A 127,321-nucleotide genomic window follows, 5' to 3' on the forward strand; every position below is an offset into this window, starting at 1 on the left:
CCACCATTCCTCTCTACCACCAGTGGGAGCCCCCTTTCGTCAACTGCTACATCCTCTTTCCTTCCAATTTTCTAAATTTTTCTTTACCAATAGTGTTACGGTGCCACCATGGTTTTGCCCCTGGACCTGCCTTCTCCATGACCTGTGGCAGTGTCCCAAGGATAGTACCCCCTCCTACAGTTTATTGTCGGGCATTTGGTTCTCTATGCACACAAATGGAGGATGCCACATTTATTTACACCAATGGCTCTAAGACCACGTTTGGTGTTGGGAGTCCCTATATTGTTGGCGACACCCCTATTAGATTTCAGCTTCCTGGCCAGTGTTTGGTTTTTACCATGGAGTTTTATGCTGTTCTCCAGGCTGACCAATACATCCGTCACTATAAGCAGATACAGTATATTACATGCTAGGATTCACTCAGCTCTCTTCTCAACCTCCAAGCTCTTTATTCCCCCCACCCTCTGGTCCACCGAATTCAGGACTGCCTCTACATGCTCCACTTGGGGGTATCTCTGTGGCATTCCTCTAGATCCCAGGGCATATTGGTATCTGCAGAAACAAGGCCGCTGATATAGCGGCAAAGGCTACAGCCTCTCTTTCTTGGCCCACTGTTCACGTGGTTCCCTTTGCCAATCTACAGAGCAATTTATGTCGTCTTGTTGCTCTTTTATGGCACACACGTGGTCTGCACTTCCTGAGAATAAATTACGGGATGTAAAAGTGATGATCCTCCCCCACTTTGTCCCCACTGCTCTCAACCATGGATGGAGAGACACCTTTTACTTCAATGCCCCTATTTTAATCCGCTACGCGCCCATTTACAGCTGTCGCCTGATATATCTTCCCTTTTATAAGATGACATGTGCTCCGTCAATCGTGTCCTTGAGTTTAGGGACCGATGACCAAGTAGTTATAAGATGACATGTGCTCCGTCAATCGTGTCCTTGAGTTTAGGGACCGATGACCAAGTAGTTTGGTCCCTTTCGCCCTCTTTTAAACCAACCAGCCAACCTTGAGTTTATCAGTGTCACTAACAAGGGAACCTCCCCATCACACACCCCTCAGATTTAGTTATATGTTGGCACAGTGGATAGGCCTTGAAAAACTGAACCCAGATCAATCGAGAAAACAGGAAGAAGTTGTGTGAAACTATGAAAAAATAAGCAAAATATACAAACTGAGTAGTGCATGTGCAAGATAGGCAACATCAAGGAGAGTGTGAGCTCAGCAGCGCCGTGGTCCCGTGGTTAGCGTGAGCAGCTGTGGAACGAGCGGTACTTGGTTCAAGTCTTCCCTCGAGTGAAAAGTTTAATTTTTTATTTTCAGTTTATGTGACAAACTCTTATGTTTTCATCACTTTTTTGGGAGTATTTACGACATCCTCAAGAAAACCTAAATCGGGCAAGGTAGAAGAATCTTTTTACCCATTCGCCAAGTGTGCAAGTTAGGTGGATCGACAACATATTCTTGTCATGTGACGCACATGCCGTCACCAGTGTCGTATAGAATATATCAGACGTGTTTTCCTGTGGAGGAATAGGTTGACCTATGACCTTGCGATCAAATGTTTTCGGTTACCATTGGAGAGGCACGTCCTTTCGTCTACTAATCGCACGGTTTTGCGGTGCAGTCACAAAACACAAACACTAAACGTATTACAGTGAACAGAGACGTCAATGAACGAACGGACAGATCATAACTTTGCTAAAATAAAGAAAGTAAACTTTTCACTCGAGGGAAGACTTGAACCAAGGATCTCCCGTACCGCAGCTGCTCACGCTAATCACGGCACCACGGTGCTCCTGACCGCACACTGTCCTTGATGTTGCCTACCTTGCGCATGGACTACTCAGTTTGTATATTTTGCTTATTTTTTTCATAGTTCCACACAACTTCTTCCTGTTTTCTCGATTGATCTGTGTTCAGTTTTTCAAGGCCTATCCACTGTGCCAACTTATAACTAAATCTGAGGGGGATGCGATGGGGAGGTTCCCTTGTAAGATGACATCAGTCATTTGAATCTCTTTTTCGGGAAAACAAGCCCTCTTCAATAGCAGTTTTCTCGAATTTCCTTTCGTTTTTAGTTTCCCTCCTTCGAGAGTCTCACTCCCATTGCTGCTTGTTTAAAGTTCAGTTTTTTACCCTTCACTAAGCCACAGAATGGTCACTTATGCCCATAGCAGTTTTGCGCCCTAAAACAATAATATATAAAAAAAAAAAAAATGCAATGCACTAGCTTTGAGTTCATGTGATATTGTGTCCTGGTTCTGATAGTGTGGTACACCCAGTCAGTGTGGCAATATGATATGATGTGAAGATAACACATCATGCGAAACTTGACCATTACTACCACAAAATTTGAAGTAATGTATAAAAAGAAAAAGAAAAAAATGTCTGAAAACAAGAGACTCATTTATCCTGCAAAAGGAGAGAAAGGTGGGGGTTGAGATAATGAGACTAATTAGAAGCTAATTGTAAAGGGTGGACAGGACAAGTAGAAAACAGTTTAATTTCCCTCGTGTCCATGCTGCTGCTCACTCATTGTCATTCTAGCTTTCCCATTCAGTGCAAGTTTGAATAAAGATTTTTGCTCGTCTGAATTAAAATTCACAATATCAAGCAATTGCAAAACAATGTAGTACTGACAAAGCTGACACTACCTGCCTATCCTAAGGAAAGTGCTTCAAAAAACTGTTTCACTCATATTAGAAAACATTCTTTTAAACTTCGTCCAGGCACGCCATTTTTTATAACACGAGTGGACACATGGCGTATTTTACATACACATATAGAGTAGCTTTCTTTGTTACCAAGGTAAACATAAATGAGCAAAATCACAGTTTAATATTAGTTTAATTAAACAATGATAAAATAAACTTACATTATACAAGCTAAAAAATTGTATAATTAAACAATAATAAAATAAACTTCCATTATATCACTCTGTTGCCATGTGTAAGTATTACCGCACAGTAAGGACTCACTTGAAGCGTTACACAGCATCAGACCCAGCTAACCGCTTGTTTAATTGATAATTATCTCGTAAACAACTGCCTCATTGTGGGTTTGTGTCACTAGCTCGGAATCTGGGTAATTTTCTTGCACTGATCCTGAATTTTTTCTCACCTACCTCATTGTGCATTATATATTACTGCTGCTCACTTGGACATATGACAGCAAACTCAGCACTTTTCTACCTGAAGAAATGGGTACAGGCCCGCAATTGTAAAACAACAATGGGACGGTACAAGACAATGTTGTTTGTGGATGATGCCTTTTATACATGCTCAGGAGCCTCTTGAGAGTTAAAAGAAAAAGTAATACGTAGAATACAAATGGTTTTATGAGTAGCTACTCAACTTGATCTGTCGTACATAATCTGATACAATAATAATTAAATCGGATACAAAAAAAGAGTGGCTTGCTGTTCCTGGATCTGTCAAGTGCACTCGGCACAGTTTGTCGTGAAATGCTTCTTTTAAAATTGGGAGTTTGGAGTACCAGAAGAATCTAAAACATATGTTTTGATCATAGCTACAAGACGTCTATCAGATTACACAAACCAACTAATGGTAGTGAGAAGTTCAGTTCTAGTTCAGCTTTTGTAATGTTTGGTGTATATCAGCAATCAGTTCTGATGCCTTCATTCTTCACATTACACGGGTTATTTCAGGAGGAATTGTAAATATTTTAGGAGGCAGTAGTATAGACTAATTCAAACAAACATTACATATAACATGAGTCAATCCAAATTAAGTGGTCCAATAAAAATTAAGTTGGTTGCTTGACCATTTTTAAATATTTTAATTTTTTTATATGTGATTACCCTATAGTTGAGAAGTTCAAAACAGTTTTTTAAAAAAATTTACCTTTCACCTTTACTGAATGGTGGCCATTTTCATTTGTAAGCGCGTTCAACGTTTCAGTTTAGAGACGTTAGCAAAAATATGAATGTGTCTGTACTGGGTTAAGTTACAATAATGCAATTGACATGATTGTTTTTAGAAAAGTGTCCTCTACAACATTGTCTATTACACAAAATACCCTAAATTCAAAAATAACCATCAAAATGACCCCCAATGTTTGGTATCCAATTTTTCAGAAATCCACTTTTTAGGCCCAAAAATAACAAACAAGGGGTGATTTATGAGATTCTATTTTTTTTCCTATAGTTAAATATCATACACTACTAGCCTCATATAGAGTAAGAGCACTTACAAATGTTTCCTTTATTTTTTATGAATTTTTGAACTTTGAAAATTTTCATTTTTTGTAAAGTTTGGGGTTAGTTATCTCAGGTGAGACTGAATATGAAAATATGATTTTTGCACAGTTTGTGCACCTGTATGATAGCAACGTACTATAAAAATTTCACCATTGATATCTGACTTTGAACAAAGATATGAATTTTTTTTAAAAATGAGGAGATAATTCACATTACTCTACAACTGATCTTATGGCTGTTGCCTACTCATGTATGATATCGGTGGGATACAATCAATTATTATTGAAGTAAGGTACTGAATTATATACAAAAAGTGGAAACATCACTGAAATTAACATTTATATTATTTTGACATACTTAAAATAAATATTTCCAACTAACATCCTTAGAGATGCGACTCTTCCTAAACCTGGTGGTGAATGTTAAGAACACTTATTTCTTCAGACAGCTTCTGTGATACAGAATAAGACCTTCCAATTGCTGTGGTAAGTTCAAGCACTGAAAGTTTCCTTAAAAAATTTTTCATTGGTATCCAAACTTTGTCACTAGTAGATTTCTTGAATGATGTTCTTGGGCCAGCAGGGTGGTAAAAATGCACAAAAACATCATTGTTTTCCAAACTTATTATTTCAATCACTGCAAGCCACCACTGTCCATCATACACACATGCCACTATGCCATTCAATGTTAAAGACAGAGATGTAATTTTACTGACACAATGATCCTCATAAATTTCGGTTTCTGATGAACATAGCATCGAACTAATTTTTCTGCAGTGCCAAGGAATATGTGGAAATGCCTTGTTCCTTTTTTTTGCAGTTTTCAAATCCTGTTTGAAATGTTGTTTTCGTATGCAGAACCACTTCTTCGTTCTTGATCAGAAAATAGGTGATGCCTTTTAATATTATCCTTGCAAAAGATATACATGTCCTGTACTGTGAGAATTTGGTCTGCGATTGGTCTTTGTAGGCTGGCTTTGCTTACTTCACGTTTTGTTGTACCTCCTACTCCATCGCATGCATTTTTACCATGGCAACATGCAAAAAAGTGCCATTCATCCTCCAACCCAAAGTCTACTTTGTGGTTAACAGATCTGAAAATTTCTTTTTGTTCTTATACTAACTGCCACTTCCATCTGAAAAGTACATCAGTTTCTCAACTTTGGGAACATTTTCTTTTATGTAATTTATTACATACTTTTGAAACACATGTACAGCCAAGCTGTTGTGCTCCAAGTAGTCGCCTAGAATGCAAATTTTAGAACTGCAAACTTTATCTTTCTCATTTTTAAAGTAGAGAATAAATGGATGCATTGTTGCCTGGTCATTGACCCAGTGGTACCCTTGTATTGCATCCTGAATCACAAATGTAAAATGTTCTGCAAAATCAGCTAGCACTATGCATTCATTTTCATGAAGTTGTACTTTTTTGTCCTTCAAAAACTTACTTTGGATTTTAGAAACACAATGGTGACTTTTGAGTTTTTGTTAGTTATCAATTAAAGATTCCAAGTACTCTTCTGAAATTTAACCACCGTCATCATTTCTGCCCCGTCAGTTGTGACCCACTGTTTGAAGGTAATACTGTGTGGCATTTCGTCGTCATATTCATGAAACAATTCAGTAACAGTTTCCTTGCCAGGGTCAGGAATTTTCACCTGCCTTGAGATGACTAGGTGTTGTTGTGTCATCTTTATCATTATTCATCCCCATTACGGCCGGAGGAAGGCAATGGCAAACCACCTCCACTAGGACCTTGCCTAGTACGGCGGTGCGGCTCTCCCGCATCGTTCCCCAATGCTCTGTCAATGAGTATGGGACTTCATCATCATTACCAGGGCATTTATTACACAAACCTATCATGCAGTCATAACTGTTAGTGTCACAGACCATTAAATCTAGTAACTCTTTGTAGTTACGATCACTGAGTTTTGCACCCGCAATCATCAGTTTGACATTTTGATGATATAAACAAACACATGCAGTGTGTGTCCCTGAGGATCCAGCCAAAATACACCACTTAGGGTGGTTGTCACAAAATTTTGACCTTCCAATTTTGCATTAAGGATGAGAATTTTTGAAAGCTGCATAAAGTTCATTTAAATTTGACAGCGCTAGTCGTTTCTGCTTTCTTACTTTAAATCCATTTGTAACAACTCTCTTGCTATCTTTGCAACCTGGGCACATTCTACTGTTTTCATATCTTCAAAAAACTGCTGGATCTTTTTAATTGATTCTTCACTTATACCTACTTCTTTCTTCTTTCCTAAAATTGGAAGAATGCCTTGCTCTTTCACTAATTTTTGGGTTAGTTTAACCAAACAATGAGAAATGTTGAACCCATGAACTATTTTTTCTCTTCACCATGAGTCAGTGAGCCAACTTAAAATTTTAACTTTTTCCTCGTTAGATGTCACTGAACATTTAATTTTTAATTTCTCTGTTAAGCTCAACTATTCGGTGTCAGATGATGCTGGTGGTAGGCTTTCTTCTTCTTTAGAAATAATGTTGTTATATGTATTATTAAAGCATGATTCCAAGTCTCTTCTAATTTTGTCTGAAATTTGTTGTACCTTATTTTCAATAGCTGCTTTTCTTTTTCTGCCACTTAATTTTACTATTTTCGAAGCAGGAGAATGTCTATCTTAGAACAAGCAAAATCCGATATGCTAACAGCTTCCTCATTAGGAATATAAATTTTATTGACGAGGCAACATTATTCTGGTTCTGGATTCACAACAAATATTTCTGAGTAACAATAGGCTTTTTTTGAACTTTAAGTGGATCACAGCACTTTCTTCCAAAAATGTGGTTGTACTTCAGAATACATTTCTTCTCATGTTACTCACACACTGATGTCACAGAACTTACTCGAAATTTAAACAAAGTTTGTCAAACTTCATCAAAGCCATTGACATTTTTCAAGTTTTTTGAAACTGAATTGTAAACTGTTCTGTGACACACTTCACTTGCTATCTGTCCATGTTATTGCATTCCAGTTAATCTCTCAAACTTAATTACAAATTACACACAGAACAAAGCACATAACACATTCTACACTCTCGATGAAGTATGTACATCCACTCTAACAGAGGCGTCAGAACAGACTGACTGCAACAATGCCACATCCAGCAATAATCTACTTCTACAATGCCACACCCAGCAATAATGTACTTCTTTATTGACAATACACCTAAATGTAAATGGGCATTTTTATTACCATGGAACAAAAGTGAAAGCTCCTATTGTTTAATATTGCATTATTAAAAATAAATAAACTAAATGAATATTGGATGATAGTGTTAACTAAATATATGTCATAATTAAATTTTATTACAATTAAACAATAAACCATTTAAATAGCCAACAGCTGTAAGATCAGTTTTAGAGTAATATGAATTATTTCCTCATTTTCAAAAATTCATATCTGTTCACAGATGTCAATGTTGAAATTTTTACAGTATGTTGCTATCCTATAGGTGTACAAACTGTGCAAAAATCATATTTTTATATTCAGTCCCACCTGTGATAACTAACCCCAAACTTTACAAAAAATGAAGATTTTCAATCCTTCATTTGAACATGCAAATGAACAAAGTTTGGATGAAGAAAAAGACATTGTTCAGTTAGTTGAAAATATACCTTCAACAAGCACACCCAGAAGTTACACATGTATCTGTGTTTCACATATAACAATATGGCTGTGGAAGCTCTCTTCTTATCATCTACAATATATTCAACATCTTCATCAAGGAAATGAAGGTAGCCAATTGGAATTTTATCATTGGCTAGTAGCTGAGTAATCCCATGAATACTGTTTACTGATTAACCATTTCACTCGTGATGGTATCAGTGACACTAATTATCCACATCAGTGGTCCAACGAAAACTCACATGTCTTTGTACACATGTAATTCCAAGAATACTTTTCTGTAAATGTGTGTTGTTGTGTTATAGAAAATTAGTTGACCGTGTGTGTTGTGTTGCTGCATCATCTCCCAAGGCTTCGTTATCTAGACATTATTGGATGAAGTTCCTTTGGCTACAAGGATGGGTATATTCTTCCAGAATGATGGGGCTCATGGAAATTTAGTTGTCAGGTGTCTCACCTTAAGCTATTATTTCCTGGAAGATGGAGCAGCAGAAATGGTCACATTTCTTGACCACCACGGTCCTCTGCCCCTACAACTTTTAATTTTTGCCCCTGAAGATGGTTAAAAGGTGAAGTCTACAATGAAAAATTAAACACAAGAGACAAGTTGATTATTCAAATCATGAATAGTGCTGCACTCATAAAAGAATGCCAAGGTGATCTCTGAAGAGCTATGCATAGTGTTGTAAAGAGAATTCAAAAGTGCGCTGAAGTTGGATGTATGATTTATGAAAATTAACTTTGAAATTAATCATTTGCGTTTGGTTCACACCTTTGGTGTGTATTTGTCTGGATTATAGTCTAACAGCTGTAATTTTGGAACAAATAAAAGTTGGACATATGTTACATGAAATGTATTCAAATTAGTATATTCCATCATCTCTTAAAAATATTTACTGTTCCTGCTGAAATACTGTGTACATCATTGGTAGCCACCAAGTTTCCCATGGGAGGCTGCAAATTTATGGAACTTACTCAAAGACTGCCACATTACTTAGAGAGTAATAGTTTAATAAAGTAATTTTGGGAAGAGAAGAGGAAGAAAGGAAAGAAGTGAAAATTGTGTCATCATGTGATTTTCGAGTTCAAACACTGTCCATAAGGGCAACAATGAAATGAATGAATGAATGAATGAATATTTTTGTTTCACTAATAAAGATACATTTTTTTTATTATTTTGAAATAATCGTCATTGGACAATAGCTAATTACATAAAAAGAAATAAGTTACTTTTATGAGTGCTCAATTTAGCTGTTAGATGTTTGAAATGTAGTGATAACTGGATGCACAGTTTTGGGTATTCAGATTTAATGAACTTGAGGGCCGAGTACAGTATCCACACACAAAGTGATCCCAAAAGTCAGAATATGTTGCATCAGCATTTAGAAGCCCACACAAGTCATTGTTAGCTGTTGCAGATAGTGCGTCTTTGTTAGCAATGCTGACAATCCTCTTGATAGGCAATGAATTTTCCCCTAAAACATCATCCAGGGCTTTAATGTCATAGTGTATAGTAGTCAATGTTACCAGGTCTAAGAGCTCTTCCACCACCTCCGAGTCATATGGCAAGTTGTGGTTGCCAGGTCCAAGACCAGACTCATCACTGAACACTCACATTTTTGTGGTGCAGATTACTTACAATATTGATATTTGAGGAGAAATACACAGGCTATAGGAATTTTCCGTATTTGCATCCCATTTAGAGAGACTTTGCTCATTAGTTGGAGTAAACTGCAAAAATGTATTGCCATCTACTTTGGGCACATAACAAAGAATGTTCCTCACACTAATGTGAAGATTGTCACATCATACTTTGAGTGATTTGACAAGGCCAGGCTGCAACGTCCAGTTGAACATGGAAATCCAGAGCTTCAGGAATAACTCAACAGATTGGGGCATTTTCTCAGAAGTGTGACTGATTCATCACCCTCATACAGTCACACCACACACATGTGGTCTACATCACTGTGTTTGTGTTAAATGGTTACTTGCATGAATAATATCCAAAAGCATTAAGTGTGACGAGAACAGTCTGTCAAATCTCTGAGTTTTCCTATATTTTAACGGGGCCTTTTTAGAGTAATTGTTTTCAGATGATAGAGTTGCTGAATAACAAACACAGTTCAGTGGAGAACTGAATACCACCACAGACAGCACAAAAGGGAACAACCATAGTACAACTTGACCTTAACATCAGAACATAAAATGACTGCTAAACAAAAAAGATGAGCTTCTTGTATGACTACAGGAAACTGAGCAAATTCATACAAATTACCTTCTCATTAATACAGGAATAACGTAAGGAAAGGGCAAGTCACTATATGCACAAAAAGTGGAATAGTGCCAGACCATTGACATACATGAACACAGCTCCTTGAGCTCTGTACTTTAGTAAAAGCCTTGGATAAAAACAAGATAGCAGTTGTGACAGTATACAGCCTCCCAAACAGGAAATGTTTTAAACTACATTAAGAAATTAGAAGTTACTAACAAGGATTATAAGAAATAATTGTGAAGTCATATAAGTGGAAATTTTGATATTACTTTCATCTTGGACAGTGCTGATTCAGGGGCACTTGAGGCTTAGCTCCCAGCTTTGTTTTACCCCCCCTTAGTAACATTCTGAACAATGAAAAGCCGGCCGCGGTGGTCTCGCGGTTCTAGGCGCGCAGTCCGGAACCACGCGACTGCTACGGTCGCAGGTTCGAATCCTGCCTCGGGCATGGATGTGTGTGATGTCCTTAGGTTGGTTAGGTTTAAGTAGTTCTAAGTTCTAGGGGACTGGTGACCACAGCTGTTAAGTCCCATAGTGCTCAGAGCCAACAATGAAAAACGAATGTAACACAACAATGACTCATGAATTATTTCTAAAACCAACTGTGTTTTAGGAACCAGATGTGAGCCCAAAATAATAAATGGTTTATCTGATCATGATGTTCAAGTAGCAACAATAGAGCATCCTTGTGAATTTAGTTAAGAGAAATTTGTTAACATCGAGTATAGATTTAAGTGTCAGGAAGTCGTTTCTGAAAGTATTTGTATGGAGTGTAGCCATGTATGGAAGTGAAACATGGACGATAACCAGTTTGGACAAGAAGAGAATAGAAGCTTTTGAAATGTGGTGCTACAGAAGAATGCTGAAGATAAGGTGGGTAGATCACGTAACTAATGAGGAGGTATTGAATAGGATTGGGGAGAAGAGAAGTTTGTGGCAAAACTTGACTAGAAGAAGGGATTGGTTGGTAGGACATGTTTTGAGGCATCAAGGGATCACAAATTTAGCATTGGAGGGCAGCGTGGAGGGTAAAAATCGTAGAGGGAGACCAAGAGATCAATACACTAAGCAGATTCAGAAGGATGTAGGTTGCAGTAGGTACTGGGAGATGAAGAAGCTTGCACAGGATAGAGTAGCATGGAGAGCTGCATCAAACCAGTCTCAGGACTGATGACCACACAACACAACAACAAGAAAACAAAAGCAAAATTTAACAGAATCATAAATGCTCGCCAAACTACGCTATTCAGAAAGCATTTACTGGACAAAAAATGTGAAGAAGTTTACTGAGGACACACAGTAGATGAAAAATATCTCTCCTAAAAATATTTTTACATAATTATGGATTGTGTTCTCCTTTACAACAGGACAAAGACAATCACAAAGGAAGCCAGAGAAAACTGTGGCTGACACTATTAACGGTAGTCGCTAGTTTTGTTTACGTTTTTTTAGGTGTAAATTTTGCGAGTGTAGATTTTCGTTTTTGACTAGAGTTATCACTTCAAAGGCAAATTAATTTGTGTCGGTCATACGGAGTTTATGTAGTTAAAACTTTCAGAAGTAAGTTTAAAAGTTTGTTTACATTAGTGTTTATTTACGGATTAGTAGGCTACAGGTTACGAAACTACTGTGGTCTTGTGCCAACTTATTCTCTGCTTTTGTGTTAAGTTTGTCTATCAAACCATGTGTGACTAATGTGGTGGTTGCCACAGAAATTTGAAAGAGGGGGGTGTTCTGTGTAGATTGTAAGTTATGGTTTCATTGGGGTGAATGAAGCAGCGTGGAAACGAGGGTAGAAAATGAGGCTCTTCCATGGCAGTGTAGGTCCTGTAGAAAGGACAGGAAAATCGCTGAACAGGAGGCAAAAATTTGTGCTCTTACGGCTGAATTAGAAAACGTGAACTTGGAATTATGTAGGTTAAGGGAGAAAAAAGAGACTGGGAACTGGGAAAAGGTAGCAAGCAAAGGCTGAAAAAGGAAAACACTTGAAAAAACTCCAGAAATTAAATTAGTAAATTAGTTTGGCTTGCTATCTGAAGTGGAGGAAGGGCCTCATCCAGATGTAGTTGAAAGTAGGTTGAAGTAGAACATTAGCTTAAAGAAAAAAGACAGGTCGGGATCAAACCAGAATAGGAAAAGAAGAATTCTGCTTATAGGCAGCAGTCATGGGAGGGATGTGGGCAAGCAGCTTCAGGAGAAATTAGGTTCAGGGCACCAGGTCACAAGTTTTGTGAAACCAAGTGCTAGCCTTAGCCAGGTGACAGAAAACTTGGGTCAGCTATGCAGGGACTTTGAGAAGGAAGATCAGGTAATTATAGTTGTGGGAGCAGGAAACAGCCTGGCTATGAATCCAAGATACAGTATTAGGAGTGACCTGTATAAAATAGGAGCAGAAACTGAGCACACAAATGTGGGGTTTGTGGAGGTCTTTCAGCGCCATGATCAGCCCTGGGTAAACACTGCTGTAAGGTATGTTAACACTGAGCTGAACAGGATGCTCCAGACACCGGCAAAATCTCAGATAAGTGTTGTTCCAGTAAATGCTGTTGGTAGGCGGGGATACACTACGCATGGCCTGCACCTGAATGGGATGGGGAAAAATAAGTTAGTTTCTCTATTAGCAGAAACTGTAAGGGGGTCCACAGTCACACAAGGGATGATCCCTGTGGTTAATGGGTCCAGACAGACAGGTTTTTTAGGTTAAAGCCAAAGTCCAGACAGATGACAATCAAGATAAATAGAATAAAAGAAATTTCACGTACAGTAAATAGGGATAAAGCTAAGGGCAGTATCAACTTACTTCACCAAATATCCGGGGAATAAAAAATAAAGGAGATGAGCTATTAGTGTGTTTAGATGATCTCAAAAATAAGAATGAAATTGATATACTCTGTCTGTCTGAACACTATGTAACTGCGGGCATGGATAGTGTCAGTATAAGCGGGTATAATTTAGCATCTTACACTTGTAGATCTAGGATGGATAAAGGAGGAGTTGCCATTTTCATAAAACAAGGGTATAAATGCAAAACTGTAGAAGTAAGCAAATTTTGTGTCATCAGCACTTTGAGGTTTGTGCATGTGAACTTCAGCTAGATAATGTAGTATTAATATTAGCAATAGTGTACAGGTCCCCATTAGGAGACTGGGAGCTGTTCAAAAAAAAGTTTGACTCCTTATTATACTGTCTGTCAGACAAAAAGAAGTAGTTATTAATCTGTCATGATTTTAATGTAGACTTTCTAAGTAATTCTCATAGGAAAAGTGAACTAGAAGTGTTATTAACAACATATAACTTAGAATCAGTGATCAATTTCCCTACACGTATAGCTCAAGACAGTAGCATGCTAATAGAGAGGGGTTGGGTTGTTTGGGGAAGACCAGACAGTGAGATCATCAGTCTCATCGGATTAGGGAAGGACGGGGAAGGAAGTCAGCCGTGCCCTTTCAAAGGAACCATCCCAGCATTTGGCTGGAGCGATTTAGGGAAATCACGGAAAACCTAAATCAGGATGGCCGGACGCGGGATTGAACTGTCGTCCTCCTGAATGCGAGTCCAGTGTGCTAGCCACTGCGCCACCTCGCTAGGTAGCAAGCTAATAGGTAATGTATTTGTACAGAAAGAGGATTTAAAACAAACACATGCTTTCCCTGTGGTAAATGGATTGTCAGACCATGATGCACAACTGATTAGCTTACAAAACCTTAGAGGGTGTACAGTTGGGAAATCATTACGTAAAAGCATGAGGTTGCTCAACCCAGTATCTATAGAGCACTTCAGAGAAAGCTTAAGAAATGTTAATTGGGGAGATGTATATAATGAGCCAAATGCTAATGATAAATGCAACATATTTCTTGATAAATTTATATCCCTTTTTGAACATTGTTTCCCAAAGAAAATTACTAAATGTAACACCACACACTTTTCAAAGAAACCTTGGATTACTACAGGTATTAAAGTGTCTTCAGAAAGAAAAAGAAAACTGTATGAGACAGCAAGAACTAGTAAAGATCCAGAAGAAGTTTTACGCTGTAAAAATGATTGCAGCATACTGAGAAAAGTTGTAAGGAAATCAAGAAATATGTATGCTAGAGAAGAAATTAACAACTCCAGCAATAAAATCAAATCAATATGGAATGTTGTTAGAAGGGAGAAGGGAAAAGTAACCACTGGGGTAGGTAGTATTACTATTAAAGAGAACAAGACCATTCTAACCAACAGTACACAAGTAGCTAATGTATTCAACAACCATTTCTTAAGTGTAGGAGAAAAAATTGGTGAGAACAATTCAAAAGAAAAAGCCAGGCAGTACATGGAAGAGTGTTTTGAAAAAAAAATAGTCAGCTTAAGTTTCACCTAACAACCTCTTGTGAAATAAGTATAATTATTAAATCATTGAAAAATAAATGTTCTGTTGGAGTAGATGACATCTCTAATAAGATGTTAAAATAATGTGGAGCAATTACAGCTGATGTTCTGAGTCACATATGTAATGCATCACTAACTCAAGGTATTTCCCCAGGCAGGTTAAAATATGCCATTGTCAGGCCTCTCTACAAAAAGGGGGACACCACAGATGTCAATAATTATCAGCCAGTATCCTTGCTTACAGCATTTTCAAAAATCTTCAAGAAAGTAATGTACTCGAGAGGTTAACCGTCTCAACAGTAATGGGATACTTAGTAAATCACAGTTCAGATTTCAAAAATGCTGTTCCACTGAGACAGCAATATACAATTTCACTGCCCACATAATAGAGTCTTTAAATAGTAAAATGTCATGAGTGGTTTAAGTCATACCTACCGAACAGGAAGCAAAAAGTTTCCTGGTATGGGTCAAATGATTTAAATAAGTTTCACCAACTGCGACATGGTCACATATACAAACAGCAATCTGATACTGTCAAATGTTTTTTATTCCAGTCTTTGATCACAAACCAATTCTTTAGACAATGACCGGTTTCAGTCTGTAATGACCATCCTCAGATCTACACCTAGTGAGCAGTGTGTCTTTCAACATAATATAGCAATATGTATCACAATATACTATCATACAACCAGGGAAATGTACAGATAAAATATAGTAAAACGTGCCTTTTTTACACCATGTCCTAAAGTGACAAGGCCATAATGGCATCATCAAAACCTATAAATATAATCAGCACAGCATTGTCACATAGATCTAAAATAATGTGTAGAATAGGCCACATTGTCCACACAGTCATTTTTGCAACTGGCTACTGAAGTACAGTAGCTAACAGAAATCTGTTTGCCTACATCCTCCCTAGATGTCGCTACTGTGGTCTTAGATGTAGTCATCATTTACGCAAAAAACATAATCTGATAAAAACACATTAGGTAAAATACATGTAGCAGACTTTTAAAATTGATAACTATCATAGAAACCAATTGTGATACATTAAAGGATGAATACAGTTACCCATATAGAATTATTAAAAGACAATATATGAACAGAATAGGGCCGATCCTTTTTATGGTGAATTTATGGTCAACAATTAATATACATAATACATTGCCTGTAGCAACCTATAAATTGCCTATGAAAGATAAAATTTCTATATGACAGTCGGAAAAAGACAGATCAATGATCGGCGCCCTCTGTTGGGTCAGCCGCCAGGATGTTATGTAAGCGCGCACCGATCTTAAGAACTTGACCATTAGAGGGCTTTACATACAACGTGATACGTCTCCCACAGAAAATGTTTAAACAACATAATAACAGTCAATAAATAAAATTATATAGTCTGGCTATACATTCCATGAATAGGTAGGACATAATCAGTTACAGGATTGGAACGACTGATGCATGGAAGTAAGGCAAATGCCTATTGTTCTTGACATAAATCATCAAGTAAGGCTAGGTATAAATATGCGAGGCATTATTTGGTTATGGTAGCAAGTTATCAAACAAAGCAAAGTAGGTGTTTGGCACAAAATCACTTTGTCCATTGAGTACCCTAGTGGGCTCATGCTTTTTTGCTTTGTAAATCTCCAGCTCCTCCAACAAGTTGAGAGTGCGACCCCCCTCTGCCCTGTGTAGAACACGCATACAACTCTCAATATTGCTAACAGTGTGGCCGGTTTCTGCCAAATGCATTCCCAATGCAGTTTTGTTATGTCCCTGCAAATGCTCCCTGAATCTAATTTTAAAAGAATGGCCAGTTTGACCGATGTAAAATTTGTCACAACTACTACAAACGATCTTGTAAACCTCAGAACCATCAAATTTATCAGAATTTTTACTCAAACTATGTTTTACACGGAGTTTCAGAGTGTTGTTAACTTGAAAACCACATCTGACCTTAGATGTATTCAAACACTTTTCTATTTGTTGGGCCATTTTTCCATAAAATTTCACTGGAATAGTTTTCAGGTTTTTCTTAATCTTTCTTTTTTTTGTTTTTTTATCTTATTGTGTGGGCGCATAACATCTCTAGCTGAGAAACCATTGGCTACTGCAATTTGCCTTAATAAACTAAGTTCTTGGCATATGTCATTGTCAGCCAATGGTAATCTACAAAGTCAGTAGATCATAGAGGTGAAAAAGGCCCTTTTATAACGTGGCGGACGGCATGAACTGGCTCCGATAATAGTATCTGTACATGTCGTCTTTCTGAAAATCAAAAATTTATGTCTGTTATCAACCTTCTTAATGGTAAGGCCTAAATAGTTAATGGAGCCCGCTTCTTCAATTTCTGTAGTAAACGCTATTCTTTGGTGCATGGTGCCTATGGCTTGAGCAAATGCGGTAACGTCATTCTCATCCCCCTCTAACAGTAACAAGATGTCATCGACATACCATTTATAATATATAGTCTTGTCTTTCAGTCTTGGAAACTTAGCAATGAACTTACATTCTATGTTGTTCATGAAAATGTCTGCTAATGTACCAGTCAAACTGTTACCCAACCCAAGACCATCTTTTTGTTGATATATTTTGCCATTGAAAGTAAAATGGTTACAAGTTAACACAAATTCTAAAAGTTCTATTAATTCTACTTATTCTGTAACTGATTATGTCCTACCTATTCATGAAATGTATAGCCAGACTATATAATTTTATTTATTAACTGTTAATATGTTGTTTAAACGTTTTCTATGGGAGACCTATCACATTGTATGTAAAGCCCTCTAGTGGTTAAGTTCTTAAGATCGGTGCACGCCTACATAACATCCTGGCAGCCGACCCAACAGAGGGTGCTGATCATTGATCTGCCTTTTTTCAGCTGTCATGTAGACATTTTATCTTTCATAGGCAATTTATAGGTTGCTACAGGCAATGTATTACATACATTAATTGTTGACTGTAAATTCACCATAAAAAGGATCAGTGCTATATTGTTTATATATTTCCTTTTAATAATGGAACCGTGGCCCATTGGACCTTGCCGTTGGTGGGGAGGCTTGCGTGCCTCAACGATACAGATAGCCGTACCGTAGGTGCAATCACAACGGAGGGGTATCTGTTGAGAGACCAGACAAACATGTGGTTCCTGAACAGAGCCAGCAGCCTTTTCAGTAGTTGCAGGGGCAACAGTCTGGATGATTGACTGATCTGGCCTTGTAACACTAACCAAAACGGCCTTGCTGTTCTGGCAGTGTGAACGGCTGAAAGCAAGAGGAAACTACAGTCGTAATTTTTCCCGAGGGCATGCAGCTTTACTGTATTATTAAATGATGATAATGTCCTCTTGGGTAAAATATTCTGGAGGTAAAATAGTCCCCCATCCGGGTCTCCGGACAGGGACTACTCAAGAGGACGTCATTATCAGGAGAAAGAAAACTGGCGTTCTACAGATCGGAGCGTGGAGTGTCAGATCCCTTAATCGGGCAGGTAGGTTAGAAAATGTAAAAAGTGAAATGGATAGGTTAAAGTTAGATTCAGTGGGAATTAGTGAAGTTCGGTGGCAGGAGGAACAAGACTTTTGGTCACGTGAATACAGGGTTATAAATACAAAATCAAATAGGGGTAATGCAGAAGTATGTTTAATAATGAATAAAAAATAGGATTGTGGGTAAGCTACTACAAACAGCACAGTGAACGCATTATTGTGGCCAAGATAGACACGAAGCCCACACCTACTACAGTAGTACAAGTTTATATGCCAACTAGCTCTGCAGATGACGAAGAAATTGATGAAATGAATGATGAGATAAAAGAAATTATTCAGGTAGTGAAGGGAGAGAAGGAAACATAATAGGTGAATATGGATTGGGGCTAAGAAATGAAAGAGGAAGCCGCCTGGTAGAATTTTGCACAGAGCATAACTTAATCATAGCTAACACTTGGTTCAAGAATCATGAAAGAAGGTTGTATATATGGAAGAACCCTGGGGATACTAGAAGGTTTCAGATAGATTATATAATCGTAGGACAGAGATTTAGGAACCAGATTTTAAATTGTAAGACATTTCCAGGGGCATATGTGGACTTTGACCACAATCTATTGGTTATGTGAGCTGTAGATTAAAACTAAAGAAACTAAAAAAGGGTGGGAATTTAAGGAGATGGGACCTGGATAAACTGAAAGAACCAGTGGTTGTACAGAGTTTCAGGGAGAGCATAAGGGAACAATTGACAGGAATGGGGGAAAGAAATACAATAGAAGAAGAATGGGTAGCTTTGAGGGATGAAATAGTGAAGGCAGCAGAGGATCAAGTAATAAAAATATGAGGGCTAGTAGAAATCCTTGGGTAACAGAAGAGATAATGAATTAAATTGATGAAAGGAGAAAATACAAAAATGCAATAAATGAAGCAGGCAAAAAGGAATACAAACGTCTCAAAAATGAGATCAACAGGAAGTGCAAAATGGCTAAGCAGGGATGGCTAGAGGACAAATGTAAGGATGTAGAGGGTTATCTCACTAGGGGTAAGATAGATACTGCCTACAGGAGAATTAAAGAGACCTTTGCAGAAAAGAGAACCACTTGTATGAATATCAAGAGCTTAAATGGAAACCCAGTTCTAAGCAAAGAAGGGAAAGCAGAAAGGTGGAAGGAGTATATAGAGGGTCTATACAAGGGCAATGTACTTGAGGACAATATTATGGAAATGGAAGAGGATGTAGATGAAGATGAAATGGGAGATATGATACTGCATGAAGAGTTTGACAGAGCACTGAAAGACCTACGTCGAAACAAGGCCCCGGGAGTAGACAACATTCCATTAGAACTACTGACAGCCTTGGGAGAGCCAGTCCTGACAAAACTCTACCATCTGGTGAGCAAGATGTATGAGACAGGCGAAATTCCCACAGACTTTAAGAAGAATATAATAATTCCAATACCAAAGAACACAGGTGTCGACAGATGTGAAAATTACCGAACTTTCAGTTTAATAAGTTACAGCTGCAAAATACTAACGCAAATTCTTTACTGACGAATGGAAAAACTTGTAGAAGCTGACCTCAGGGAAGACCATTTTGGATTCCGTAGAAATGTTGGAACACGTGACGCAATACTGACCTTACGACTTATCTTAGAAGAAAGATCAAGGAAAGGCAAACGTACGTTTCTAGAACTTGTAGACTTAGAGAAAGCTTTTGACAATGTTGACTGGTATACTCTCTTTCAAATTCTGAAGGTCGCAGGGGTAAAATACAGGGAGCGAAAGACTATTTACAACTTGTACAGAAACCAGATGGCAGTTATAGGAGTTGAGTCGAGGAAGCAGTAATTGGGAAGGGAGTGAGACAGGGTTGTAGCCTCTCCCCGATGCTATTCAATCTGTATATTGAGCAAGCAGTAAAGGAAACAAAAGAAGAGTTCAGAGTAGGTATTAAAATCCATGGAGAAGAAATAAAAACTTTGAGGTTCGCCGATGACATTGTAATTCTGTCAGAGACAGCAAAGGACTTGGAAGAGCAGTCGAACGGAATGGACAGTGTCTTGAAAGGAGGGTATAAGATGAACATCAACAGAAGCGAAACAAGGATAATGGAATGTAGTCGAATTAAGTCGGGTGATGCTGAGGGAATTAGATTAGGAAATGATACACTTAAAGTAGCAAATGAGTTTTGCTATTTGGGGAGCAAAATAACTGATGATGGTCAAAGTAGAGAGGATATAAAATGTAGACTGGCAATGGCAACGAAAGCGTTTCTGAAGAAGAAAACTTTGTTAACATTGAGTATAGATTTAAATTTCAGGAAGTCGTTTCTGAAAGTATTTGTATGGAGTGTAGCCATGTATGGAAGTGAAACATGGACAATAACCAGTTTGGACAAGAAGAGAATAGAAGCTTTCAAAATGTGGTGCTACAGAAGAATGCTGAAGATTAGATGGGTAGATCACATAACTAATGAGGAGGTATTGAATAGAATTGGGGAGAAGAGGAGTTTTTGGCACAACTTGATAAGAAGAAGGGACCGGTTGGTAGGACATGTTCTGAGGCATCAAGGGATCACAAATTTAGTAGTGGAGGGTAAAAATCATAGAGGGAGACCAAGAGATGAATACACTAAGCAGATTCAGAAGGATGTAGGCTGCAGTAGAGATGAAGCAGCTTGCACAGGATAGAGTAGCATGGAGAGCTGCATCAAACCAGTCTCAGGACTGTATTCGTCCTTTAATGTATCACAATTGGTTTCTATGATAGTTATCAATTTTAAAAGTCTGCTACATGTATTTTACCTAATGTGTTTTTATCAGACTATGTTTTTTGTGTAAATGACGACATCTAAGCCCACAGTAGCGACATCTAGGGAGGATGTAGGCAAACAGATTTCTAGTAGCTACTGTGCTTTAGTAACCAGTTGCAATAATGACTGTGTGGGCAATGTGGCCTATTCTACACCTTATTTTAGATCTATTTGATGGTGCTGTGCTGATTATATTTATATGTTTTGACGATGCCATCATGGCCTTATCACTTTAGGACATAGTGTAAAAAAGGTACGTTTTACTGTATTTTATCCGTACATTTCCCTGATTGTATGATAGTATATTGTGATACATATTGCTGTATTATGTTGAAAGACACACTGCTCACTAGGTGTATATATGTGTATCCTGTAGATCTGAGGATGGTCATTACAGACTGAAACCGGCCATCATCTAAAGGATTGATTTTGTGATCAAAGACTGGAATAAAAAACATTTAAATAAGTTTGCCATTTCATCTAACTGGGGTGAAATTACATTAGGTGTTCCACAGGGTTCAATCATGGGTCCCCTTTTGTTCTGGATATATGCGAACAACCTCGCTTCCTATCTGAAACAGGAAGTTGAACTGACACTGTTTGCTGATGATACAAGCATCATTATTAATCAAGTAAAAGAAACTCCAATTGAAATGATACAAATAAGGTCTTTGGAAAAGTCATTAATTTGTTTTCTGCAAATGAGCTTGCTCTGAACTTTGAGAAAACACAGTCCATCCGGTTTTGTGCTGCAAAAAGTACAGTTCCTTCAATAAATATAACACATCAATAGTAGACAGGGTAGGGCATACAAAGTTTTTGGGTGTACATATAGATGAGAATCTTAATTGGAAAATTCCTATTTTGGATCTTCTAAAGCGACTAGGTTCAGCAACTTTCGCAATCAGAATAATTGCCAATTCTGAGGATATAAATATTTTGGGGTAACTCTACATTTAGACAAAAAGTATTCACTGCTCAAAAGAAAGTGGTTAGAATAATATGTGGGGTTCATAGTTGCACATCTTGTAGGCATCTTTTTTAAAAGATTGGGAATTCTTACACAGCCTCACAGTACATTTACTCACTAATGAAATTTGTTCTCAAAAGCATGGACCACTTGAAAAACAACAGTATATAATACCAGAAAAAAGAAAAACTTACACTATCCATTACTCAACCTATCTTTGGCACAGAAAGGGGTAAAATATGCTGCTACAAAAAATTTTGACAAATTACCAGATGAAATAAAATGTCTGACACACAGCAGTAATAGCTTCAAAAATAAATCGAAATCATACCACCTTGACAATTCCTTCTATACCACAAATGAATTCTTGAATAGGAATAAATAAACTGTGAATATAGTATATGCATTTTGTGCAATTTAAGGGAATGGGGTAAATAATAGAAATATTTATCTTTAACTCTGTATTGTTATAAATCTTGTTTCATATGTGCATTTCTTGTGCACTTCACACGTTCCACATCATAACAGGTACTGTACCGTGCGATTGATTAATGGAACACGCAACCAACTAACTAACATGTGTTAGACAGTTCTGAACAAATGAAAATGACTTTACCAGAAGTACGAATCAGTGGGCACACACTGAATGACACATCATATGTGAAGTTCTTGGCATCCAGGTGGGTAGTAAACTGAAGTGGGACGAGCACATGGACATGTTTACCAAAGAGCTTAGTTCTGTATGGGCAATGCAGCTAAGGTCCACAAACTATTTTTCAGCAGAAGTGTGCAGTAAGAATATTGTTTACAGCAAATAACCAAACATATTGTAGAAACTTCTTCATGGCCATAGGTATTTTTACACTTAGGTGTCAATACATTTATTTACTAATGGTATTTGTGGTTAGTAGCAACAGCAGTAGTAGCACTCCAACCAGCCACTATACCACAGGTTCCTGAAGACCAAGATGAAGCAAAGAAGGTGGCATATCTGCCCTATGCTGGCTCTATTTCTGCCAGAATCAGTAGGATCCTCCGTAAACACAATATCAAGTGTGTTTTCTGTCCATCCAACAAGATCGGGGGACTGCTGGGGAGTGTCAAAGACGACCTGGGGTTACGAAAACCAGGGATTTACAATATACCTTGTCAATGTGGCATGTCCTACATTGGCCAGACGACAAGAACTGTGGAGATCAGGTGCAAAGAACATCAGAGGCACACTAGATTAAGACAGGCGACTAAGTCAGCCATTGCTGAACACTATCTAGAACTAGATCATGCCATGAAGTAAGGGGATACCAAGATTCTAGCACAAACACCCAGATTTTGGGACAGTGTTATAAGAGAATCAATAGAAATTAAAATGGCTGACGATCTTATGAACCGTGACACAGGGTACCAGCTAAGCAGAGCCTGGGATCCGGCTCTGGAATTGTTAAAGGAGCAACGGGGCCAGCTGCAACACTACACAAACAGAAGAACCAGAGACATGGAGATGGAAAACGAGCCTCTGACGGACTGCCAGGTGCACCAGACCGAAGATGGAACACCCAGACTGGTGGGTGCGGACCGCAGAGGGAACATCCAGAGCCGCAGCGGACGAAAAACGGAGAGGCAACGCTCCAACAGTTCGTGGTGAGCGGGCGCGGACCGCAGGGGGAACGCTTGGTACCCCAGACCGTAGATGAAACGCCCAGGAGCGGGTTTGGTGGGCGCGGACCGCAGAGGGAACACCTAGAACCGCAGCGGACGGAAAACGGAGCAGCAACGCTCCAGCAGGTCGCAGGGAATGGGCGCGGACCACAGAGGAAGCACCTGCAGCCGTTGGTGGAGGGGGAAGGCCATAGGCATAAATACTGGACCAGGTCCACTCGAGGAGCAGTCTCAGGTCGCACCGAAATATCGTGCAAGTACGACGCTGATATCCGGCAGAACACCCGACAACCCAAGATGTCATTAGATCGCCGGGAAAGCCTGAAGAGTTACAATTAGTCAGTGGCTGAAATATTTTACAATTGCGTATTTACTCTAAGAGTTTCTGAATAAAGTTCAATATTTCCTGCTCTTGCCTTCAAAATTAAGTATTTTATGTTCCCCCATGCTCCTTTTTGTCTACTCTAGAGATATTCCTTGAGTTTACTTTGTCCCAACATTATATTACCCCTTTTTCATGAAGAAATGACAGAGGGTCAAACTATTCCCAAGTGCGAGAAACATTGGCCCACTTTTTAGTGATGAAACATCAACGGATGTAATGTATTTAGTTTAATATCTGTTTTAAATAATAGCACAAGTCTTTGGCAACACCTAAAAGATGTATTTAAAATTTTCTCTCTGCCACTATCCTTTGTTTTCTTGCCACATATAAAAAGACAGGCAAAATTGGATCAAAGTAGCACCAGTTTACAGCTGGCGAAGTGGGCAAGTCATCTAACACTGCCCGTGCCCAGATGATGTGCTAATGGACCTCCACTTAGACGCACTTGGCATTGTAGGACCCAACTGACTCAAGGGTTGGAGTCCTGCAACACCTATCTGCTTGCCACTTTTAAAAAGCACTAGCATGCAATCCACTCTCCATAACACAGGTAAACAAAGGAAAAATACCTGCTGTCACTGAGGAAATGTTTTTATAGATGGGCCAATCAGAACACATTTATCTTTTGACAGGAAACTGTTATGGTAAAACTTTGATAATTGGGACTGAGTAGAGCTTGAATTTCAGGAAGAAATTGCATGAAGAGTGAAAATTTTATTTAGAGTCCTTCAATTTGAAAATAGACTCAGAGCTTGATGTTCACAATATTATTACAGTAAACAAAATTATTTTAGCAGTTGACATATTATTTACAAAGTACATTCATGAAGTACCTCACTGATACTGAGATAAAATTAATTACAATGGAAACATCAGGTGCAGATAATACTTACTGCACCAATTTTAGCTGCCCGTAGTGGTAATTATACATGTTGGTGAGCCTTACAGACAGTGATGTAATAATCAACAGGACGGGAAACACAGACGTAATATCATTATTTTAATATTAATATTATTGTATGATTGTTACCTGTATGAGAACCAGATAACACTTTGTTCCAACGTTTGGGGACAGAGTTACCCTGTCATTATTCAAGAATACACCTGATTTTGAAGCCGTTATGTATACATTCGGAGGTCGGTTCACTTTTTTTGCACAAGGGTCCAAATGCACCACTTGGTTCATGGAAGACAATGAGTAGCAGAGAAAGAAGTGTACCTCCAAAGAAATAATTGGCTGAATTGCAAGGGAATGTGATATTCCAGGCAATGGAAAATCCAGTATGGAATAATGACAGTATTATGGAAAGGATAGTTGCTACTCACCTTGTAAGGGAGCTGCTGAGTCACAGACAGACAAAACAAATAGACTGTCGAAGAAGTAAGCTTTTGGCCAGAACAGCTTTCATTGGCATTAGACAATACATCAACACACACACACACACACACACACACACACACACACACACAGAGAGAGAGAGAGAGAGAGAGAGAGAGAGAGAGAAACTAATCTCAGACAGTGATTGCACCCTGACAGTCATGTCTCGTTCCCCCATGCTACACAGTGTGCAGTCTCTTTGAATGTCATAATTAAATCCAGATCTTGTGTTGTCATCTTTCATTGTTTGTTTGAAAGTTTCTGTCACATATGTAAAGAGCACACATGCTCATGAAGTTTGGATGTCTACGGAACCAGATACTAATATTGGTGCCTTGTCTTATATGTGGACAAGTGGGGCTTGGTGTCATTCTTGCAACAAGCCTACAGATGAAGTCATCAGAACATAAAAACTGGTTGCCTAATAAAACAATATCAAAATAACTGCTGTTTGTACAGTATTATTAAGTTTCATTGACTAGCCACTGTCCCATGCTCCTGAGCCCAAGATGGAGTTACCTTTACTAAATCCAAACTGGTCAGTATTTAGAACTTCAGCTGCTGAATAATTAGGGATGATGGTGTCTGTGAATTCAGAACCAAAAACAATTGCAGAATTCTCTATTTCTTCTTGCTCTTTAGCACATTTGTGTGTTACAAACTGTGTAATGTAACTTTCTGACACACAATTTTGTGAACTGTCATGAAACTCCACAGCCAGGTAGATCCAGCTTTGAAATCCATCACTTGAAGTGCTCTAGCTTTTGTGCATGCCCACTGTCTTATAACAACATTATGCACAGCCATGGAATTTGTCCTTGCCTCTTGAAAAGTAGACGAAACATACTCCGATAGGACCTGTAGTTTCTCACATTTTGTTTCTTATTGTTCATAATATCTCTGGTAACAAGATAGATAGTGCCTGCCCTTGGCACTATTGAAGAGGTGCACAATTGCTATCAGTGACCATCCATTATTTTTTGCTTCAGTTACCTTCTTGACATAATCACAAGTAGTGTGTAGTCATTAGCTATGGCACCAGTAAAAGGCTCATAAATTGGTTCAACATCAGTAATGTCCTCAGAAAGCGCTTACTCCTACATACAAAGCATTAGTTTGATGCCCATATGAAACTTTATGACTATACCTTGTTAGAGTTTGTTTCAGAAATAATGTTCTCATAGAAACTCAAACATTTACTGCAAACGCAGACGTATTACAGAAACTATTGTGCAATCGTTACTTCAATCATATTTTATTTTTAGGAAAGAATAATTAAAAGTTCCTGTTATTATTATAAACTTGATCCAGTGACACATTTTCCTGATTTACTATACTTTTATTTTTTCTTCTATCACTTTGACAGCTCTACTGTCAGTGGATAACTTTTCACCATAGACTTCAAGCTGGTGCACCCCCATATCCTCTCTTCCACCTATCCATACATCCAGAACCAGCAGAAAAACTCTCTCCTCTTGAATCAACAAACCACTCATTGGAGTTCTTTTAGCTCACTTTTGAGTAAATGACAAATCAAGGGCTTCACTAAGCTTTTCATAATCTAATGTTTTCATGGTTTTACAGCCCATGACACTTGTCTTTTTTTTTAAAAAAACAAAAAATAATAATAATAATAAAAAAAAAAGACAAAGAGGTTTTGGTTGAATACCACTACTCTAGTTCGATTCTGTTTCATTGCCAGTACCTTATGTTTCTTCAGCTATGCCTAACTCTGCCACTATGTTTTTTAGTCTCCCCACTGTCTAATCTTTTCACTGCTAAGGTACTGCTTTTGTCTCCAAAGAAACAAAATTTCCTCTTCTGTTTTGAAGAGTCATCGCTCTCATTGGTAAAAAATGACAGGAACAATAATAAATACATAACACGACCTGACTAATCTCTAACACCGCACTGAGTCTGAGCAGGGAGTGGCTGACTGGCTGCAGGTGAAGTACTAGCGGCTAAAGTGGCACAACTGTAAACAATGTACGCCCGCACGTCTCGGCTGCAAATCACATCTACACACTGCATATTTCTGAGTTCATCATTATATTCTTCTGAGTTTTTTTAATGTAGTAATCATGTCATCCCCCTTAGATTAAACAAAGGATCAGATTCCAGGGCCCAGATTATTGAGATTTTACTGTACTTTGAAGCACATTGGCTTTCTAGAACAACACAAGGAGCTAAGCACCTTTCCAATTACAACCATGTCTGGCACCAAAGCAGAGATAGTCGCATCAAGGCCCTGCCATGTGGGCCTTACACATTATTTCATGGCGTGTAAAATTTCACCAAATGATAGAGCACTTTAGAACAGAACATTATTTATCACAGCCCAGCACCTATCAGTGACTTAAGTACTACCATCAGGAAGATGCAGACATGAAGTGCTAGCACATCAGTAACTTACGTAAGGTGTGAAGCAAGTTGCAAAGCTGCATTGCCATCTGTAACACCAACAGATGGTGCTACAGCTGCTGCTGGCACCAACATTGAAGCCATTTAGTGACACACTTGTCAGAGGAAAGATGTTTGTGACGGAGTGGTTGATAAGTGGTGAGTGCCCCACTGTTGGGAGTTGTTTTAAATTTTAGGTGCTTATACCAGAGCTAACAATCCAGTACTGTACAGAAGTGGGTAACAGTCAGATGACTCTACCTGCTGAAGTGGAGACAGGAGTTCCATGGAGTGGGTGGTACAGAAGAAAGAGCTCCATGAAATCTAATAATGTGAAATGTGAAAGATAATAAATGTATTGCAATTGTTACTTATCAATTTGAACGTCAGATCTATTATGTATGTGGTACAAAGAGCAGTATAAGATTTGGTAACTGTCGTCGTCTATCGTCTACTGAGTTGTGAGTTTGAAGATAATATAAGAAAGGTGAACTGAATCTCACTTCCTATTTATGCGGTGGAGAGAATGAGAAGTTAATTTTCAGCAGCTTTATCTGCAGCCTGTAAGGAGGTGAAGTCTGACCCAAGTTGGAGGAAGGTGGCACATGGATTCAGAGCACAGGCTAGCTGGACCCTGATTAATAATACTTAATGGCGACCAAAAATTCGGTAACATTCATTGTACAGGGTGTCCATAAATTTATTGCACAAGAACTAAACATTGTACAGATGTCATAAATATTGCATTTTGCAGAGAAACTCTTAAATTTTTTTTAAATTATTTACAAACATTCGATATGCAAACCATGAGTGACCCGGCAGACATCAATACGGTAATCGAATTCTTGCCATACTTGCCCCAGCATGGCATCGTTGACTGTGGCAGTAGCTTCCCGTAGTCTCTCCTGGAGCTCTGCTACATCTCGTGGTAGATGTGGTACATACACCAGATCTTTAATGTGTCCCCACAGAAAAGAGTCACACGGAGTGAGATCTGGTGATCAGGAAGGCCATTTTATGAAACAGCTGTCCTCTTCTGAAACATGGCTGATCCATCAATGCAGCAGCTCCGTGTTCAGGTACCCACAAATTTCACTATGAAAATGGAGTGGAGCCCCATCCTGCTGAAAGATGAATGAGGAGTCTGATTGCATTTGAGGCATCAGCCATTGTTGCAACATGAACAGCTATAGCACACTTGTTTTTGTCGAATTTCAACACACAGAAAGCTCGCTTCACACCTGAACTTGCCACATTTGCGACTAGCGCTGACTATTGGCAAATTACCAAACCACGCTGTGGCGGTATACATGAAAAAAAAAAAACTTTCTGGGTTTCTCTTCAAAAGGACATATGTATGATATCTGTACAAATTTTGGTTCTTGTGCAATAAATAATTGAAATTGTTCCTGGACTTTATGTACACCCTGTATATAAAAGGAGTGTTCAAGTGGCAACTCATTTAGATGCAGCCCAAGCCAACCTGAAGCACTTCACTTGGCAATCTTAGCAGCTAAAAGATACATAAAGTGTAACAAAAATGCCAAATCTTAACAAAATTTTGTAACCAGTGCCACTGAGAAAACACATTGCCAAGGGCAATGGAGAAACAAAAAAAAAAAAAAAAGGCCTACAGTACAGTCATCAAACTGAATCAGAAACAAATATTAAAATTGAGTGCAAAAGGAAGACCAAGTCTTTTGGAGAGAAACAAACCAGTACTCACCAAACAGTACACATTCTACAAGCAGTCATCCGCAGATTGCAGCGCACATGCAGTTATTGGCACATTGCAGCCTACGCAGTTTGCAAGCAGAATGCAGTCATCCGCAGATTGCAGACCACACATAGCACGTCAGCAGCAGGCAGCCATGAACAACTAGTAGTTGACGTAAAGCCCATCAGCAGAATGCAGTATAAAGTTAACGGTGTGCTTGTGACCAATTTAAAAAGTTGTATGTGTTGTGAGTAATACAATAAGGCAAGAGTAGAATACAATTAATTTTAAAATTAAAAACAGCAATATCAAAGTCCTTGTCATCCTGCCTGGTAAGTCTCCCCTGACCCAGGATTCTGGGTGACTTTTCTGAACTGTACTCCTTTCTCTAAACCTTTTCCTTCACCCCTCTACCTTCCCTTTCAACTCTTCAGAAGGAAGAACCACTAGCTCCGAAAGCTTGCAAAAGTTAAACCTTTTTTGGTGTTTGTTCCCCTGCCGCTGCTTGATGAGTAAGATTTTTTATCCATCCTTTTACATTGTATTAGCAATAATTGATTATTTTCGTTGTAATATCGACAATAAGTGTGTTGAGATGAGAAGTAAAATATTTGTTTATGTCTTTCATCACAAGAAAGATGACCACATCAGGACAAATGAATTTAGAACTAATTTTGGAAAACTTTAGAGAGATTAATGATAAATTACAGTCATCCAAGGAGGAGGCACCTAACAGTAATAATGACAGATTTGCTCACTCTGATGAGAAACTGGAGCTTTTCAAGGAGCATTTAGTGGATACATTAGATCATAAATTAATTGTTTTTAAAAACGAAATTCGTACTAAAATGGTTCAACACTGTGACTTTGTAAGTAATGAAATTCAAGAACATATTAGGGAAATTCGTACTGATGCAGATAGTTGGCGAGTATCTGCAGTAAATGAGTGTAAACTTAAAGGATCAGATCTCAGATGCACAAAATCATATTGAACTTTTAGAGCAAAAGAGCAAGAACTTAGATTCCATATCTTTACGGGTTTGGAGGAAAAAGTACAGACCTATGTAGACGAAAATTTCAAGAGAGTGCACAAACTTTAAATAGTGTACAGCTTTCCGGGGACAAAGTAACTCATCCAAAACATGAATTCAAATGATTGTGGGATGTGTTCTAGCTAAAATGAGACAAGAAATCGCAGAAAGTCAGTGTAAAGGGAACTGTTTAGAAACAAATACTTTATTAGAACAGCTACAATTAGGCAGTAGCAAGAGCCTTTACAAGCATTTCCCAAAGTTTAAACCTGATGGAGATATACACCCAACATACTACTTTTTTGAGTCCCCCCCTCCGAGATCTTTACTTCAAAAACTGGAGGCAGTGTATGAGTTGGTAGCACAGAACACTATGATAGCTTCTCTGTAGCTCTTGTTTTGATTAACTCCACAATACCTATCTTAGCTACCCTGTCATTTTTATTGAGCACTTCCACAGCCCTATGCAGAGTGCCCGATCACAACACCTTCTTCTCGAAAATCAGAAGGCAATCCTACTTACAGCCTCATTTCAGTAAGAAGAAATGGTATTTAGACTACAGCTTTGTCTATAAATACCTAGAGACCTTAATAAAGTTAATTCCTACACCTTGCCTCACATCCTTCTCTCTAACTCTAAGAAGAGCACTAGTAATATTTAAAAAAGCTTCACACTATTTTGCCTTCCACACAAGTAAAACAGATGGTCCCTATTCTTGCAGGGAAGGAGTGTCCCCGCAGGAAATCTGCATCTGATTCTAAGGAGCCAGTGGTAGTATTACTCCACCAATGCCTCTGGAAGCCCTCCTATGGCCATATATTCCAGAGTGAGCTGATAACAGGTAGCAGTGTGACTGGAAGCCATAAGCAAATGCCCTTCGGCTTCCCCTGAGAGATTGTCTAGACAAGGCCTTTTCTCAAGCTTTCCTTAACATGTTGTTGTTCTGTAATATATTTTATCTATTCTAGTGGCCACAGGGATACTCCTTTCCATAACAAAAGGGCACCCTAACCTGGAAATGATATATACTGATGGGTCTAGAGTCAGCAACACAGATGGATACAAATAGTGATCTTCACTGGGAAAATGCAGCATTTATGCTTAGAAGTTTGTAAGAAGTCAAGTTTTGAAACACAAGCATGCTGATCAAGACAATATTCTCCTCCTGTGCAACTATTTAGTGAGGTATGTGCAATAACTAGAGAAGTGTCACCCTCAGGATATAACATACCGAGGCAAAGCTGGATGTGCTTGACAGCACTAACATTAATATATCTTTTCTATGGATACTGAATTATGTATGTATATTAGGAAATGAACTTCAAACAGAAGGTTTAAGGAAGCTATCACAAGGAAATCATCTCAGTGATGATCTACAATTATAACTAAGGTGCCTCAGCCAAAGAATTGGGCATGGAACAACAAATCGCCATAACACACTCAGAGCCACATGTCCATCATACAGTGCAGACTACATGTGGTCCACATGGTGCTCAACCATGGTTTTCCCACCTAATTGTGGCATACATGTTTACTGTCTGCTGACAGTTATTTTTTGTTGGGAACTGAATTTCAGCACCTCCCTGTTCCTCATAGCAGTGAGTGATAAAGCAACCATCAAACCAGCTATGGTATTTGATTGAAATAAGAATATACCCCCTCCCAGTCAGCTTTTGACACCTTATGGTACCATGACTGAATCCCTCCCACTGAAGACCGTATTCATAGCGTATACATCACACTGCATGACTAGCCTGTGCACTGCTACCAATCCCCTGAATTTTTTGTCTGTATGTATCCTCTCAGGCAGAGTAAGATGAGGTACAACTGGTCATTTCTCCCATTTCCTTTACATTGAGACACTCAGGTTTTTCCAACATCTATGTACGTGTGTACCACTGCAGTATATTCACCTCTGAACCAGTGTGCGTGTCCCCTACTTGCACACCTTTTCTGGTAGCCTCTGTCACAGACAGAGTTCTGAAAAAAGCCTAAAGTCTCACTTTCACCACTGTTGGACCATTCAAAAGATAAAGGCACAGGTAATCCTGAAGCTTAGTCTCAATTGTTTTCAGTATCTTTGAGTCTTCAGATTATATCAACCACCTGATGGCCTATTTTCACCACCTTTCAACAAAGTACGCTATTATCACTGTGTCTGGGCCAAATAGAGCTGTTTGGTGCATGCACACTTTTGTTTAACAGCAGCAATAAGAGTGCTTCTAAGGTCTTCCAACAATAATCAACATCATCAGCTGCAGATGAATAACAGCTGTTCTGACACAGTGCATGAGCATTGGAAATACAGCTGAACTATGAGATATGTCCATAAAGGGAGTCTCCCACTCATCCTACAGCTAGCAAACCATATGTTTCATGAAGCAGCTACATGTATGTGATAGAGTAATGACATGGCATGGTGCATGTGCTGACAGAATTTCTTGGTCTCACAGTAGCTTTACAGCAGCAGTTGAAAATATAAGCTTGTATTCCACATCCTGCTGTGTGTGAAGTGTGGTCAGTGATAAAAGTTTTGAATCCACAAAACATAACACTGACAAATTCATTGTATGCTGTGCCAGGGCTAGGGACCTAACAACACGAGCAAGCTGATGGAGTGTCACTGATGCAGAGACTTTGCAACAAGTCACCAAAATGTTCATGATGGGGAGCACAGCAGGAGGCCATCCATCATTAAAGGTGACTGGAGATCATGCAAGAATGCATTATGGGGAATCATCGCTTCACAGTCAAGGAACTCAGCAGTCAGTTCCCACGGATGTACTGGTCCTTATTACATGCAACTGTCAGAGAGCACATGTTGTTCCAAAAACTCTGTGCCACATGGTTACCAAAGCAACTGACTCCAGAACACAAAGAAAAGCACACTGGGAGCAGCTTTGAATTTTCTGTGGCGGTGCCATGATGATGGTGAGGTTCTGGAGTGAATCATCATAGGTGATCAGATGTGGGTTGCACACAGTACTCCAGAATCCAAGCAGCAGTCAATGCATTGTCATCAAAGTGGCTCTCCTTACAAAACGAAATTCAGTTTGACTGTGTTGGTCCAGAGATAGCTGTGTTCCGTGTTCTGGGACGGACAGGGAGTTCTCCTCATTGTATTCCTGACAACAGTTGAGATGGTGAATGCTGAATGTAACAGGAAAACAATGTGCAAATTGTGACAGGCCATTCAGTAGTGCAAAATGCTTAGTGATAGTGTTGTCTTATTGCACAATAACACTCAGTCACACACAGCTTGATGGACAACAGAGCTGCAAATGTTTGGCTGGGAGATGTTTGTTCACCCACCCAAAGCCCAGACCTCAAATGGACAAAGTTAAGGAAATATCCAGAATTTACTAGTACATATCCATACATATTATAAAAATGTATGTATGTATGTGTGTATACGTTCCACATCTCCTCCTAAACCACCAGACCAATTTCAACTGAACTTGGTATACATATCCCTTACTGTCAGGCAACAGTCACTGTGCGGGTAAGAACCACTAACTTATCATAATTCAGGAGACATGACATCATAACCACCGAGATGTATGAAAAAATGCCATACCATGAATGAAGTTTTAATACACTTCTTCTTTACTGCTAAACACTGCTACAATTGAGTCAAATTAACGAAATCCTTGACATCTGGCAGCACTTTTGACAGCTTTCAACTGCAAAGCACAAATGGGTCTAAGTGGAAACAACAGCTGTCTATAGAACTATGAAGAGGCATTGCCACTGAAATGTTTACAAAATTGTGTTTTAGACATATGAAGCAGCTGCACCCAGTGTACAGGAACAACACACGACAAACACAGTTCATTTTATTTCCATTTCCAATAAAAAAAATGGGCACAACAAATACCTGGGCAATGCCGGGTTCTTCAGATAGTATTATATATGCAGAGGGGGAGGAGTGGAATAGCCAGTGGGTGCAGGAAATATAGCAGATTCACAGAAAAAAAGTAATAGAATCTTGTATCTCACAGATTGTACACTGTCCTAGCAGCCATATTTTGTAGAATACACTCACTGTTCAACAGTCTTAAGCAGCATTCACCCCAAGTTTGCAGCATGTTTTTGTTGCAAACACATTTCTAACACTGTTCACAACATTGTTTCTGCTTTAAGGTTTATGTCCACACTGGTGGCAAACATTTCTCATGGCATACTGACATCATCTGCATCTTCATTCCTTGTAGAGTACTCACATCATCTAGTACACTATGTCTATTGATGAGGAAACTATACTGATATGTATTAGTGTTCTGTTAACACAAAAAATGAGCAGGCAAAGAGAAAGGTGTAGTTGTCCTAATGCTCAAAAACATACTACAGAAAAAGTTGCATAAATAACCTGTTACAGGAGCTTTCTGTAACTCTTCATTTTTTTGGCAAACGGAGATTTGTTTCAGTGTCTAGCACATTTAATTCAAATTTTGAAGCAAGTCATATCTCAAATAGCACGTGAAGTTTGCAGAGCACTGGTTGAAAGTGTGAAAGGTTATGTTAATGTAATAGTAATTGAATTTAAAAAGTATCTTGATACACATATTTTATTGAATGATGTCAACTACATTATCAAAAGCAACTTCATTTATTTTGGCACGATTGCTTGTTGTGAATGTGACAGGAGAATTGCCACATTTTGATGCCTCTACCACATCCACCGTCACCGAAGGCACTGCACTTCTGTAATCCTATAATTCTGCTTCAAAAAGAACTCAACTAATTTTGTTCTATTAATGACCTCTAGAGTGATGCTAGTTTCCATAATTTGCCTGCAACATACACTGCACTGGCGTCACACTCATTTGTCCCACTGTTTTGTCCTCTTTGTGCCACATCAGCTTGTAAACTGTTTCAGGGGCTTTATCCAACTTCTTACTGTCCTAAATCTTATTTTACTCCCATTGGTATTGCACAACCAGTGATCTAATCTTTTTGTTCATTGAGTTACTGCTGATGTGAAATGCAGCACAATTTCTCCAGTGAGTCCTGTTTCCTATTTGCATTTCTATAACTGAAACTTCTTACATTCCCCACAATAATTTTAATTCCAACTTGCTGCCTCATCCAATATCTTTCAATAATAATAATCAGTGCAACCACAAATGCATCACACAGAATCAAAACTAACAATCAGGAACACTACAGCCATATAGTGGCAATATGTGACAGCTGGTTGGAAACAGTTTCATTTGACATTCACCGATAGCTGTTTCAGTGTTTGAAACATGTTGCAAACATCGATCACCCAGTTGTCTGCGGGAAAACTGTATGAATCATGTTGCAAACTTCAGTGTGAATATAACTTTACAAACTAAGGATCATAGTGTAGTACCACCATCATCTACAATAACCATGATAATCTTCGTTGATTTGAATGGACGCCTTTACAACATCCTTATATAATAAGAGCCAGTCTACATCAAGAGTCAGTGTTACACAAAAGTAGCGTGAATGTCACAAACATGTAATGTGATCTGCAGCAGCAGCCCACTGATTGCTTTAAGAGGTAATAGATTTTGAATTGATGAAAGTATGGTTGGACTGAGGCGTCTTTGGTTTCAGTCATTCCAGTAGGGCATAATACAGAAATGGAAAAATTGTATACGCATATTTGTCTAGATTCGCATAAATATATTTACATATTAATACTTTAACACACAATTAACACTTCAACAGGTTTTAATATTTTATTTAACAATGACTTACTCAATGTCCCTTATTTTTATCTACATGTACATAAAGCCAAGCATTCATTCACACAATGAACTTGCTGATGTGTCCAATTATTTAGAACTCAAAAATCTGTCACACGTCCTTTTCTTTCCCAGTCCCCATAACGTGTAGGTTCAGGCCCACGAGGTCCTCCAACTTCCCCAGTGTGAGGGTTAGTATTATCTGGCCATGGGGGAAGAGGTTCCTTTTCTTGATAAGGGTGTTTTCCAGCGTCCAGTTCATCTAGTTTTCCTGCAGGAAAATTATACACAAGCTTATAGTCATAAAATTTTGATAGCATTAAGTGTAAAAAATTTAGAGTCCTTACAGGCTGCATTAAGGCAGTGTCGATATGCATGTATGGCTTTCATATAACGCAACAGTTAATTTAGTTATCTGACTAACAACTTACACTCTATGAATAACATGATTTAATACAGAGTCCGCCAGAGAAATGTATACACTCTTTAACAGGCTCTATCGAGATATCAATATTGTCATTTGATTTGAATTATGAGCTTGTTGTAGTACGGTCTTCAGCTCAACAGATATTAGTACTTTCATCTCGGTATTGATAAAACAAGATGGCTGGAGCACATCTGACATTCGAGCAATGAAAATGTATTGAGAAGTGGTTTTTCAAGTTTGATAATGCCGTTGAATTGCAACGTCAGCGGAGGTGGGAGTTTGAAACAGAACCGCCAACCCCCCTAACACGTCACTGACAGGTTTGAATTGCATGGGACGATAAGTGATATTTACAAAGGAAGATCAGGAAGACAGTGTACAGCTATAAGTCCTGCTTCATTGGCTCTCATGCTGGAAATGTTTGTTAATTCTCCACAGAAGTTAGCTACACAATGTGCACGTGAAGTGAGCATTCGTAGTACTTGTGTATGAAACATTCTGAAAGGTGCAAAGAGGAAAGTTTACATTCCACATTACTGCATGCGATAAATGATGACACTCCTGATCACCAAATGCAACTTTACTGTCACTGGAGAAGTGTACCTGGAAATGTTTGCCAGGTATACGTGCACTTTATGGAGCTGATGAAGAGGTCTTCTACCAACAGGATGGGGCACTACCACCTAGCCGTACAATCTTTTCTGGACGACAATTTTCCGGAGCATTGGACTGGACGAAGAGGGCCCACTGAGTTCCCTCCACGGACTTTTACTTGTGGGGAACTGTGAAAGAGAACATCTATCGATGTAAGCCACGCATGCTGGAGGAACTTCGCCAAGAGATTACAGTGACATGTTCAGCGATCTCCACTGTAACACTGACTGACGTAGCGGTGGCGACCACTCATCATTCTGCTTTGTGTATAGCCGCCAACAGTGAACATTTTGGACATTTAAAGAAACAACGTGCTAAACTGAAGGTTGTACAACATGTGTTATCAATTATTAACTGTAAAATAAACACATAAGTAATACTTTTCATTCTCTAAAGCATGTATACCCTTTTTCACTAAAATAAGCTCATAATTAGCAAATGATAGTTTACTTGATAAAACCCCAAAATTACACTAGTCAGTATGGCTGACTAATATTTACTATCAGGAGGTATCAAATAGTAGAACTTAAAATTTCATCTCCTTAAGGTACATGCTTGCCAGCCAGTCTGTTTCCTTGTAATTTTATAATTAACAAATGGCAAAATTTTATTTCAAATGGCAAGAAAAATAACTCATTCTACCATAATGACTTTCATGTGATAAATACTCTACACCTTTTGAGGTATTAAATTTTCTGTTACTTGATTACCATGCATTTTGTGATATCTACATCTATATGGATACTGTGCAAATCACATTTAAGTGTTCATCAAACCACCTTCACAATTCTCTATTATTCCAATCTCGTATAGAGCGTGGAAAGAATGAACACCTATATCTTTCTGTACGAGCTCTAATTTCCCCTATTTTATCGTGGTGATCGTTCCTCCCTCTGTAGGTCAGTGTCAACAATCGGAGGAGAAAGTTGATGATTGGAATTTCGTGAGAAGATTCCGTCGCAACGAAAAAGCCTTTCTTTTAATGATGTCCAGCCCAAATCCTGTATCATTTCTGTGACACTCTCCCAATTTTTGCAATAATGCAAAACGTGCTGACTTCCTTTGAACTTTTTCGATATACTCCGTCAGTCCTATATGGTAAGGATCCCGCATTGCGCAGCAGTATTCTAAAAGAGGACGGACAAGCATAGTGTAGGCAGTCTCCTTAGTAGCTCTGTTACATTTTCTAAGTATCCTACCAATAAAACGCAGTCTTTGGTTAGGCTTCCCCACAACATTTTCTATGTGTTCCTTCCAATTTAAGTTGTTCGTAATTGTAATTCCTAGGTATTTAGTTGAATTTACGGCCTTTAGATTTGACTGATTTATCGTGTAACCGAAGTTTAAAGGATTTCTTTTCGCAATCATTTGGATGACCTCATACTTTTGTTTAAATTTAGATTCAACTGCCAATTTTCGCACCATTCAAATATCTTTTCTAAATCGTTTTGCAGTTTGTTTTGATCTTCTGATGACTATTATCTGATAAACAACAGCGTCATCTGCAAACAACCGAAGACGGCTGCTCAGATTGTCTCCCAAATCGTTTATATAGATAAGGAACAGCAAAGGGCCTATAACACTACCTTGGGGAATGCCAGAGATCTCTTCTGTTTCACTCAATGACTTTCCGTCAGTTGCTACAAACTGTGACCTCTCTGACAGGAAATCACAATTCCAGTCATATAACTGAGACGATATTCCAAACACAAAATTTCACCACAAGCCATTTGTGTGGTACCTTGTCAAAAGCCTTCCAGAAATCCAGCAATACGGAATTGATCTGAAATCCCTAGTCAACAGCACTCAACACTTCATGTGAATAAAGAGCTAGTTGTGTTTCACAGGAACGACATTTTCTAAGCCCATGTTGACTGTGTGTCAATAGATCGTTTTTTTCGAAGTAATTCATTACGTTCGAACACAATATATGTTATAAAATCCTGCTGCATATCGACATTAGTGATATGGGCCTGTAATTTAGTGGATTACTCCTACTACCTTTCTTAAATATTGGTGTGACCTGTGCAACTTTCCAGTCTTTGGGTACGGATCTTTCTTTGTCAAGTGAACGGTTGTATATGATTGTTAAGTATGGAGCTAATGCATCAGCATACTCCAAAGGGAACCTAATTGGTATACAGTCTCGACCAGAAGACTTGCTTTTATTAAGTGATTTAAGTTGCTTCACTACTCCGTGGATATCTACTTCTACGTTACTGATGTTGGCAGCTGTTCTCGATTCGAATTCTGGAATATTTACTTCATTTTCTTTTGTGAAGGCCTCTCGGAAGGCTGTGTTTAGTAACTCTGCTTTGGCAGCACTGTCTTCGATAGTATCTACATTGCTATAGTGCTGAGAAGGCACTGATTGTTTCCTGCCGTTAACATAACTCAGGATTATTTGTTGCTAAGAGGTCAAATGTGTTTTCATAACCATTTACTATTCGCATGGGCTCATGAACTAACTGCTCGAAATAATTTTCAGAAAATGCATTTAGCACAATTTCGGATGATATTTTATGCATACCTCCGGAGTTAATAACGAGCATTAAAACCGATTCAGGGATTAGTGAACACAGGGCTGTCGTAGCGAGATTGAATATTGTAATCCCCAAATCCTCGGAAAATAAGCGAAAAATATACCTATTGAAAAAAGCAGATAAAAATTCACTTGACGACTTCCTGAGAGACAATCTCCACTCATTCCAAATTAATAATGTAAGTGTAGACCAGAAGTGGCTTAAATTCAAAGAAATAGTATCGGCAGCTATTGAGAGATTTGTACCAAATAAATTAACAAATGACGGAGCTGATCCTCCTTGGTACACAAAACGGTTAGAACACTATTGCAGAAACAACGAAACAAACATGCCAAATTTAAACAGACGCAAAATTCCCAAGATTGGCAATCTTTTACAGAAGCCCAAAATTCAGCGTGGACTTCAGTGCGAGATGCTTATAACAGTTTCCACAATGAAACTTTGTCTCAAAACTTGGGAGAAAATCTAAAGCGATTCCGGTTGTATGTGAAGTATGTTAGCGGCGAGAAACAATCAATGCCTTCTCTGCGGGACAGCAATGGAGATACTACCGAAGACCGTGCTGCCAAAGCAGAGTTACTAACCATAGCCTTCCAAAATGCCTTCACAAAAGAAAATGAAGTAAATATTCCAGAATTCGAATCGAGAACAGCTGCCAACATGAGTAACGTAGAAGTAAATATCCTCAGAGTAGTGAAGCAACTTACATCACTGAATAAAAGCAAGTCTTCTGGTCCAGACTGTATACCAATTAGGTTCCTTTCAGAGTATGTGGATGCATTAGCTCCAGACTTAACAATCATATACAACCGTTCGCTCGACGAAAGATCCGTACCCAAAGACTGGAAAGTTGCACAGGTCACACCAATATTCAAGAAAGATAGTAGGAGTAATCCACTAAATTACAGGCCCATACCGCTAACGTCGATATGCAGCAGGATTTTATAACATATATTGTGTTCGAACGTAATGAATTATCTCGAAGAAAACGGTCTACTGACAAACAGTCAACATGGGTTTAGAAAACATTGTTCTTGTGAAACACAACTAGCTCTCTATTCACATGAAGTGCTGAGTGCTATTGACAAGGGATTTCAGATCGATTCCGTATTTCTGGATTTCCGGAAGGCTTTTGACACTGTACCACACAAGTGGCTCATAGTGAAATTGCGTGCTCGTGGAATATCGTCTCAGTTGTGTGCCTGGATCTGTGATTTCCTGTCGGAGAGGTCACAGTTCGTTCTTCGTTGTAACTGATGGAAAATCATTGAGTAAAACAGAAGTGATTTCTGGCATTCCCCAAGGTAGTGTTATAGGCGCTTTGCTGTTCCTTATCTATATAAACAATTTGGGAAACAATCTGAGCAGCCGTCTTCGGTTGTTTGCAGATGACGCTGTCGTTTATCAACTAATAAAGTCATCAGAAGGTCAAAACAAACTGCAAAATGATCCAGAAGAAATATCGAAATGGTGCGAAAAGTGGCAGTTGACCTTAAATAACTAGAAGTGTGAGGTCACCCACACGAGCGCTAAAAAGAACGCGTTAAACTTCGGTTACACGATAAATCAGTCTAATCTAAAAGCTGTAAATTCAACTAAATACCTAGGAATTACAATTACAAACAATTTAAATTGGAAAGAACACACAAAAATTTTGTGGGGAAGGCTAACCAAAGACTGCGTTTCATTGGCAGCACACTTAGAAAATGTAACAGACCTACAAAGGAGACTGCCTACACTACACTTGTCTGTCCTCTTTTAGAATACTGTTGCGCGGTGTCGGACCCTTACCAGATAGGACTGACTGAGTACATCGAAAAAGTTCAAAGAAAGACAGCATGTTTTGTATTATCGTGAAAATTGGGAGAGAGTGTCAATGAAATGATACAGGATTTGGGCTCAACATCATTAAAAGAAAGGCATTTTTCATTGCGACAGAATCTTCTCATGAAATTCCAATCACCAACTTTCTCCTCCGAATGCGAAAATATTTTGTTGACACCGACTTACATAGAGAGGATAATCACAAAGATAAAATAAGGGAAATAAGAGCTCGTGTGGAAAGATATAGGTGTTCATTCTTCCCGCGCGCTATACGAGATTGGAACAATAGAGAATTGTGAAGGTGGTTCAATAAACCCTCTGCCAGGCACTTAAATGTGATTTGCAGAGTATCTATGTAGATGTAGATGTAGATTGAACATGTATTTTCGCCAACATATCGAGGGTAAATTAAAGTCACCACCAACTATTATCGAATGAGTCGAGTACGTGTTTGAAATCAAACTCAAGTTTTCTTTGAACCTTTCAGCAACTACTTCAATTTCGCAACAAGTTAAACTACTTCTGACAGCAATTAACACGCCACCGCCAATCATGTTTAGCCTATCCTTTCGGAACACTGTTAGGTTCTTCGCAACAATTTCGGCTAAGCTTACATCTGGCCTATAACAATTTGAGCATCAGTGCTTTCTATTAGCACTTGGAGCTCTGGTACTTTCCCAACACAGCTAGCACAATTTACAACTGTTATACCAGTGGTTCCCGTATCTACGTTCTTCCTGTGTTTAGCCTGCACCCTTTGTGACTGAAGCCCTTCTTGTGTTTTCCCGAGACCCTCTAACCTAAAAAACCGCCCAGTCAATGCCGCAAAGCCCCTGCTACCCGTTTAGCCGCCTCCTGCGTATAGTGGACACCTGACCCATTCAGCAGAACCTGAAACCCAACCACCCTTTGGCGCAAGTCGAGGAATATGCAACCTACACGGTCGAAGAACTGTCTGAGTCTCTGATTCAGACCCTCCACTCGGCTCTGTACCAGAGGTCCGCAATCGGTCCTGTCAACTATGCTGCAAATGGTCAGCTCTGCTTTCATCTTGCAAGCAAGACTGGCACCCTTTACCACTTCTGCTGCTGCTGCTGCTGTTGTTGTTGTTGTTGTTGTTGTCTTCAGTACTGAGACTGGTTTGATGCAGCTCTCCATGTTACCCAATCCTGTGCAAGCTTCTTCATCTCCCAGTACTTATTGCAACCTACATCCTTCTGAATCTGCTTAGTGTATTCATCTCTTGGTCTCCCTCTATGATTTTTACCCTCCACACTGCCCTCCAATGCTAAAATAGTGGTCCCTTGATGCCTCAGAACATGTCCTACTAACCAGTCCATTCTTCTTGTCAGGTTGTGCCACAAACTCCTCTTCTCCCCAATTCTATTCAATACCTCCTCATTACTTATGTGATCTACCCAACTAATCTTCGGCATTCGTCTGTAACACCACATTTCGAAAGCTTCTATTCCTATCTTGTCCAAACTATTTATTGTCCGTGTTTCACTTCCAAACATGGCTACACTCCATACAGATACTTTCAGAAACGACTTCCTGACACTTAAATCTATACTCGATGTTAACAAATTTCTCTTCTTCAGAAATGCTTTCCTTGCCATTGCCAGTCTACATTTTATATCCACTCTACTTCAACCATCATCAGTTATTTTGCTCCCCAAATAGCAAAATTCCTTTACTACTTAAAGTGTCTCATTTCCTAATCTAATTCCCTCAGCATCACCCGACTCAATTCGACTACATTCCATTATCCTCGTTTGGCTTTTGTTGATATTCATCTTATATCCTCCTTTCAAGACCATGTCCATTCCGTTCAGCTGCTCTTCCAGGTTCTTTGCTGTCTGTGACGGAATTACAATGTCATCAGCAAACCTCAAAGTTTTTATTTTTTCTCCATGGATTTTAATGCCTACTACGAATTTTTCTTTTGTTTCCTTTACTGCTTGCTCAATATACAGATTGAATAACATCAGGGAGGGGCTACAACCCTGTCTCACTCCCTTCCCAACCATTGCTTCCCTTTCATGCCCCTCGACTCTTATAAATGCCATCTGCTTTCTGTACAAATTGTAAATAGCCTTTCGCTCCCTGTATTTTATCCCTGCCACCTTTAGAACTTGAAAGAGAGTATTCCAGTCAACATTGTCAAAAGCTTTCTCTAAGTCTACAAATGCTAGAAACGTAGGTTTGCCTTTCCTTAATCTTTCTTCTAAGATAAGTCGTAAGGTCAGTATTGCCTCACGTGTTCCAATATTTCTATGGAATCCAAACTGATCTTCCCCGAGGTCGACTTCTACCAGTTTTTCCACTCATCTGTAACGAATTCGTGTAAGTATTTTGCAGCTGGGACTTATTAAACTGAAAGTTCGGTAATTTTCACATCTGTCAACACCTGCTTTCTTTGAGATTGGAATTATTATATTCTTCTTGAAGTCTGAGGGTATTTCACCTGTCTCATACATCTTGCTCACCAGATGGTAGAGTTTGGTCAGGACTTGCTCTCCCAAGGCCATCAGTAGTTCTAATGGAATGTTGTCTACTCCCGGGGCCTTGTTTCGGCTCAGGTCTTTCAGTGCTCTGTCAAATTCTTCATACAGTATTGTGTCTCCCATTTCATCTTCATCTACATCCTCTTCCATTTCCATAATATTGTCCTCAAGTACTTCGCCCTTGTATAGACCCTCTATATACTCCTTCCACCTTTCTGCTTTCCCATCTTTGCTTAGAACTGGGTTTCCATCTGAGCTCTTTATATTCATACAAGTGGTTCTCTTTTCTGCAAAGGTCTCTTTAATTTTCCTGTAGGCAGTATATATCTTACCCTTAGTGAGATAGGCCTTTACATCCTTACATTTGTCCTCTAGCCATCCCTGCTTAGCCATTTTGCTCTTCCTGTCGATCTCATTTTTGAGACGTTTGCCTGCTTCATTTACTGCATTTTTATATTTTCTCCTTTCATGAATTAAATTCAATATTTCTTCTGTTACCCAAGGATTTATACTAGCCTTCATCTTTTTACCTACTTGATCCTCTGCTGTCTTCACTATTTCATCCCTCAGAGCTACCCGTTCTTCTTCTACTGTATTTCTTTCCCCCATTCTTGTCAATTGTTCCCTTATTCTCTCACTGAATCTGTACAACCACTGGTTCTTGCAGTTTACCCAGGTCCCATCTCCTTAAATTCCCACCTTTTTGTAGTTTCTTCAGTTTTAATCTACAGTTCATAACCAATAGATTGTGGTCAGAGTCCACATCTGCCCCTGGAAATGTCTTACAATTTAAAACTTGGTTCCTAAATCTCTGTCTTATCATTATATAATCTATCTGATACCTTCTAGTATCTCCAGGATTCTTCCATGTACACAACCTTCTTTTACGATTCTTGAACCAAGTGTTAGCATTGATTAAGTTATGCTCTGTGCAAAATTTTATCAGACGGCTTCCTCTCTTATTTCTTACCCCCAATCCATATTCACCTACTATGTTTCCTTCTCTCCCTTTTCCTACTCTCGAATTCCAGTCACCCATGACTATTAAATTTTTGTCTCCCTTCACCACCTGAATAATTTCTTTTATCTCATCATACATTTCATCAATTTCTTCATCATCTGCAGAGCTAGTTGGCATATAAACTTGTACTACTGTAGTAGGTGTGGGCTTTGTGTCTATCTTGGCCACAATAATGCGTTCACTATGCTGTTTGTAGTAGCTTACCCACACTCCTATTTTTTATTCATTATTAAACCTACTCCTGCATTACCCCTATTTGATTTTGTATTTATAACCCTGTATTCTCCTGACCAAAGGTCTTGTTCCTCCTGCCACCGAACTTCACTAATTCCCACTATATCTAACTTTAACCTATCCATTTCCCTTTTTAAATTTTCTAACCTGCCTGCCCGATTAAGGGATCTGACATTCCACGCTCCGATCCGTAGAACACCAGTTTTCTTTTTCCTCGTAACGACGTCCTCTTGAGTAGTCTCCGCCCGGAGATCCGAATGGGGGACTATTTTACCTCCGGAATATTTTACCCAAGAGGACGGCATCATCATTTAAGCACACAGTAAAGCTGCATGCCCTCGGGAAAAATTATGGCTGTAGTTTCCCCTTGCTTTCAGCCATTCACAGTACCAGCACAGCAAGGCCGTTTTGGTTAGTGTTACAAGGCCAGATCAGTCAATCATCCAGACTCTTGACCCTGCAACTACTGAAAAGGCTGCTGGCTCTGTTCAGGAACCACGTTTGTCTGGCCTCCCAACAGATACCTCTCCATTGTAGTTGCACCTACGGTACAGCCATCTGTATCGTTGAGGCACACAAGCCTCTCCACCAACGGCAAGGTCCATGGTTCATGTTAGCCACTCGAAACCAGAGAGAATCTATTCTGATCCAAAGTGACACACATCATTGGTACCAACGTAAGCAACCACCTGCAGTTGGCTGCACCCTGTGCTCTTCATGGCATCCGGGAGGACCCTTTCCACATCTAGAATGACTCCACCTGATATGCACACAGAGTGTACATTGGTTTTCTTACCCTTTTTGTCAGCCAAGTCCCTAAGGAGCCCCATAATGTGCCTAGCATTGGGGCTCCCAACAACCAATAATTCCACCCTCTGTGATTGCCCGGATCTTGCAGGCTGAGTGGTTTCCTCTGAAACGGGACAGGCGACAGCATCTGGCTCAGTGTCAGTGTTAGCCACAGACAGCACCTGGAACCTGTTTGTCAGACACACTGGGGTGGCCTTACGTGCTGTCACCTGGGAAGTCTTTCGCCGCCTGCTTCGCCCCGGGGCGACCTCCCACTCGACCACAGGTGAGGGATCAACTTCAGTGCAAGCAGCAACTGGGTTGGCCACTGGTGAGGACTGAATGGAGGACTCGGACGTGCTTGACGTCCTTTGAATCCCCACGGCCAGCCCACAAAGTGGGGCCCATCCACTGCAGCCTCAAGCTGTGTAACCAAAGCCACCACAGCCTGAAGCTGAGAGCGAAGTGTCACCAACTCGGCTCACATCCGCACGCAACAATCACAGTCTCTGTTCATACTAAAGACTGTGGAAAACTAAACTATGCATCTAAACGGATTATCGGCATGTGCTGCGTGACTCTACTGTAGACCCTGACGAAAACGCAGCAACTGAGTCTAATAATATGCAGATATTCAAAAACCTAACTACTGAACATCATTTTTTATTCAATTTTTAACTTGTCCAGTCGTTAGTTTCATTTGTGTAGCCCAACATTGATTTTTCCATTCCTCTTTATGCTACTAATAGTTTTCTAACAACAAATTCACTTAATGTCCTTGTCTCACAGCCATTAATTATTACTGGCAGTATACACTGGCCAAAAACTGTCTTCTGCAGCTTCGCCAACATCTTAGACTTCGGAACTGTAGAGCACTTCGGAACTGTAGAGCATCTTCCATAAGCTTGCCAGCCAAACTTAATATGTCGAAATACTTCTGGTTTTGGATTACCCTCCATACTTAGCAGTTGTTCCATATAGGCATATTCTGTGACCCCGTGCAGTTGCATACTTCCAACAGATAATTTTCCTCCACTGTCCATTCATTCCTCAAGATCTTGGTTTTATCACAGTTCATTTTTACGCCAACTTCAGAGCAGATTAACACAAGTTCACTAACCAATATTTGAAGTTCTTCTATACTATTTGCAAATTGAACAATATCATCAATGACCCTTGGGTAATTTAATTTGTTTCTCAGAATTTGTATTCCCTTTGTTTCCCAATCCAAAGTAGACACTGTTTCATCGAAGACAGATGTAACTACTTTTGCACACACAGTCACATTGTTTCACACCATTTTCAATGGGAAATTCATTGGTTTCTTCAACTACATTCACAAACACTGTGGAAGTTTTGTACATAAGACTTCAATATAGGTCTGTTCTATTTATTGCTCTGTTGGAGACTCAAAAACAACTGTGTGGCTGATCAAATTGAATGGCTTTTCAAAATCTATAAAGGGAAGGCAGTGAGGTAGAAGGTAGACATTTGTTCCAGTAATTGTTTTGCGACGAGTCAGGATATGATCAACTGTTATTAAACCCTGATTGGAACCAGGTTGCTCAATGGGTTGGGCCACATCAAGTGTAGTGCTCAATCTGATAGTCAAAATTCTAGTAAAAACTTTGTACAGTATGGACAGGCTGGTAGGGTGACAGCTTTTTATATCTCTAGTACTACCTTTCTTATGTATTAGGATTATTATGGCTTTATTCCAGTCTCTTGGTAATTTTCGATTGTGCAAATAACTTAAAAAATTTTTTAGCTACTTCCTTTATAGATCTGCCATCCATCAGATTTAAAATGTTGACTGATAGGTCATCACTACCTGGAGCAGTTCCTTTTTTGATCTTGTCTATAGCATGTTTTATGTCTGTGGGGAACATTTCTGGTATTTGGGGAACAAAGACAGTCAATTCATCTAGGATTAAGATATCATCACTGACTTTACTGTACAGGTTACTAGAAAAATTCTCAATATATTCAAGTATTTCTTTCTTATCTGTAATTTGACCCCGATCTGTGTCTAATGCTATTAGCTGATTCTTTCAAATCGTAAGCTTCTGCTTAGTCATCTTTAAACTAAATTTATTTAAAAGATTGGCCTTTAGTGCATCTGCTTCACACTTCTTGGTGTCATCTTTCATGTTGTTTTTTTTTTTTCTTTTTTTTTTTTCCTTCTGAGAACCGCATTTTTGTTCTCTTGTCCATCAAACGTATCACTTTATCTGTCAGATTCTTTGGTCAGTCTTGAGATTTGCACAAGCCACCCACTTCTTCAGATGTTGTGATTAGTATCTTTGTTACTGCTTCTGCTTCACATTCTTTTAATTTTCTCTTAATTCTTTCTTGAAATTCCACTTTCCATTCTTCAAGGTTTTTGAAATTTTAAAATCTTCTTTTTCCTTTAATTTCTTTCAATCTTTCATCTTCTATATTCAGTTCAAATATTGCTCTTATTACTCCATTTTCACTGTATTAAACCTATTCAGCACAGAGACATCTTTAATGTATTGAGGCCTGTTGGTAAGAATAAAATCTATTTCATTTTTCACTTTAAAGTTAGGATCCCCAGTCCATTTGCGACTAGGGTGCTTCTTGAAGAATGTATTCATAACACGGGGTGTTCAAAAAGTCTCTCCACAGTGCCGTATGATTGTGAGCCACACGTGCCGTATGACTGGTTGCCTGCCTGGGTTACTTCCCTTCAAGTGGACTCTCCCAACATTCCACTGTTTCATTTATCTCAGCCAGCATCAGTAGTATCGCTGGTGTGTGTTGTTACGTGTTGATGTGAATCTTTAAGTTTAGTTCCTTTGTTCATTTGTTTTGATTTTGTCACTGTTAAAATGCTAACCATTGAAGAACGTGTGTTTTTAGTCGAACAAGTGTTCAAAGCTGGCGGTAAATACGTAGTTTCAGTTTGTCAAACATTTAATTCAGTTTTCCCAGAGACAACACTCCCACACTGCAATACTGTGCGAGATCTGATTAACAAATTTCGAAGTACAGGTTCAGAGACAGATGCATTGAGAAGTGGTCATCCTAGCATTTTGTCTGGGGATAAACTACTCGATATTTCCGATAAAATGTCCATGAGTACAAACAAGTTAGTAAGAAACTTGCCCACAAAATGGATGTAGTGTCGGAATGGCCCACACAGCTGTTAGGAAAAAATTAAAACTTTCCCCATACACAGTGACAGTTGTGCGAGAACTGAAAAATACTGAATACTGATCATGGCAAGAGACTGCATTATTGTCAATGGTTCAAAAATTTTGTTCAACAAAGTGGAAGAGATATTCTAAACGAAAAATGAACTCACAAAATTCTCGTATGTGGAGTACTGCAAATCGATTGTGTATTCATGAGGAACCACTTCATTCTGTGAAAATAGGAGTTTGGATTGCAATTTCTAGACGTCGGATTGTGGGTCCCATATTTTTTAATGAAACAATAAATGCACAATGATACTGCAGTGATATTCTGTACCCATTCATAGGAGAACTTGTGTTAAGTGAAATAATTTACAACAAGATGGTGCAACCGTGCATACAGCTCGTGTTTCAATGTCACTGCTTGCTGATGTTTTTGGTGATCACATAATTTCACACGGACTTTGGCCTCCATGATCGCCCGACCTAACACCACCTGACTTTTTCTTCTGGGGTGCAGCGAAAGCAACTGTCTATAAAAACTGTCCAAAAGAAATGTTACAGCTTGTGTTTGGAAACATGATTAGACAAACTGAATTGTGTATTAAACAACAGGGGGACACTTTGCACATTTAATGTGAAAATTTGTAAGTAAAAATGAATATTCACAGGGGGGACACTTTCCACATTTAATGTGAAAATTTGTAAGTAAAAATGAATATTCAATAAATTAATAACTTGTATTTCACTGACTTTCATTTCGGTATTTTCACTGCGGCATACAGCACGCACAGCTAACAATCATATGGCACTGTAGAGAGACTTTCTGAACACCCTGTAGGTGTTTACATATGTTCTGCAAATTGAACTAGTCTCTCATCTCTGTCATTTCTTCCATCTGTTCCACATTTGCCAATAACTGAATCACCTTCCTTGTTTCCAACTTTGGCATTAGTCACCAATGTTACAAATTTATAAAAGCAATCTCTCCCTTTTGCACAGGTTTCTTGTATGCACTCACTTTCATACGATGTGAACACGATAATAGCTTCAGTATAGACTCGGAAACACCTCACTGGCAATTTTTCCAACAAGATTAGGCACACCTTCAATTGTACAATATCAGTGTATATAACTATATGTATGTATCTTAATAATGAGTTGTATTTGTGTGATGTGCCCTTATCAGAAAGGCAGAGCACTGATTTTGCACAACTGAAGCCGTGCCTAATCTTGTTGGAAAAATTTCCAGTGAGGTGTTTCTGAGTCTATACTGAAGCTATTACTGTACTCACATCATATGAAAGTAAGTGCCTACAAGAAACCTGTGGAAAAGGGAGAGATTGCTTTTTTTAATTTGTAACATTGGTGACTAATGCCAAAGTTGGAAACAAATCATAATGGTACACAGTGTTTATAATACAGGGTAATTGAAAAGGAATACCACAACCTTGAAAATCAGTATTTAATCAAGGAAACATGATGGAATCTTGGTTAATTAATCAATGTGAAGAGTACTTAAAAGCTTTTTCAGTAGAAAACAAGTTCATAAATGTTCACTATGACTCCCTCCACACACTCAAGTGACATCAACTCCGATACTCAAACTCGTTCCACAGTCTCTGTAGCATCTCTGGTGTAACAGTTTGGATAGCTTCAGTTGTTCCTTTCTTTTAGCTCCTCAATTTTAGCTGGTAGAGGTGGTCGAGGCATCGTATCTTTAACATTCTCCCATAGACAAAAATCACAGGGACTGAGGTCAGGGCTTCTTGGAGGCCAGTGATGAAGTGCTCTGTCATGAGCCGCCTGGCAACTGATCCACTGCTGTGGGCACCTTTCATTCAAATAGGCATGGATGGATAAGTGCCAATGAGGTTGTGTCCCATCCTGCTGGAATATGAATTGATGTGATGCTTCTTCGAGTTGAGGGAACAGCCAATTCTGCAACATTTCAAGATCGGTGTGCCCAGTTACAATTGCACCTTCGAAGAAAAAAAGGACCAAAAACTTTATTGGCTGAAATAGAACATAAAACGTTCACCTTAGGTGAATCACGTTCATGCTGAATTTTTTCTCACAGATTCTCAATGCCCTACATATGGACACTGTGTCACCTGTCTTTTCCTTTTATGTGAAATGTTGCTTCATCACTAAAAACTAGCTTCAAAATGAACTGGTCATCTGTTTCCATTTGTTCAAGGACAAACTTGCAGAACTTCATTCTTTTCACCTTATGAGCTTCAGAAAGGGCTTGAACCAATTGTAGACGATAAGGTTTCATTACTAACATTTTACTTAGGACTCTCCAAATGGTTAGTTGTGGAATTTGCAGCTCTGCTGGCTTGGTGGTTCAATTTTCCTGCCTGCGAGCAAATGCTTCCTGAATCAGGCCAACATTTTCTTCACTTGTGCGCGGCCGTCCGGGTCTTTTCTCTTTGCACAAACAATCTTTTTTTGTGAATTGTTTGTACCCATGCATGATACACCACCTATCAGGAGGCCTTGATTGCAAAATTTTGTCATAAAATGGAGGAGAGTTTGACTGATGAAGAAATTCTGTGCCCAGTGAAGAATCTGGTTCTGAAACTGATGATAATGGTTTGGAATCAATTACAATATTTCTGAAACGCATGGTAATCTGCTTGAATCCCTCATCTTGTAAACACGAGTCACACAAAAAAGCTGAAAAAGTTTACAGCATCTGGGGGACTGCAACAGTCACTGTGGTCAGTCTAGAATGTGTTAAAGATGAAGCACAAGTTAAAATTGAGGAAGGAACTGGACATGAAGCACTTCAAAGGAAACGCCTCAACGTTTGACTATAAAACAATTTAGGGAAAGCTAGGAAAGCCTAAATCTGGATGGGGAACTGAATCCCAGTCATCCTGAATATGTACTCATCACTGCATTGCCTCAACTGATAAGTGGGCAATGCAGTGTATCTTATAAATTATTGCAAATTAGTGCAAATCCCCTGACAACAAAAAAGTCACAATTTTTAGTTCAGTTAGTGGAAAGGTGGGTAAGATGACCATACAACTTCTGTACCACCAAAGATTAGTGAAGCTGTAAGATATTTTTTATTTTACACGTCTAATTTCATAAGACCATACTGAGAAGAAAATCCCCAGGGTCATGGAACAAGTCAATATATAAAATTAATATAAATAAAATAAAATACAGGCAATTCCAATGTACATGACAAGCTGTGAGTAGCATTGCCATAATTAACAATGTAACTCAGGAATTTGCTTAATTTTTCCAGGAACTCCTCAATAGTGTAGATGCTAGCGATCCATGGGGAAATTCTTTAGTTAAGACTTGAATGTGCAAGGATTGCTGCTATGATTTTTTTATTCATGTGACAGCCTACTGAAAATGGATGCAGCAGAATACTGCACACCTTTCTGCACATATCAAGGAGTGCAATCCAAAGTATTAACTGAGCAAAAGCTACTAATTCTTGGAACAAGCTTATATTGCTAACAACAAACTACAGTAAAGAAAACAAATATTGAGAGGCCAGTGACAGAATCCTCAGACTCCTGATCATGGCTCAACATGAAGTTAGAGAACTTATACTGCATACTGCTTGAGCTGCCCATTTCTGAGGCAAAATTACACTTTGTTATACTGTTCTAATGGTAAATATAACAACACTCAGTATTTGACCAATGCCCTGAACACAGGATTTCCATTTCAGTTTATATCTATCTGAACACTTAGAAATATTATGAAAAGAATAGCTGCTACTCACCATATAGCGGAGATGTTGAGTCACAGATAGGCACAACAAAAAGACTGTCAGAAAGTGAGCTTTCGGCCAACAAGGTCTTCTTCGAAATTAGACAACACACGCACGCACGCACGCACGCACGCACACACACACACACACACACACACAAACAAACAAACAAACAAACAAACTCACACTTTCTCGCAGCTGAAGCCAAACAGCAAGCAGCAGCGCATGATACAAGAGGGAACCAGGTGGTGGGGGTAAGGAGGAGGCCAGGTCTGGGAGGGGGAGAGACAGTATGGTAGGGATAGGAGATGGAAAGTGCTGCTTGTGGGAGCATGTAAGGACAATGTGGAGAGATGGTAGGGCAGCTAGGTCCAGTCAGGAGTTAATACAGAAGACAGAGTGGGGGGCGGGGGGAGGGGGGGGGGGGAAGGAGAGAAGTAAAAACACTGTGAGTGTGCTGGTGGAATGGAGGGGCTGTGTAGTGTTGGATTGGGAACAGGGAACAGGATAGATGGGTAAGGACAATGATTAACGAAGGTTGAGGCCAGAAGGGTTATGGGAATGTAGGATATATTGCAGGAAAAGTTCCCACCTGAACAGTTCAGAAAAGCTGGTGTTGGTGGGAAGGATCCAGATGGCACAAGATGTGAAGCAGTATTGAAATGAAGAACATCGTGCTGGGCAACAGGGTGATCCAGCTGTTTTTTGGCCACAGTTTGTTAGTGACCACTCATGTGGCCAGACATTTGGTTGTCATGCCCATGTAGAATGTAGCACAGTGGTTGCTGCTCAGCTTTTAGATCACATGACTGATTTCACACGTAGCTCTGCCTTTGATGGAATAGGTGATGTTTGTGACCAGAATGGAGTAGGCGGTGGTGGGAGGATGTATGGGACAGGCCCTGTATCTAGCTCTATAAAAGAGATATAGGAAATGAGGCTTAGGGTTTGGGAGCAGGGATTGTGTAGGGATGGACAAGGATATTGTGTAGGTTCTGTGGGTGGCGGAACCTCACTGTGTGAGGGGTGGGAAGGATAGAGGGTAGAGCATTTTTAATTTTAGGGCGCAACGAGAGTAGTCAAAAGCCTGGCGGAGAATGTAACTCACTTGCTCCAGTTCTGGGTGGTACTGAGTCATGAGGGGAATGCTTCTCTGTGGCCGGACAGTGGGACTTTGGGAGGTGGTGGGTGACTGTAAAGATAAAGCACAGGATGATGATGATGATGTTTGGTTTGTGGGGCGCTCAACTGCGTGGTTATCAGCGCCCGTACAATTACCCAATCTTTGCTCAGTCCAATTTCGCCACTTTCCTGGATGATGATGAAATGATGAGGACAACACAAACACCCAGTCATCTTGAGGCAAAGCACAGGAGATCTGTTTTTGTACAAGGTTGGGAAGGTAATTGTAGTCTGTGAAGGCCTCAGTGAGACCCTCAGTAAGATGTGACAGCCACAGGTGGCTAGGCTGTATGGTTAGGCTTCTTTGTATGGAGTGGGTGGCAGCTGTTGAAGTGGAGATATTGATGCTGGTTGGTGGGTTTGATTTGTACAGAGGTACTAATGTAGCCATCTTTGGGGTGGAGGTCGACATCGAGGATGGAGGCTTATTGGGTTCAGTAGGACCAGGTGAAGTGAATGGGGGAGAAGGAGTTGAAGTTCTAGAAGAATGTGGATAGAGTGTCCTCACCGTCAATCCAGATCACGAAAGTGTCATCAATGAATATGAATCAGATGTGAAGTTTAGGATTCTGGGTGTTTACGAAGAATTCCTCTAGATGGCCCATGAATAGGTTGGGATAGGATGGTGCCATGCGGATGACCATAGCCATACCCTGGATTCATTTGTAGGTAATGCCGTGATAGGAAAAGTAATTGTGGTTGAGGATATAATTGGTCATGACAACTACGAAGGAGGTTGTTGGTTTGGAATCTGTTGGGTATTGTGAAATGTGATGTTCAATAGTGCTCAACACCTTCTCCTCTATTCACTTCACCTGGTTCTACTCAACACAACAAGACACCTTCCTAGATATTGACATCCACCTCAAAGACAGTTCCATCAGTACCTCTTTTCCTATCAAACCTACCAAGCACTAGCAATACCTCCACTTCGACAGATGCCACCTATTTCATACCAAGAAGTCCCATCCATACAGCCTAGCCACCTGTGGCCATCACATCTGCAGTGATGAGTTGTCCCTCTCAAAAAGTACTGAGGGTCTCACTGAGGCCTTCACAGGCCATCATTACCTTCCCAACCTTGTACAATAAGAAATCTCCCGTATATTATCTTTCCAGTCACCTACCACCTTGCAAAGTCCTACCGTCCAGCCACGGAGCAGCATTCCCCTCATGACTCATTACCACCCACGACTGGAGACACTGAATTACATTCTCCGCCAGGGTTTCAACTACCACTCGTCGTGCCCTGAAATCACAAATGTGCTACCCATTATCTTTCCTACCCCTCCCACAGTGGTATTCTGCCACCCACCGAATCTACACAATATCCTTGTCTATCCCCACACAACCCCTGCTCCCAAGCCTTTGCCTCATGTTTCATATCCCTGTTGCTGAACTAGCAGCAAGACTTGGCCCACTGATCCTCCCACCAGCACATAATCCAATCCAGTCACAAACACCCCTATCCCATCAAAGGCAGGGCTACCTGTGAAACCAGTCATGTGATCTACATGCTAAGCTGCAACTGCTGCGCTGTATTCCTTGTGGGCATAACATTCTGTCTGCACGAATGGCCCCCGACAAGCTGTGGCCCAGAAACAGCTGGACAACCCAGTGTTGTGCACGCCACCCAACATGATGTTCTTTATTTCAATGACTGCTTCACATCCTGTGCCATCTGAATCCTTTTCATCACCAACAGCTTTTCTGAATTGCGCAGGTGGGAACTCTCCCTGAAATATATGCTATGTTCCTGTAACCCTCCTGGCCTCAGCCTTCGTTAGTCATTGCCCGTACCCCTGTACCCATCTATCCCCTTCCCGGTTCCCAATCCAACACTACCCAGCCCTCCATTCCACCAACACACCCATAGTCTTTTTACTTATCTCCTTTACTGCAACTCCCCACCCTCCTTATAAGCTCCCAACTGCACCTAGCTACTCTACCCTATCTCCACATCGTCCCTGTGCGCTCCCACAAGCAGTGCTTTCCGTCTCCTACTCCTAACCTGCTATCCCTCCCCCTCCCCAGCCCAGCCTCCTCCTTACCCCCACTACCTGCTTGCCTTTCCCATCATACGCTGCTGCTCGCTGTCTGGCTTCAGCTGCCACAAACTATGGTCGTGTGTGTATGTGTGTGTGTGTGTGTGTGTGTGTGTGTGTGTGAGTTCTGCTGTATGCTGAGTAGCAAATATCCTTCTCATAACATTGTTACATTCCATCCTGAATTTTCCATTGTTTGAATGCTTAGAAATTTGAATCGTTGAGACACAGGGGCTAGTCATATGCCCTTTCTGTGTGATCAAAATGTCAATTTTAGTAGAACATTGTGTTAGAAACTGTAAAAACAAAGTATTACTGTGACTTAGCATCAATTTATTTTCTACAAGCCATGAAATTACGTCTTGAACTGCAGGATGTGATAAACTGCCTATGTTTTGTTGCACTCAACACCCTGCACTACCAAGCTAGTGTCGTCAGCAAGCAGAAAAAGAAAAGCCTCTAAATTGTCACATTTTTTTAAGTGGTGCTAGGATATAACAATTATGTGAAAGTTAACATGAATAAGCAGTTCAGTAGCTTTATCTCTAATTCCTCTTAAAATTTGACGCAATGTGCTAACTGTTCCATTACTCAGATGCCTGACTTTCCTCGAAGGTGGTTCCTTTGTTAAAGAAACTGCCCTTAAGCAGGGATACCTATCAGCTGACTTCAGTCTAAAAGAGCTACAGCTCTAAAACTAATTAATACAGGATTTTTTCCATGTATGATTTCACCACTCCCCACTAAACTGTCACCTATAAGCTTTGCCAACCTCCCTTTCCTACACCTATTGAGATACAGACTTCATCCTGTAAAGACTAATCTATTGATAGACTCAATTGGCACCACTGAAGTATGAGCCATTTCTTTGGTTATCAGTGCCCTTCCAAGTTTCATGTTAATGCGCCTAACAGTAGTATTAAGATGATGATGGTTTATTTGTAGAATACTGGGGAAACACAATCATTCTACAAAGGAGACTGCTTATGAATCACTTGTGTGACCCATTCCAGAACACCACTCAAGTGTGCTGGAGCTGCACCAGATGAACTAACAGGGGATATTGAATGTGTACAGAGAAGGGCAGCACAAATGGTCACAGGTTTGTCTGGACTGTGGGAGAGTGTCACAAAGATGCTGAAGAAGCTTGGTAGGCTCTTGAAGATAGACATAAACTGTACTGAGAAAGTCTAGTAACAAAGTTTGAAGAACCAGCTTAAAATGACGACTCTAGGAATATTCTACAATGCCCAATGTATCACTACAACCCCCTATGTATCGCTCACATAGGGACCCTGAGGACAAGATTAGAATAATTACAGCATGGACAGAGGCATCCAAACAACCATTCTTCCCATGCTTCATACAGGAATGTTTGCCGATGATACAAACATTGCAATAAATAGCAAATGACGTGTAGTCTTAGAAAGACCAGCTAATAAAATATTTGTGGACATTAATCACTGGTTCCTAGCCAATTCTTTGTCACTAAACTTTGAAAAAACACACTACACGCAGTTCAGAACTTGTAAGGGGTGTCCCACGAGTATATGCCTAACATACGATAACAAGCAGATAGAGGAAGTGGAGAGTGTTAAATTCTTGCGATTACAGCTTGCTAATGAATTCAACTGGGAGGAGCACACCACAGAACTGCTGAAGCATCTTAACAAATCTCTATTTGCAATGTGAATTGTGTCAGACAAAGGGAATATAAAAATGAAAACTCTGGCATACTATGCTTACTTTCATTCCATAATGTCATATGGGATTATTTTTTGGGGTAGTTCATCCAGCCAAGCTAAAGTTTTCCGGGCACAAAAACGTGCAGTAAGAGTTATATGTGGTGTGAACTGAAGAACGTCCTGCAGAAGCCTCTTTAGGGAACTAGGGATATGAACTACTGCTTCCAAATATATTTATTCCTTAATGAAATTTGTCATTAAAAATACATCGCTTCTTCAAACCAACAGCTCAATTCATGGAATCAATACTAGAAATAAGAATAATCTTCACAAGGATTTAAAGTCACTTACTCTTGTACAAAAAGGTGTGCATTATTCAGGAACATACATTTTCAATTTAGATTAGATTAGTACTTGTTCCATGAATACAACACTTCGTAATGATGTGGAACATGTCAGTTTAATGAAAGGTGTCTATACAAGATATAACATTACACAAAATATTACATGAAGCTTAACATTTTTAATATTTATTTTTTTTTTGGGGGGGGGGGGGGGGGGGGGGGGTTGGGTAAATTATCCACTTACTATATCCAAAAATTCATCTAATGAGTAGAAGGAGTTGCCATTAAAAAATTCTTTTAATTTCCTTTTAAATGCTATATGGCTATCTGTCAGACTTTTGATGCTATTAGGTAAGTGACCAAATACTTTAGTGGCAGCATAATTTACCCCCTTCTGAGCCAAAGTTAGATTTAACCTTGAGTAGTGAAGATCATCCTCTATCCAAGTGTTGTAGCCATGTACACTGCTATTATTTGTGAATTCATTTGGATTGTTAATAACAAATTTCATAAGTGAATATATATACCGTATTTACTCGAATCTAAGCTGCACTTTTTTTCCGGTTTTTGTAATCCAAAAAACAGCCTGCGGCTTAGAATCGAGTGCAAAGTAAGCGGAAGTTCTGAAAAATGCTGGTAGGTGCTGCCACAACTAACTTCTGCCGTCGAATATATGTAGCGCTACACAGGCATGCTTTGCAGGCACAAAGATAAATACTGACGCCAAAACCTCTGCGTCAGTAAATAAATTTTAAAAAAAGGTGGAAGATGAGATTTTTCTCCGCCTCAATTTTCGACCACTGCATTTTCATACATTATCCAAGAAGTAAATACAAATTCCGTATTGTTAATCTTCCAATGTAGCAGCATTTCAATGTACTACAAAAATCCGACTGGAAAGATTGTTTGGGATGTTTGTCAATATGGCCAACTCTACGTTCTCAATTTTTTCCTACCTATGAGAAGAGATGGTTGCTAATATGAACTTTTATGAATTGTGAATCACATGCAGTATTCTCTTCACTATAAGTATAATATGAATATAAACATTTTGCCATGTATTCTTTCGTGTTTGCTGCTATCTCATTTAAATCCTGTCTGCCTAATAAACTACGAAACTAGAGTGAGACGACAGCAAACGCGGAAGAATATACATATCATGTCATGTTTAGATTCGTATTATTCTTATGCCTAATAGTGATACAGTCAGAAATGAACCACGCCAATTGACTACATTTTTAAATCTAGGATGACTCTTATTTCTGTGCAGAATGTAATGTACTAATGAGGCGTCTGCAAAGATTTTCAAACGGAGAAAAATTTTCGCTAAACTCTCGTTCAAAACATCTTCTATCATACGCAGTCTATTATTTGGTTCTTGTTGATCATTATCAAAGAAAGCAGCAGTGTAAGTAACAACAAATAGCAGTCTCTTGCCATTGTTTCGCTAATGAGACGATTCCTCTCTCTTTTTTTTTTTAATTGTAAGCGGCGGTAGCATGCACAAAAGCAAGCCATGCCGCGAGCGGCGACTGGCTGTAAACACTCATTATCAGAATGCGCCAACAATGCACGACACAGTACAGTAATGCATTTTCAGCTTAGAGTGACGTAAACACGTATAACAAAGAGAATGGCATTTATCAGACCAAAGAAAAATAAGCAATCAATTCAAACGAGACGAAGCACATGAAAAAGGAAGGGTACCCATATAAATACGGACAGAGCGCCTGACGCATAGCAATGGCTACCTGGTAAAGCTTAACTGCTAAGCTTACGACTCAAACCAAACTACTGTAGCTGTATAGTCATTCATTCGGCCTAAATTGTGTCTCATATTACAATGGACCAACTTTGTTTCAATTTGGAGGTGCGGTCTACAACTTTTCTCTCCCCTTGAATTTCGAGTCTCAAATTTCAGGAGCGGCTTAGATTCGAGAAATTTTTTTTCCCTTGATTTCGAGTCTCATTTTTCAGGTGCGGCTTAGATTCGAGTGTGGCTTAGATTCGAGTAAATACGGTATTGTGAGGCTACAGTGAAGATCTCTAGCTCTTTAAATAAGTGTCTGCAGGATGATCTTGGATGAGCTTCAGCAATTATTCTGATTACACGCTTTTGTGCAATGAACACTCTTTTATTCAATGATGAGTTACCCCAGAACATGATGCCATACGAAAGAACATGATGCCATACGAAAGCAGAGAGTGAAAATCGGTGTGGTAAGCTAGTTTACTGAGATGTATATCGCCAAAATTTGCAATGACCCTAATAGCATAATTAGCTGAACTCAAACGTTTCAGCAGATCCTCAGTGTGTTTTTTCCAGTTCAACCCCTCATCAATGCATACACCTAGAAATTTTGAATATTCTACTTTAGCTACCAATTTCTGATCGAAGTCTATATTTATTACTAGTGCCAATCCATTTACTATTGGAACTGTATGTACTGTGTTTTGTCAAAGTTTAATTAGAGCTCATTTGCAGAGAGCCACGTAATGATTTTCTGAAAAACATCGTTTACAATTTCACCAGTTAATTCTTGTCTGTTGGGTGTGATAGCTATACTTTTATCATCGGCAAAAAGTACCAGCTTTGCATCTTCGTAAATATGGAATGGCAAGTCATTAATATATATTAGGAACAGCAGAGGACCCAAGACCGAACCTCGCGGCACCCCATTCTTGATTGTTCCCCAGTTTGAGAAATCACCAGTTTTTTGCATATTATGTGAACTGCTTATTTCAACTTTCTGCACTCTTCCAGTTAAGTATGATTTAAACCATTTGAGTGCTGTCCCATTCATACCACAGTACTTGAGCTTATCTAGAAGTATTCCATGATTTATACAATCAAAAGCCTTTGAGAGATCACAAAAAATCCCAACGGGTGACTTCCGGTAACTCAGAGCATTTAATATTTTATTAGTGAAAGTATATATAGCATTTTCTATTGAAAAACCTTTCTGGAAACCAAGCTGATATTTTGTTAAAACTTTATTTTTACAAAGGTGTGAAGCTACTCTACAATACATTACTTTTTCAAGAATTTTGGATAAGGCAGTCAGAAGAGAGATTGGGCAGTAGTTGTTGACATCAGACGTATCCCCTTTTTTATGCAGTGGTTTAACAATGACATACTTCAGTCTATCTGGAAAATTACCCTGCTTCAGAGAGCCATTACATATGTGGCTAAGAATACCACTTATCTCTTGGGAACAAGTTTTTATTATCCTGCTGGAAATGCCATCAATTCCGTGTGAGCTGTTATTCTTGAGAGAGTTTATTATCTTCGTAATTTCAGAAGGAGAGGTGGGTGGAATTTCACTTGTATCAATCTGTGTTGGTAAGGCCTCTTCCATTAACTGCCTTGCCTCTTCTAATGAACATTTAGATCCTATTTTCTCTACAACATTTAAAAAATGGTTGTTCAAAATGTTTTCGACTTCCGGCTTGTTGTTTGTCAAGTTTCCATTCACTTTGATGGTAAGGCCGTCATCCTGTACTCTTGGCTGCCCTGTCTCCCTTGTAATAATATTCCAAATTGTTTTGATTTTGTTTCAGAGGTATTCATCTCAGACATGATGCACATGCTTCTGGACTTTTTCATAACCTTTCTTAATGTCTTGCAGTAGTTTTTATAATATTTGGCTGTTTCTGGGTCATTACCCTTTCTTGTTGTTGGACACAGTTCCCTTTTGTGGTTACAAGATATTTTTATTTCTTTAGTAAGCCAAGGTTTTTTGCGTAGTTTCTTATAATTAGATTTAACTACTTTCTTGGGGAAACAGTTTTCAAATGCTCTTACAAGTGTATCATGAAACAAGTTATATTTTAAATTAGCACTGGGTTCCTTGTACACCCCATCCCAGTCTAGCTGCTGAAGATTTTCTCTGAAATTTCTAATTGTTGAGTCATTAATTACATGCACAACTTTGGCGGGTGGTTTTGAATTACTGAATGGAGCTATGTCATAAACTGTAACTAGCTGAGCATCATGATCAGAAAGCCCATTCTCAACAGGACAAGAATTTATGTTTTTAAACCTATCTTGGCCTATAAAAGTTTTATCTATCAATGTGCTGCTGTCCTTTACTATCTGAGTAGGAAAATTAATGACAGATGTCAAATAGAAAGAACCAAGCAAGACTTCCAGGTCATTCTTCCTATTACACTCTTTCAGTGAATCAACATTGAAGTCCCCACAAATAATCATTTGCTTTCCCCTATCTGACAGATAGCACAACAAGGCATCCAAGTTTTCCAGAAATAAATGAAAGTTTCCTGAAGGGGACCTATATACTGTTACAATTATAAAAGAGCCCTCCTTCAGTTTAAGTTGACAGACACATGCTTCTATGTTGTTCTAGACAAAACTTTTTGTATCTAAGCTTTTTACACAGTGAGAACTTTTGACATATATGGCAGCTCCTCCTCTCACCTTATTCTCACTACTCTTATGTGCAGCTAGTTTATAACCACTGATATTTACCTTTTCCATATCAGACACAATGTGATGCTCAGACAGGCATAGTATATCTATGACATTATATGATTCAATGTCATCTAAACAAACCAGGAGTTCATCTACTTTATTCTTCAATCCCGGAATATTTTGGTGAAAAATGGTAACATTATTTTTTACTTCAATTTTGTGAGAATCTACTTTTTTCCAGAATGAGATTTTCGCTCTGCAGTGGAGTGTGCGCTGGTATGAAACTTCCTGGCAGATTAAAACTGTGTGCCGGACCGAGACTCGAACTCGGGACCTTTGCCTTTCGCGAGCAAGTGCTCTACCAACTGAGCTACCCAAGCACGACTCACACCCCGTCCTCACAGGTTTACTACTGCGAGTACCTCATCTCCTACCTTCCAAACTTTACAGAAGCTCTCCTGCGAGCCTAGCACTCCTGAAAGAAAGGATATTGCGGAGACATGGCTTAGCCACAGCCTCGGGGATGTTTCCAGAATGTGATTTTCACTCTGCAGCGGAGTGTGTGCTGATATGAAACTTGCTGGCAGATTAAAACTGTGTGTCGGACCGAGACTTGAACTCGGGACCTTTGCCTTTCACGGACAAGTGCTCTACCAACTGAGCTACCCATGCACGACTCACGCCCCATCCTCACAGCTTTACTACTGCCAATACCTTGTCTCCTACCTTCCAAACTTTACAGAAGCTCTCCTGCGAGCCTAGGAGAACTAGCTACCTCATTCTGGAAACACCCCCCAGGCTGTGGCTAAGCCATGTCTCCGCAATATCCTTTCTTTCAGGAGTGCTAATTCTGCTAGGCTCGCAGGAGAGCTTCTGTAAAGTTTGGAAGGTAGGAGATGAGGTACTGGCAGTAGTATACCTGTGAGGACGGGGCGTGAGTTGTGCTTGGGTAGCTCAGTTGGTAGAGCACTTGCCCGCGAAAGGCAAAGGTCCCGAGTTCAAGTCTCGGTCTGGCACACAGATTTAATCTGCCAGGAAGTTGCATATCAGCGCACACTCCGCGGAAGAGTGAAAATCTCACTCTGGAAACTTCCCCCAGGCTGTGGCTAAGCCATGTCTCTGCAAATTCCTTTCTTTCAGGAGCGCTAGTTCTGCTAGGCACACAGGAGAGCTTCTGTAAAGTTTGGAAGGTAGAAGACGAGGTACTGGCAGTAGTAAAGCTGTGAGGACGGGATGTGAGTCGTGCTTGAGTAGCTCAGTTGGTAGAGCACTTGCCCGCAAAAGGCAAGGGTCCCGAGTTCGAGTCTCAGTCCGGCACACAGTTTACATCTGCCAGGAAGTTTCATCTACTTTTTTCTTTAATCCACCAATATTGTGGTTAAATATGGTACATTATTATTTACTTTCCTGTTGTGAGAATTTTGTGAGTTTTGGACCTGTTTAGCACCTGCCTGCCTGAACTTCTCATTGGACACTGATATTAGTCTAAAAAAGAGGTATATCCATGCGTACTAGTGCTCTCCCTTTTGGATTTCACTAACAACCCTGCCAGTTTACCCTTCCCTTTCCTACTGAGGTGTATGCCATGCCTTGTGAAATCCCCTCTGTCAATAGCCTTGACAGGAACCAATCCAATGTCTGACAGAGTGGCCGCCCTACGCAACTGATCCAACTTTATATTTACCCTCCTGACTGGGGCTGATCAAGCCACACGAAAGCAGGCACCAGCACAACATTGGTATGGGTCGTTGTTATTTTCATCAGGTCATACTCAAAACTGTATCCCTGATCCCTATCTATACTGTTTCCCACTCCACCCGCTATCATCACATGATCCTGCTTTGTGAAACCCTTGCACAAGGAAGCCATATCCTCTACCATCTGGCTAAGAAATGCACTTGGCTTGAAAAAGTTTGTGACCTGGTACCTGTCACCTAATTTTTCCTGCAAAATCTGCCCCACATCTCTTCCATGGCTGCCAGCAGTCATAAAAAGCTTAACAACCAATGAAATTCAGTTTAAGAGAAGCCTAAAGGATTTACTGGTGGCCAACTCCTTCTACTCCATTGATGAATCTCTCAGTAGAACCAACTGATAACTTCTGCACAATTTCAGTGCAGTAATGTGTTCATTGGAAATAAGAGTGTGTGTGTTTGTGTGTGTGTGTGTGTGTGTGTAAGTGCAATCTAACTTCTGCAACATTTCAGTGCAGTAATGTGTTCATTATAAATAAGTATTATAGTAGTTCTATTAACATGTTTATTACCTTATAAATAAATAAAACTTTTTTTATTTTAAATTCAGTGCATTAGTGTTTGTAAAATGATGCTTTAATAGTGTTCATTAAAAAAATGGCAATCATTCCACTTGGGACCTGTGGAAGGTACATTAGCTTATTTGTTTCAGTTGTAAATATTAGTCATGTATTATTGTTTTTTCGACATGTTCTACATCCTGGAGGACCTCCTCACTACAGATCAATTGGAATGAAAGTAAATCTAATCTAATGGGAAGGAACTCTAATAACTGGTACAATAGGGCATATCCTCCACCAGGAACTTCACGGTAGTTTGCAGAGTATAGACGTAGATGTAGAACAATCGTAGAACTGCAACAGCTGCACGGGGTACACATTTGTGCCACCAGTTTGAATAACTATATTTTCCAGGTCATCACCCATGTTATATTCCCTGTTCCTATCCAGATTATCCCCAGCTCAACCCACAATAACTATCTGATCCTCTTTTGTAACATTCCTACAAAACTTTTCTATGTTATCAGTCACCTGAAACAACCCTGCACTAAGCTTTGCAATGCTGATGATGTGGTACTCACTCCTCAACACTTTCTGCAACTGTTGGCTTAGACCTCTGCCATGAGGACTATCTAACAGCACCACCTCCTTCTTTTTATTTGAAGTTACATTTGTCTTAGGTTTCATAACTGTTGAGGCCTGCTGCATCTTTCCTACACCTATAGCTACAAGAGCTTCTCTCCTCTAAACTCTCAGTTGGCCAAATCTATTGGTGGTACACCCAGTGAAACTGTCTGATATATCTTTTTCCTAGCACCCTTTTTACCACTTGCTAGTTCCCATTCTCCAGCTCCCTTCTCTCTCTTCATCATATTTAGTCCCTCTCTTGTGTTTTCTAACTGCAACTGAAGGGCACAGACTTTACACTTCTGCTCCTGTCTTCACTTATTTCTGCTTCAAATCCTGTAGCTCTGGGAGAAGACATCCATAGAATGCCCACTGGCTTCCCCACAGCAATCCTCCCACTGAAAATATTTTCTGCAAATTTTGTACTAGAACCCACAAAACCTATGACAAAGCCCACACCTCTCACTCATGGTAAAAAATTTACAGTTGTCAGAGAATTGATATGCCTACATTACCTAACTTATGCTACTACAGTAAAATGATTTTATGACCTAACAGCTATTTCAAAATTTTACTCTCTACAAAAAGTGTAGCTATTACTATTAACACTGATACTTCACTACTAACACTATTACCACAAATATTGATTTAGTACGAAAGTTATTGTACATGGAAAAGTATGTTTGTTCCTTAAGTGCAACAAGAATTAAACTGTTAAGTATTTATGTTGCCAGCAACGCATATTCAGTACACAGGATGAAAATTTAGTAACTGAAATTTCATGTAAGCCTCATACAATAGAGAAGAAACTGACAGCTGGGATGCTTTAACAACAACACTAATAATAATAATAATAATAATAATAATAATAATAGCAAGTTGTTAATAAATCAGAAAGAGCAACGCCAAAGTCATTGTCTCACTGACAGTAAAAGTTTAACAGACTCAAGACAAGCATAAGGTGTAATATTACACTGGCCAAGGTGAGGACAACAAGCTTCCTGTATCAGTCTCTTTTTTCCTTATCTTTCAGAAGGAATATATAGAATTCTTGCAGTGGGGCAAAAACCTATGCGGATGGTAGTCCTTTAAGTTGCTTCTCAAATAAAAAGATCACGTCATGCTCTCTTCTTGTTCATTGAAACAATTGGACGTCTTCAGTCTCTGTTCTCTCATTGTATTTGATTGGTCATCTTGGTCTTCAGTCTATGTAGTTGATTTTGTTTACAAATAAGTTACTTTGAAGCAACAATCCCTTTATGTTGCCTACTAAGGTACATACCTATTTCAAAAGGTAGTTTCAAGAGAAGAGATCTGTAAATTTAACAATAAAATTTTCAAGAAATTACATCATGTTTCAGACCAAAATAATCGGCTTACCAATTTGTTTACCCTACAGATAACACAATCATAGACAGAAGATACAGTCTCAAATACTGATAGCTGACTTCCAATACTGATAAAAGAATTTCAAGCAATAGTCCCTATTTCTCAGACTGTCACAGGAATGCACAGGGCAGGGCGTATCAAGTTCAAATGCTACACGAAGATGAGGCAACTGGATCAAATGCAGAGTCAGTACTGATTATGCAAGAGAACTAATCCTTTTATATACAGTTGCTAGCACAAGTTAATTACTAAGGGAATGTGTGTCACTGAAATGAAAACAGATTTGGAAAACTCTGTAAAGTATGAGTACTTTAGCTCCATATGATGGTGTTGCAGTACCTGTACCTTACCGAAGCAAAATGATCAGTTGCTCTACAATTTACCATTTGTTTTGATGGGCTGTGGAAGACATCAGTAGTATCTGTATCACATTCTGTGATGTCAGAATGCATCGTACCAAAGGATCACCATACCACAGAATCTGATAAATTATAGTTTTGAATATGTAGGTATAACATCCTATTTTTGTTATCAGTGTGGGTTAAAACCATATTTTTATTTCCTATTTGTTTTGATCAATGTACTGTACATGCAAAGGGAAATACAGAAGCGTCCGATCCCGCCCGTCTGCTTTAACCCATGACGTCATAAATATGGCAGAAACGACCATAAACCACGATTCCAATATGGCACATATAAAGTTGTTACGTACACATTATGAGGATGAAAATACATCAACAAACAAACTAAATATAAACAAATTTAGACACCCACCCCCATACAAAACCACACAAAACGACGAAAAAAACCGACATCACAAAACTCCCCAAATACCACTAAACACAATATCATCTGGAATCTGACACTTCCCTTGACCTATATAGCTCAACAGCAGTTTCCGATCCCATAAATTAGGATCAAACACTTCCCTTGGCCTATATAGCTCAAAAACATCTCCTGATACCAATACCAACATACACAGCCACACATTGGGATCGAACACTTCCCTTGACCTGCGCAGTGTTAATTTTATCCGTCATATCCATTCCTGAACAAAAACAACAACCGATTAATTGTACTAAAATTACCACACGACGTACAGCGAACAACTCTAAATTAACCTTCACACAAAATCATTAACTCACTGACACAAATTCCGCTACAAACACAGCCGACAATCTAACAATTCTTGATAATGAGCAAAAGCAAACTGAGCCCATTACACCACACCAACGAAAACCCTGAACATACCACCAGAGAGCACAACAAACCACAACACGACGACATCTACAAACACGCCACACTTACAAACGAAACTCCGTGCCGTCATGACGCCACACACAACACCACCCTTACGTCACGGGTCAAAGCCGATGCGTGGGATCAGACGCTTATGTCGACCCATGCAAAGAAATATATGGTTGCTCAGCTGATATACACACAGTTTCAACAAAATTTCACTGCTTTAATGGGCTGACATGTAAAGATAGAATACCTATTGGAGTTTTCTCCCTCAGCTTCTTTGCCATTCTCTCTGTCTTTGAACATGCTGGCTCCTTCTCAGGTTTTGTCGATGCACTTCTCTGCAGAATACCTGAAAGCATACAATAAAATTTCAATAATCATATTTTCCCTGAAATTATTACATATGATTGTGCACTACAACAACTTTAATTTAGATGTCTAGAGCAGAATATGACTTAATGAAACATCTGGAATAAGTCACAGTTCCAGTTACGGTGAGAAATTCTGAAGAAACTAAAGACTTTAACTTGTGGTGACTACTGTATGCAAGAAATAATCCAATTATTCTAGCAACATTAACTTATTTGTTAGTTAATGGAAACATCATTTACAGAATTCTTTGCATTAACGCTATGTTTCACTTGAGCTGAAATACGGAAACACGTGTAATTTAAAATACGACATTATTTAATACATGATAACTTGTATTCCATTAGAAATATATTCTCATAATGAAAAATGTTTGCTTATTTTATATGAAATCCATTTTACAATATATGATATTTTATTTGGTGACAGCCATTTGAAATACCAGTTAACTCTCACAGTACGAGCCATTTCAAATACCAGTTAACTCTCACAGTATGAACGTACTCTGCACATTTTGTGTCTATACATACTTTTTTTGTGATGTATAAACATTGTACGAGTTTCTCATTACAGAATTAGGAATACTATGACAATATGTATATTCTGCTCTATGATCTTCCCACATCCCACATTCACTACTACACGAAACAGTAAGGTGTAGTACAGTAGTGTTTTTGACACGGTACTGTGGGAGTGGTGATGCCTTTATTAATCATTACATGGGAGTTTTATGAGACTCTGGAAACCAAGTGAGAGTATATTGTCAAGACACAGATTTACTTTCTGTAAGCAACTGAAGACAAACCAGTGTTATCCATTTGTGTGCTGTGTATACATTGTCTGGGATAGCCTGCTTACTGCCAATTAACTTTATCCATCACGCTATAATCACCAGTGCCAACAACTATTGTACTGTTCTATGTATACTGTGCTGTGTAATTAACCTGTCGTATTGACTCACGAGATCCAAGAATCAAAACATCCCAACCTCAATTACGTATGACCACATTTCATATAATTATTCTCCAAAATATTGTGAATTAATTTGCAATTTAAGTTACCCATCGACTTAATCTTGTTGTGGGGCAATCCTCTCTTTGTCAGTTAAATCGCCGTCTTTTTTCAGCAGCATCAAATTCCAGAATGCTAAGCCTGGGTAGAGTGCTATCAAATAATTGAGTTATCTGTAGCCCAGACAGAAAAGATTTGCGAGATGGTAGCTGAGGTACTGTAAACTTTTAACTGTCAACTCAATGTGCGTAATGAGTTCTAATTGGTTGTAGTACATTCAAATAAATGAGGTAACCAATACCTGTGCGGGATGTGATGTGCAAAGCATTTAAATTGGTTATCAAAAAAGTTTTCCTAGGCAACTTCCCCACGAGTTCGGGCGGTATTTGCACATTACTTATATGGGGCAAACTGGTTTTGCAAAATTACATATTCTTTCTCATTGATTTACTGGCAATTACATCACACATTTTTATTCCGTTTCGAAACTCGTATTACTTCCTGTGCCTGGTATATTATTTTCATAAAAAAATAATGCGATAAGCAGCTCAATTATAACGTACTGTTGGTCCGTAAGCCAGCTGCTACAACAAAAACGTTCGTCTGCTGAAACAGAAAAACATTCACCCTGAGCGCCATTCTCTTAATCACAGCGGTCAGCGAAGTTACATTCATACATTACATCAACCATTGTTTCATAGATCATGAATACGACATCTCGTAATGATGTGGAACGTGTCACTGTACATAAGTTTTCTTTACTCAAAATAATTAATTTTTAATCCTTTTTTTTAATTTTATTTGTTTTTTCACAGTTACTACTTCAGTTCATATCTAAGGATTCATCTATTGAGTAGGAGTAGTTGTCATTCAGAAATTCCTTTAATTTGCTTTTCAATGTCGGTTGGCTAAGTGTCAGACTTTTCATACTACTTGGCAAATGCAGGCGTCTAAAGCTAGCGAAATGAGGGATGCTCAACTACAGGTCCGTATGAGCAGTTGCCAGCGGACTCGTGCGCATGCGCAAAGCTGAATTTGTGTATGAGCAGCGCTTTCTCCCGCTTTCTGGCTACTCGAAGTAGGGCTGTTTGGTGTACGAGCAGTGGCAGCAAGCTGCCAGACGCTACCCGGAAAAATGTTTCTGGCGCAGCCAAGCTGCCAGAATCGCGCATGCGCAGAGCTGTGAGAGTTGTAGTGGGGGCAGACTCCACGTGCGTGCGTGTTCACTGTCCATTCCATACTCCATTCTAGTGATGGGCTAAACTGCGATTTTCCGATATCAGTGATTTCTGTGAATGCTACTTTTCAGTATCTGTTATTCTTAACTGTGATTTGTCGCAGTTAAGAGTCGCAGTTAAGGAACCTAAGTCGCGTATCCCTCCGCCACTGCTATTTCTGCTACTTCCGCGATTTCTGCGACTTCTGCTACTTCTGCGATTTCTGCTACTTCTGTGATTTCTGTGACTTCTGCTACTTCTGCTATTTCTGTGACTCCTGCGATTTCTGCGACGTACCACCGTATGAAAAAGTTACATCTGTCCACACAGAAAATTGCATCTCAACAAACCTGTCATTGGTTAAGTATGTTTTACGTTTATTCTTCCGTTGGCTTTAATTTTGTATTAAAGAAACAACTGTGAAAATATTAATAGTGTAATTAATATGTAAGTAGCCGCACAGTACCGTAATAGTTCGTGTTTAGAAAATGAATTCTAACATATTGTTATGTTCATAGGTACCTGAACTACATTTCAGTCACTCAGTAAAGTGATAATTCAAAATATCATTGTCAACAGATCTGAAGAAATTGCCAGTCTTTAGACCGTTTTCGTCAGACGAGAGGTTAGTTTCTAAGCGTTTTGATGGACTTAATTACTTCAGTGAGATCGTTCTTGCGAATGTGATATAGCAAATATTAGCAAATGTGATATAGCAAATATTAGCAATCTACTCTGTCAATTATACTGCTAGTAATTAGTGGCAGCAAAAATTGTTTAATAGTCCTTGTGTTTTTGCAGACGCAGTTCTGACTGATTACTGGTTGCTGTACATATCTATCCACATCAAGGCTGTTGAGAGAGACTCGTGAAGATTCAAGACAGCTCTTAGAGGATTTGCAGTTTAAAAGTGAAATAATTATGAAATAAGTGTGTGACTGATTAAAGTGTTTTATTGAAGTTGTTGTGCGATTTTAAAGGAATAATAAATGTTAAATACATTGAGTGAATAATAAAAATCTCATTTTCCACATGTTAAGCCGTCCTATACCCGTAATTTTCCGCCACATATTTATTGGTAGACACTTGTTGGAGAGTGACATGTCGCCCCCCCTCTTTCTCCACAATCTTGGTGTGACACTGACCTGTAACATATCCCGAAGTCTACAATATGCGTTTTGAGGCTGTTGATATGAAAGTGGGAAGTATAGATCTTCCAGTTAAATCAGGAATAGCTTAAGTGCATTACGTGAAAGTGACACAGGAAAAGCTTACTTATGTAGGTGGTAGTAGTGTCGGCAAAAAGTTCTTGTGTGTGAAGTTGCCATGTAGAACACCAGGTGTAAAACTTTTCTCCCGAGTCTTGAACTGTGTCTGAACAAAAGTGAGGCATTCATATGACTGTTTTCATTTCTGTACATTTATACAGATGTCTGAGTTCTGCTGTGTTAACATTGCAAAGTCCTGTAGGCATGTGGAGTATTAACCAAAACTGTCATATTGGAAGCAGAATCAAACTCATTTGTTACGTTACTTGATATTTTCAGGAGAAAAAGGCAATGTTGCTTCTTATTAATATAATACATTCAGAGTCACAGCTGTGATTGACCAACCATAACTGACGCTGAATGTGCATGTCGTCATATAATATGAAGGGCTTATTTCAATAGTGGTACAAGTCCATTACCTACACTTTTCTGTCTATAATGCTTCTGAAATTAGTGATCCAAACAAACATAAATAAAGGTTCATCTCTAGCAAGAAGCCATATGCTTGAATATTTCTGGTATCTCAACTGCAGATTTTTCAGCACTCATTTAACTTTACGACTCTATATCTCAAAATTAACAAAAATGGACTTGTACCACTATTGAAATAAGCCCTTCATATGCACACACAGCACATCGATCTCGTGAGGCACAAGGCTCTCATAACGAAGTACGTAGGTCGGTCAACAGATGACACTAGGAAAAGTATGTTAACTGCGCTTTTTAGTTGCTACTTGCGACTCTTAGTTGCGATTTGTCACAGAAATCGCAGTTTGACTCGGTAGCGAATAGCGTAGTATGAACTTTGCTCAACAGATGGCAGTGCTAACTGCGCTTTTTAGTTGCTACTTGCGACTCTTAGTTGCGACTTGTCACGGAAATCGCAGTTAAGGTACGTTGTCCAAGACGCGACGCACACTAGCGACTGCGACGGGTCGCTACGTGACGTCAGAAGTTGCCTGCTGGCGCATGCGCAGTTCGAGTTTGGGATGCGACGCGCGACTGTTGCGGCAGCTGCCGCAGCACTGCACCAGTGAGCAGTGTTGCGACGGAAGTCGCACGACACAAAAACGTACGGCTGTCAGAAAGATGTCGAGCCAGTCAAGGAAAACTGAAATGAGCCACTCACACGATGTGATGCTCTGTGAGCTGGTCTCGCAACATCCTTGCCTTTACGATTTGAAGAATCCTAAATATAGAGACACTATGTTCAGAGACAGAATTTGGGAAGAAATTGGTGCACAGTTGAAACTGGCAGATGAGTGAAATATATAATATTTTCCCATTAATGCAAATTTTTCAGGCCTGCTACGAAAATCAGTATAATCCATGCAGATGTAGAATTAGAATGATGAAAATGAACTTGAAGGTCAATTTTCGCATTACTCATTTTTGTGACGATAAAAATTGAAAACGGCAAGTACATTATAAAATGAACAATCTAAAGTACAACGAGAAAGTTACATTCTACAATACCTTCACTTTGAAAGTAAACGGTAGATTGGTGTCTTGATGATACCTTCTAGTTGTGAAAAACCACCACCAGATTGTTGTACAGCTTTCTGTAATCAATAGATGTTCGTTTTTGAGGAAGGCGTTTCTCAACAGATTGCGCAAACAGTATGCTGCAATAAGTAATTTGTCACATTCACTTCAATTCATTGGTAGAAGATGCTGCTCAAAAAACTTGTGGCAAAAGTGCACTACTGTTTTACAAGGCCCTTCTGATCTGACACAGTTCACAATTGAAATTCGTCTTTTGTAAATCCTGGAGTCATCTTTTGAGTGCAGCTTGGCAAGATTAAATGTTCATGTCATCCATAACGATGTATGCTGTGAGAATATAAGAATATGGAAGTTCATTTGGATGGGAATTAAGATTCAGTCGGCTATGAAAGTTGCCTTAGCTTGTTCCAAAAGTTTCTGCATGGGAGAAACTGACAAGTATAATTTGGGGAAATTTTGTGAACAAGCACGGACATTATTTCTTCCACATTTCTGCCAGTGTATGCTGTAGACGTTCAGAATCAAAATTCTAGAGATGTTTAAGGTGTAACCCTATCTCGTTGTCAAAAACTTGAAACAATGCAATGACGCTAGCGTGCGCTTATTGTTAATAAACTTATCTTTCATTGGAATTTTAGGTGAAATGTGCAAAAACAGATGGAGGAATATTCGGGACTCGTATCAGAGAAATAAACGAGAAAGAAAGCTTGGAACAGGTTCAGATGCCTCAGCAAAACCAAGAAAATGGGTTCTGCTTGATCAATTGGCTTTAAGAAACCTACATTTCGTGGCATTTTAAATGAAATTGTCAAGAGCATATGGAGAAATATTAGTAACTCATACCGGAGAAATATGACATAAAATGGTTTCATTAGGTCCAAATGTGTCAGCGAAACAAAACATGCATTCTCTATTGTGTGATGACCACACGATTCTCGTTGCGCGTCGACAGAACTGGCGGCTAGTCGCGACGCTCCCGTAGATATATGAGCCCAAATCTCGGAAACGGAGATCGATATCATTCTGATCTCAACTTTAAAAATAATTTCGATATGTTAGCTTCTTTTCATCGCAACGATGTATGACCTAACGTGAACCATACGTAAACTAGCCAGCGACCACATTTTTCACTGTACACAATTCAAATTTTATGCAGTAGGTTACTTGTAAATTAAGTATCGGGATAACTGTGACGAATATCGGAAAAATAGACACCTCATTATCAAGCTGTGATGTGAAACTGTAAGATACGCAAACATCAATTTTTTGTGCCTTTTACTTTCCTCACAATTGATAGAGAAGTAATATACAGCGAAAAAAACACGCAAAACCGGAAGAGATACTTTTCAATTTTTTAAAGTAAAAGGAGAATCTGTATCGAAAAACTAACTCTGGGAGCCGATGTAACTTTGTTGCATTAACATACAGTATTTTTTACAGCAATAAAATCGGAATTCTTATTTTTCTTATGTATTTGAATCCGCCGCCGCCGACCGGAGCTTGGGAAACAGCGACGACTCCAGTCGTGTTGCGGCCGTGCCGCCGTCTGCCAGGGTGGGAAAAGAGGAGGGGGCAGCGTCGCAGTCGCAGCCAACTGTCGCGTCTTGCACAACGTAACTTTAGACTCCATAGCGTACCGCAGAGATGGACGTAGTACGAACTTTGGCCAACAGATGCCACTGTTAACCGCGCTTTGTAGTTGCTACTTGCGACTTGTCAGGGAAATCGCAGTTAGACTCCATAGCGTACCGCAGAGATGGACGTAGTACGAACTTCGGCCAACAGATGCCACTGTTAACCGCGCTTTTTAGTTGCTACTTGCGATTCTTAGTTGCGACTTGTCACTGAAATCGCAGAAAGCAGTGCTAAATTCGACCAATAGATGGCTCACGTCTTAACTGTGACTGAAATCGCAGTTAGATTCTGTAAAGTTGCTACTGTGATATCTGTGACTTCTCAGTCACTGCGATTTCTAACAGATACGCGATTTCCTGCCCACCACTACTCCATTCCCTTGTAGGCTTGCAGCAAGCTATTGTGGCGATAGGTCTGCTCTCTGGCTGTTACGCTTCATCATCGTGAATTGTAAGGTAAGCATTTTATTTATTCTCATATGAAGTCACCTTTACTAGGAGTGTGAAGGACTTGGTTGAAACGTGAAATTTGATACTGTTTTATTCCAGATGTCCAGCGAATCTGAGACAGATTTTCTGTGGAGCGACGAGGAGCTGGAAATGTTACAACCTCAAAAAAAGACAGAGGATTGAAAATTATGTGGAGGATGTGGTGCCACAATATGACAGGGAATTTGTAGAGCATTTTCGGGTGCGGCGTCACGTGGCAGATGACCTTTGCGAAAGGTTTAGGAATTCCAGATTCTACAATTATCAGGCAGGGGGAAATGGGAAACTGCTCCCACTGCAGCATATATTGATCTTTTTGTGGTTCACGGGCCACGAAGCTGCAGGTTTCAGGGATGTAGCAGATTTAACATTTGTATTTCTTCTCTGCGATGCGTTATTCAGAGAGTTACAAACTTTATTAGTGGTTTGGGAAGAGAGGTTATAAAGTGGCCGTCCGCCGAAGAAAGAGCAGAGATTGAGGCTCATTGCCTGGTGCGATTGGGGCAATCGACGATTCCCACATTAGGATTGATAGACCTCAGAAAGATCCCCAGTCCTATATGAATACGAAGAATTATTTTTCTATTCAGCTTCAAGTAGTTTGTGATCAAAATCGACGGATTAGGGACTTATTCGTCGGCTATCCGGGCTCTGTACACGACGGGAGGGTTTTCAGGACGTCCACACTCTACCACACACTCGAAGAAAAGTGTGGAGATTTTCATATTCTGGGTGACAGTGCCTATCCCTGCACCAGAAATTTATTAACACCCTTTAGAAATACAGGGAATTTGTCCAGAGTGCAATGTGAATTCAATAGGGCACAGTCAAAAAAAACAGGTGCGTTGTGGAACATTGCTTTGGCATGTTGAAGCAGCGTTTCAGACAGTTGTATCATCTGAAATTGAGGAGTGCTAGAGAGATGGCGCACTTCATCCGGGCGTGCTGTGTGCTACACAATCTCGCCGTGGAAGATAACTTGGAGTTAGAAGATAACGAAGGTACATACAGCAATAACTGTATCATTTCATTGTTTTACTACATTTTCAATAATTTTGTAAACGCTACCGACATAAGCTGAATATACAAATAACTTCTAATTCTTTTGTGTGTATTTACGTATATGATCCTCACAGGTGAAGAAGACGATGCACCGGCTGAAGAACGAGTAGTCGGCTTCTACAACAGGGATGACAGAAGTGGCATTGCAAAGAGAAATATGATTGCAGCACAGTTGCAAATGTAAAAGCAGCACCAGATGCCCCATCACCAACATATTACAACAAATGTAAGTGAAACCATATCGGATAAAATTATACCTTCAGATTAACAGCTTTAGTTACTACAAATTTGACGGTTTGATGTTCAGTGTCTAAGAATTTCATTCATTCATTCTTTATTGATAAACAAATTTTGTGTTCAGAGAGTACTACATGATATGGCAAAAGTCATACTTCTGAAGCATTTAAAAAATACACAACACCAAATAAATACACCTACACTTACACAACTGTATGGGAATTATAGATTACAGGATACAGTATTAGTACATTCAAAAGTTGTTTGAAATTAAGGTCAAAAAGGCCTAATTAAAATGTGTGTATAAATTTAAAATCAAATTCAGTACAGATAAGCATTACACAATGTATACAGTAGTTATGATTTGCTGGATAAATATAAGTACATACAAATAGATCAACTTTGACAGTTGTTTAGGCCATATTGAAATTTACATTTTGAAGGTAAATTATAGTAGAGAAAGATAAGTGTGCAAATATATTACATAAAAAAAATAGCATTCAAAATAGTCGTGTTACAAAAACAGTATTTTAATAATATTGACAAGCCTTATTTTAAAATGTGTTGGGTTTTTATGTTTAGTGGTAGATGATAATAAAGTTTAATCCCCATACATTTTACACTATCAGCTATATGCTGAAAGGAAAGGGTAAACTGTGTCAGCAAGTATTTCCCTCTAGTGTCTTGCTGGTGGTAGTCCAGATTCTGCTTCAGGCTGCCAATATTTAGCTTGGTAAAGCTTAGTATCTCCAATCTATACTGGCATGGAAGTGGAAGAATATCTAGTTTTTGGAATACTTGTTTACATGAGTCTCCCTGCTTTTTAAATAACACCATCCTGACAGCTTTATTTTGGAGCTTAAATATTTTATTGGACTCAGAACTGTGGCCACAGAATATGAGGCCATATGTTAGGATTTAGTGCAAGAGCATGGTAAACTGATGTTAGGATATTTATACTCATCAGTTCCCTGACTGACAAAAGCATAACACATACTTTACTGAGGTAGCAGTACATTTGATTTTTTAATGTAGACCATATTAGTTTTTGAGCTTTAATTGCATTTGTTTCTTGCCAAGTGAGATTGGTCGGTAATTTGACAGCATTTCTGTGTCTTGTGGAGAGGTATAACTTCAGCATACTTAAGCCAGCCCGGGAATGTTCCTGTAATAAGTGATTGATTACACAAATAACTTTAGATATGACTAAGCTCACATGAACACTCGTTTATTAACTTTGTTGATGTGTTATTGTAACCACTAGAATGGTTTGATTTCAAGGACGTTGATTCTATTTCTTTGGGTGAAGTGTAAATTTCATTTCACTGAGATTGCTTGTGTACACTGGTCTCAGATATTCCATTGTTTATCAGGGTTTCATTTACTTTTTGAGCTACTTGTTCCTCCTCATTTCTCGTCCTACCTGTCTCTGATTTAACTGTATCCCATATTGTTTTTATTTTATTGCTGGATGTATTTATCTTCTTCTCATAATGCTGGTGTTTAGATTTCTGGATAACCTTCTTCAATGTTTTGCAGTAAATTTTGTAATGAGCTGTAAGGCTAATAACCCATTTACTACTGGTTTTGTAATGTGGCTTACTTGCCTAGAATTGGCTATAAATATATTGTCAGTGGCTGTCTTAGCACATTTGTATACCCTAGTTGGGAAATTTACAGTAGAAATTAAATTGAATGTCAATGTAACTGATTTCAGTGTTTTTCAGGACATGTGTATTAAAATCACCAGCAACCACTAGTTCTTTGAGTTTTTTAGATGTGTGATCATTAGCTACAATGTTAGGAAGAGTGCCTGGGACTCACACTAGGACATGTCACCCATAAACTAACTTACATGACTAATTACACAATGTTATGGATTTACATTTACTCACACCAAAATTAGTTGATGCAGTAGTTGTTTGAGTTTATTATAAATGATTTTACGAACCACATATGCCGTATTGTGTTAATCATTTCTTCAAATTGCATGCTTTGTCCTGTTTCCTTACTAAAGTCATGAGCTCAACATCTTGTCATGCAAATGATAGGGTGTTGGCTCATTGTTTTTACAGGTTGAAGCTGAGGGCATCAGATGTCGCGTCTGTGAAGAGCAACGGAGGAGTAGTGATTATAAACTGTAATTTTGAACTGTGCATTTGGTGATTATAGTTTCAGTGTAATTGTGACTTGTCTTTGTGTTTGTAGTTAAGTTGTAATTGGGAACTGTGCATTTGAGTATATTATAAATTTTAATTGTATATTGTAACATCCCACCCTCCTCTGCCATCCTGATCTGGGTCTTCCATGGTTTCGCCAGATAGTGTCAGGCGAATGCCAGGATGGGTCCCTAAGTCCATGGCAGTTGTTCCAGTACCCTTTGTATGCTTATTTATAATATTGGAACAATTAAAGTGTTAAAAAAATGAAACTCAGCTTTTTTAATTCCTGTCATTTACCACCACTCAGTGACCTCATTTTATGCTTATAATCAGTATATTTTACAAATCAGTGTTAAATGCCTATTTGCATTTGTTTTCCTGGTTTGACAATCAGTTAAACATTTTCTCAAAAGTAGTGTGCAACTTGTTTGGACCATACAAGGAGTGTAACTGATTAGACAGCAACTTGTACCAAACCAAACTCTAGATACCACACCTGCTAAATGACAAACATTCGCACTTGAATGAAAATGAATTAAGGAGTCAAGGTAACTCATAGTATTACACATGTAAAGCATATTAACAAGAGAACTTTTCTGGCTTTTGGACAAATTATTTTTCAGAGCTATAGTGTCTATGTACTCACGTAATGCTGCAAAAACTGACCGAAATAAGTAAAAATAGCTGGTAACAGTATCAAGTCCATGCACGGTTACAGCAGAACTTATTGGACATGTAGTCTTCAAGAGAAACAGGTCAATGCCATTTGCTGAGTCAAAGCATTCCACGCAGTAACGTGTGTGGACTGTATGTTAATTTTTCAAGTCTGTCTTTCTTTTGAGGAATGAAATGGATCTCTGCACAGCAGCCATACTCTTGCTTTCATGGGGTGAATTATGCTGAGGTCCAGAAGTGTAGGTGACTCGGGCAGTTTGCAAGGGAAAGAGCAAATGATGTTGCGTTTGGATGTGCAGATTAACTGTCATAATAAGAACAATGTCTGCCTCTGCTTCAACTTTACAATAAACTACTATATAGTAGGTCATTCCATTAATTTCAGAACCTTTTCCTGCTTGTCTATCACAGATTTCACTGAAATTTTATTGAACATTCACACGTCTCCCATGAACACTGATAAAGTTTAACATTTGTCGCAGCAATAATGACAGATACAGCCGCTCGCTTTACTCCATGTGCAGAGTGAATGTAAATTTCTGGTGAATTTGAGATGTAACCCTGGGCAAAATTTTGTTGATGAAATGAAATTAGGCCATCTTGTATCACTTTATGCATTCTCATAAGAACAATAATGAAAAGAATTTTACAAATCATATTCAGCCAGAAAATTGTAGGCAAAATTGCCCAGAAAATTTCAGAGTTTGGCTTTTTTTATATATATATCTCAGGGACTAAAGGTATGATGAACATGAAACTTGGTATGTAATCCAATAACACAAGGTTGTCAGGTATAAAGTTTTGTTTTTGTACCACTTTCCAGTATGGAATAAATTAAATGGAAAGTAGATTTGGTAAGTAGGTGGAAAAATGTGGTCTTTTTGACCTGATTTTGCAAAAGAACTGTTCTATTACTCTTTCCAAACTGGACTCGTTAAAACACCATTGTTTTAAAAAAAAAAAAGACCAAAAAAGTTTTTGCTTACCCAATGTGAGCTATCAATGCTAAATAATTTGAATCATGAACATGCAAATTGTGGCAAGGAAGAAATATAAACTTTGAATTTTTACATCTCATAGAGTAAACACGTGCTGATCATGAAACTTTTAACATCCAATAGATCAGAATCAGGATGATTTGGGATACAAAATTTCAGTTACTTTTGTCTAATGATGTACAAATTCATCCACAAGATGATGATCTTTATGAAATGATTAAAATGGGATACATTCCACACATCATTTATAAATACAATTTTCTATTAAAGTGTCAAAACTAATGTCCTTCTAACCAATGTCTTTTAAGCCCCCCCTGCCCCCAGACAGTGGGATTAATTTTCATCCAGGCCTAATACTGCTCCGTAAATTGAGGCAAAGTAGCCAGAAAAACCATGCTGCGAATCAAGTTTTATCTTTGGCTTCTTATAGCTTACTGATTAAAGTAATCATAAAACATGAAACTTTAGACTCAACAACTTTGCAATGTAGGGTTACCCAGTATAAAATATCATTCACATACTTCTTTTGAAATTTCTAAAACATCAGTTCAAACTTGATGTTGTGGTCTTCAGTCCAGAGAAGGGTTTGATGCAGCTCTCCATGCTACTCTACCCTGTGCAAGCTTCTTCATCTCCCAATATGTACTGCAGCCTACATCCTTCTGAATCTGTTTGGTGTATTCATCTCTTGGTCTCCCTCTACAATTTTTACCCTCCATGCTGCCCTCCAATACTAAATTGGTGATCGCTTGATGCCTCAGAACATGTCCTACCAACTGATCCCTTCTTCTTGTCAAGTTGTGCCACAAGCTCCTCTTCTCCCCAATCCTATTCAATACTTCCTCATTAGTTACGTGATCTACCCATCTAATCTTCAGCATTCTTCTGTAGCACCACATTTCAAAGTCTTCTCTTCTTGTCAAAACTATTTATCGTCCATGTTTCACTTCCATACATGGCTACACTCCATACAAATACTTTCACAAACGACTTCCTGACATTTAAATCTATACTCGATGTTAACAAATTTCTCTTCTTCATAAACGCTTTCCTTGCCATTGCCAGTCTACATTTTATATCCTCTCTACTTCGACCATTATCAGTTACTTTGCTCCCTAAATAGCAAAACTCCTTTACTACTTTAAGTGTCTCATTTCCTAATCTAATTCCCTCAGCATAGCCTGACTTAATTCGACTACATTCCATTATCCTCGTTTTGCTTTTGTTGATGTTCATCTTATACCCTCCTTTCAAGACACTGTCCATTCCGTTCAGCTGCTCTTCCAAGTCCTTTGCTGTCTCTGACAGAACTACAATGTCATTGGCGAACCTTAAAGTTTTTATTTCTTCTCCATGGATTTTAATACCTACTCCGAATTTTTCTTTTGTTTCCTTTACTGCTTCCTCAATATACAGATTGAATAACACGGGGAGAGGCTACACCCCTGTCTCACTCCCTTTCCAACCACTGCTTCCCTTTCATGTCCCTCGACTCTTATAACTTCCACCTGGTTTCTTTACAAATTGTAAAAAGCCTTTCGCTCCCTGTATTTTACCCCTGCCACCTTCACAATTTGAAAGAGATTATTCCAGTCAACATTGTCAAAACCTTTCTCTATGTCTACAAATGCTAGGAACGTAGGTTTGGCTTTTCTTAATCTAGCTTCTAAGATAAGTCGTAGGGTCAGTATTGCCTCACGTGTTCCCATATTTCTACAGAATCCAAACTGATCTTCCTTACCAGTTTTTCCATTTGTTGTCTGTACAGAATTCGCGTCAGTATTTTGCAGCCGTGACTTATTAAACTGACAGTTTGGTAATTTTCACATCTGTCAACACCTGATTTCCTTGGGATTGGATTTATTATATTCTTCTAGACGTCTGAGGATATTTCGCCTGTCTCATACATTTTGTTCACCAGATGGTAGAGTTTTGTCAGGACTGGCTCTCCCAAGGCTGTCAGTAGTTCTAATGGAATGTTGTCTACTCCTGTGACCTTGTTTCGACTTAGGTCTTTCAGTGCTCTATCAATGTCTTCACGCAGTATCTTATCTCCCATTTCATCTTCATCTACATTCTCTTCCATTTCCATAATATTGTCCTCAAGAACATCGCCCTTGTATAGTCCCTCTATATAGTCCTTCCACCTTTCTGCTTTCCCTTCTTTGCTTAGAACTGGGTTTCCATCTGAGCTCTTGATATTCATACAAGTGGTTCTCTTTTCTCCAAAGGTCTCCTTAATTTTCCTGTAGGCAGTAGCTATCTTACCTGTCGATCTCATTTTTGAGACGTTTGTATTCCTTTTTGCCTGCTTCATTTACTGCATTTTTATATTTTCTCCTTTCATCAATGAAATTCAATATTTCTTCTGTCACCCGAGGATTTCTACTAGCCCTCGTCTTTTTACCTATTTGATAATCTGCTGCCTTCACCACTTCATCCCTCAAAGCTATCCATTCTTCTTCTACCGTTAATCTTTCCCCCATTCTTGTCAATTGTTCCTTTATGCTCTTCCTGAAACTCTCTACAACCTCTGGTTTAGTCGGTTTATCCAGGTCCCATCTCCTCAAATCCCACCTTTTTGTAGTTTCTTGAGTTTTAATCTACAGTTTATAACCATTAGATTGTGGTCAGAGTCCACATCTGCCCCTGGAAATGTCTTACAATTTAAAACCTGGTTCCTAAATCTCTGTCTTACCATTATATAATCTATCTGATATCTTCTAGTATCTCCAGGCTTCTTCCATGTATACAACCTTCTTTCATGAATTTTGAACCAAGTGTTAGCTGTGATTAAGTTATGCTCTGCGCAAAATTCTACCAGGCGGCTTCGTCTTTCAATTCTTAGCCCCAATCCATATTCACGTACTATGTTTCCTTCTCTCCCTTTTCCTACTCTCGAATTCCAATCACCCATGACTATAGTTCAAACTTAATTTTTCTAAAAATTAAAATAAGTCACATTCAACTTGCTTTTAGAAAATTATGGACAAATTTGAGGGAATGAACCCAAATAACAGGCTAGATTTCAACAACCTGTTGACCATGTTCTGCTGTGTCTCATTGACGAGTGATATCTCACTGTATTGCATTGGTCCATGATGACATTGTTTAGAGATAATGCCGTGATCATATCTCACATGCTGTCTACCATGGAAATGGCTGAAGTAAATAATCAGTAGTCTTCAGACAATGAACAGAGGATTTCAGGTACTCAGCAAATGGTTTTGTAAATAGGCAGGTACCATACGGCTTTGGAACCTAAATTAAGAAAGCAGATTACAGGCTTGGGAATGTGGATGAAGAAACACACCCATGGCTGGTACTGCACAGCTATTGGGCATGACCCCTATGGTGATGTGTTTGCTGATTCATATTCCTGAAATGGTAGTGAAAGCCTCACCATGGACCAGCGCTATATTGTGAGCTGTTACTTATCAACTTAAAAATAAAAACGACGTACAACTCTCAAATTTGTTGCTCATTTTCAGGTATTGTTAGCATACATTGAAGAATCGAGCCTGATTTTCTGGCTGCTTGAAAGCATGCTCTTTCTGACTGTGATTAGTTCGAAAACCGGTGTGGAAAACAAATTTTCTGGAAGCTAATTGAATGTGATGTATTTTTGTAATTTTTACAAAATTTAAGTTTGAATTGGTTTTGTAGAAATGTGGGTAGTAGTACATGAATGACATTTTATATTGGAAAACTTTATGTTCACAAGTTGTTGTCCACAGCTTCATGTTTATCCAGCCGTTAATCAACAAAATATCAAAAACCGAAGTTAAGACTTTATTCATAGTGCGATTTTTCCAGTTACTTTGCCCCAAATTTGTGTAGCATTGTTATCACATATTTGAAATTAAACCCATGAATCAGGGGAGGGGGCTCCTTCAAACATGTCTAGAATGAGACTAGTTTTGTAGCTTTAATAAAAACTGTGTTGGTAAAAGAAGTGTCAAATGAGTCCTATTTTCAGACCATTGGAAAGTAGTAGATGAATGAAATGTTGCATTCCACATATTTGTGCTAGTGATCTATTGTGTATTAATTTTCATGTTCAACATGTGTGTACTCGGAGATATAAGAATCCGAAGTTTACATTTTTTTCACATTGCATTTCCTGCATCCAACTTTGATTTAATTTATCTAGCATTGATAGCCCACATTGGATAATGAAATAAGTTTTATAGAACACAGTTTTTTGCAAATTCAGGTCCAAAACATTACATTCTGACCTCCTTACAAAATCTTCAACTTTTCACTTAATTTATTCAGCATTGGAAAAATGATACGTAAATGAAACTGTATATTTGAGAACTTTACATTGTTAGGCTACGAGATACCAAGTTTCACATTCATCATACCTTCAGTCGCTGAGTTATTAAAAGTAAAACTCTGAATTTTTGGACAATTTTGCCTACGATTTTCTGGCTGAATATGGCTTGTAAAATTCATTTTATTATTATTATTATTATTATTTTTTTTAGATGAGATAATAAAGCTTGAAGACCATTTAAAAACAGGTAGAAATTTCCTGAAGCTGCTCTGTATAGGGTTACTTTATAATGGACCTATTACGAAATTGTATCTCTGTTGCACATGCTTCTAAGTGCTACTCTAAGAAAAATTTATTAATGTCAAGATTCTTAAATTTAAAACTGTGGCAACTCCTCCTTTCTCCATATTTTGTCTACAGAAGTAAGAGGCTAACTTCAATTCTGTAAGGTTTAACATGTCTACTATACCAGTGGTCACATGATGTTCAGAGAGGTAGTTTATATCAACTAGGTTCAATGACTCTAATCCATCAATGCACATAAGTAGTTCATTAATTTTACTTCTAAGCCCTCGAATATTTTGATGCACTAAAGATAGCTGGCATTTCACATTTACTGCGATGAAATTGGGTGGAAAAAAAATTATGCTGATTCCTGTAAATTTTTAACCAACAGATATGTTTACTGATCCAATGTGGCAGGATTATGCTGTTAGATTTCTTTCTGAAACTGAAGGTTTGTTTCAATCTTTATTTCTCTCAGAACTTGACTTCATTCTGTCCTACCTATCTGATATCCCTTGTTGAGAACACTCATCATTTCATGGGAATAAAGAGCTACCTGTGTTGCAGAAGAATGTTTTCTGAATCCGTGTTGGTTATGTATCTGTCATTTTCTGCAAGGTGATTCATGTTATAGTACAGTATATGCTCCAAAATCCAACTGCAAATTTAGTTCAGTGATATGGGTCTGTAATTCAATGAGTTACTCCTATTTTCTTTCTTGAATATTGGTGTGACCTGTGCTGCTTTCCAGTCTTTAGGAACAGACCTTCCGTCAAGTGAGAGGTTGTATATGATTTCTAAGAAAGGTGCTATTGTATCTGCATACTCGAAAAGGAACATGACTGGTATACCACCTGGACCAGAAGACTTGCCTTTAAGTGATTTGAGTTGTTACGCAACACCTTAAATTATCTACTTTTGTCACTCATGCCAACAGCTGTTCTGGTTTTGAATTCTGGAATATATAAATGTCATAGGAAAGTTGTTGTAGAATGTAAACGCTTAAGGATGAAAGAAGACCAGTAATACTGTAAAGCAGAAGTGTTGAGTTGTTGATATGCACACAGTGATCTGCAAATCTCCTATCAGCCCCTCCCCTCCCTCCTGGTCCAGCAGGAGTTTAATTTGGTTAGAACATTGACTTCATAAAAAAAGTACCCCTGTCTCTACTAACGACATCAATTTTTCAGGTATATTCAGATTTTGTGTGGTGTTCATATATTTAAAAATGTTTCATGTACTAGATGGGCTGTTCCAAGATGTTGCTGGTCATTCCTGAAGATCATTTTGCTGATATCAACCTTTGGCAGGCGAATTCAAGACAACAGCAACCAACTACACTTCTACATCTGATCTACAGTGCTTGGTGATTGACCATGAAGTCTTCTCGTTCGCTCGGCAAAGAACTCGTTACTGCTATTACGCTCATATTCCCAAAAGGAAAGGAAACTATGCAACTGATATACTATGCTGTCCATTATATAATGTTGATTTGGAACACAAACATTCTACAGTTGTAAAACATGAACGATGTTTGACAGTCATACTAGAACTAAAAAATGCACTGACTGTGCATAAGTACCAGACTTTTCTGCGATATTTATTGGCATTGCTGCCAGTTTCACAAATGTCATCTTTTTCATAAACTTGGATAATTACTCGTTATTCAGATAATTTCATATCATTTAATGCACTGCTGTTGTGATGATCATGTAAAGAGTACAAATAATTCAGATGATATAAAGGAAGTGTATTTTATGGAATTCACTGTCTGACAGATTCATATTTCAGTGTGATTGTAATGTCTGTATATTTTACGCTGTCCTTCACTGTTCATTGACAGATTAATCTGTATTTCACTGTATAATTGTAATGTCTTTGTGCAAATAAACCTTATATAATCTGAATGTATATGTTGAGCATTCATTGTATTACGATGTAAAATCCTTTATCATTGTGATGCAATCTCTAGAGAAAGACTCGTTGCTTACATAACTGAAGACTCGTGTAATTTTGGTGGGTTTGCATTCAGATGAAACTTAGTGATTCATAAATTATCAATGCCTGAAAAGAAATGCTTCAGTAAACTTTCATTGGTATTAGACCAAAGTTTTCTGGATATGGTACAGCATCATAAGAAGGCTGCTGCAACCATGGCCAACACGTTGGTTATTCTCCAGCAGCAGTAGTTTTATACATTATGACGCCATACCATACCCAGAAAGCTTTTATGTTGACTGGCTGGCCACGGAAGCCCAAGCACTTTCATTGATTTTCTTTACAAAGAATGTAGTGAACAGCTGTTGTACCACAGTTGTTGGAATCTGAATGTCGTTCTTAATTTTATGTTAATAAATAACACACTACTGTAAGAAGCACTTCCAGGACACTCATTTTACTCATTCACTAATTATTTAGCTATATAGAATTTCTTGAAGCTTTTTACTTCTCTGAATTTTTGTCTGTCCCCTTGTTTTTCGTCACTTGGTTATGTAAAACTACCATGTGCCTTACACTGCTCTGTTCTTTATATACAGATCATTTCTTGATCTGAGATGCCTCAAAATTGAATGAAATATGAGTGTGAATGTGCAAAGCATTTTGGTGCTTTGATCCACTTCTCTGGACAGATTATCATTTGTCATCCAAACCATATGAGAATTTGTTTTTAGTTTTATAATACTGAAGATATCAGCTAGTGAGACTGGATCGAGCAAGTGTCCCTGGTGATAACTTTGTGTCTGATCAATGGAGTAGGGGGCTGTTGCAGTGATGGTTATTGAATGCTTCACATATTTGTTTATGGCTAGAGATGACACTATCTACATTAATATTATAGAGTAAGATTTGCATTTTTTCTTAAGTGTCATTGTTAACTCGCCACATGGCTACATTCATTGCTAAAGTAGAATATGAATAGCCAGTTGCAGTTTCTTGGCTTCACAGTGTTTACTCTGCATAATGACAATAACAACAAAGCTGTTCATAGCACACAGGGACACTAGCAGCACATTTGTGATAAGTCGACTCTTGGTCTGTGGTCCACATTTTCGATTTTACAACATTGTAATGTATTCACTCTCCAAATTGGTACTAACCCAAATCAGTCCTGGTATCCGTTTCTGAACTTAGCTGTAAAACAGGTAAAGAATATCAAAAGTATAGAAATGTGTTAGACATCTATTAGTGTGTGTATGTGTGTGTGTTGGATCATAATAGGTTTACACCTTTTTGATACGTTTAGTGCAATAACAAATCAGTAACACATGAGGGAAAAGTTACTGTAAAATTTACACATCTCACAACAGAAGTAGGTAAATTTTCAGCATTAACATACCAGTACAATCCCAAGGCTGCTGAAATGCCCAAACACGGCTTTAAATACAAACATTTGGTTCCTGCAAGTAAATCTACATTCAGTGTGTCATGTCAGTTGTCTGTAGGGATGGCACTGTATTTAACTATATGAAGTATTTTAAGCCAATAGCTTTTCCCTTATTTTACATTTTTGTCTTAGACAGGATGCAATAAAATTAGCTTGAGTACCGAAATTTCACACATCTACTCTGAAATATATACTACAGTGGTGCACTCATGAGTACATGATGTTTGAGATGTTGAGATTGTGAATCCATACCTGGTACTGCAGAATAGCAACTCTTTCCATGTGGATGACAATACATAGAAGACAAATACCTCCTGGTGGTTTTGTAAAGGTGCAGCAGCCCTACATCTTAATCTTTCACATATATCATTTTAACTACATTTTCAATCCATGTAATTCCCTTGAGGTTAGTTGGAGAATGATTAACTTTTCTCTCAATTTATAGTACCCATTCCATCCAAGATTTGTGTGACATTCATCATAGCCAGTCTACTGCCACTACATCCATTGCAGGTCAACATTTGATGCTCAACACTTCACACGACATGCAAATATTAAATTGGTAGAAAGAACTGTCCTACAACTTAAACATTAACTGGGCTCACTCATGTGAGTGTGGGATTCTCAAAGGCAATTCACTTTCAATGGTGCTACATAACATATGTGACTGATGCAAAACTATTTTTTTAACCACTTGTCAGCAACAAGGTACAGTACTACCTACCCTGCCTTATAAATGTTAAGAGGACTGTTCCATGACAAACCATGCGATTACCAGTTCTGTTAAAAAATACATTTACTTCAAAGCTTCATTCTTGTTTTGAGAAGTGCTGGAACTGAACAAATGTTACCTCACCTAAATTTTCATCTTCTAGTTACCCTTGAAAACTATTTTATTTAAAGCGTTGGAAAGGCATATAGTAACAACTATGAAGAACTATGTTTCTTGAGCCAATACATTTCAATAGCTGTTATTCAACTATTTAATTGTTAAGGTCCCCAGGCTGACGTTTTTATTGCTGTCTCCTATTACTCGAAAACCCTAAATGTTGCTTTCCTATGGAAAATAGACATGCGAATACAGATTCAGGAGATAAATAGTCTCATGGCAGTTACAAGAAGTATGTTTTAACAATATTTTCTAATAGAATGATGGAAATGGAGTACCAGAATGACAAAATTATAACAGAGTGACTTACATTCCTTGACTCTTATGAGATTGCACATAATTCAGTATATGTTGGCTGTGCTGCAATTTGAGATAGATTGCCTACGCCATTAAAATATAGCCTTCATATTAACAACTTCCTTTGTAGTTTACTGCAAAAGAATCCCCCAAAATTACATTTTTAAAATCTAGTTAGTAAAATATTTAAGGCATGTATCTTCTATATCATTTTGTTTCCCATTAATTCCTCTCCATAACAATTTTTCTGGAAATAGGTGTGCTGAATTATTGTGTTATGAGACCAATGTAATACACTATTACAAAAATTATGTTTATGTATGAAATAGAGTAAAATTGTTGTATAATGGTTCGAGATCTTTATCATCAAAGTGATAAAATAAAGCCAGACTCGTGGAACTGCCCTAGATTCAAAAGTGATGCCCAGGCATTGTGTGCACACAGTACCCATCTAGGAAACAAGACAAAAAATGTGCAGGAACAGTTGCTAAACATCTTCATTTAGCTGAACAGCAATTGTCAATCTGAATATTGTTTTGGATACAACTATACTATACTTGGCATGGTAATGTTTGTGACATGCCATTGCCTTCCTCCAACATCTGAACAGACAAGAGGCCTTACAGTTTACAATGGACTGGGGACTGAACCTGAGACCTTTGGAATTTTAATCTGGCCAAAATACTTTTCTACTTCACAGTATCAATCCTCAAGAGTCAACTGTCAACCAAAAAACAAATTTACAGTAAATATAAAGCTTCACTTCAGTCGTCAAGTGCCGAAAGTTTGTCATTTGGCAGGTGTGGTATCTAGAGTTTGGTTTGGTACAAGTTGCAGTCTGATCAGTTACACTCCTTATATGGTCCAAACAAGTTGCACACTACTTTTGAGAAAATGTTTAACTGATTGTCAAACCAGGAAAACAAATGCAAATAGGCATTTAACACTGATTTGTAAAATATACTGATTATAAGCATAAAATGAGGTCACTGAGTGGTGGTAAATGACAGGAATTAAAAAAGCTGAGTTTCATTTTTTTAACACTTTAATTGTTCCAATATTATAAATAAGCATACAAAGGGTATTGGAACAACTGCCATGGACTTAGGGACCCATCCTGGCATTCGCCTGACACTATTTGGGGAAACCATGGAAGACCCAGATCAGGATGGCAGAGGAGGGTGGGATGTTACAATATACAATTAAAATTTATAATATACTCAAATGCACAGTTCCCAATTACAATTTAACTACAAACACAAAGACAAGCCACAATTACACTGAAACTATAATCACCAAATGCACAGTTCAAAATTACAGTTTATAATCACTACTCCTCCGTTGCTCTTCACAGACGCGACATCTGATGCCCTCAGCTTCAACCTGTAAAAACAATGAGCCAACACCCTATCATTTGCATGACAAGATGTTGAGCTCATAAGGACTTTAGTAAGGAAACAGGACAAAGCATGCAATTTGAAGAAATGATTAACACAATACGGAATATGTGGTTCGTAAAATCATTTATAATAAACTCAAACAACTACTGCATCAACTAATTTTGGTGTGAGTAAATTTAAATCCATAACAGTGTAATTAGTCATATAAGTTAGTTTATGGGTGACATGTCCTAGGTACTTAATAATAAACATATGGAAAGATGACCAAACTGTGAGTCCCAGGCACTCTTCCTAACATTGTAGCTAATGATCACAGAGAAAATGTTGGGGAGGCAAACGAGAGACTGTATCCGATTGGCAGGACACTGAAGATTTAACAGCACCACAAAAGAGGTTGCTTACAGTACACTTGTCCATCCTCTGCCACAGAACTGCTTCACAGTATGGGATTCTTATGACTGAAGACCCCAAAAAGGTTTAAAGGCAGCTCATTTTGTATTACAAAATAGAGAGGTGTGTCATATGCAAGTTTGCGTGGCAACAATTAAAGGTACTTTGTGGTATGAGGATGTCATGAAATGACAGCTTTCTCCTGTAAATGTGAAAATATGTGCAACAACACAGAAATGAAAACAATAAATCTGAACACACACAAATTGACTGAAGTTAATTTTTCCCCACTTGCTTCGAGTGGAACTAGCTGCCAGGCACTTGTTTGGGATTTGCATATTAGTCATGGAGCTGTAAATCAGTCTCATGGATTATCTGGATGGGAAGATAATGAACTTTAAATTACCTCGCATTTGCACCTAATTCTGCTGTACTATATTTAGAAATCTCTGATCAGTAACCACTGAATCCCACAGAACAACCTCTGAAAATAAAAGCTAATTTACATCGAAAACTTAATGATGGTCAAATAGGTGAAAGTTCAAGTAACTCTGAAGATATTTCAATAAATTAATTAGAAAAATATCAAATTTATACACAAAATAGAACAGAATGAATGCAAAGTTAATTTTACAAGGGTTAAAACAACTGTGCTTCACTATGAATGACCTATAAATTAATGCCTAGCAGTTAATTGTAATATAACAAAACTATGAAGAAACTGCGTGACTAAAATTTCTTAGGGCCAATAACATGCAAAGCATTAAAACAAATGACAATATAAAAAATGAGTAAATGAATTTTTTTTTTTTTTTTTTTTTTTGAGTTAAACAGGACAAATGAAAACAGCCTAAGAAATTTATCTCCAGATATGTGGGAACAAATGAACAAGCAATATCTTAGCAGTTAATTATAAATGAAAGTAGCTCTCCCCCCACCCCCTGTAAGGTTTCAGATTTAGGATTCCAAACGCAGAAGCATTGATCAGTGTGAGCTGTTCTGAAGGGAAGACACGATGAGAAAATACTGGAGGAAAAATAGAGCAATGAAAGAATGACTTGCCACACAGTCCCGAACTGACCGAAGTATCTATTTGGGGACAGACATTTTAAAAAAAAAATCAGATTTTGGTTTATTTGTAGAATACAAGGGAAATGCAATCAGTCTACAAAGAAGATTGCTTATAAATCACTTTTGCCACCATCCCTAGACTATTGCTTGAGAGTGAGAGACTCATAACCAAACAAAGAGGTATATTGAATATACAGACTGAACAAATAGTCACATGGTGGATTCATGAAAGTGTCACAGATGCTTTAAATGAACTGGTAGACTAACAGTCACAGTGTCCCAAGAAAGCCTACTCACAAAGATTTAAGAAACAGCTTTAAATGACTGTACTAGTCTTCTACACATAACTCCTGTAGGGATCGAGACTAGATTAGACCAAATACAGCTCACACAGAGGCACTTCTACATGAACATAATGGGAAAATCTAATAAATGGCACACACCCTCTGCCATGCATTTTATCAGCAATAGAGCAAGTGGTAAATACCTATCAAATTCCAACACTTATCACTAACAAACCACTACTTAAAGTTTAGGTATCTAGCAGAGAGTTCAAGATATAATTAGCAATATTTGTGATACATAAATTATAAAAATTGAAAGGGCACAATATAAAGAAAAGATTTAAAAATGAAATTTTGTAAGAGAACTCATCCGAGCCTCAAAATACTTCCTGAGGAGCATATTATGCTCCAACGTTGCATTCAGCAAAGAACGATTAACTTCCATCCATTCACGTTTCAGTTCCAAGTTTTCCCGTTTCAACTGGAGCCTCTCTTTCTCCCTCTCGTCTCTCTTTTTCTGTCTTTCCCGCTCCATCTCAAGCCTCTCCTGTAAATAATTGCTCCTCTCTTCTTGGAAATCTCTTACTGTGCGACTCTTCAGTTTAAGCTTCTTGTGAGGAGGGGTGGATGTACTTGCAGAGTCCTTAAATATTAACATGCACAAAAATTGCTTACATGCTCATGCATAAGTATGGCATAGAGAAGTATTACATCATAGTAATGTTAGCACTTACCCAGCGATGAAAATAATTTAGTACAGGAAAGAAGACACTAAAAAATACAGAGTAAAATCAGATTTGCTTGGATAGAGAGAATGAACAGTCAAATAGCAATGCTTTTAGGCACAAATTTTGTTACTGAAAAAAATTTTCGTATAACTAATAAACCAGTTTAATGTAAATACCTCCAGAAGGAATAGGGGTAGATTAGAGATGTCTGCAATACTTAAAAAGGGTAACACACATATTAAGGAATGAAAACTACAGTGCCTCTAACCAATTAAATTATTGCCATTAATAGTGTACAAATCAAACTGTGGTCATATTTGCTTGAAATTTGAATGAAATTAACAACGAATGCATTGAAAACGAAAAACGTTCACACAAACATCCAGTATACTCCCACAATATTCACTGAGAGACCTGACAAACTGCATAACTTCGGACCGCGATGTTGCAAATATGAATCAAACCATTTTATATTTACAGATATTTGTAAAACAAAATTGATACCTCCAGTTACCTTGGAGGATGAACTGAAAAATTACTTACGCACATAAACCATAAATTGAAGGATACAAAAAATAGGAAGGTCATATACAACAAAAATCTATGAAACTGCAATGCTCACACCCACGTGGACTCTTAGCATTTAGTAATTAACAGCTAGTACAGTACGAATGAAACTATCAGATATCATGTGCTTGGAAAATACTCCATGCAAAGCACTTCAAGATACTTTAGTAGCTTTGTTATGAAAGTCATAAAATGCAGTCTCAGCAAGCAGTAGGCATATTTCGCTCAAAGAATTAAACTTTCCAGAGTCAGAGTGAGAATTAGGAAAAACTAACCTTCGTCGAGTATCCCGATGGACCTGGAACAGCCTGGTCGCTTGGTTGGTTGGTGGTCGCTGCCTCCGCCACAACGTCTAAAGAAAATAAAGCACTGCGTTAATGTACATCAAAAATCGTTATAAACCAAGTCTCTTGAAGAAATTCACGTGATGACTGCACGAAGTATCGAATGTAACTTACTTGCACCATCAAGCAAAATCTCCGGGTAAATGTTGGTCTTTTTTTCGAAAATTTCGTCCATTTCCTTCATATACACGAAATCTTTCCGACCTAGATCGTAGTCTGAAAATAACAAATATATAATAGAGTTTCTATATTCTCACCCATAATTAACATACACTTTTTACAACTAATTAACAAATAATCTTACTTTGCATCACCTCGCCCCCAGAAAAAACATTACTGTTGCTGCTGCACATGGTCAACGGTAACAACTGAAATCAGCTACGAGCTACGTCTCACGTGAGTCCAACCAGAAATGAGGGATGCTCAACTACCGGACCTACCGATAGATGGCTCTAGCGCGTGCCGGCCAAAGATTATATCATTGAGTGTCCGCCATATCTGAATTTGGCGAAAAACGAAGCGTCAAAACACGGATGAAAATGTTTTTCGTTCTGCGCCCTGATAAGTCTTTTATATTGGATGTTCTAGATATCTACACTTCAACATAATGAAGTGTTTCTAATCTAGTGAGAAAAAACAGTGACAGTTCTGCTATGAAATTCCTAAATTCGAGTGTGTTTTGGAAGTTTGACATGCTGACCTATAAATTGTTTACTATTAATTTTATGAGTGCTTTACTTATTTGCCCGTTTTAAAATACTATTTAAGATTCAATGGAGCTCAACAAATTACCTTGGTTGCCAAAGCTTTTAACTACAGGTATCATTCGGAAAATCAAGTGTGGAAAACAGTGAAGACGTGTCTTGAAAAAAAGTTGACATCGTTTGCTTAGGGGTATCTTTACTGACAACAGAAATTACAACTGAACTATTAAAGTATTACGTAGTTATAAACGGAAAAACTTATTTTTCTTTATCTGAAGTGATGCATTACCGATCTGCATATATGCTGACACTGTAATTGCAACATCCACTTACGAATTTGGCTCTCTTTGATCAGAAATTTAAATGCCATAATTTTATTAACGCCTGTACATGACACAGTGTATTTTAACTGAGTGATAAGGTAGAAGCACCAGTTTTTGACATTGCTTCAGTCTTCGATACGAGACAAGAAATACATTTAAATGAGACAGACACAAAGGCCAACGTTAAGGCTCCTCTTAAATGCATAACTCGTATCATTTGATAGTTAAGTGTAGTAATAATATTATATTGGACTGATCCATGATGATGTAGGAAGTGAAGGAACTTGTTGAAAATAACATCGGTCACAGCTGTTAATTTTAAGGTTGGGGTGCCTTAAAACTGTAATTTTCCAGTCTGACACCCAAATAATGGCTGGTACCATGGTTTTATTTTAAAATTGAATTCAAAACATGTCAGTGAGCAAAATTAATTAGACTATGAATTACAACCATGGAATTTTATTTCTGTGAATCTTGGTTCCAGTCTTTGACATGGTGTCGATCGCTGGAATGACTGGTTGTCATGATATGGCCCAAGCAAAAAACAAACCTGAAAGCGAAAGCTGTAGAAGCTGGCCAGACAGGCACCCCAATGGCTGCTACAATCTGTGTTAGACAAGGGTGACATTATATTGCAAATTTAGTGTAAAAAGTTCCATATTGTCTGAATTTGTCCTATACTGACAGGACATTCTAGTCCAGTCGATTTTCTTATCTGCAAAAGTACACTAGACAATACCAGTGGTACAAAGGCGGTGCCAAATTACAAACTATCCAGTAACAACGGAAGTATTGCTGGACAATGTACAGTAAATAACATGTAATAACCTGAGACATTCAGAATTGGTTTGAAGAAATAGAACAGCATTTGGAAAGAGAGTAACATTTTGAAAATAACAAATGACACAAGTAGAGTTTTCAGTTCTTATGAAAGCTCGCTTACTTTTTCTTTTTTTTCTTCTTCCTCTCTCTTCTCCATTCTCAAGGGAAAAATGTGATAAAATAAAAGTGCAAGAAAGTTGTGTACAATGTTGGAAATGATGAAAAAGAAAATCACACTATGCTTTTAACAGCATATGCTGCTGTAAAGCTTGCTCCTCCTAAGAACATGATTTTCTCCAATATATATATATCTCTCTCTCTCTCTCTCTCTCTCTCTCTCTCTCCCCCTCTCTCCCTCTCTCCCCCCCCCCCCCCATCCTCCATGTGAAGAGTATTCCTGTAATTATAGCTAATAGCATACCAAGAACATGAGGGTGTCACAGTGGAGATTTGTTTTCTGATACAGACGTCTGATACAACTATTCCACAGCAAAACTTACTTTCAACAGGTGTGGTAGCAGTGCATTCCCATAGGATAACAGAATATTATGTCCTCCAGGAATCACATTGGGTACACCACTTACAGCATAAATGTACAGCAACTACAATGTTTTGTGAGCAAGTAATACCAGTCAGTATCTTTAATTTTAACATAAGTCCTGACTCCCTTAATTACCTGTTTATACATGTGCTTGTACTACAGGTTATTGGTAAAGCAAATACTTATTGAATAGGTCTTCACACTTTTAATACTTAGCAGAAATTCTGAAGAAAGTAAATTCTTTTATTACTGCATCACCTCTATGGTGAATTAAGAGCTACTGACTGGTTTCGTTGAACATTTAATAGAAGCCTTTATTTTACCTGCTATTGATAAAGAGCCATTCCAAGTTTGGTACATTACAATCTCTCGCATTTTTCATGAGGTTTGTTATTCTGTACACTAATATTTCTTCTTCTAAATGGTAAATATTGCATTCAGACATTGTCGGTATTAAAGGTAATTCATGAAATAAATTATATTTAAACCAGAAAATTAAAGGTTCCACATGATACATGAAAAGTACCTTGTTACACACATGTATGTACAGATTCCAAAATGTCTGTGAATTTGAGCTACAAACTTTTTTAAATAGACATATGAAGCTCACGATACTTTGGGTCTGCAATAAGTCAAATGTAAAATACTTTAGTTCCCTATGGGAAACTTTGTTCTTTACGTGACACGTGCAACTGCTTTCACTCTTAATGGAAAACCAAATGGTTTATGTTAAAGTTAACTTGCAAAAAGTGTAACCATTGTTACATAATTTCTGTGAAGTAAGATTCCTTAATGTTAATTCCTTCCTTTGTCATTGTAACTTGATAATTTCAGTTCCATATGGGACATATGACCTAAAAAAAAAAAATGAAATGCTTTTATTACTATGACCAAACAAAATCTTTTTAACATGTAGTACACAGTTCAAATCAGCAAAAAGTGTAACTGTATAATTAAGGTAAATGTTGATGAAAATTAGGCATGTAACATGAATACTGAAATTTCCTAATCCGCAACTTGTGGTCGTGTGGCAGCGTTCTCGCTTCCCGCGCCCGGGTTCGGTTCCCGGCGGGGTCAGGGATTTTCTCTGCCTCGTGATGACTGGGTGTTGTGTGATGTCCTTAGGCTGGTTAGGTTTAAGTAGTTCTAAGTTCTAGGGGACTAAAGACCATAGATGTTAAGTCCCATAGTGCTCAGAGCCATTTGAACCATTTTTTGAAATTTCCTAGATTTCCAAGTGTAACTGTAATCACTGTATTCAGTACTTTGTAGTGCTAGAAAGATAATTCTATATGATTATTTGCATTATCTTCCCCTCCCCCCTCCCTCAACACAGGAAAATATAATAGAAAGACCTCCTAGCAAAATAAAGACAAAATTAAGAAAATTAGGTTTTGCCTGAATCAGGCCCCCTTATTCTAGAATGGTTCTAAAGTAATAAGAATGCTTACGGTCAATTGGAACATTGTGTTCATTCTAAGAAGTATTAAAACAAGAATTAAGAGAGTAACAATTTTATTGCTCTTATGTTGCAGAGTATCCACAAACATTACTGTTTGAAACATAGGGCCACTGCATACTCCATTAGATCACACCCATTCTGTGATTAAACTGCTTTCTTAAAGTGAAAAATTCAAGTTAACATAGTTATTGAGGGAAATATTTTCTCACACTGAAAGCTATCTGTCAAATAAGTCTCAGAACTTTTTTTTTCATTAATTTCACACAAATCACCTGTTTTTAATGCAAGTGCATATTTTGTAACACCTAACATCTTAAAATAAGCTTATATAATAAATAATTATAATTTTGTTACAATATCTACACAGGATGTAAAGAGTTAAAATTGAAGTTCATTATACAACAACAAATCTATGGACAAAATAGTTTTAAAAAATCTGTCAAAATGTCACACCCATCTGCATGAAATGTCCCAATACATAATCTTTTCCAATTTGAGCACTATACATGATTAAACAATATGAGTTTATTTAACTTCTGCCTTATACGTGATTTGTTGTTTAAAATTTTCTCGGCGGGCTTTTTTTTCCATATGTTTTTAAGCATGTGCAGGAGTACAGGAATGCAATCTTACAAACAAGTTGAGTCTGATGTAAATCCTCAATCCCAATTTCATAATGGTAATCATGACCAAGAGCAGGGGCAGGAAATGGGTAATCTACGAATTTAATTTTAACACAATGCAAAATCTTGGCCTGTATATATTTCTGTCGCATATCCCCAGCAATCACAAACATCTGAAACAGTTTCTGAGTATTCTACAACAGAGTACACGCAGTCACTTGTTTTAAACAGTTTTCCCCAGTTAACAAAATTCACAAATGCATTTTTATTGGCCATATTGGGAAAAGCATAGAGATAAATACATTCTAAGGCAGATTTAACATTTCTTGCATGGAGCAGCAATGGAACACCAATGATTTTTAAGCTTTTGATATAATTTTCAGTGTCTGAAAATACCAAGCCAATAAGATCTGTTGTCAAGTCTCAAGGGGCTCTTATACCCTTTACCTAATGGATTTCTTGAGTTCAGAATATCAAAAATCCTATCAATATAATACAAAAATTCTACTGTTGCTTCACTTCCTTTAAAATTTGGATCACAAACCCTCCTCAAAAACTCTATACTATCTGCCACACTAGAACTCAAAGTCTGTGCAGCTAATGAAACATTCATTTTTCTATTTACACTACTTATATGTTGTCCTGATAGTTTGTTCGCAAATGTCATACCTTCTTCTTGTTGTACCTTGTTCAATTGCTCAATGAAATGCCATCTAATAATGCCCGTTGGAGACTCAATAGCAGATACTTCTGCTAGAGCATTTCTGGCAAACTTAGTCATATGGCACATGTCCAAGATACACTAAACATTGTATTTTTCCACAGCATGAGGAAAGTAGCTTTTAAAATCACCCTTGTAAAAATTTAAAGTACAGCCAAGTGAACGTAAAGTGCTTATATTTACCTTACAGCCATCACATGTAACACACCAAACCCTAATGCCAGAACTATGCAGCCTCTCTAAAGCAGATTTTATCAGAGTGGCCTGATTATTTGCCTGTACACCGTTGATAAAGAAATATGCAATCAGGCATTTAAATTTGCCTTTAATAGAGACAAGCATGAAAACCAGAGCCTCAGATGGCTCTATTACTTCTTTTACTGAGGCACTTCACCACCAAAGTCTAAAAAACCTGTGTACTGCTTAGTTCCTTGGTCCCAAACTACTTTCTTCCTAATTGCCACACTGTCTACAATTAGACATGAATCGCTGAACTGGTCCCTTACAATGTACTTGAAAACATCTTTTAAGAAGCCAGGTTCACAGTCTACACTTGCCACCCATTTTGAAATCAATGGGGCAGAGGCATTAATTTTTTCAGGTATTCATATGCTGCTGGTGAATAAAAGCACACAGTCATCGCAAACATTTTCACATTTGTTGTGTATCTATCACCCTTTGATGAGAGAGAGTTGTACACTAAATTGCACACTAATTCCACTTGTGTTCCATTCTGATGATTGAGGAAGTTATGTAACTTCTCAGGAAGATGCCCCTTCTCCTTCAATGAACTTATGATGTCATCCACAGAAAACACTTTCTTCTTCGAATTTTTTCACGGACACACTTCAGTTTACGTTTTAATTCGTGCACAATGTCTGAGAAAAAAAAAATGCAAGTTTCGGTCGCCTTGTCTTCCATTTATACTTTCGACTGTATACCACAATCAAATACTGAAGAACCAACTGCACTCTAAATAAGGAAATAATTTCGTTACATACGATTGAAATAACTCAAGGTTTGATGAAAAAATATTATAAGAAAACGTTGGGGGTGTGAAAACATCCTTATACTAACATTTTCGACACAATTCGCAGCTTCTGCATTGGATAAGTGGGGCATGCTTTCCACGGAAGAATTCTCATTGACAACATTCTCCACGCAATCAGTAGCGTCTGCAATGGGCAAATCGAGCACAGATTCCATGACAGAACGCTAAAAACAAAAATATGAAACTGTATTACAACATTGCTTACACCTTTGTTGCGTACGAAATAAATTCACAAAAGTAAAAAGCGCACACACAGCAAGGAAAGTAATTAGCTACCTCAAATGGAGAATCATCGTTGTCACTCAAAATCCTAACATGATGTCGTCGTTGCTGTTTATTTGGTGCATCAAATGTGTCGGAAAGTCAAAAACTATGGCACTGCTTCGGGTTTGAAACGTTTCTCCCACGTTCCAGGGCTCACTACGTAATCATCTTGTCGGAAACGGCTTCCGCAAAGAAAACTGCAAGACGTAGGATTAAAATCTTTCCGCTTCACGGAAGTAATCCATGTCTTTAGTAGCTCTGGGTGCTTTAGAGGAAACCTGTTCAAAAACATCGAATTAGCAAACGCACTAAGTCTGTATTTTTATCGTATTGTGTCGGTAGTCGTATTACCTGTGAAATGGTAAGTCACTCTCCTTACTCCATCGCTTCGTACAATTGAAAGCGGAACAAGAAATCACCATTTCGATAGTCCGTAATTCCTTATACACCGTACAGACCGAGAGAAACTTCTTGCCAAATTCGAATATGGCGGGCAATACAGACGACAGTAATCAGCTGGTAGAGCCATCTATCGGTAGGTCCGGTAGTTGAGCATCCCTCATTTTGCTAGCTTTAGACGCCTGTTTGGCAAATCACCAAAGATTTTTGTGGCAGCATAATTCACCCCTTTCTGTGCCAAAGTGAGATAGTGAAGATCATCCTTTCTTCTAGTATTGTAGCTATGTACTTCGCTGTTATTTTTGAATTCGGACGGGTTATTAATGACAAATTTCATAAGTGAATATATGTATTGCGAAGGTACTGTGAATATCCCGAGTTCCTTAAATAAATGTCTGCACAGTGATCTTAAGGCCCGTCCACACGTAACGATCTGTCTGCGCACAACACATCTGCGCAGACAGATCGTTGCGTGTGGACCATGGAGGACAGGTGTGGACAGAAGATTTGCACCAACCTAAGGTGTGTGCAAACCTGGAAGTTGGAGTTGGAGGTTTGAGCGAAACCTCTCAAATCTGTGGGTTCAAACCACATCTGCGCAGACAAGTTGGAGCGTGTGGACAGGAGATCGCCGCAAATGTGGCACGAAACAGCTGTTTGCTCAGTCTATTGTTTGTATTTGTGCGCACAGGGCATTAAAATGGTTTTCTCGAGAGTTTGTAAGTGAATTCATTGAAATATATAGAAACCACCCATGTTTGTGGAAGATTAAAGTAAAGAATATAGTGACCGAGACAAAAAGACAGCAGCATACAATGCTCTAATTGAAAAATTGCGGGTATTATTTCACTCAACTCTTGTTTCGATATTGCAGTTGAAAATTCCAAATCCTTGTAGCTCCTTCCTGTTGCTAGGAATCTTAATGTTACCGCCAGCCGTTCATGAGGAGAAATTTCCATTCTCTATACAAGTATTTTTTCTCATAATATGAGGGGTTACAAGCTTTAAGAGATAATTATAAGTTTCGACATCCATCAGCAAATAATTTCGCCAGTCGTTAGGTTCGCCCTGCAACTCTCGCAGTAAATTTACGTGAGAAAACTGCTTTCGCTTTAGCAGCCACTGTCGACACCATTTTGACCGCTTTCTCTGTTTCCTGCGGTTGGTCTGAATGTTTTTTGCAACACAAGTTGCGAACACAGACCACAACAGAACTTCCTCCATTTCTATATTTCAAAATAACTGAATTAAATTTTTGACGTTTACGGGGAGCGTAGTCGCTTGCCACTGATATTTCTTTTCTACACCGACAGATGGCGGGCGAGTAGTAGATTGGGGTTTGTGTCGTGTGAACACACCACATTTGCAGCGATCTTTTGCATGTACAGACATCTGCGCCCATGTCTGCGCAGACAGATGGTTTCGTGTGGACCGGGCTTCACGACAAATCCAAAGATAATAATTTTTTACTACTGTGATTTTATTTTATTGGCTTCTAGACTAAAAACTTTGTAGCCCCAACAATTTAAGTGTATTGATATACATGCAAACAGCAAGGTTGGTTGGTTGGTTGGTTGATTTGGGGGAGGGGACCAAACAGCGAGGTCATCAGTGTCATCGGATTGGGAAAGGATGGGGATGGAAGTCGGCTATGGCCTTTCAAAGGGACCATCCTGAAATTTGCCTGAAGCGATTTAGGGAAATTACAGAAAACCTAAATCACGATAGACAGATGCGGGTTCGAACCGTCGTCCTTCCGAATGTGAGTCTAGTGTGCTAACTACTGTGCCACCTCGCTCAGTCATAGCAAGGTAACATTTGTTCTTCTTCATGCACGTATGTCTTCAGATCGAGATTGTTGTACTCATATTACAAAGACACAGTTGACAGCTACCCACTTAGTTGTTAATACATTTCTTTAGTTAAGTTCAACTGTCACAATTCTATTTAAATTTTTATGTCTTTTTTAGCTATAAATCTGGATACAGCATCGTAGGACCTCCTGGTTGTGTCTCTGAGAATTGGCATCATGCAAAGTGGTTGGCAGTGACCAGGTCTTAAGAGCACCTTTAAAAAGTTGACTTTGCCTTTCTCTCAGCGTCTACACTCAAATAACATATGGTTTATATCACCAATTGTTTCTTCTTCACGCTGACAGTAGGGTGTCTACAACATGCTGATTCTACGTAAAGGCCCATATACAATGGCCATCACGTCACGTCACGCCCCATCCCATCAAAACATTCAGTGCATTTCAAATGACGGCATCCATAATGGCCATCCTGTCACAGCGCCGTCAAGGTTACTCGGGAAGAAAGTTTTGATGGCTGCAGTTTTTGGAGGAGCCGATACTGTGCCACCGCATCTTGTCGATGATCGCCGAACATCGCTGGGGAAGACTGAGAGCTACAGATAACTATGGGAAGAATTATTACGCAGTTACAGAACTTGGAGTTACGGACGGACTCCAATAAGAGGTCGCGGCCATGTCGTTCTTCCAACCTACAGACGTTAGACAGAACCTGAGGTCAAACTACTGCTGATGATATCTGCTGATACCACAGACGTTTCGGCGCCAGTGCTACAAAGTGCACGAAACCATATGAGTACCCAAATGGCAAGGGCAGTCCGAATTAGGCGCCATGGGCTGCGGCATTCACAAACGGCGCCGCTGAAACAAAATAAAAATGTGGTATGACGTATCACAACAGAGGCCACGGCCCTACATTATGCAGCACTTCCGCAAAGTGGCTTTTGACAGTGTCCACAACTTAGCAGCCCAGGTGCAAACGCCATTATCAAGCTGCTAACTGAGTGGTTTGTGTGTCCATCGATTCAAAAGGATGCCAGGAATTGGAGTCGCTTGCGTCTTCAGTGCCAGCATTTTAAAGTAGGACGACATGTTCATGCAGAGGTAAGAAATTTTGCAGGGTCGCTGACAAGGGTTGGTCACGTTCACCTTGACATATTGGACCACTTCCACCCTCAGAGGGCTATGAATACTTGCTCACGCCATTAGACAGATGCACAAGATGGGCAGAGGCTGTACCAGTGACAGATGTAGCAGCTGAGACAATAGCAAAGGCATTTGTTGAACATTGGTTAACATGTTTCGGATGCCCCCTACATATTACAACAGATCAGGGTCGACTGTGTGGATTCCACCGTCGACTGTGTGGACTCCAGTGTCACCACACAACCAATTATCACCCAGTAAGCAACGGGATGGTGGAAAGGTGGCACAGAACACTGAAGGCGGCCCCCATGTGTCACCGAGAGAGTTAGACAGGTTTACAGACTGTGAATAAGGTGGATATAGGTGCATCAGTGGCAGAGATGGTTTACAGAGAACCACTGAGAATTCCAGCAGACTATCTCACAATGGCACCACTACAACCACAAACGGAGCTACCACTGTTGATACAGCGCATTCGTGACCATGTGGCAAGGATGGGAGGGCAACCGGCGTCCCATCATGGTGAACACCCGGTCGTCTTGTACAAAACATTGGTGGATTGCTCGATGTCATGTTGCACACAGGCACTGAATGGGCTACCCTACAACCTCCTTATACAGGGCCCTACCAAGTACTGCGACGTAATGCCCATACTATAGACATCCTGCAAAATGGAAAAACTGTCAGTGAAACCAGCGTGGACCTTACCATCGCCAAAGCACGAAAGCACTGCTCCATTTCAGGATGATCGAGGGTCAGACAAGCCTACACCCAGTCGAACTGAAGAGACAGTGCCAAGACGCGAGAGGACTATAGAACAACCAGTCACACATGTGCTCACGACACATCGACTGGTCTTCCGTACAAGAGTTGGACGACAAGTCAAATTCAAGTACCCCTATATCCCAGGTACACTGCACTTTAACGGGGGAGGCTGTGTGGGAACAAGAGACTGACCAGAGAAGTGCATTGTTTATTCCTTGTTTTGGTGGTTTGATGTTTATTCTTTGTTTTTTGTTTAGAGCTGTACTTCCGACTGTAATCCAAAAAAATAAATGTCTCTAATATATGTGGGTTTGATATCTGACCTACAGTGTTATAATTTTCCTTGAATGTTTGGACTTCCCAAACCATGACTGTCTTGGTGTGGTATACGTGCATAGCTTTGTAAGATGGCAGGAACTATGCCCCTTACATGAAGTCATTAAAGATCACCAAACTCACGTTGAGCGAACAGTAGGGCTGAACAAAAATGACTGACAAGGGACAATGCATCTTGTAGAGGGTATAGTATGGACATATTGGAATAATTAATGTTGGGTGATGGTTTTAAAGTAATTCACGAGACATGACAACTTAGTGGAAACGCGTCGATTTACTGGAGGCTAGTTTATGCCAGGGAAGTATTCAGAGTTGACCACGACTGGGTGGTTGCGCACAGCTGGGGAGCGGCGAAGGGAAGCGACAATAGGCAGCTTAGGGCGGCTCAAACTCTGAGAAAGTGGTAACGGGGCGCGGCCTCCAGCTGCCTTAAGATGAGTGACAGTGAAGGGGTACTTGACCCCATGCTGGTGTACCAGGAAGTAGACGGAGCACTTGTACACCTGTTGATAAATGTCAGTCGTTCCGTTTTTAGTGAAACATGCGACAAAGCCGCGCAAAGCTTTGGTGAAGCAGTCAACAGAGGCCGAAATACGCGTGTTCGTGACTATAGCAACTTCACGCTGAATTCACGGTCCGCAGAGTCTGAAGTATATGAGGTGAAGAACGACAGAATGAAATACGCCAGCCTCCAATGGGATTTGACAGTGTCTAGCAAGAAAATTAGGATTGTGTCAGTATATTTGCATTGTGAAGGGACAGATGAAGATAAGATGGATAGTTCTTATGACGCACTCAGTGATGTAGTTGTTAGAGTAAAGGACAAGGACAGTGTTCTGCTCACGGGTGATTTTAATGCCTGGATTGGAAATCGAACAGAAGGGTATGAAAAGGTTATGGGTAAATTTGGAGAGGATATGGAGGCCAACAGAAACGGGAAACAACTCTTGGATTTCTGTGCCAGTATGGGCTTAGCAATCACACACTGCTTTTTTAAACATACGAACATTCACCGGTATACTTGGGAAGGCAGGGGAACCAGATCTGTCATTGCCTATATAATAACAGATCAGGAATTCAGGAAGGCTGTGAGGGACACACATGTATTGAGGGGATTCTTTGATGACACTGGTCACTATTTAATCTGCAGTGAAATTGGTATTGTGAGGCGAAAAGTTCAGGAGGTCAGGTCCATATATAGGAGGATAAGAGTGGAGAAACTTCAGGATAAGGAAATCAGGCACAAGTACATAACAGTGATCTCAGAAAGGTACCAGTTAGTTGAATGTAGTCAATTACAGTCACTGGAAAAGGAATGGACAAGGTACAGGGACACAGTACTAGAAGTGGCTAAAGAATGTCTTGGAACAGTAGTGTGTAAAGGTAGGATGAAGCAAACAGCTTGGTGGAATGACACAGTCAAGGCAGCCTGTAAAAGGAAAAAGAAGGTGTATCAAAATGGCTACAAGCTAGAACTCAGGTAGACAGAGAAAGTTATGTTGAAGAAAGAAACAAAGCCAAACAGATAATTGCAGCATCCAAGAAGAAATCTTGGGATGACTTTGGAAACACGTTGGAGACTTTGGGTCAAGCTGCTGGAAAACCATTCTGGAGTGTAATTAGCAATCTTCGAAAGGGAGGTAAGAAGGAAATGACAAGTATTTTGGACAGGTCAGGAAAACTGCTGGTGAATCCTGTTGATGCCTTGGCCAGATGGAGGGAATATTTTAAAGAGTCGCTCAATGTAGGTGAAAATACGATCAGTAATGTTTCAGATTTAGATGTACAATGGGATAGGAATTATGATGGAAATAGGATCACATTTGAGGAAGTGGAGAAAATGGTTAATGGATTGCAGTACAATAAAGTGGCTGGGATGGATGAAATTAAGTCAGAACTCATCAAATACAGTGGAATGTCAGGTCTTAAATGGATACACAGGATAATTGAAAGCAGTAATCACACCAATCTTTAAATTTGGAAACAGAAAATATTGTAACAACTACAGAGGTATCTCTTTAATCAGCGTTGTGGGTAAAATCTTCTCAGTATTGTTGAAAGGAAAGTGCGAGTATTAGTTGAGGACAAACTGGATGAAAATCAGTGTGGGTTTAGACCTCTTAGAAGTTGTCAGGAACAGATCTTTAGCTTACGGCAAATAATGGAGAAGTGTTACGAGTGGAACAGGGAACTGTATCTATGCTTTATAGATCTAGAAAAGGCATATGACCGGGTTCCTAGGAGGAAGTTATTGTCTGTTCTACGAGATTATGGAATAGGAGGCAAACTTTTGCGAGCAGTTAAAGGTCTTTACATAGATAGTCAGGCAGCAGTTAGAGTTGACGGTAAATTGAGTTCATGGTTCAGAGTAGTTTCAGGAGTAAGACAAGGCTGCAACCTGTCTCCACTGTTGTTCATATTATTTATGGATCATATGTTAAAAACAATAGACTGGCTGAGTGAGTTTAAGATTTGTGAACACAAAGTAAGCAGTCTTGCATATGCGGATGACTTAGTTGTGATGGCAGATTCGATTGAAAGTTTGCATAGTAATATTTCAGAGCTAGATCGGAAATGTAAGGACTGTGGTATGAAGATTAGCATCTCCAAAACGAAAGTTATGCCAGTAGGAAAGAGATATAAACGGATTGAATGCCAAATAGGAGGAACAAAGTTAGAACAGGTGGACAGTTTCAAGTACTTAGGATGCATACTCTCACAGGATGGCAACATAGTGAAAGAACTGGAAGCGAGGTGTAGCAAAGCTAATGCAGTGAGCGCTCAACTACAGTCTACTCTCTTCTGCAAGAAGGAAGTCAGTACCAAGACTAAGTTATCTGTGCACCGTTCCATCTTTCGACCAACTTTGTTGTATGGGCGCGAAAGCTGGGTGGATTCAGGTTACCTTATCAATAAGATTGAGGTTACGGATATGAAAGTAGCTAGGATGATTGCAGGTACTAGTAGATGGGAACAATGGCAGGAGGGTGTCCACAATGAGGAAATCAAAGAAAAACTGGGAATGAACTCTATAGATGTAGCAGTCAGGGTGAACAGGCTTAGATGGTGGGATCATGTTACACGCATGGGAGAAGCAAGGTTACCCAAGAGACTCATGGGTTCAGCAGTAGAGGGTAGGAGGTGTCGGGGTAGACCAAGGAGAAGGTACCTGGATTCGGTTAAGAATGATTTTGAAGTAATAGGCTTAACATCAGAAGAGGCACCAATGTTAGCACTGAATACGGGATCATGGATGAATTTTATAAAGGGGACTATGCTCCAGACTGAACGCTGAAAGGCATAATCAGTCTTAAATGATGATGATGATGATGATGATGACGGCCAAGCCTCGGCTTGCAGTGTCTCCCATGGTCTGGCAATAGCAAGTCAGCACCGAGGAAGGCTACCTCGATCACGCAATTCCCTAGTGTGTTGACGATATAACGCCGCCTATGCGACGCTGACAAGGCCATGCCCTGGAAATTTCCATGCCACCCCTGTGGGTTCCTTGGCTTCTGACCAATCAGGGTGGAGGAAGCCGTGTGGCCATGTTGGATGTACCTGGCCACCCACCACCAGCGAGCCATGAAGCAGTCAACATCTCCCGCTTCTCCTGGTGCTGCATCACTGTGGACTTAGTTTCGCAGCCGGCACGCCACTCCAAATTGCCCGATTGGCAGACACCAACTTTCGTTAGCTTCACGAACTTCGTTTCGCCAAACTCTACACTCTGGGTCACCCTCACTTCCCACTGTGTGACCGTTTAGTAGGCAAAAGTGCTCAGTAAAAGACCTATTACTTGAACTCTTTTAATGAATCTTTCACGCCCACCACATTCCCATCCAACCGTCTTTGAACATCACTTCTCTCGTGAATATGATATATTTGCAGGACACAATGATGGAATGCGACTTATGGTATGAGAGAAAACTCATCAGTTCAAAAAAACTACGGTTTTGATTACAAACATTTCTCACAGTAGAGAAATTTAAGGTCAATTTAGGAAAATCAGAAGATGGTAAAACCCAGATTAAATTTATTGGTCAAATTGTCTCTACGAAATGTATATTGCCCAGTCCAGAAAAAAGTTACTGAAAAACGCCTGTACCTGTAACCAAATGACAGCATAGAGGTTTCTTAGGACTTGTGATTTTTTATCGATGTTTCATCAGCTTAGAGAGCTTATCTACATCTATAACATATCGACTCACAGGTAAGAATAAAGTTCGGGACTGCAGTTATGTAGCCCAGAAAGAACATGATTATCTGAAAACTGCATAGCTTAATGCACCATTGTCATCACATCCTGGTTTATCTCTTCAGTTTTGCCTTTCGACGGACAGTTTAAAATCTGGTCTTAGTGTACATTTGTTTCAAGAAATTGTAGAAAATGCAATTCTTAGAGACAAAAGTATGGCCTTTACCAGTCGAGCCTTAACCAAACCTGAACATAATAACTATTCTGTCACTGAGCTCAAAGCATAAGTTACTTTCTACAAGGCAAACATCCTAAGATATATATCGATCATTGGGGGCTTCATTTCTTATGACAGCTAAACTAAATCAAGATCGTTTAAGACATTGGGTTTTGTTCCTTCAGGAATTCAGTTTCACTGTGATTTACATTTCGGGTTCAGAAAGCAATATTGCTGATGCTCTATCACGTGCACCTGTTGGTTTAGGACAGAGTAATGAGAATGATTGCGAAGAAAGTAATGTTAGTTTGTTATATAGGCAAAAAGTTGCCTTTGAAAACTTTATTTCACCTTCGTTATGTGATATTGATCATGAACAGGAGAAGGATCCAAACTGGAAAGACAGAAAGGAGCCGGCCGCGGTGGTCTAGCGGTTCTAGGCGCTCAGTCCGGAACCGCGCGACTGCTACGGTCGCAGGTTCGAATCCTGCCTCGGGCATGGATGTATGTGATGTCCTTAGGTTAGTTAGGTTTAAGTAGTTCTAAGTTCTAGGGGACTGATGACCACAGATGTTAAGTCCCATAGTGCTCAGAGCCATTTGAACCATTTTTTTTTGACAGAAAGGAGAAATGGCAAAACAAATCAAATACTGTGATAATGCAGCTCTACCTTGCATATAACAACATTTTATTCAGACATATATGTCCTGACAGTCCTATTTGCGTATGCGCATCTCAGACGCACTCGTCAATAAACTCATTTGGTTCACACATCTCAGTTATGCACACTTTGGCGCTAAGAAATGTTTCCAGAATTACGGGATGCATGTTACTTCAATAATATGGAAAAGCGAATTTGTACTGTCTTCGCAAAATGCAAACTGTGCCAACAGGCAAAATCACCTATCTGTACGCACAGAATACCACAATTTCCCATCATTCCTGTGAAACTGAGAGAATTAACTGCTGATGATATTTTCGGTCCTGTTATGAGATTTAAACATAGTCATTAATTCGTTTTTGTAGCCGTTGAGCTTACCTCTAAGTTTGTGTCATTCACACCTTTGCAGGAAGCTACTGCAAAACCTGCTTCTATAGCATTCGAAAAGAATTTTCTGAATGAAGTAGGGCATGTTGACAAAGTAATTTCTGATAAGGGTCCACAATTTCGTTCTAATTCATGGCTAAAAACTTTGAGACGTAGAAGAATGAAATCAATGTTTATATCATGTCTTATGCCATCTTGTAACCCTCCATAACGCATTATGAAAGACTTAAGTAAACTTCACAGATTGTATTGCTATCATCAGCACAGAAACTGGGATTTATACCTATCTGATTTTCAACATATCATTAACGAACTACTGAATAATTCCACAACTTTGCCTCCACTCCTTGTATTAAAGATTAAACCACCACCAGATCGTATAAAACAGATAGTAGCCTTCCATACACAACGACGTTCAAGTACCATTAAACAATTAATTGTAAAACATGAGGATAGCCACAGAGAAGAGTAAGTAGTTACAGAGCCCACTAGTGAACATCAAGAGTTTGCAGGTAGGTCAGACAGTGTTGCTCTAATCGCATCGTTTATCTCATATATAGGAAAATCTATATGTAGTAAGTTTTTCTTGGTGTTTGAAGATTCTTTTGACTTATGGCTAATCGCACATGCAAATACTGTGAGACTTGAAACCGTACACACACATAAATCGCGAGGTCTTCATCATGTATCGAACATCAAACATCAAACTGTACAAAGAATAGTACCCTAGGGGGTTTAATGTATTTTGGTAAACATATGCAGTGGTGAGCATAGATGTGACAGCTGTTGCAGTGAATTTTATTAACTTTCAACACTGCTCCATACTCTTCAATCTCTATATCTGGTAATATATCTCTTATTGTCAACTGCTTTATTGGGAATTTTAATGAATAGTGAGAACTATGATTTCTGTTGTGTGGCAAAAAGTGCTTTGAATTTGCTAAGCATAATCTGACAATGTGATAATACAGTGGAAATAAACAATTTTTGGCATTTATATTTGCACTACGGCAATATGGAATGATAAGCCAGCTGTGAACAATCAGTATTGAGCTGGTATTATTCTGAGTATACTGGCGAAGTGTCTGATTGAAATATAATACTGTTATCTTATTTCATGAGTTTGAGACTTTTCTTTTAAAATCTTGGTATAGCAGAATAAACTTGATTTTGAGGTTCTAAGATAATCATTTTTCCTTCAGGAAAATAGTTTGCACATATAATGAAGCGTCTTGAGTCTTGTGGTAACTTGTGATGTACACTTTGCTTCACATTTACCAGACAGAGTACTGCGTTATTTTTTGAGGAAAGTGCACGAGATAACTTTTCTGTAGGTACATATTTTGTGAGGTAGATCAATAATTCTAGAGGTATAACTGCTGGCTTTATTTTGGATAAGATACTGTGTATGATTGGTTCTGAATTTGAGAAAAGTATTTCTGATGGGCAGAATTTTAACCAGGAATATTTCTGACTCATGCTTGTTGCATAATGTAGGTAGTATTTTGAAGAGTGATAATTTCAGAGTTGTATGTATAAACATGATGAATCTAGGGAATACTGTGCGATATAGATATGGAATATGTTGAGAAATTTTGCTTTAGGATTGCCATGTGATGCTTATGATTTTATTATGGTTTATTATGGTGCAGCTATGGTATGTTACATGCAATGGATTATGATTTGTAAGATATTCTCTGAAGGTTAATGAAATATTCTGAGAAGGACAGACGAGGCGTTATATACGACATAGTGAGGAAGCATTTGTTACAGCTATTTGTGGAACAAGACATGGTAAGGAATGTATACTCTTTAAACGAAGCAACCCATAGCTGGACTAGATACATGGAGCTTCTGTTTGTGCACAACTTTATTCGAAGGTAGAGAACAGTGAGAGATTGAAAAGAGATTTATTTTGTCATGAAATGATTTCTGAGAGGACAGTAATATTGAAGTTTTGTTGCTACTGATGAAATGAATTATGACGTTACAGGCTATCAATTATAGAAAGAACGTGAATTACAGTTTGAGATATCAATCATACCTGCTTTACACATTGACAACTCTACAAAACACGAACTTTACCTGTATGAAACACCAGCACTTGCAGATGATGCATTTTCTTTTCAGTTATTTGGCGATAAGAACGCATATGTGGAGTAATTAACAGGGATAGTTTTACATAGATCTTTTCTCTGCTGCTGAATTACATGAGTTATGTGTGAAATGAATTTTCTAGTTTTGCAATGTTGTAAAATGAAACTGTCTGAGTGAACAATCTTGTTTTTCTACTTGTTACTGTTTACACTTAGAATACTCTATTTTTGCATGTGACATGATCATAATGAATTTTTCTCTATTGCAGAAGTAATAAAAAGAACACAGACCTCTATGCATTTGTATGAACTAAACAATATTTTCAGACTGGAGTATAATGGAAGTAGCGAGTGAGTTATATCTTAACAACAGAACCGTTTCAGTGGTCTGCTACAGATAATTAGACATACCAGAAGTACCCAGTCTTGTTAAAAACATTGATCCGTGACTTGCATGTAAATATGTTCTTCATTTGTACAACCTTTTCTTTTGAACTTGCTGTATTTTCACACTTTGATGTAATTTGATCAGCTACATTTTTATACATGTTGTAAATAATTGCGTAAAGTAAGCTAGTTCAATTCTTTAGCGTCTTTCTATTTAAAGAATTTTATTTCAGACTTTCTCTTATGGTTCTGCTACAGTAGTGATGCACTGCCGATATACTGAAGCTGAAGAGAAATTATTTGCTTCGTTTTCAGTTAGTAATCTATTTCTTTCAGCTACTACTGAACAGTTTGAGGCTAAATATTTTTTGTGTTGCGTCTTAGAGTAAGTTATGTCATTATTAGTTGCTTTATAAGATCTGTTTTTTGAATGTTGTATTTATATTCTTGTTGTGACTAGCTATGTATGGCCATACTATTCTGACTCCATAAGATTGTGAGTCCATGCGATTCTGACTCCATAAGATTATGACTCCATTCAATTCTGACTCCACACAGTTCTGACTCAACACATAGACAAGTCAACATTTAACATCTGACCATATTGACCTTGTGATGCTGCTTACTTTTTCTATTGGGTGATCATCATGTAAACATTACTATGCTTTTAAGAATGAAATAATTATGTTGCAAAAATAAGAAAGTAATTGTGATGATCACAGACCTTTTACTCAATGACTGAATGTGTGATAAGTTATGAGAATTAAACTGAGTATCCAGTTGTAAGAAATGACATTCTTTACTAACTTACGATGGCTGGAGCTCAAGTCAGTTGTACTGCATAAGAAGGAATTGTATGTATACTCACATATAATTTTTTCTTAAATATCTACCACAGAAATTGAATTATATAAACTTCATATTTCGATTGTTTACCTGTAATTTTACTGTGTACGTGAATGTATCTTCGAGCAATGCTAATTTTCTATTTTATGGTAATTTAAATCACCTGTAATTACTATGTATATAACAACTTTGGGATCTACAATTATTTGTAACATTTTTTAAACATGTCACAATTAATTTCTTTGGACACATCTGTACGTCATTCAGTGCTGTCATATGTCTCACATTTTTCATGTTCTCGTTCAAAACATATACTTTACGGCATGCTGTGTACTCTACCATCAGAAAATGAATTTATATAGAACAAATTTGCCACTATGTGGTTGGCCTTAACTTCATATTTAGAAGTGCACTTCGACAAACTTGCCACACTTATGGAATTATCTGTTGTCATATGCACTTCGAGTCATTTACTAAGCACTGAGCTTATCTGCCTATTCATATAACGTTGACTATTATAGTCAAGTGTATATTACTTACTATTATTCATTTATTCACTATAATAAGAGACTTTTGATCTTCTGTGTTAATTATGAGAACCTGTTTTCTCTAAAGGATACAATGTCAACACTTTTATGGTCTTAATGAATTCTTTGAGACTCAACAAGGTATACTTGTGCCTTATACTATTACTACCGATCTGATGCAGTATCTTTATCTGAATATGAAAAGGAGTGACGCATTGAAACATTTTGATGTGGTTGTCAGTGAGTCTGCTTAAACCTCAAACTTACGTGTCATCAGATGCATACATATATTAACATTAGGATATGGCTGCCGGTGGACATAGTATGAGATGTCCCTGAGCCTGCTGCACCTAAAACATGTGCTTCTTTACCTGGTTTTCTATTGTCAGGTAATTTTTACTCCTTTGAAGAATTGCAAATAACGTTTTGTTATCCTTTCAAATGAAGTACTATCAGTTCAGATGGAGATGAGCGCTTACATGCACAAAATGAAACTTGTATATTATTTTTTTCTTGACTCCCTCTTACAGCTCATCAATTTCCTATTGTGTACAAATGTTATCTTATGCCTATGTTTATATATTCTATCACCTCTTGTTATGCAAGAATTTTGTGTTTGCTCCTTGCCAAAATCGTAGGCAAGTATCACTCCACAAAATTCTTAAAAGTAAGGTTGGGGATTATGAAAGTTGGACATTAATACTTCTTTGCTAAGTTCAGCAATGATTCTGCTGTGGTGTGCATACACAAACTCTCAGTCTGAGATAGTATCATCGTGAGTAGTAACAAGCAAACAATTGTTGAGAGGAGTTGTTGGACGCAGCCTACAGTGGAGAGAAGTCATGTGACATGAGAGGTCACAGGCTGCCTTGATCCTGCTAGTAGAGCCAGAGGAGACATCTCTATTAATTGAGGATTTTTGGTAATAGGCCTTTTTGCTGCATGTAGTTGTTGCTTGCTTGCACACTGAGTGGTTTTGTTTGATTTGTGTATGCATAAGTTGAGAGTAATATTCGTTTTCTGCTGTGGCTAGAAACGTTTTTACTGAATACATACATTGTGGAATCGTTATAGTATGTATAAAGTTTGTAAGTGTTTAAATGATCTATTTTGCGCTTATAGTAAATCAAAGTCTCTATTGGTTTCTTTCATTTTTTACACTGTTTAACTCTAGATCATTTAATTTGTCTATATAAAAAAATGTGGCAGTAGTTGTTACAATTATTATAACCATATATTGCACTCTGTATGGATTGCAGTATTGCTTTTGAGATATTTTTAGCATATTGATGATCACACAGTTGCAGTGACAAGACGAGGTAATTTGTCTGTTGTTCTTTTTCTTTACAAGAGCATTGCAGAACAGTTTTTAGGATACTTTAGAGGTGATTTATTAATGATGCATTAGAAGAGTAATTAATTTCTGTTTCTTTTTGTTCTCTGTCAGAATTTTGTTATTGTCAGAGATGCAATGTCACATATGTCTTTGATCAGAACAAACAATAATGACAGATATACATGAGTTTAGTAAATAATTACGAATCTGTTTCAGGCTGAAATCGGAAATCGGTCACCTGACGTCCTTTGCTCACAGTTTGCTCTTTATCTTGACCGCCAAATTTACAAAAGCACTTCAAGGGTTTTATCATAGCTAAATATTATTTTGTGATAAGCAGGGCAATAAATATGACTGCTGCTAATTTCATTCGCACCTGCCTAACCCCCCCCTGGAAATGACGACATATTCGTAAAAATTGCTAAATATATGTGATAGGTATGAACATTAATGTCACTGTTACTCGTTTCACATACTATAATTTAAGCTGTACTCTTAGATTCCTGCCTAACCAAGCCCTAAGAAATCGTCGTGTATTCAGATAAAACGATCAAATAATTGTGACACAAAAGAATATGAATGACATTGCTCGTTGTTTCACTCACAGTTATTTCACTTTTGTTTTTTAATCAGACTAAAGTCATTAATTTGAAGAAACTCGTTACTGAGACAGGACACTATTTTATGTAAATGACACAGTATATTACGGAACATACCTGTATTAGATGAATAAGGAAGTCCCATAATGTTTTACACACATGAAGATGAAAGAAATTATATAAGCATGTACCAAGTCGCATACATACTTACTTCATCTCAGTAACTTCAAGAAATTTTACTGTTCATCTTACCAGTCTCCTAAGGAATTCTACAGCTGATGTGTCATTAATTAATATTTAATTACAACAAATTGTACCCAGAGTGAATCTTCAATATGCTGTGGCCTTGAAATGGCATACTGTCACAGCATATAACTTATGATATAGAAACGACCCAGATACGATGAATCCAATATGGCATATCAAAAGTAGTGAGTGAAAGACGTCATCTGACCGATTCCAGCCGAATGCCAGCCATTCATTCACTATGAGGCTGATTTTTCATGCTACTATTTCCATTGCGTCAGTATTTCTTCCTACCACTGCAATACTGTCAGTATATGCACATATCAGTCTGGTTTTCACAAAGTTTGTGCCTTTTTCATTTATCTTCTATACCAGTCTGCAGAGATTCTTTAATCAAGATGAAGCTTTCACTTCTCCTATTAACTATCTTTACTTCTTCTCTTGTCTCTATCACTATCATTCTGATTAGATTTATCAGTTTGGAATTCATATGAACTGCTTTCAGCACTCTACATAGTCCTTGTCAATGTGTGCTGTCAAAGGCTTATTGGAAATTGAGGAACAGGAAGTGCAGATCTATATTGCATTCATAGAACTTTTCCATAATTTTTCTGATCACAGGTTTTTGATCAGTTGTTCCTCTCTCTGGTCAGAAACCATACTGAAATTTCCCAAGTATGCCTTCTGCATACTTTTGCAACTTTTCATTTAGTATACTTGTGAATATACATAATATAAAGTTATGCTTAGTAGTCAAGAATCAAGAATTTTTATTTGGCATTTACATTTGACAATGAAATAGGCTTCATCATTGTTGTATATTATGGGATTTAGTAATACATATGGGTAAGTAGTAGTAAAATAAACTAATGTCAGTAAACTTTAGTATACATATGATACAAACATGTGCAGTAATAATTGGATAAAGTATACAGGATATAATTATACAAAGCATAGAAGCAAAATTATACAAAAGCATAAACATACCACATAATGATACAGCAGATTATAGGAAACTTTGTTCAATGCTAATATGCTCCTCAGGCATCTCAAAGAATTCTTTAACATGGAAAAATGGGTATCATTTAATTTTAAATACTCTTAGATCAGTAGGCTGAACATAGATTGCTAATTTGTTGAAAATTTTGAGTGGGTTCACTTTCTATGAATTTCTAGTTCTTGCTAACTTTTGTCTTGGTATATCTAAATTAGTCTTAGCTCTGATGTTGTGTTTCCCCCTATCAGCAAATTCCAAAATATTATTTTTAACATAGAGCAAAGACACATATTAGTATAAACTTATAATTCCGAGTTCTACCTTGGAAAAAAAGAGGATATTTTTGATGTGAAGGAAGTGTCTACATACAAACAGGCTCTACAACATAAATGACTGAAATAGTCCCAAGTATGTCATCCTCAGGTAATCCAAGCTCACTAAATCCCATGGCTACAAAATGAGATATGACACACAAGATATTTTTTCACATACAAGATTGATATGTTCCTCCCAATGGAGTCTGGAGTGAGAGTAATTACCCAAAATTTTTTTGAATTATTTTCTATTTCATTAGACATTCCCATTACGAGTTGCTGGATTTTATTTGGGTTACACATGAGTTTACTAGCTGCAGACTTGTCCAAGTCTCTATCAAGAGTTTTTTTTATCCTATTCATACCTGAGATTCCCAGACATGTGGTAAGTAGTGTCGTATTATCTGCATAACATATGATGGAATGAGTTTTGTTATTAGGCAAATCATTGATTGCTGCAATGATGAAGAAGGGTCCCAGAATAGATACTCATGCAACACTTGTGCTGATTTCTATTAAGGATGAATTTACGTTTCTGACTGAGATAAACTGTTTTCTGTTGCTTAAATAAGAAAGCATCACAGTTAATGTGCTCCCACCCATCCCACAAAAGTCTAGCTTCCTTATTAGTATGCCAACAGGAATAAAATTGGATACTTTGCTTCGGCCACATAATAGCAGCGATACCACGTTTTTCTCTTCAAGAGCCTTTGAGAGCTTGATCCACAATTTCAGAAACAGCTTCTGTTCTGTTTCTCTCCCTGCGAAAATCAAACTGTTTGTTATACAGAAGATTGTGTCTTTCAAAGTAGCTGCTCATTTGTGTGTGTAGCGTTGCTTCAACTATCTTTGAAAACATTGGCACAATTTAGACTGCTCTCTAGCTTTGGGAAATTGTTTGTCCTCTTTATAACTTCTAATACCTTGAGCAATCACAGAAATACTCCAAATTATACACATTTATTAAAAATAAAAGCTAATTTTCTAGAGACTGAGTGTATTGTATTTTTAATGATGAAATTCGACAACCAGCAGCAGTACACACTTTTAGAATTTGAAAATTTGGAAACAGCTTTTATAATATCAGCAGATGTGATGTTACTCCGTTGAAACATCTGATCACCTGGCAGTGGGGCTCCTATCATACCATAAACCTGTATATTTCTTTTAATAAAGTTTACTGGGTTTTTCACCACCAGATTTTTGCCATGAGGAGCTTAGTTTTTTAGAATTTTTTACATTTAAGATAGAACCCATAAATGTTCTCTCTCTGGTCTGTCCTTTGTGTACAAGAATGCTTATGCATCTGGCATAGCATGAGCATGTTTTATCTGATTTCCACAAATTTTTCAGAAAGCTGGTCCAGCCTCCTATTTTTATGTGCAATTGGAGATCTAATTTTTTCCTAGAGAACAAGAATACCATTTCTTTTAAAAAAGTTATCAAAGACCATTTCAGCTTCCCTTTTTCCCAGTTGGCAATTATATACAAAGTAACAGTCTGCACTAGGTAGTCCTTCAATAAACATTCTTATGTACCCTTCCTTTTGTCCTCTTAATAGTTCCACTTAACGTTCTTCAAATTTAATTAGTTGCCTGTTATACAGTGTAAGGAGTAAAGGCTCATGATTTGGCAGCCCTTCTCCTGCAAGTCTGACTGTGAAGCCTTTACAATGGAAATTCGCTGTAACATTGTCTATGTAGGCAATCTATGTGTAGCACAGTTATTTGTACAATATAGGCCTAAAGATCATAGCATATTCATAAGTGTATTTGTCACTTGTCCCTCTGTGTTTACCATTTTTACGTTAAAATCGTCACATAGAGCACTTCACAACTTATTCCTAAAGATGTTTTTAACTATTAACTCAGATTTTTCAATATACAAGTTTACATCTTATGGGGTTTCAAATAAGAAATTGATGGTGGCCTTCAACTACATATCTCAGACTCAGAGTTGAAATATTAAAAGTTTTGGCTTGTTTCACTGTCTAGCGGCTGGGATACGTAGTTGCCACATTACATGCCAAATACTGCTGAGTCTACAGTATACAATATAAATAAACACATGAATCAAATGATCAATGGTTCCTATCAATCGGTAATTGAGAATTTTGAATGTAACATAAAAATATAAAATAAAATACTGCAATTAAATAAAATCTGCAGGTACTATTTTAACGACTTTCAATGATGAGTAGGATAGCATAAGTACCTTAAAGAATGCCATTTATTACTGTAAAACACTTATTGGTGTCGATGGTCCAGCAATTAAATAAAATATTAGTTGAATAACAGGGAAACAATAGATTCCTCCATAATTCCTGCATAATTAGTTATGAGCAACAACATAGCTCGCAAGATATTCATTTCTAAACGCATACTACATCTTCACTGCAGGAGCCATGGAAATCTCACAAGTGCACAAGTCGTCACTACGAAACAATTCTATCTCCCGTGACCACGCACAAACTGTTCAACACTCTCCATGTATTTCCTGTGACTGTCCAACGCGCTTTCCCATCCAGCACTCTCCGTGTCCTGTCGACCCGATGCTCCTCCCCCACTTTCATACAGTTTCTCCATTGACTTCAGTAGTCTCCTACCATAGTAACGAGCACTGTGATTGGCTAGAGCGCTCCCACCATATCTCCAAGCCAGCGCACACTCACAAACATATTGAAACACATACGAAATACTGGATTTACAATTAAATAACCTGAAATTAAATAAATATTCCTACGGCTGGACCATAAACACGCTCTAACACACATTATTAAATATGTAAAAAAAATTAAATAAACATATATCAAAGGAATAGAAAAGAGGTAAGCCAGTAGCCTAATATCTCTGTGCTTTCTAAAACACAGTAAATAATTGACCAATTTCTTCATGAATAGTATATATCAGATATAAATAAAGACATAGATGAATAAATATATTTATAAGCATGCTGCTACCGTTTTTTCGTATAACTGTGGAGTACTAATGGCCTCATGCAATCGATAGTAATCAGCCACTTTGGCCTCCAATAACTCGTGTACTATTCAAGTCACATGCCTGTAATTTATACCAATTTAGGTTTACACTAGTAGCTTTCCAAAGACACATCGATGGACAAGGTCGGATGAACCGTTTAGATTTAGGAAATTCGTTGCTGGGTGTTACTTGTGTAATATACAGTCAGATACTAAACTTCAAACAAATAAAGATATTGAAAAGCTGATTACACCATGCCGGCCGGAGTGGCCATGCGGTTCTAGGCTCTACGGTCTGGAACCGAGAGACCGCTGCGGTCGCAGGTTCGAATCCTGCCTCGGGCATGGATGTGTGTGATGTCCTTAGGATAGTTAGGTTTAATTAGTTCTAAGTTCTAGGCGACTGATGACCTCAGACGTTAAGTCACATAGTGCTCAGAGCCATTTGATTTCACCATCAGAATCGTCATGCAAATAATGGCAATGTAAATGTTTCCTTTTAAGGTATCATGATTCCTCTGGCTATTATTAATTTCTACATGAACTGCGAAATGTCTGCCATTGTGGTTTCACAAAGTCCGCTATCTTTGGCTCTCCTGGCATACAAATCTCATTCATCGACACAAAGTACAGTCTTCAACACAGCATCAACATGGAATTCCCAGCCATGTGGTCGACCTGGACCACAGGCTGGAGCTACCCCTCTCACTCTGGCTAATGTTCGGCACCAAGCGGTTGCTGACGAGCCCCGGCTTGCCGACCGGCCCTTGCGGCCACGCCAACTCCGAACTTAGAATATTTTCAGGGCGCCACAACTCGCCTGTTACCTCACAATCTCCATCTGGAGACCTATACAGACTAACTACAATTATATTTCCTTCTCTAGTTTTATACTACTTAACTCCCCATATAGTTTTGAGCAATTTGTAGATAAACAAATATATTTACTTGCTCTTTTATTAACCATTGCTCAGACACACATACAATATCAGCATGCTGACTGTTACGCAAATGTCCTAATTCTAAAAGCTTATTTCTAATGGGGCATATGTTAATTTGCAGAAAAGTGAGTAGTTTGCCTCCATCTGTATCCCTTTGGAAGCTATTTGTGTCTAAGTCTGAACTACATCTCTGAACACCATTTTCATGGCCATTTAGCCTGTATGAGTACATACAGTTCCGTACAGTGAATGGTATGACGCCATTAATAAATATAGACCTTACTCAGAAGCATATAGCTAAGGTAGAATATTCCAAATTTTTAGGTATGTCCATTGATGAGAGATTAAATTGGAAGAAACACATTGATGATCTGCTGAAACGTTTGAGTTCAGCTACTTATGCAATAAGGGTCATTGCAAATTTTGGTGATAAACATCTTAGTAAATTAGCTTACTACGCCTATTTTCACTCATTGCTTTCATATGGCATCATATTTTGGGGTAATTCATCACTGAGGAATAAAGTATTTATTGCACAGAAGCGTGTAATCAGAATAATAGCTGGAGTCCACCCAAGATCATCCTGCAGACATTTATTTAAGGATCTAGGGATATTCACAGTAGCTTCTCAGTATATATACTCTCTTATGAAATTTGTTATTAACAACCAAACCCAATTTAAAAGTAATAGCTGTGTGCATAACTACAATACTAGGAGAAAGGACGATCTTCACTATTCAAGATTAAATCTAACTTTGGCACAGAAAGGGGTGAATTATACTGGCACTAAAGTCTTTGGTCATTTACCAAATATTATCAAAAGTCTGACAGATAACCAACAAGTATTTCTGAATGACAACTCCTTCTACTCCATAGAGGAATTTTAAGATATAAATTAAGAAAAAAAATATTAAAAAAATAAAAATAAAAAAACACAAAAAAATAAAGTTGTTATATTAACTTAAGTATGTTGTTAAATTAACCTAATTATGTCATGTATTGGAAAATTCGACTCGTTCCACATCATTACGAAATATCATATTCATGATCCATGGAACTAGTATTAATCTAATCTAATCTAATCATAAATGGTGATTATTATTCAAGTTTTTCAGTAATCCGGTGTGGTTTCAGTTTCCCATATGTCTGATGGTAGCGTCTGCAGTTTTTTCATTACACCACGTTCAATACTTTTTATTGATTAAGCGCTTATGTCATCTTCACCAGGAGTTTGATTCCTTTTCATCTAGTGAACTACCAGAGAAACTCTGGTAGTGTTGGCTTCCTTGTAACATTGCCTATTTCCGTCTTCTCTGCCTGTGAGGCTGTATGTTCTTCTTCTGCGCTATTATTTACTGTTTCTCTAAAGTATTCTGCCCATTTTCCTACTGTCTGTTCTTCTTCCTTTATTATTTGTCCATTTCCACTCGACTGTGACTTTATTTTTGACTGGAATCTATTCCTTATTTTGCCTACAGCATGACAGAATTTTGTTATTTCACCTTTTCAAGTGTAGCTCTTCTGGTTTGTGGATGCTCTTCTTCTTATTCCTCTCTCTTTTCTTTCTCTTGCACAGGCTACTAGCTCTTCTTCTTAATTCTCCTTATTGCCCCTTATTGTTTCTGCCTTCTCTTTGTAACAATCTAATTCTTGCCCTATTCTTTTCCTCTGTAGTAGACCAACTAGCTTCATCAAACCATTCCTGGATTCTTCTCATTCCTATTACTTCTTATTCCTACTTAGTGTTAGTTCATATTTATCTTATTTCATCAGGAATTTTAAATTAGTGTAAATTCCAGTTCATCCTCTTTTCTGTTCTATTATTTATGACTAATGACAGTTTCTCTCTCAAGACTGATTTTCACAACACGGTCATCTGAGTCACATCTATTATTTAGGCGCAGTGGAGGGCATTAGCTAAAATATGGTCAGTCTGGTTGACTATCAATCCTTGCTGTGAACTGGTGTTGTAGAACTGCAGTATCATTCTTTTCTCTGTGCAATGAATCTTTTCCAGAGACTCCATGTTGCTGCTCATTTCTCCCAACTTCTGCGTTAAAACCTCCTACCACTAAGATCAAATCATACTTAGGTACTCCACAACAACCTTTTTCTACATTTTCGTAGAATTGTTCATTTATTATACCCTTTGTTTCCTCCGTTGATGCTTCCACATTTGCTATTGAGATATTCCTGCATTTCTCTCTTATACCAGGTCTGCACATACTTTCATTTATGAGTTCGAATTCTAATAAGCTTTTTAAAGCTTTCCTATTTATTATAAACCCTATTTCAAAGTGGCCAGTTCTTTCCTCTGACACACTATATGTTAATGAGTACTTGGGTTTTTCAATCACCCATTTCCCTGGCATGTTATTTCCTGTAACTCTACAACATCATTCATAAATTTTAGAATCTTTTTCAGGCTGAAGTATCGTCCTTATCATTCTATCATCCTTTATCCATTTCCTTTGCCAGTGTCATGACTTGAACTTTCTGCCCAGTATCTAAGGCTTCTGTTGAGTTTGCAGTTGCCTTTTTTTACAGTATGGGATTATCAGCCTCCACCCAACCCCTGGCCTGGAGTACTAGGATTTGAATCAGAATTATTCTTTAGAGAACGGGGTACACCATGCCTCTCAAGCCCTCCCTGTCATGTGTTGTGGGACACACTTCATGTGGCTCCTCTGCCAAGACTACATCAGCTTAGGTGACCCTGCTGTTGGTAAGTTGGTAAGCACAGCTGTTGACTCTGTCGGAGCACACAATCCGTCCCGCCTGACGCTGAAGTTGCTTTTGATAATGTGATGCTCCCCTCGGGGAGGGGGGGGGGGGCTTTTACATCAACTGTGCAGTTCAATGCAATATGATTCACTCTAATGTTGGAATCGTACTCTCTCTCTCTCTCTCTCTCTCTCTCTCTCTCTCTCTCTCTCTCTCTCTCATACACACATACACCCAGCCACCCACCCGCCCACTCTCTCTCTCTCTCTCTCTCTCTCTCTCTCTCTCTCTGTCTCTCTCTCTCTCTCTCTCTCACACAGACACACACACACACACACACACACACACACACACACACACACACACATCATCTTCGTCTAACGAAGGGAGGGGCATAAGAAATTAGAGATTTATAAGTAGTTTGATTCTTATCTGCGAATTTATATAATGTTAGATTGAAGTTAATCATTAATTATTTCTTAGTGCTTGCTAAACACTTACGACACAGTTTATACACATGACGAAACATGAAAGACATAAAGGTTTTTACACCAGGGGCGATGTGCACGTATTTTCAGTCTGCATTTTGCAAATACTTCTTGAATTCGTGAACTTCTTTTTCATTTCTAAACCATGTAATTTTATAATTAATTTTTGTGTTTCTCACTCTGTTACTGGTCATAGAAGCCATTAACTAAGGGAATTATGCTATAGCTTCGCAGTCTCAATGCCTCTATAAAACGTTGTCGACAGCAGGTTGCTGTTTCCCGTTACTCATGTTGTGGATTCCATGAGAAAAGCTGGATAATATGAAACGACATGGGAGTAGTTTAGAATATGTTGCGATGGTGCGCTTAAAAATGTTCCACCTATAGAGAACAGTTCAATTGTGACACAACAATTTCAGTTCTGATAAGTGTAATGTATGGTGAGGAAATAATAAACATGGTGGAAACTACAAAATTCTTATGCATCCATATTGAGAATTTAAACTGTAAAAATCACATTTTGGGACTCCTAAAGCAATCTTGTTCGACCACATTTGCACTTAGAATCGTTGCAAAGGTTGGGGAGAGACAAATAAGTAAGATGACCGATCTTACATATTTCCACTCAATAGTGTCCAAAGGAATATTTTTCTGGCGTAACTCATCTTTAAGAAAGAAAGTCTTCATTGCTCGAAAACGTGCTGTAAGAATAATATGTGCTTCAGCCACAATCATCTTGCACACAGCTATATAAGGAGTTACGCATTCTCGCCATTATTTCGCAGTATGCATATACCCCTCATGAAATATGTTGTTAATAATCCTCTATAGTTCAAACCGAACAATTATTTACATTACTGCAATATCAGAAGGAAAATAGCTTTCATTACTCTACATTAAGGTTGTCTTTAGTACAAAAAGGAGTGTACAATGCTGCAACATAAATTTCAATCCTTAGTCTATGCTATATAATGTCTGACAGTTAAGTAAAATTTGAAAACAAACTGAAAAAGTTTGTCCTTGACAACTCCTTCTGTTCTATGGAAGAATTTCTATTATAGTAATGTGTAAAAGATGGTGGATAGGAAATATTAACTCATACCTGTATATTTAAAATAATAATAATAAAGAAACTTAGAAATATTCAGTGTATAACCATATCTGAAAATTTAATTTCGAATGTGAATGTAAAATGATTTGTTCTGCATCACTGTGATTTATCATACAAAATGATCCATGGAACATGAAGCTAACTAATCAACTGACTGACTTGCAGTGATCTTCCCATCTTCTGCAGATCGATCAGATGTATCTACTGTTAGAAAATTTGTAATATATCTCGACTGGTGAGCTGTTGTAGTACCAGTCGTTATAACTGTATCTAAAATGGGCATCAGATTTTTCTTGTATCAGCTTATCTCAGCTATTAAAGGACAGATAATGAATGAGTGAAAACTTCAATCTCTGTTTCTTGTTTGATGCAAAAACACTGCCAAGCCTGTGCTAGTCTTAAGTTGCAGTTTCGATAGTCATACACAACCACAGTCACTCATAATAGTCAGCTTATGATATCCAACAGAATCTGTTGCCAAAAAGATCAGAAAACGGATTGTCTGTGACATAATGCGTTCCCTAGTATTACCCCTAAACGGATCTCGTTGAACTTTCAGTTCTCCATCACAACTTTTATA

The 127,321-nt window shown here is 38.5% G+C and overlaps 2 protein-coding genes and 1 long non-coding RNA gene across 10 annotated transcripts; 1 reads left to right on the forward strand and 2 right to left on the reverse strand.

The window, feature by feature from the left end:
- Positions 1-36,038: 36,038 nt before the first annotated feature.
- LOC124804740 (succinate dehydrogenase assembly factor 4, mitochondrial-like) lies at positions 36,039-70,271 on the reverse strand. Of its 3 annotated transcripts, none has more exons than XM_047265035.1 (3): positions 70,119-70,271; positions 68,426-68,524; positions 36,039-36,341 (listed from the first exon to the last, which is right to left on the reverse strand). In XM_047265035.1, the coding sequence occupies exons 1-3, from the start codon at positions 70,228-70,230 to the stop codon at positions 36,172-36,174; spliced, it is 381 nt and encodes a 126-aa protein (XP_047120991.1). In that variant the 5' UTR covers positions 70,231-70,271; the 3' UTR covers positions 36,039-36,171. The 3 variants fall into 3 exon arrangements, with proteins under 3 accessions (XP_047120991.1, XP_047120993.1, XP_047120992.1); XM_047265037.1 differs by lacking the exon at positions 70,119-70,271 and adding an exon at positions 69,606-69,766; XM_047265036.1 differs by lacking the exon at positions 36,039-36,341 and adding an exon at positions 50,725-51,168.
- Positions 70,272-75,544: 5,273 nt separating this feature from the next.
- LOC124805006 lies at positions 75,545-79,399 on the forward strand. Its single transcript, XR_007017389.1, has 4 exons — positions 75,545-75,636; positions 75,730-76,670; positions 76,806-76,957; positions 79,020-79,399. It is a non-coding gene; the product is annotated as an uncharacterized LOC124805006 (long non-coding RNA).
- An 11,566-nt stretch (positions 79,400-90,965) lies between these two features.
- Positions 90,966-95,145, reverse strand: LOC124804713. 6 transcript variants are annotated; one of them, XM_047264983.1, is made up of 5 exons: positions 95,027-95,145; positions 94,837-94,938; positions 94,654-94,730; positions 93,818-93,854; positions 90,966-91,321 (listed from the first exon to the last, which is right to left on the reverse strand). In XM_047264983.1, the coding sequence occupies exons 1-5, from the start codon at positions 95,073-95,075 to the stop codon at positions 91,317-91,319; spliced, it is 270 nt and encodes an 89-aa protein (XP_047120939.1). In that variant the 5' UTR covers positions 95,076-95,145; the 3' UTR covers positions 90,966-91,316. The 6 variants fall into 6 exon arrangements, with proteins under 6 accessions (XP_047120939.1, XP_047120935.1, XP_047120938.1 ...); XM_047264979.1 differs by having other exon boundaries at positions 90,966-91,382; XM_047264978.1 differs by having other exon boundaries at positions 91,156-93,726; positions 95,027-95,067.
- Between the last annotated feature and the right edge of the window lie 32,176 nt (positions 95,146-127,321).

Source organism: Schistocerca piceifrons, chromosome 7, assembly GCF_021461385.2.
Source record: "Schistocerca piceifrons isolate TAMUIC-IGC-003096 chromosome 7, iqSchPice1.1, whole genome shotgun sequence".
In the NCBI taxonomy this organism is placed as follows: Eukaryota; Metazoa; Arthropoda; class Insecta; order Orthoptera; family Acrididae; genus Schistocerca; species Schistocerca piceifrons.

What these genes read in the sequence shown, in the direction of transcription:
- LOC124804740 (XM_047265035.1), bottom strand. Translation starts at nt 70,230, where the DNA reads ATGAATGTAACTTCGCTGACCGCTGTGATTAAGAGAATGGCGCTCAGG. An exon ending in AGCTGGCTTACGGACCAACA is followed by an intron (nt 68,525 to 70,118) that starts GTACGTTATAAT and finishes GTATGCTTTCAG; the next exon opens with GTATTCTGCAGAGAAGTGCA. An exon ending in GAGGGAGAAAACTCCAATAG is followed by an intron (nt 36,342 to 68,425) that starts GTATTCTATCTT and finishes ATTTTCCTGCAG; the next exon opens with GAAAACTAGATGAACTGGAC.
- LOC124804713 (XM_047264977.1), bottom strand. Translation starts at nt 95,075, where the DNA reads ATGTGCAGCAGCAACAGTAATGTTTTTTCTGGGGGCGAGGTGATGCAA. An exon ending in TGGGGGCGAGGTGATGCAAA is followed by an intron (nt 94,939 to 95,026) that starts GTAAGATTATTT and finishes TGTTATTTTCAG; the next exon opens with ACTACGATCTAGGTCGGAAA. An exon ending in CATCGGGATACTCGACGAAG is followed by an intron (nt 93,727 to 94,653) that starts GTTAGTTTTTCC and finishes TTAATATTTAAG; the next exon opens with GACTCTGCAAGTACATCCAC.